Source organism: Engraulis encrasicolus, chromosome 5, assembly GCF_034702125.1.
Source record: "Engraulis encrasicolus isolate BLACKSEA-1 chromosome 5, IST_EnEncr_1.0, whole genome shotgun sequence".
Lineage (NCBI taxonomy): Eukaryota > Metazoa > Chordata > Actinopteri > Clupeiformes > Engraulidae > Engraulis > Engraulis encrasicolus.
Window position 1 is genome coordinate 6,798,506 of NC_085861.1, and position 122,122 is coordinate 6,920,627.

Consider the following 122,122-nt stretch of genomic DNA (forward strand, 5'->3'; position numbering starts at 1 on the left):
AATTAATTACATGGACTGCAATGACTATGCTTCTTAAATAATCCACTACAACCACAACAACAAAAAAACATTTCATCAATATAATAGTAATCACTCAAGATAATGGAAAAAAGGAGGCGCACACAAGGCTTGTGTGAAAAAGTGTATTGAAGCCAAAATTAAACAGCAGAAGTCTGAGGTTTTTAAGTGCAGGCGCAGACGCTGACCTTTGTTGGTCTTTTGTCATCAATACAATAGTGACATTAGGGGTGGGCGATATGACGATATTAAATCGTGAATCGTGATATTGAGTAAAAGATCGTCTCGAATCTGCCAAAGTGGAGAAATCGTATAGATCGTCTTGCAGTGAGGATGTTTATTATCAGCATCAGAGTGACGTTTTCTCACTTGTTTTGTTGTCTTCACTTTATTCTTTACATTATTGTATTCCAATTGTACACTTTATGAGAGTATCATCAGTGTGTTAACATTTTATTGACTGCAAATTACAAATTGCAAGTATATGAACGTTGTTTTTTGTTGTTTTTATATTTTGGATGGAAGATCGTGATAAAAAATCGAAATCGAGATTTCATGTTAAAAAATCGTGATACAACATTTTTGCCATATCGCCCACCCCTAAGTGACATTAGTTGTGGTTGCACCACCCTGACGTGTGCTGCTACTGAAACGTCATTGACCCTCATATGGTTCTGATCTGGGAAGCGATCACGACAAGCAAATCAGTATTTAAAAACAAGAAAAAAACAATTGTAAAGTAGTTTTTTCAAAAGTAGTTATTACCAAGCACCTCAGAGGAGTTTGGTGAGCTATTGGAATAACAGTGTGCGTGCCGTGAATGCGTGCGCGTGGGTACCCCATCTGCAGGGGGAGCTAAGCACACAAGTCATACACAAAATCTTAGGTCAACACACACATTGGGTGCATTTCAATATGCGGACTCCCGTCCTTGGTCTGTGCTTGTGGTCTTGCGTTTCGCTGACTGCCCTCCCTCCGTAGAGAAAACAATCACATTTCCTCGCTGTCAGCCTAACCACAACAACTTTTGGGGGACTATTCTTCATTCACCATCACGTTTGGAAAATGAGAGAAAGACATTAGAATTGAGCTTTTGCGAGATATTGAAATACAATTCTGTGGTCAGTGACGTCATCACAAGGCCGCAAGGAGGCAAGGGAGGACGGGAGTCTGCATATTGGAATGCACTCATAAAGACACACATACTACATCATCATCATCATCATCATCATCATCATCACCTGCAACTTTGCGTCAATCACTTATTGTAAGAAAGTCACCTATATTGTTGTCCAGGGGACCAGATTGCTATCTCTGATTACACTTGGTGATTGTAGTACAGTATTTTTTTATTTTAGTGTTTTATTTATTTATTTGTAATTATTGTTGTTATCATTATCCATATAGCCTAGGGAGCATAAGCTGGTTACCCTAATGGTGGTGGGCGCGCTATTGTTATTATTATTATTGCTGTTATTAGTAGTATTATATTATTATTGTTGTTATTATTAATCATGTAGTGTATGGAGCGCAGGCCTGTCCCCGTGATGATGGGCGTTATTGTTATTATTATTATTGTTATTGTTATTGTTATTATTGTTGTTATTATAGCCTATGGAGCATAAGCCTGTTTACCTGGTGATGGGCGTTATTGTTATTATTATCATTATTATTATCATTATTATTGTTGTTATTGTTGTTCTTGTTATAGCCTATGGAGCATAAGCCGGTGCCCTTGGTGGTGGGAGAGGAGGCGGAGTACATGTTGGCTCTTAAGCAGGAGTTCCGGGCAGCCATGAAGACCCTCCCCTTCTACATCAAGCCGGCCGCACCCAAAAAAGGCCAGTCACACTGACACTGCATCGCCACCAGCATGATAATGCCCTTAAGTTCTGTAATGCACAGTGAAATCTGTATTCCATTGAAATGTAATAAATAAGCTGAAAGTAAAATGTCCTGCTTGATGATGTGAGATCATCTGTTGACTGATGACAGTTTTACTTTACATTAGGCAAAGCTAGGCAACTGCCTAGGGCCCCAACCAAATCTGCCCTCTACAGGGGCCCCTAACTGTCACACCAGTCGCAATAAACACACAAAAATGTAGGCCTGATCTTAATTTGTCACTTATGTAATCAAAGATATATACGAGACAAAACACTAAAATAGCACCTTCTGTCCTTCTGTGACAATTGGTGACCCTTAGTTTGTGTACGTGTTTAAAGAATGACTTTTGAGGGCCCCATGTTTATGTTTTGACTAGGGCCCCAAATTGGCTAAATCCACCCTTGACTGTACCTGGGTGTTTGACGTTTAAGGGCGTAACGCAAAAAAACAACAACAAGATTTTCAAATTCCTGAAAAAAATGATGGATACAAATTGGAAAAAAATAGAAAAAAATAAATCACTTAGTGGTCTGTGGAATTTCACCTTATTTTTGCAATTTTTGGGAAAATGTGTCCTGCATCAACACATTGTATAGGCACGTCACACCGCAGGAAAATGGAGTCACACCACAGGGAATTCACTGCATTATGGCCATTTTAATCCTTTTGTCTACATGACTGACATCTGAGCTCATGCTAACTTGATAATGACATTGTGTTTTCATTTATAAAAAAACTTTTTTCCTTCTATAAGAGCAGTCACACCACAGGACACCATAAAATGAACCTAAGCATTGCGTGACAGAAAGATTGCAATATGAAGACATATTAAGAGGTTAAGAGTCACCTTAAACTTCCACAGCACTCTCCAATAACTGAGGTACTGACTGGTTTGGAGCCAGTCTTTAAGACCCTTGTAGTTGGCCTTGCAGCTGCCCATTCACAAACATTGACATACATGTCACCCCACAGGACGCAATTTGTGTTACGAAATTGAACTTGTAGTTAATATTACTGTCTTGAGTTTTTTTCACATTCACATATCTTAATATTAAGTTAATATTTATGCAATCATGCCAAATACTTCATACATTATTCAAAATGTTGTTGGTTAATTTATATATATATTATATTCCAGGTTTCATTAATGTCACACCGCAGGATATTTGACATATAAACCTTTACATAAATCTTAACAAAAATGTTTCTTCTCATCTAAGACTAATATGAAACATAATGTACCACATCTTCTTTCATTGACATTTGTTTTTTAAAGGAAAAATAACAGTTTTGTAGGTTTTTAACAAATGTTACGAAAAAACAAGACGTCCCGTCTCCCACCCACCTATTCATGTACCAGCATGTCACACTTGAGGCTTCTGCATTGCACAGCCCAATTATACGTCCATTTTGTAATTTCAAATTCTTTGTATGACCAGTGCATGTAAAGAAATTGACAATAAAACCTACTTGACTTGACTTGATTTTCATTGTGAGCTGAGTTAAGTGTAAAAAGTCATTACGTCAGAACTTTTGTAAGTTGGAACCTTGTATGACTCCGTGATTATAATGGCAGAACTCTTGTTCTGTTCTTGTTCTTGGTAGCTCGCACTACCAGTAGTTTCTTTCACCAAGCAATTAGATTGCTGAACTCATGCCGAAGACAACAAGGCACTTTCTTTGCACACCACACACCACAGGCTTCAAACCTATAATAAGACGTAATAAGCAAACCTTGAATCTTGAATGCACAGCGTGTGCATTCTCCAGCTCACATACGTAGACTATTCCTTCTCCACTCTGATCTCTGTGTTACTAACTTCATCTTGAATCTTGAATCTTGACTCTTGTTTTTGGGACCTGCAGATGTGGAGCGCTACTCTGACAAGTACCAGTCTGGAGAAACTGAAAACCCAACCGAGTGGGATCCAGGTGGGACACTTTTTTTTTCTTTCACATGTTTATGGGCTTTTTTGTGCCTTTATTGATGATAGGACAGTAGAGACCGTTAGGAGATCAGTGGAACACAGAGATGGGACTAGGTTTGGGACATGACATAGGCCGAACTCAAACCTGGGTCCCCATGGGCATGCAAGTCCAAGTGGGGGGCTTAGCTCGCTGTGCCACTGACTTTAGGAAACGGGCCCCTCCACATGATATTAGGCCCTCTTTTTTTCGTTCGGGGGCCCATTCTTGGTAGCTTGCAGGAGGGCCTAAAGTACTTGCGTTAAGCCAGTGGAGTGGAGCCTTTTAAATCAAGCAAAAAAAAAAGAAAACTGCCAAAGATTGCAGGCAAAGCATGAAATTGCTGCAGTAATTAAATAACAAATTGCAATGAAGTGGTTATTGATATGGTAATAAACTCTTAAAAAAAACTTGTCAGGAAGCTAATTAAAAGCAAAATGTGACTGAAACCGTGTCAAATGCTGGCAGTCAGTCTCAGTGCCTGTCGTCTCTGCTTGTGCCAGAAGAATGTTGAGTAGAGATGAAGGCAGGAAGAGAGAAGAGAGATGGTGTTGGACGTTCCCGACGCCTGTTGCTGTGCTGTGAAATCTGCAAATCTGCCTCAGCAGCACACTGACGAGATGTGATGTCCTAGAACAGCACTTCCCAAACTTTTCCCCCTGCGCACCCCTTAAGCAAATATTTTGGTGTACTGATGGCCACGCAAGTATGGTTCACTGAGCATTTACTGCACATTATGCACAGTTGTTTTGGGGAATCCTCTTTTCCAATAGACTAGGAGTTAAAGCTCACTTCAGATGGACCCTTCTAGCATACAATTTACTATACAATTGAAAACTACTTCATGTTCATTAATGCTGAATAAAAACTCACATATCCACCATTGCTCTATTTAGCTCACGCACCTCCTTATGGCAGGCTGCGCACCCCCAGGGGTGCACGCACCACAGTTTGGGAAACCCTGTCCTAGGATATTTTCGTCTTATTTTTTGCCTTCTCTCTTGCTCTCTTTCTGTCTCTCTCACTCACTCTCTCTCATTCTCTCTCTCTCTCTCTCTCTCTCTCTCTCTCTCTCTCTCTCTCTCTCTCTCTCTTTTTTTTTGTCTCCATCTGTCTCTCGCTCTCTCTCTCTCGCTCGCTTTCTGTTGCTCTCTGTCTGTCTGTCGCTCTCTCTCTCTCTCTCTCTCTCTCTCTCTCTCTCTCTCTCTCTCTCTCTCTCTCTCATACACACAGACTGGAAGCAGATGCCCAAAGAACTACGCACTCGGACAAAGAGACTCCAGAAAGAGAGTAAGGTCAACATTCTCTTCACCCTCTTTGTTAAAAGCACAGTGTTGGTGGGGCTCTCTCTTTCTGTGCCGTTGGATAAGGATAGCAGTGTCGTATTTGTCAGAAGCAGAGAAGTGGGCCTGTAAACTACTCTAGTAATAGTAGGCTTTTGACTTTAGGCCTCTCAAATGGCGTAGGCAAGTCCACAGGTCTTTCAGATTGATTAAGGAATATTACAGCCCTCTCCTCTTCCTCCTATGTCAAACCAGAATACACATGAACGGCGTGACGTTTTCCTTGTGCGTTACGCCCTTCTTTGGGGGAAAACATTGGACGGAAAGTCAATGCAAGTCAATTGGTGGTGTTGGAAAAGAATAAACGAAAGACAAGTACCTGTAGACTAGCGTTGTTCACGTGCAACATGCCCGAAAACATGTTGTGTTGCCGGCTGTTCAAATAATATAGCCAAACGACCGTGGCTGAAGCATGGACTGTGTTCTTTTAGGGTAGCCGATGTAGCATGTAAATAATGAGACTTTCGGCTTGCTTCCCCCCACAATGGGGTGTAACGCACATTCACGAGCAAAGTACCCGGATGGCCGTTCATGCATATTGTCGATGCTCCAGTAGCAGTAGCAGCAGCAATTGTGAAACATGTTTTAAGTTTTCCAGTGATGCACTTCCAGATTCACCAAATGTGCTAAAAACACAAAGTCATAATAATCAACTATAAGAAACACAAATAACATCAGAGTAAAGTCAGCTGCAGTGTATGGCATTGGCAGGCGAGATTGACACGTGTGTTTTCGAGTGACTGAGATTACAACCCCTCTTCTCTTGTGTGAGGTCAGAGCAATCAATGCTGCTCCAGCCGGGTAGCGGGTTATGTAGTCATCTGATTTCAAAGTGAGGAGTCCACACACTTGAAATCCTTTTTTTGTGTTTTATTCTATGGCAGAATTATGTTTCGAGTACCATTGAGGCATTCTTCAGATTCTCAAGAACATCGGCTCTCAACCTTTTTTTGAATGAACGGCACTTGACCTCGTCACAAGCCTGCCAACGTCCCCCTTAGTATGATGGAACCCCCCCCCCCCCCCCCATTTGCAACTGAGTGTCCCCCATCCCCCCCAGCTGTCTCCTCTCAACACCCCCCGAGGGCTCCCCAATGGCCCCAGAAACACTGCTCTAGAATTATGGTCTCTGGAATTCATGGTAGAAACATTAAACTGCCATGGAATGAAGACACAAAATTAGGGCTGTCCTAAACGATTATTTTTCTCCCGATTAATCTATTAAACTATATTTTTCGAATAGTCAAACGATTAATTTTTCAAGTACTCTAGCACTTTAATCTTCAAGGAAATTTGGGGAAAAAAAGAAAGAAACTGTTAAAATTAGGTCCCTGAGCTCACAATGAGCTTTAAATCATGATAGTAGCTTATTTACTCCGAGATACAACGTCCAATTCTTAAGTGCTGGGAAATTTTAGGTTTCAAGAAAGTAATAAAGCATTAGAAAAGTAAGTAAAAAAGCATTGAATTAAATGAAACGATTAGTCGACTATGAAAATTCTTGCAGACTAATTTTTATAGTCGATTAGTCACGATAAGTCGATTAATCGTAGCAGCCCTACACAAAATTGGGGGGATTACAAGTGTGCGGACTCCTGACTCTAAAGGGTGGTTTATGCCTCGAGATCAGCGTCACTGCATCATGATGCAGTGAGCCGCGCAGTTAACGTAGTGAAGCCCCCCCCATCACGCAGGTACTCTGGGGCACTTCCCCTAAATTGTGTCTCGACGCAGGGAGCGACGGCGTGAAAGGGCGAAAATAGGTCTCTGATTGGTCCTCTCGACCAGCCTGCTCTGTCCTCGAGTCGAGAACAAGCGCTACTTCCTTGTTCTAACCTTCGTCGGTCTACGGACTATGAGCTCTTCATTAAATAAGTTGCCCGTGCTTTGTTGTTTGATTTATTTACACGAACCGAAGACAACACATGCGCTTGCAAGTTACGACGCTGAAGTTATTTGGACAGTTGAACAGTGGTTCCGAGGTCGAGGAAACATTCCGCTTCGTCCTCGACAAATGAGCCACTTCTTTGTTCCAAACTACTACTGTGGCTGCCAGTGCGATCAAACATGCACGTGATATAAAGATTTAATGTTTCATTTTCATTCTCGTCGAGTCTGTGATGCTAAAAAACAACCGACACGTCTAGTTTACTCTTTGTATTGAAGGCAGTTTCAGCGTGGAATGACATCGCGCAGACCGTGCTTCAAAACAGGGCATAAACAAGAATTAACTGCATCATGGCTGCGTCAAGCTCACTCTGTGGCACAAGTAGGAAGCATAACTGAGCCTTAAGTCCTGTATCCACCTTTGTCCTGCACCTTAACCTGGGGTGTGTGTGTGTGTGTGTGTGTGTGTGTGTGTGTGTGGGTGTGTGGGTGCATGCGTGCGTGCGTGCGTGCGTGTGAGTGTGTGTGTGTGCGTGCGTGCGTGCGTGCGTGCGTGTGAGTGTGTGTGAATGTGTGTGAACAATCTTCCTTCTCAATTGTACATACTGTAGCATTCTGAGCCATAGGTGTGGTGAGGTGAGGGGATGTGATGTGATGTGAAGTGATGCATCTCCAGTCTGAGTCATCCCTGACTCCCATGGGAAATCAATGAGATAGCACTTTGCAGCTCTCCTCTCCTCGTCTGGCTTTTCTAGCTCCTATTTCATTTCTCTTCACTCCCCTCTCTGTCTCTTTTTTTCCCTCTCACTGTCTTGTGTCTCCGTCTCTCCCTGTATCTCTCTTGCTCACTCTCTCTCTCTCTCTCTCTCATACTCTCTCTCTCGTGCTCTCTCTCTTGTGCTCTCTCTCTCTCTCTCTCTCTCTCTCTCTCTCTCTCTCTCTCTCTCTCTCTCTCTCATCCTCTGCACCTGTCTTGCCCTGGCTGTGTTGTTCATTTGTGGTTTCTTTCATGTGCTCCAGTAACGTTGCTCTGATCGCAACATCTTGTGCTTGATGATTTGTTGTGCAGCACTGTCACACATGATGACTAGAGTGCATCTTAGTGGAAATACTTGAAACATGTCTAAGAGTTAAAGTGATACTGTCCCATTTTTGGAAATAAGCTTATTATACACCTCTCCTTGGGTTAAATGATTGAGTTTTACCTTTCTCCCGTACTTTCAATCGTTCTCTGAGTATGGCAGTGCAAATTTTACCTCTAAGCTAGCAGTCAACATTGAGTCCTATGAGACCAAATTTTACCTTTAAGCTAGCAGTTAACATTGAGTCCTATGAGACCAGTCAGCCACCAGCTGGTCTCATAGGACTCAATGTTAATTGCTAGCATGGAGGTAAAATTTGCACTGCCATACTCTGAACGGTTGAAAGTACAGGACAAAGGTAATACTCCATCATTTAACTCAAGGAGAGGTGTAAAATAAGCTTATTTCCAAAAATGGGACAGTATCACTTTAAGGTGTCCGTGTTTGTGCCTTTGTACTGCACCAACCTTTGAACCAACTTCCTCCTTGTGTTTGATCAGAGAGTTCATATAAACCTATTGAGGTGAGTTGACACGTTCCTGCCATACATGTTTTCTCACCTTCAGTTGTTAAGCCTCAGCTTTCTCCCTCTCTCTCTCTCTCTTTTATTCTCTATCTCTTTTGTTCTCTCTCTCTCTCGCTCTCTCTCTCTTTCTCTCTCCCTCGTTCCGTCTCTCTCCCTAACTCTTTCCATCTGTCTCTCTCTCGACTCTCTCTCTCCAGAAAACGTCCCACCGTCCAAAAAGGCTGCTCAGCCCAGAGTAAAAAAAGAGGAAATCATCCAAAAACTAGAGGTACAGTGTTATCTATCTATCTATCTATCTATCTATCTATCTATCTATCTATCTATCTATCTATCTATCTATCTATCTATCTATCTATCTATCTATCTATCTATCTATCTATCTATCTATCTATCTATCTATGTCATTATGTGTATGTGTTTTGTTCCAATATTCTCTACATAGGTGCTGTTTCCTTTTTCCATTTTAATTGAGTGATGCAACTGACTGCTCACACTTTTCAGCAGTTCTGTGTGAGCTCCTGTTGAGCTGTGTGGATTTGGCGGCCTTAAAGGTGCACTGTGTGATATTTTTTTAGCGGTTTCTTACTAGAATTAATGTTGCCCTTTTCATGAATAGTTACTATCACCATCAAATTCTAAGTATTCATTATGATTGGAAAAAATGCATTTTTCATACATGAAAAGGGGGATCTACTTCATTGTCCGCCATTTTGAATTTCGAGAAATAGATATTTTTAGCTGAAAACATACTGTACTTTGGTCATACTAATAAACATTATTTCATTACTTTGTAAACTTTGTAAGATCAAATTTGGCAACAGGCAGCACAGTTTGAATGAGCAGCATAGTTGCAATACCTACTCTGGCCACATGCTTACACAGTGCTGCACCTTTAACGTTGTTTGCTCTTCTCTTGCTTCTTGGGGACTGGATTGCACAGACTCTGGAGAAGAAAGAGAGAGGGGACAGTTCAGATGAGGAAGAGGAGGAGAAGAAGAAGCCCGAGGAAGAGGAACAGGAGGAAGAGGAGCAGTATGACGAGGAAGAGTTTGAAGAGGCAAGTCATATCTTTTTTGGTCACACAAGTCATATCTTTTTTGGTCACACTGTATTTGAAATGTTTCTGTGTTAGAGGCTCCAGTAGCCTACCGGTATATTGTTTTAGTCAATAGAAAAGTATCTGTTGAAATTGTGCCTTGTTAAGGTTAGGGTTGTGGAGGTTAAGGTTAGAGTTGACAGTAAGGTGATCGCCCATTTTAACAAGGAACAAATTTAAGCTGAATCTTGAGAAGCCATCTTTAATATTACATCAAGTGGACTACTGTGTACCTGAATTAGGTTTTACCTCATTTTCTTCTAAAGCTCCTGTGCAAATGCAGCTTATTGCTATTCGACTAGATTAAAAAAAAAAAACAAATAAATAAATAAATAAATAAAACTCGGCGCCAAAGCAACAAATTTGATGTCTCCACGGCCATCTTGAATGTCAGCCAACTTGATAACGTTGGCCACTCGCACTCAAGGGGTGCATGTCTCGATAGCGTAGTTGCTAAATACGTTAGCTACATTGTTTCTTACAATGCAATTTCCCATTGGCAACTACCCAAGTTGCTAACTGTCTAGCAACTATGCGTTCAAGAAACACACTCCAGGTTTGGTCAAAATCTGTATTTCCGTGAATACATTATTGCACAAACAAACCACATTGGGGATCCAAAATGATGTGACCCGTATGTGACCCCTCTCCATCTCTCTCTCTCTCTTTCTCTCTCCCTCTTTCTCTCTCCCTCGCTCCCCCTCTCTCCCTAACTCTCTCTTTCCATCTCTCACTCGCTCTCTTTATCTCTCCATCTCTCTCTTTCTTTCTCTCTAACCAGCAGGAGACGGACTACATCATGTCCTACTTTGACAACGGGGAGGAGTTTGCGGGGGACAGTGATGACAACATGGATGAAGCCATCTACTGACGACACCGTACAGTAGTGCACTTCACCCAGGCAACATGGGCCTATACTACAGAGCTGCTTCAGGAGCAGATCAGCTTAAGTTAAGAGGTAAATCATCTAATAGAAGAGCCTGGAGTCCTCATTCCTCTCCAGGCTCTTCTATTAGAATTTACCTTTTAACTCAACTTGGTTTACTCCTGAGCTAACAAGGACTCCAGGCTCTTCTATTAGATGATTTGCCTCTTAACTTCACCTGGATTACTTCTGAACCAGCTTGGTTGTATAGTCCCCATGTCTGTGACAAACTCTCCATTCAGCATTATTATACACTCACAGAGGTGAAGCATAGAGACTAACAACTAACAAATAGACAACAAATAGGCAACATGGTGTCCTGGGATCCTATGCCATTGGTCTCACTTGGATTGCTGTATGATGTAATTCCCTGTGACAATTGGCAGTCAATCCGATGTGGAAAAAAAGTCTCCCATGTACTCTGCTGCAACTACGTTGAAAAATCATAACAAGCATAATGAGGAAGAGGAGGACTGGACGTCTTCCTCACCTTCAGAAAATAGAGATGAACTTACGTCCCCCCTTCCCTCTATTGCTCCTCCACCTCATTGTATTTCTATTCCTCTCCCTCCTCCCCCCCCCTCCTCCTCCTCTCCCTCCTCCTCTCCCTCCCCATCTCCCTCCTCCTCCCCTCCTCCCCCTCCTCCTGCCCTCCTCCTCCTCCCCCCCCCCCTCCTCATCTCCCTCCTGCCCCTCTTCCTCCCCCTCTCCCCCCCCTCCGCATCTCCCTCCGCATCCCCCTCCTCCGCATCTCCCTCCTCTTTTCCCCCCCCCCTCATCTCCCTCCTCCCCTTCCCCCTCCCCCCCTCCCCTCCTCATCCCCCTCCTCATCTCCCTCCTCTTCCTCCCCCTCCTCCCCCCCCTCCTCATCCCCCTCCGCATCCCCCTCCTCCGCATCTCCCTCCTCTTTCCCCCCCTCCTCCGCTTCTCCCTCCTCTTCCCCCCCCCCTCCTCATCTCCCTCCTCCCCCTCCCCCTCCCCCCCCTCCTCATCCCTCTCCTCATCTCCCCCCTCCCCTCTTCCTCTCCCTCCTCCCCCTCCTCCACATCTCCCTCCTGCCCCATCTCCCCCCCTCCTCATCTCCCCCATCCTCTTCCTCTCCCTCCTGCTCCTCTTCCTCTCCCTCCTGCCCCTCTCCTCCTCATCTCCCTCCTGCCCCTCTCCTCCTCATCTCCCTCCTCTTCCTCCCCCCCCCCTCCTCATCCCCCTCCTCATCTCCCTCCTGCCCCTCTCCTCCACATCTCCCTCCTCTTCCTCCCCATCTCCCCCCCCATCTCCCTCCTCTTCCTCCCCATCTCCCCCCCTCCCCTCCTCATCTCCCTACTCCTCCTCCTCCTCCTCCTATTCCTCCGAGTGTGCTAGGAAGGGAAGGAGGGGTTAAGTGCACTCACCCCCTTTTACCCATGATGCAGCACTCCTGTCCTTATTAGAAACTCCTTTTTTTTATATACTGGCAGCTCATTTTAAAAGCCTCTTTTTATTGTACTCAACTTGACTGAAATCACTGCTCTTTTAGTGCACATTAGTGTTCCTTGTCGACTCGCTTTTTGAAACGTTACTGATGGTGAATGATGTGACCTCTCTTTTCTTCCGGCCAGTCCTCTGCGCTTCACAAATGGAGCCGTTTTATTAGTTTTTATTCTGTATGCTATTTTTATATATGGCAGTAGATGACGGTTTTTAGACAGTTTTTAAGTGTTCCGACCTTTTAACAGTTCCCTTGAATGTTTGTTTTCCCTTGTATTTTGTGGGATGAAATAAGCCACAATTCAAGAAACAAAATGTAAATATGATCACTGTTTGTATGATGCTACATGTTTGTACAGTTTACTGTTCTGTTTGTTACTGTTATAAAATGCTAGTAATAATGTCAAAAAAAGACTAAAAGAAAACTGAATTCATTCCAAAAAATATATGTTCGCTGTTTTTCATACTGCAGTCACTCGCCAACCAAATTCTGCATTGTCCTGTCTTAATAATTACAAATACAGTTATTATACAAATACAGTTATTGTTATTGTCCTGACCATTCATTCCATTCATTTTGAATGACTTCGTAATTCACCAATGGTCTGATTACGCTTCTCTGGGGAGGGTTTAGTCGTCCTCCAGGTGGCCGGCACGTGTAAGCAAACGCACTTGGGCGCATAATAACATACAGTACGTCAGGAACGTCAACTGTCAGCCAGGCCTGGAATTTCGTCATTTTAGAGGCAAGGCCACTTGGGCTTTTGAGTTGTCAATTTTGTTAGGGCACTGAGGCAAAAAAGCCAGGTCACCAAGGCCATAAATTAAAACAAAATTCTAATGGATAAAAGTGGCTCGTAAGTTGGTATTTTCTAGCAGTCAAATCGAAATGTAAACAGCATTCGGCAGACTGGCTGGTATTAGTTTAGAGCGAATTAAGTGAAAAATACAAGACTGTGTAAAGGGTAGGGTGACCATCTCTGTGACAGCGAAAAGGAGGACAGGTCTTTGGATGGGGGGTTTGGGGGTCTTCCTCCAAGACAATTTGCTTGAAAAAAAGTGTCTTAGATGCAATTTCATGCATGTTAATGCATTTTCATGCATTTTAATCAATTAGGTGTCTGGCTTAATGCTAAACCACAAAACCAAGTCAGAGAGGGCATCAAGGCCACTGTGGCCTTAAGGCAGATCTTTTTTTTCAAGGGCACAAGGCCAAAGTGGGAGGACACGGAAATACTGCACTGTATTGCATTATACTACATAATGCAGTTATACAGACAGAAGGCAGCACTGCAGACAAAAATGCAGTTCTCCTGTTACATACTGCATTTTTTTTTTTTTGCAGTAGACCTATGTAACTGCAAAGGGTTACTGCAACGGATTGTTCTTTAAAACAAATGTTATTGGGTGGGAAAAATATTAAAGCCAATATTAGAATTGAAAATCCAAGAGAAGTTTAAAGTAGGCTAAACTGGGAAACTTGGGAAAGTAAAAGTACTGACGCTGTGCAGATGCGAGCTCTCTGTGGAGCTCTGCAACCAAGTCATTACTGCACACTACAGTGGCGCCCCCTAGGGATTGCTACGATTACACTACATTACATTATATTATATTACACTTAGCGAACACTTTTATCCAAAGCGACTTACAACTAATTTACAGGGTGTATATTACAGTCCCTGGAGCAATCTGAGGTTAGGTGCCTTACTCAAGGGCACTTCAGCTACGAATGGAGGTGTGTAGGGAGGGAGAGGTAAGGGTTAGATTCAAACTTGTAACTTGTACCTCCCTAACCATTAGGCCATGGAATAAAACAATTATGATAATAATAACATATTGGGGTCTTTTATGCTTTTTTTGAGAGGACCGTATGGAGAGTGTCAGAAATTGGTTGGGAGAGAGAGATTTGGGGGGGGGGGGTGATCAGGAAATGGCATTGGGCCGTAATCGAACCTGGGTCCCCTGGCATAACATTACAATGCCTTAGCTCAGTGGAGCTCAAACTGTGGTACGCGTACCACTGGTGGTACTTGAGACGTGACGTCTCTGGTGGTGCTTGAAAGAATTCATTTTTTTGTGCATTGATTTGAAGGCTGAACAAGTTGTTGCCATCAAGAATGTCTCTTTGGTCTCACATTTTGTAATACTGAACTCATTAATCTGAAAACATAATGCAGAATAATACAAGGCAAGCAAGACATTTAAAAACAAACTTGCACTGAATGTGACCGTAGATGTTGATGCCGTTATGAACCTCTCCTGTTTTGACTGGCAAAAGTTAATAGGGAAGGCCTTTACTGTGATATTCTAATGTTGGTTGTCAAGGTGGTACTCAGAGAGCTCAATATTTTCTCAGGTGGTTCTTCACAAAAAAAGTTTGAGAACCCCTGCCTTAGCTGATTGAGCCATGGTCGCGGCCAGAAGTTTTAAAGTCTGAACCTTTGTTGAAAAACACTGCTCTAGACCTGCATCAGCAGAAGTGCAGTGTGTTGGCATGACAGGTAGATGGCTCATTACCAATGGAGGAGAACACACCAGTCGTTGGAAACCTCTTCCACACCAAATAATTAAAAAAGGATATCAGTGGTACAATGAAATTAAACATTTCTGTGAACCAATATGATAAGAAGGGATGCCACTTTCCCTCCCCATACACATACCTTGGGACTTCTATAACACTTCCACATTGTTTCTACATGGACTCTAAGCTACAAGGATCAATCATTCTGCAATCCAGAAAACATGGTACAACAGTAATTGTCTTCCACAAATCGAGAAGTGCTGTGAGTTTGTGAATATTTGTGTTCATCACCCAATATAAAATAGCTGTTTAAATGCAGATATCCACCCGTACTGTATTACTTACATGTGGTGGTGGTGGTATGTTAAAATACGTATATACCCGTGACGAAGCACTAAAGCCCAAACCTTGTGGTGGTACTATGTAAGTATGTACTGTACAGTATATGCTCACACACACACACACACACACACACACACACACACACACACACACACACACACACACACACACACACACACACACACACACACACACACACATATGTGAATATGTAGATTACCAGTAGAGGATGTCAGGATATCACTTGAACGGGAGACATGTTAATGCGATTCGCTACTTCAAACAACATCAAGCTGACTCTATGGAAGTTAAGTTTGGGACAGCTGAGTCCACTTCCACCACTCCTGCTGAACCCCATATGGGGGCTCCGTAGCACTGACACTGACCCAGCAACATTAGACTCAAGTGTTTGGCTTGTGACAGCACACAATATTGCCAGGGGCTGTCAGCTGTCAGTGTGTTTGTTTGTTTGTATGTCTGTGTGATGTTGATCCATCTGTGTGGGCTTGTGTACGATGGGGGGTGGGGGATGTTTGTGTGTGGGTGGGTGGGTGGACTTGTTTACAGTTGGGGTGGGGGATGGTTGTTTGTTTTGTTGTTTCTGTGTGTGTGTGTGCTGTGTTGTGTCTGTGTTGTTTCTGTGTGTGTAATCACTATATGATCTTATGTGTATGATTGTGTGTGTGTAAGTTGGAGGTGGGAAATGTTTGTGTGCGCACGCGTCTTTATGTGTATCGTGTGTATGTGTGTGGATGGGCAGGTGTGTGTATGTGTTGTGTTATGTGCATGCGTGTGTGTGAGTGGGTGTGTGTGTATGAGAGTGTATGTGTTGTGTTATGTGTGTGCGTGTGTGTGTGTGTGTGTGTCGTGGGTAGGCAGGTTTGTGTGTGTGTGTGTGTGTCTGTGTATACAGTATGTGTTGTGTGTGTGTGGGTGGGCAGGTGTGTGTGAATGTGTGTGTGTGTCTTGTGTTGTGTGAGTGGGTGGGTCGTGGGTGGGTGTATGATGGGGATGGGGAGCTCAGTTCCGCTGTTGCTATGGTTTGGTTTGTGCTTGCTTAGCGGTCGCTAAGGTCGCATTTAGCTCTGTGTGGTAGCTGCACAACACAGCACAGAGCAGACAGTGCTGAGATATTTCTCAGAACCATTTTCTTCTGGGAAAACTCCCTCTTCTTTTATTGTAGTGCCCTTGTAGAACTGTGTTATAGGTATACTTGGATTCATTTGAAGAAAAAATAACTATAGCAGGCAGCGGAATGATAGCATGTGTATGTCTGCCCTAACCACCGACTTTTTTCTTCTTTTTTTTCCCAAAGAAATAAAATGCCACAGCCAGCCTTAACTCCCACCGGCAGCACAGTTCAACATTTTAGGTCAAACTTGAAAATGCCAGCCAGCGGGGAATCAATTTGTTCACATTTCGTTTCTCATCTGTGCGTTTGAGGTGCTCCCGGTTTCCCGGGTTGGCTGGCCGTGTTCTTGAAACGTGCCACGCGAAAACGTGGAGACCCCCTTCCGTCCTTTAACCCCCCCCCCCCCCCCCTCTCTTTTGGCTGCCCCCGGGCATGCCATGATGTTGCTCTCTTTCTGGCTGCCACGCTTTGGTATTTCGGTAACACTTTATTTTAGGGTTACATCTATTAGCACTAATACATACAATGTTAATGCCTGCATGAGTAACTTGTAAGGCATGTACTAAGCAAACGCTAAGGCCTACTACAAGGTCCTTACTAAGGTTAAATTGGTAATAAATCCCTTACTGTGCATGAACAAGACATTTTGCTTAGTACATGGCTTACAAGTTATTTATACATGTTCTTTGTATGTATTAGTGCTAATAGATGTAACCCTAAAATAAAGTGTTACCGATATTTCTTAATACTTAACTCTTTAGGAATGGCTCGTTCAGTGTGTGTGCTGTGCACGCATCTTGTGTGTGTGTGTGTAGGGGCATTGAAGTCAGAGGCAGTGTTGCCAGATGGGAAATGCTGAATTATCGTACCAAAACCTCAAAATTATCTTTTTGTTTGGGATGGAAGTTATCATACAAGACCCAAATTGTTGTTTCAAGGCATCTAAATGAACTGAATGACAACTCTGAAATTATCGTACGTACATCATGTTTTTTTGATCGTACAGAGGGCAAAATGGACAAAATGATGGTACAAATATGATCATTATCACAGATCTGGCAACGCTGGACGGAGTATAGTATGGTGGCACTGGCTTAACAGAGTCCTTAGAGAGTCCCATTTCTTTTATTTTATGTATTGATTTCATACATAAGGCACTGAAGGTGGTGGTGGTGTGTGTGTGTCTCTGTGTGTGTGTGTGTGTGTGTGTGTGTGTGTGTGTGTGTGTGTGTGTGTGTGTGTGTGTGTGTGTGTGTGTGTGTGTGTGTGTGTGTCTCTGTGTGTGTGTGTGTGTTTGTGAGAGAGAGGGAGAGAGACTTTTCTTGTGGTTTACGGTATCTGTTCCCGCTGTCTCTGGTGTTATGTTATGTGTGAGCATGTGGTGTGTGTGTGTGTGTGTGTGTGTGTGTGTGTGTGTGTGTGTGTGTGTGTGTGTGTGTGTGTGTGTGTGTGTGTGTGTGTGTGTGTGTGTGTGTAAGAATGTGGTGCTGTGTGTGTGTGTGTGTGTGTGTGTGTGTGTGTGTGTGTGTGTGTGTGTGCGTGCGTGCGTGCGTGCGTGCGTGCGGGTGTACGCGTGTGTGGACACTGTGTTATTAACTTTACAGGAGCTTCATTATGCCACCACACAGAGCAGAACATGGCTAGAGAATGGCAGCCCGTCCGCATTGTTAGCCAGGTTAGCTTAGCTTATGAATTTAGAGACGGTGTCTGAAAATAGATATGGGTGTGTGGGTGTGTGCATGTGTGGGTGCGTGCATGCTTCTCTGAACCTTGAGCCCTACTGAGAAAGGCTGTTCTGCAGAGGGAGGGGTGTTGGGGGGGGGGGGGGTTGCCTTCTCCAGGAGGAGGGGGTGGAGGGAGGGGGGGTTGCCTTCTCCAGGAGGGGGGGGTGTAGCCTTCTCCAAGAGGGGGTGGGGGGGGGGGGTTGCCTTCTTCAGGAGGGGGGGGGGTGTTGCCTTCTCCAGCAGTTAAAAAAGGAGGGGGAGGCTAGCCTGGCCGCGCCAAAAACCCCTACAGCAAAGCTGTGCCGCCACTAGGGGCGTCTAGATTTCTAGGCTAGGGGGAGGCGGCTCAAGCAGCTCAAGGCCTTTTTCACAGGATGAAAATAATCTCTGTCTGACTCTGCCGAGAGAGGATGCCAGCAGACTGGCTCCTGAGAAGGTGTCAGGCAACGAGGGTTGTGTGTGTGTGTGTATGAGGGTGCGTGATGTTTGTATGTATGCATGCATGCATGCTGTGTGCGTGTATGAGGGTGCGTGATGTTTGTATGTATGCATGCATGCTGTGTGTGTGTGTGTGTGTATGAGGGCGCGTGATGTATGTATTCATGCTGTATGGGCATGTGTGTGAGGGTGCGTGATGTGTGCATGCTGTGCTTGTGTGTATGTGTGTGAGGGTGCGTGATGTGTGCATGCTGTGCTTGTGTGCATGTGTGCGCAAGTGCATGTGTGCATGCTGTGCGTGTGTGTGTGTGTGCGCAAGAGCATGTGTGCATGCTGTGCGCATATGTATTGTATGTGTGCACAAGTGCATGTGTGCATGCTATTCGCATATGTATGTACAGTATGCATGCCTGTGTGTGTATGTGTGTGTGTTTTGTTGTAATTGCTGTTGATGTTGTAATTGATAACATCATACATTGCAAGGGTGATTTCCCCTCCTGTCCAATTCATAATAAGTATGTATGTTTCAGGCACCTTGTTACAGTAGGTAGGCTGTTCAGGTGGGATATGTCCATTCAGTTGTACGGAGTGCTATGCAGTTAGCCTGATTATCATCAACTTTCAAATCCCTTCGAGACTTGGTCTGACCAAGAGCATAACAATTAACATTTCCCAAAGTACATGGTTCACCCGCCTCCCTTGGTTTGCTAATGGTTGTTTGCTTCCCGACAAAGCGGGAGGAGTTCCCGATTTTTCAGGAGCTCAGAAAGTACTTGCATTGGTCTTGACCTGACTAGTAGCAACGCTGAAAGTGCTGCGTCACTACTAGGAGGGCACGGCCTGGCAACTATGCAGTACCTGCATATGCTGCTATATACAGTACAGTAATGGGTGGCAAAGGCCCCCTTGCTAGGTTGCGCAAGCTGACAGCTGTTTTGCCAGATTTCATTGTGGTAAAAATAGACCCATAGAAATGGGATGTTTTTTTCTGGGTCTTGTTAGGTGGGGAATGCCTGAACTGCGTGCGTGAGTGGGTTGGGACTCACCCCCCCCCCCCCCCCCGGACTTTTCTTGTGCAAGATGCTCTTTGTCATCACACCTTGACACAAGTAGGTCATTTTGGGGACTGACTGAGAAACAGCCATTAAAATGTAGGGCAGTGGTTCCCAACCTTTTTCTTCAGGGACCCATATTTTTACCATTGTAAGCTTTGGTGACCCAATCGCATGAGAGGGAGTCACATGATAGTCTGTTTCCTGTGTAAACTCCTTAGTTATCATTTTATTCCTCAATTTGTCTTCAGTCAAAGATAGAATGAATGTTAAATACATCACTTTCATTTTGTTGCTTCTATGCATATATTAGTTTAAATGCTTTGTCATTTATTTAACATGGGCTATATATGGTATTAAAATGAAACCCCTTAAAATCAAGAGGGCTTCGCGACCCACTGTGGATCTTTGGCGACCCACAGGTTGGGTCCCGACCCATAGGTTGGGAACCACTGATTTAGGGCACACCACCCAGCCTCCCTGCAGTGTCTACTGTTAGTCAGGGGCCACTGACAGCTTTCACCAGGCCCAGGACAAAATTATCGGAAAGGTCCCCCGCTCTCAATACTACATAGTAATGGGGTCCAGATCCTGGCCAACTGACCCCAGTCCAAACTCCAGCCCTGCATGTGTGAAGGCACTTGCTTGTGGATGTGCGATCCCTTTTTAAAAAAAATACATTTTGGGGGGCTTTTCACATTTATTATTATTAGGACAGTACGTACAGTGAAGAATCGCGACAGGAAAGTAGCAGTAGTAGTAGTAGTAGTAGCTTTATTGTCCCCCATGGGGGAAATGAGTGGGAGAGAGAGACGGGGAAGGACCAGCAAATGACTCAGGCAGGATTTTTTATATATATATATATATATGTAAAATTTTATTTTTAATTAGTCATGGTATCACAAACATCACATGCATCACAAACTGGAAAATAACATCAACCATTTCTTTTTTCCACATCATGACTTTTTTTCCCCCCTCTCCACCGATTCCTCCCTCTGCACCCCAACACGCAGTCAGGCCCAACATCCCTTCATCCCCTCAATGCATAGTCCCCCCCCCTCACCCACCCCGCAAACCACCCCACATCACACCCCACATACACCCACCCCACATCCGGGCAGGAATTGAACCCAGGTCGCCAGCGCCAGTGTCAGCACCAGTGCATGCAGTACCCCACCACTCGAGTCGTGGCAGGGCCGGGGACGTGCAATCCCTTCATTCACCCTGCATTAGAAAACCAATACCTCTCAGCAATGAAATCAGATATATGGGAAGAGGTCAAATGAATGTGAGGGGTGCGATACTTGTGGTAGTAGCAGGGCCTGACATTAACTTCCCCACTGGACACTGTGGTTATATTCCCTGAGCCAGGGCTGGCCTGGGACCACAAACCAGCCCGAGCATTTTTGGCATAGAGGCCAGCCCCTCACCCCCACCCCCATACTGCAATTCACCTTTGGCTAAGGCCCGCCCTAAAGTGCTTTTTGACCAATCACAGCGCAGCAAAAGGACGACCTCGGACAAACCTCGGACAGTTTTGACAGCGCTCCATTGAACTCAATGCTGAAATCGCATGTTTTCAAGTAGTTAGCGAGATACGGTCGTATTATTATTAAAATATGATTGGACATTGCCTGGGGTATTTGTGACAAAGGTGCAAGTTTCTCCACGATGTAACAGGTGGTAATCGCTTTCCTCTTTACCTAAAACCGGACTAATATAAATTAAGCAGCTGGATAGTCTGCCTTGAAGGGTCTCGGCAGCAGCACACTCGACTAGAAAGCACACGGATCAAAAACATACTTTGTGTGCTCCGATCATGCCACCATCTCATTCGTGTCACTTTTCAGTAAGGTTGTAAGCAAACCACGAACCTGTTTCAGAGTAGGATTTTGGATTTCTGATCTAATTAATGAAGAAACACCGCTAGCAAAGTTAACTATCGGTCACGGCAGGAGTGTTTTGACTAGCAGCTGATGGACGTGATTTTGTTAAGCTACTGAAGATATAAACGCCAAACGTTAATGTTACACATTGCTGTGGTAGCTTTGAAGATGACTACAGCCATCACGTTGTGTGAATTCGTTTTCGTCTAGCAAGTTTGAGTCGGGGCTCAAAAGATATGCGAGCTCAGCTTACCATGGTGCTGGTTACAATGCCTATCGATACCCATGTGAGAAGAGCCCATAACAACAGCTGTGATGCATCGCATGACCGTTCAGAAAATAAATACTTATATTCACAATACTATGAATGGCGTTTTTTATTTATTAGGGGTGAATAACTGCTGCGATTTGCAGTCACTGCATAAATCACGTTGATATCGCAACTGTAACTAAAGAGGACGGGGCTTAGCCAAAGGCGAATTATGATGGGCTCAGTCCACTGCATGGAGGTAGTAAAAGAACTGGAGAGAGTGAATAAGTCCCGCCTCCAGTCATTTCAATGGGAAATGCTAGGCTAGTGAATTCAGCCAAAATTGAACGATTTTTTCAGTTTCCAAAATGGAGTTATTTCCGCCGCCAGTTTACTCAGCCAATTACGTGCCACGTTACTGACTGACTTACGTTTGACTAGAAAGTTATATGGAAGACGGGCATTGGATGCATGGAGGTGCCCAATCACATACCTGTAAAGGTCTGTGTGCCCAATACTAAACTCGCTCACCCACCAATCATAAGTGGGGTCGGAAATGAGAATGTGTGAAAAAGGCGAACGAGGAAGTGCCTTGCTAATCGGCGAAGCTAACCAGCCAAATCCTGCCCCCCTGGTCCACTGTATATTAAGGATGCACCAATGGGCGGCCCCATCTAAATTGTGGCATAGGGGAAAATTTGAAACAAACAAACAAAATCATCGGCTCCTGATGACTGTCGGCCCACCGGGAAAATGCCCTCTATGCCAGATAACCAGCCCAGCCCTGCCCTGAACCACTAGCCATTCAGCTCCTCTGCTGGCCACTTTTTTTTATTAACATACAGTAGCTTTCTACATAAAAAATAATTAGACAAATAGGAACTGAGCAGTTGAGAAACTATTTTTTTTACACACTTTGATTGTCCAATGGGGTAAAAGGACAGTGTTCACAGAAAAGCCAAGCCACTGAAAGGTTTTTGTTGTTGTTGTTGCTGCTGAATAGCCCTCCTGAAGGCTTGCACATCGATCTGTTCCTCCTGCTCTTGAGTGATATTGTGGCACAGCGCTGTGTTTCAGTGAGGGAACGTCTAGTAGGCCTAGCGTCTAAAAGAAATGAGCCACTAATGTACGTGTACCTTCCTTTCAAATGTTATGCAGCTTTCAGTGCAATTAGCATAGCAGCTGTGAAAGCCTTTCGGATGTCTCAAACATTTGTGTGCCATTTTGTATTTTTTTCTCCAGATCCTTTTGAAAAATGTCTGATTTAAAAACACAGAGGCACACAAGTGTGCACACACACACACACCACACACACACACAAGTGTGCGCACGCACGCACGCACGCACGCACGCACACACACACACACACACACACACACACACACACACACACACACACACACACACACACACACACACACACACACACACACACAGGCATTTCGAAGACAATCTACACGTAAGTGCTCTCTTAATCATTCTGACACCTTTACTTTGACCAGCTTTTAAGAATGACCTATACAAGTTCCATCAAGTTAATAGCTGTCTTGATCATACCGTAGGCCTATATTACTGACATCACAGTATTCAGTATTTAATTAGCTGAATCATTTCTTTCACAAACTCTTCAATATTCAGCCGTCACACAGTAGCTTTTCTTCTTCTCCTTTGTTCTGTTATAAAAGGGTTACCTGACCAGTGTTGCCAGATGTGCGATAATCATCTTCTTTGTACCATAATTTTGTCAATTTTGTCCTCTGTACGATAAAAAAAAACCATGATGTACGATCATTTCACAGTTGTAATTCAATTGAAACAACAATTTGGGTCTTGTACGATAATTTCCTCCCAAAAAGCCCCCAAAAACGATAATTTTGAGGATTCTGTACGATACTTCAGCATTTTCCATCTGGCAACACTGTACCTGCCTGTCTCTGACCCTGTTCCCTGAAGATGAGAGAGGGAGGGAGAGACTACCTAGACCTAGAGAGATAAAGAATCATACAAAATTGAAAAGTGCTAGACAGAGACAGAAAAAAAAGATAAAGAAATAAAGACAAGACAGAAATGTAGTGTGACATGTCCTTCTCCTTGCGTTCAGGAGTGCAGCCTTCAAATAACCAAGAGCTGCTTTTCAGGTGGGTTGCCAATTGCCCTGCAGGAAAGAAGCTAGGGCTGCACAATTAATCGATAATAATCGAAAATTGTGATTAAAATCGTGAAATAGAAGTCGTGATTTCAATCGTGATTTAATCGTGGCAATATTGACCTACCTTTGAGAGCGTCTTTGAAGCCAGAACATACTGACAGGCATGTGTTTCTGGCCAGAAATCTGTCCACCTAAGTTTCATGCTATTGCCTTTACATAATTATTACAATTCATTTTATTTTGCTCATCCCGTATATAATTCATTCTTGGTTATATTTCATCTTGTTATAATTTTCAAAAAAAATCTGCAAAAAATCAATAATCGTGATTAATAATCGTGATTACAATTTTGACCAAAATAATCGTGATTATCATTTTTTCCATAATCGTGCAGCCCTAAAAGAAGCAGATCACAACCTTCACATAAATGGATGCTGACATGAGTAACGTGATGTCTACGGGCTCCCTGCTCTATGTCTCTCTTGACATCGAGGACCTCGGTGTTCAAAGGGCAGTGCTTGTCCTCAGGCATCGTGCGTCGTGTATTGTGTACCAATAGGGCAGTGCTTGTCCCCGGGCATCGTGCGTCGTGTATTGTATAGCACACCGGATCAGACTGTTGGTCCCAACAGGAGGCAGATCAATGTGACTGCCAGGGAAGCTGGCAGGAGTGGGGGCAAAGGGGTCAGTTGCCCTGGGCTTAGTCAAAGAGGGGGCCCAGAATTGGGTCCTCATTATATATGGGTTTACCGTTTCTAAACAATCTCTGGCTGAGCGACCCTGCTGAGCAACCCCGGCTGAGTAACCCGGCTGCGCACTGCTCAACCTCTGATTGTTGGAAACTGCTGTCGGTCAAAACATGAGCTCACGTGGTTAGCTGCTTGGCATCTTGACCCTCCTCATAGCACAATATTTGTTAACGAAAAACTATATATCATATGTATTGGTGGGGGTAGGGGGGCTTTCAAATAATTTTGTGATGTGCCTTGTCAAAGCTGTCTGGTGACAGCCACATACGCACACAAAAGCATTGGACAGAGGAGACACCAGGAGATGGGTGCTACTATTACTGTCAGAATTGTCACACTCGGACATTATTCAAAATGCATTACAAATGCCTCTTTTTAATATATGTTCTCCATATGTCTTCTGTTGTCCTGTCTTGCACATGTGCACTGTGTAGGATGGTGGCCAGAGTAGGTATTGCAGAACTAAGGCCAAAGAGCGCCATTGTATCAAACCCACAATCTGCTACAAGAATCATAAGAACACACTCACCAATAATAATGGTCTAATAGGTTATGGTAATAGGTTAATTTAGACACAGTTACTATCTATCTATCTATCTATCTATCTATCTATCTATCTATCTATCTATCTATCTATCTATCTATCTATCTATCTATCTATCTATCTATCTATCTATCTATCTATCTATCTATCTATCTATCTATCTATCTATCTCAGTGGTTCTCAACCTTTTTTGAACAAACGCCCCCTTGATTTCATCCTTAGCCTCCAAACGCTCCCTTGACATAATCATAAGCCTACCAACACCCCCTTAGTATTGAAAAATAAAATGGACTAATTCCCTCCAATGGGAATAAAGCCCCCCCACCCCCACACACACACACTTGGGTGTATCCTTCTCAACGCCCCCCCTAGGGCTTCCCAATGCCCCTAGGGGGGCTGTAGCACCCCCGTTGAGAAACACTAATCTATCTATCTATCTATCTATCTATCTATCTATCTATCTATCTATCTATCTATCTATCTATCTATCTATCTATCTATCTATCTATCTATCTATCTATCTATCTTGTAAGTATATTGCACTACCTATATACCTACCTATACCTGTCTGTATGCCTATCTGTCTGCAGTGTCACGTTTGCGTAAGTTTGCTTTGGTAATGTAAGACTAACCGAGACCTACTGCCCTAGATCAGAGATGGGCAACGTGGCTTCCTTACGTAGTTACAATCCAGTGTCACACGTTTCAAATGACCTGGGGAGTATTTCAAGAACCTCGCTTAATAGTAAACTAGTAAAAAGGTTAACTTAACTTCCAGACAGTGTAAATCATCTAATAGAAGAGCCTGGATGCCTCATTTTCTTAACTAAATCACGTCTGTGGGGTAACTTTTAGCAGGTTTACCACGTCCTGTAGGTGAACTTAGCCTGGTTTATCACTTAACCATGTTCATGGAATACACCCCTGCTTTTCCAGGTCAAGTTCAACCATGTGATTGGTTGACTGGTTCAACCACGTGATTGCCTGTTTCAATTGGACAGGTAAAAAGCATGCCGTTTGAAATCTGTGGCACTGAATAGTAAACTCATGAATCTAGGTTTCCCAGCACTGCACTGGCCTAGATGCTGGTCCACTTTCAGGTTCTGCTGCTCTGCTCCGCTCAGCTCAGAGCAGCCAGCCAGTTCCAGCCGGACTTGGAAAGGTCTGCTGCTCCATATTTGGATTGGGCTCGGGGAGGGGGGGGGGTCAAGGCGTCTACATGTTGCTGTCAAGGTCTAGACTAGTGTTTCTCAATGGGGGGCTGTACAGCCCCTCAGGGGCTCTACAGTGTGTTTGTGTGTGTGTGTGTGTGTGTGTGTGTGTGTGTGTGTGTGTGTGTGTGTGTGTGTGTGTGTGTGTGTGTGTGTGTGTGTGTGTGTGTGTGTGTGTGTGTGTGTGTGTGTGTGTGTGTGTGTGTGTTGGGGGTGGGGGTGGGGGTGGGGGCGCTGAAAAGGAGACAGCTGAGATAGGGGGTGCTCAGTGTGAAAGGGGGGTATTAGTCTATAAAATAAAGTTTATTGTGTGTGTGGGGGCTGAGGGGTTGGCAGACTTATGATGAGGTCAAGGGGGCGTTTGATAATAATTTAAAAAAAAAAGGTTGAGGACCACTGATCTAGACAGCCAGCCAGCCAAGCACAATAATGGCCAAACATGTTTAATATTATAACTGTAAATGTGTCATGCGAAACTCCACATGATCGGGTTAGCTTGAGGTAAGACTTCTATGAAATTCTACATTCCACACTCTAATCGGATGAAGATTTCAGTGTTTTATGGTAACACATTATTAGTGCCATTTATTAGCATCATTGTCCTGGAATAACATGTGCGTCACCAGGGCCATCCAGCTATTTAACTCAACACCTCAGAAGAACACACTGAAGGAGATTGTTATAGGTGACTGGACCGCATAACCACCCCCCCGCCCTGACCCCTTCCATCCCCCATCCATCCCTCCTCCAACAATCAGTAACAATTATTGCAACGAGAGACTTTTTATATCTGAATGTTTAATGTGAAATAATCAATTTTTGTATGTATGCTACTAGACACCTAAATTTCCTTTTGGATTAATAAATGTTACTGTACTCTACTCTACTCTACCATGTAATTTCCCCTATTACTTACTGTAATATGCTGTAGTAGGCCTATTTATAGTGTTTGGAAGTAGGCTGCGCGCATCTACAAGTAGTAATCCAGGTGCCAGACAAAAAGTGGTAAGTAGTGTGATGAAGTGATAACTCCAAAAATACTTTATGTCACTTTAATACCCAGTATGCGGACCACTTCATCACACTCTAGGCCTATTTATACACATGGGGTTCAAAGAAGCAGTGTTCAGACACCCTTTCACCAGATGTGCAGAAGCTTGAAGATGTTTGGGAACCTGAATGTGTTCTGAAAACGTGTGGACTTTTCCAGACACCATTGGAGAGGACTCCTGATCTTGAACTTCTGATTGACACTTGGCAAGGCCCTACCTACCATGACACATCCAAATCATTGGCCAGTGCATAGTGCGCACACGTTACCAGGAAGCTGCTGACCCTTGAGTGAGTAAGAGTAAGAGTAAGGTTTAAGGGGGGTCCCCCAGACGGCTCCAGTGTCATTCGTCAGTCCTTATATGGAGATGGCCTTTAAAAACAAACAACAACACATAGCCTAGTTTTTTTCCAGTATGGACGTGAAGTGTTACGGCGGGGAAAACAAAAATACGATGTTGTAAGAAGTCACCAAACAGCTTTTTAACCCCTTAAGACACGGCATTATAAATGTTACCAGAATGGCAATGACCAAGTCGTAATGTATTACGAAAGGCTCCGTGCACTATCATAGTAGTGTAGTACTATAGTAGTTAACTTTAAATGTCTATTACAGCGTGCTACAGGAGGTACGGCGTGCATTAAGGGGCTACAAGAGGAATGAGACAGGCTTCCCACTGGTGCTTGAATTCCTTGAAAATGCTTGAATTTCAATAAAGGGTTTTTAAGGTTGTGAAAATGCTTGAATTTTTGGTGAAGTGCTTGAAAAGCCTTGAAATTTGTGTCAAGTCAAACTCAGTAAGCCAAATAATAGAAAAAAATGTGAGGGAGTGAGATGTCAGATCGAGGGGGGGGGGAGGAGGGGGAGGGGAGGGGGGGGGGGGGGGGAGCCCTTCCCGTAACTTATTGAAATGTGCTGGAAAACTGAACATTTGGTGCTTGAAAAGTGCTTGAATTTGTTCATGAAAAAGGTGTGGGAACCCTGAATGAGAATGATGATGAACACCTATCAATCTGACCATCTGACTTGAAATGAAATGACTTGAAATGAAACCTGAAATGTTCTGAATCACAGGTGTGTCTACTCTGTGCTGAGAAGTGTGTAGGCCTATGTGGATGATCGGTCCCTCCAACGTGTCTGGGAATAAATGGGTTGGCAGTGTTACTTATATTCACAGCGCATGATGCTACAACACGAGAGAGAGAGAGAGAGAGAGAGAGAGAGAGAGAGAGAGAGAGAGCAATAGCCAATAAGATATGCAATAGCCTGAAATCATTTATGTAATCACCTGCGTGTCAGCAGTCGATACTGTAGGTCTACGGGCTGCGTGCTGAAATGGTGTCAGTGTGAAAGATGAGCTCATCAACGCATCGCATCGCAGCTGTCAGTTGTAATGTATATTTTGCCATGACCAAGGCCACTGACAGCTTTGGTTGGGCCCCCGGGACAAAGACATCTGAAAGGGCCCCAAACCCAATACATACAATGTAATTAGGATCCGATTATGGGCCCCCTCTCTCCCAGGGCCCGGGATAGCTAACCCCTTTGTCGACCCTTGTCCGCTTCCCTGGCCGTGACCTCCTCAGCCCTTTGCATGTGTAGAGGGAGTATGCAGGTCCATACATCCACAGGGTCTGGTTACATCAGAGCAGACCTGCCTGCTTGGCTGCCTGCCTGCCTGGCTGACCGCTCTTCTCCATACAGTAGTCTGATGTATACTATATTGGCAAAAGTATTAAAACCGCTAACCTGCCTGGACTCACATATGAATGTATGTTTAAGTGCCAACCTATTCCTAAACCATATGGTTCAATATGTTGTCGGCCCGCCTATTAGGCCAACAGGTCCTATTTTAAATCCATCCTATTTACCCCTGTGGGCGGTGGAGGCTCAGGTGGTAGAGGAGTCTGTTCTGTTCGGCAACCAGAATGTTGTAGGTTCAAGCCCCGCTCTGCCTGACCCCCTTGATGTGTCCTTGAGCAAGATACTTCACCCCAGTTGCTCCTGGTGGCAGGGTGGTACCCTGTGTGGCAGTCAGCCACTGCCACCACTGTGTGAAGGGTGAATGTGAGGCATACAATGTAAAGCACTTTGAGTGCTCGAAAGAGTGGAAAGGCACTACATACTGTAAATGCAATCCTCTTACTACCTGGGCCGGATTAGGATGGCCTAGGGCCCTTAGGCTACAGGCTGCTGTGGGGCCCCCTGGAAGGCAAATTTCGGGACAAATTTGCATAGAAAGTGTGTATAAGTATGAGCTAAGAAGTAACGATAAACATGTCTACCAACTCTCCTGAACATGACGGATGATTTTTTTTTTCAATGTTGCATCACAATTCTGCAATTTTCCAAGTTTGGCCAGTCAGGGGCCCCCTGCAGGTGGGGGACCCCTAGGCTGCAGTCATATCAAGCCTGTGTGTTAATCTGGCCCTGCTTACTATGGTATATCTCACAGCCCTTCATGTACAATAAAGGAAATGTTTCTCCTGTGCACCTGAAACTTTCTTGCGCTTGCTGCACTGAAATCTTTTTCGACGAGTGCAACCCTGAAGGATTTCTTGTGCACGAGAGTCCCTTCAGGGTTTTTTTTTAGCCCCACGTGTCATTTTAAGGGCAGCATACCGTATATATCTGACATTTCGAATGGTTCAGCGAACGCAGACGTGCCATTCAGGAGTGAAAGCCCAAGCCAAAAGCCCAACTGGGAAACTCCAACTCCCATTGTCATTGTGACACAGCACTCCACAGCACGCAAGTTAACACTGCACACGGCACACAACTAAATTGCATTTATGCCTCACCCGAGCAATGGTGCAGTCCCCAATGGCGCCCCAAGTGAGCAGTGCAGTGGGACGGTACCATGCTCAGGATGCCTCATCATGGAGAAGGATGGGGGAGAGCACTGGTTAATTACTCCCCCCACCAACCTGGCGGTTCGGGAGTCGAACTGGCAACCAGTCTGACGCCTTAACCACATATCCATGACTGCCCATGAGTGCTGATGCGTCAGAGATGAGAAAGGTAAAAGTTAAAAAAAAAAAAATCCTTCCAAGACAGATAACTTAGATAAGTCTTTCGATCAGCTAACTCTGCGCTGATTGGCCCAAATTTGTGGTGGTTTCTTTGTTAAGTTTTTTTTTTGTGTTTTTCAGTAACAGCAACACAGTCTACCAACCTCATTAGGTCCAAGGGACTAACTGATGTAACAGCTTTGTAATATCATGTGCTATAGTGTTGCACTTACACAATGCTTTTACTTTTACTTTTGGCACCTCTGATGTACATGTTTGTAAAGGTGTACAGGCAGGTGTAGAGGCTGTTCTCCTCTATGGCAGCGATTGCTGGACCCTGAAGTCAACCCAAGAGAAATCCCTTGATGGGTGCTACACCAGGATGCTGCGTGCACCGTGCAGTGCTTAACATCAGCGATAGTGCACATGTAACCAACAAAATCCTGTATGAGGGAATACCAAGGGTGAGCGAGAAATTTGCTGTAAGGACAATGAGACTTGCAGGACACTGCCAAAGGCACCAAGACCTGCCAGCCAGCAAACTGGTGCTGCGGGAACCGTCGCATGGGTGCCGGTCAAGAGGACGTCCCACACTAACTTATGTGGACATACTTAAGAAGGATGCAGGAACCCAGAGTACCAGTGAATAATGTATGGAAAGATGTATGGAGAATCGGGATGATTGGAAGCAACGATGGAAGGCTCGTCTGAGGACGACCTAGAGAGACAGGCAACCTAACTGAGCTGTGCTCCGCTACTGTTTGTGTTCAGCCTCTCCTGAGGTGTGTGACCATTGCTCCATTTCATTCAGAGCCAAACAAATAGCTTGCACTGGAGGCCTCGCTCAGAGCCAATTCAATTTACGTCACAGATTCACGCTAGAGATGATAAAAAACCCGGAGGATCCGGTTGGAGAGCCGGGTAAAGACCTCACCCGAACAGACCGGATGGCTGTCGTGCATTGATCCGCCAAAGGCGGGTCAGACGGCATTTCATTAATATGTCAGCAAAATGGCAGTTACAGCGCGAGAAATTGTGAAACCGGAATATATCCTCTTTAGTTGACTACAACAGCCATTCTCTAATCTCCCTAGTATGCTGTTCAGTCACGAACACTCACTGAGTAAAACTGAACCAACTCCCGCCTCGTCATTCATCGAGCCTGTTTGATCCGTCCAGCCTATGTTGTGGCCAATTGAGTGTTTGAGTCGCGGTTCCCGCTCCCTATGCGTGTGCTTCTGACTCTGTTGAGGTCTACATTTTAATGTTAATAGTGCTCTGCCAACGCTTTAACATCTCAGTCTGTAGGCTACTCTTAGGGAAATTATAGTCTACAGACGTGACTCGATCACTCACTGCGTTACAGCGTAGGCTACAGTCTTTAAAGCCACTGCTCACTCCCCTCGTCCGAGTCACTCAGCAGCGGCGCCCTCGGCGACTCGGCGAGACGAATCCTGACTGAGTTGTTGGTAGCAGCGAATCCCCTACGGATCGGATCAACGCTTAAGTTTCGTTTTTGCCACGATAGGCCGTAGGGTGACAGCCCTTTTCGTTCAACCTCGCTCCACAGCTTCCGAACAGCAGGTCCCTTAGATGATGAAACGACCAAAGCTATGTTCAACTTACCGTGAAATGTCCGCTTCATGTAATCGTGCACGTATACTTAAACGGTGACATTTTAGTAAGAAATCTTACCCTCTGTAGGGAATGACGATTTTTACGTCACTGGACACCATGTGACCGTTTTTAAACCAATCACGTAGCCGATTTACGGCGAAAAAGTGGCAAGCCGTTTGAAAAACTGAAAATAATGACAAGCCGTCTGTCTGACCTACCTATAAGAATCTCCCAAAATACCCTTTTGAAGAGGGTATATAATAACAATTATCAAAAATAATACTCGTGCCAACATTTCTGGATTGGGACAAATTCTAAATAAATAATAAATAATGCTTTATTTACTGAACAAAGCATAATTATGCTACTGACATTTCATACTGTGGATTTGAGCAATTAATGGAAACAATTGCAATAAGTAGGCTATAGATAACCCAGACTATTGATAACCCTCTAAGTGATTGTAACTCCAAACAGTGCTTTGTTTATAGCACCAACAACTATTGTGCAAGTGGATGATAAGGTTACCTTTTCATGTTCACATATAATAACAATTATCAAAAATAATACTCATGCATATATCTCTGGATTGGGATAAGTTCTAAATAAATCATAAACAGTGCTTTATTTACAGCACAAGGCACAATTTTGCAATTGACATTTCATACTGTGGTTTTGAGCAATTAATGGAAACAATTACAATAAGTAGGCTATAGATAACCCAGGCTATTGATAACCCTCTAAGTGATTGTAACAGTGCTTTGTTTATAGCACCAACAACTATTATGCAAGTGGATGATAAGGTTACCTTTTCATATTCACATTAATACATCATGGAAATAATCTAATGATCAATGATAAGGACCATTCAGGTATTCATGTATTCACTAATAACTATACAACAAATAAAAAAATCAAAACAAGTGGCATACACATGAACCGGCATTTTCATGAACTGTGTGAAAGCATCCAGGTACACATCTTTTGCGCATGCCACAGCAAATGACTTCAGTGAGATTGAAGTTTACTGCAGTTGGGGGCCATGGGAATGACATGCCAGGACTGTGACTAAGCAGCCTCTTCAAAAGCAAAGCTGCTGTGTAAAGTGTCCGTGTCTCCTCTGCTGTGGTTGGTTGCTTTGACTTCCTCCTTTCTGTGTCGCTGTCTGTCTGGCTCATTTCGCTGGACTGAGTCGTCTCCGCACCTGATGGTAACAAGTCCAAGACTGCATTCGTCGACAAGTTCTCAGCAAAAACCAGTTCAGATGTGTTGCGTTTGGTGGGGGTGTGGAACACTAGCTGAGGAAAATCACGACTGAGCCTCTTCTTCAATATATCCTGTCTGTAAACACAAATCAACAAAAAAAGAGGCATATCAGTACAAGCATAGTGGGGCTTCATGTAGTCGCTGATATGCAATAGCCACCCTCACACATTAACTCGGAGTGAATAAATAATATTGGTGGAGTTTACTTGCTATGCAACAGATATAATACCAAGTATTCCAAAGGCAAGCACATACTGTAACGAACATCACACTATCAAGAATACTGCCATCCTCCTTATTTCAAAATATTACAAGTACAGTATGTGCAGATGACAAGCAGAGTGTTAGAGAATAATTTCAGTCAATTTCAACATGCAGTTGTAATGCTCACACTACCCTGGACGTGTCAGTACTAGAGATTTTTTTTTCTTCTTCTTCAGCCTTTTCCGAGATTCTGGTCATTGTAATGAGGGCAGCGCTTTGTTTACATTTCAAAAAACATTTTTATTTATTCCCAAAAACATCCAAAAGGTTATACAACATCAGCCGACAACTAGCAAACAGCGACACCCTTTAAATATTTGGAGTAGGCCTATGTTGTAAACAATGTAAACAAATGCTGCCCCCATTAGAATAGCTCATATCTCGGAAAGGGCTGAGCCGAAAAATGTTGGCTCATCCTCAGCACCTCTTGGTTGATCAGTAGCCTTTAGCGGATTACCCTCTCGCAGAATAACTTGTAGCTCAGATCAAATGTTGGCCCAATCCTTACAAAAATATAGAAGAAGATGTGTGTTGTGAGAGCTTTCTTTGTGAGATCCATGTTGTGAGAACAAACTGTCTCAATCATATGACACACATTGTACTGTGTTTCTATATAAAATTAAAATTGACTTACTGTTCTTTCTCTGCTCTGACAGACTCACTCAAAAACCTTGTGTACTCTCTGTAGCAACTTCTGTGGTACTGCACCTCCAGAGCCACACAGTCTCTGTCCTTGATGTGAATGAGGATGCTCTTGGCTTCCTTTACTTCAGCTGCTTCCTGCAACTTGCCTTGTACAAAAGAAAAGAAAAAAGAATGAATAAATAGACAGGCAAACAATTAGACATTTTTCCTGGTGGAGTGGTATTGTAAAAAAAAAAAAATGGCGATGGGTGTTGCACCCCCCAAAAAAGCATTCCGTAGCCTCTTACTGCAGTGCAGATGGGGTTGCCAGCGGGCTTATTCACTATTTGCGGAAAACTACATCATAACAACATTGCTATGACAGTGCAGAGTAACAGATTAAGACATACATATTAAAATTTTGGTGACAGTAAGGTTATAACATAGTTGCTGTGCTAAGGGGTTAAGCACACAGATGTACAGCACAGCCAGGACACACCTCTTGAGCCTGGTCACTGAGGCTGCCCAGGGACAGAAGCGGAAAAATCCCAAGTGTACAAGTGAGAGAGGGGGGCAGTGGGGGGTAGGGGAATGGCACGGGGGATGGGATGGCAGAAGCAGTGTCTTAACCAGACAGGCCATCAGGCTGAGGAGCCACATTTCTGAACAGATATTCAGAGTCATATCAACATCAGGCATGCTTTGACATCCATATAAACATACCCTATCCTATTTAAGACAAAGTGTGATTCATTTAAACATCTAAAACCTAAAACACTGGGGGTACTATAGGCATGGGGATGTTTTGCAGGCTATTGGAATGTAATTTCACACCCACACACATAACACATTATGCCAATTCACACGTGCATTCATATTAGAATTAGACAAAAAAACAATGATTGTGCAGCAGTGTGGGCTAGATAGTCAGTCAACTTCTACTAACATCTGTGTGTGTGTGTGTGTGTGTGTGTGTGTGTGTGTGTGTGTGTGTGTGTGTGTGTGTGTGTGTGTGTGATTTGGGGGATGGGATGCATTCGCATAGACTGTGTGGTGGGGGTGAGAGTAATCTTACCTGCGGTTAAAGTCTGTGTTTTCGTTCTCTTTGACGTCTGCCACTCGCGACGATAAATTTGCTGTCTTTCTTGCAAATCATGCAGACAGCAGAATGAACGGGGCCAGAGCTCGTGATGGCCAAGCTTGATCTGGATCGCAGTTTCCTGGTCGGAGTGGTGGTCACAGCCGATAAAGCGGAGGTAGCCTGGCTAGTTCGGGGGTCTTGTTGGCCATCTCCCCTCTCTGCCTCTCGCAAGACACGCCGTGTGACTCGTTCAATTTCCCGCTTGTCAATAAACCTCAAGTAGCATGTGGGATGGAGAGCCGCATCCTCGGGAATTTCGTCAAACTCCAACTCAATACATTGCTTAAAATGTTGCTACGTCTCTGCACTCACCCTTCAATTCTAGCCGCTGCCGAAAATTTCGATATGTATTCCACCGTATATTGGTGAAATTCTGTGTTTCTTCATGCTTGACCGAAGATATATGCATGTAACACAACTTGCGTGTTGACATATGTGTATGATTGACTGTGTGTATTCTGTACCAGTACTGATCTGTTCCACGCCACAAGGGGGTGTTACCTATTTGATATGAGATGTGTATGATTGGTGACGTCACACCCCCTATATAAATGTATGTTCTGGAATCGATCATTCTCTTGAGTGTGCCCTTGAGTCATGGACCAACCGCTCCTGAGCAGTGTGTTTTATCATACTTTAAAATAAATATGCCTTGAGGCTGACGTGAGGTATTCGTCTTCGACTCTTTCTGAAACCTGCACATTGGACTTCTGCTGTGGATTGGTAGCGCTCCTGCTAACAGGTTATGGGCCCAGTATCGACGACAATGTGCAGTAACGGAAAGTGGCGAACGTTAGCTAGTCAGTTGAAAGTGTAGTAGCTAGTTAGCGCGCTAAAACCGGGAACGCTAACGGAAAGCTGAGGAGGATGGCGCATCAAAAGACAAAGTGGCCGGTGTTTGACGGTAGGGCCGAATAATACGAGCTCTGGGAGGAACGGATGCTGTGTTGTATGCATCGTGTCGGTTTAAAAGACACTATTCTTCACGAGCCTGGTGAACCGCTGACGGCTGAGGAACGAGCCAAGGATGCTGAGCTGAACGCTGATGCTTACTGCTCGTTGGCGCCGTTACTCGACAACGTGAGTCTGGGACTGATCTTTAGAGACTGTAAAAATAATGGACGCGAGAGTCTGAAAGTGCTGAGAGAGCACTACATTGGCAAAGGTAGGCCAAGAATTGTTTCATTGTACATAACGCTAACCTCGCTGAAGAAAGCTGAAACAGAGACTGTGACAGAGTACATTATCCGGGCAGAGCAGATCTTCACAGCGCTCAGAGGTGCAGGCGAGGCACCGAGTGAGGGGCTGATGATGGCAATGATTATGCGGGGACTGCCAGAAATGTTTAAACCGTTTTCGCTGATGGTAACCCACGGCGTAGCGGAGATGAAGCTAGCAGAGTTCAAGGCTAAGCTACGAAACTTCGAGGCTTCGGAGGATGCTGAGCCAGTAGCCGAGTTGGCGGGAGAAAGGGTTCTGAAGGCTCGCGCAGCCCTGAGGAAAAAGAACGTCGGCGGATCTTCGACAGAGATGGCGTGTTGGCGGTGCGGAGAGAAGGGACATCGGAAAGACGACTGCGCAAGAAAAGTTTGGTGCGGTTCCTGTAAAAGCACCAGCCACAGCGACAAAGCCTGCAGGAAGAGCGAGCGTACACAAAGGTCCAGGTGTGCTCGCGCTGAAGACCACGGCGGTGGCGGCAGCAGTAGCAGAGGCAACGGCAGCGGCGGTGGTAGCAGTAGTAGCAGAGGCAACGGTAGCAGCGGTGGTGGCGACAGCAGAGGCAACGGTAGCAGCGGCAGCGGTGGTGGCAACGGCAGCGGTGGTGATGGCGGCGGCGGCAGTGGTGACAGTAGCAGAGGCGGCGGCAGCAGTCGTGGCAGCGGCGGCGGTGGTAGCAGTGGTGGTCGGGCAGCGAGTGGTGGTCGGATCGAGGCGCGGGGACCCGCGAAAGACGACTTCACATTCCGGGTGGACACCTGCAAGCCAGCGCAGCAGCGGCAGATCGAGAGAGGGCTGATCGTCGACACAGGCGCGACATCCCACATGCTGAACGACAGGAGCCGGTTCAAGTCCTTCGACAGCTCGTTCAAGCCGGAGAGCCACAGCATGGAGCTGGCCGACGGGAGGCGGACATTCGGGTTGGCGGAAGGCAGAGGAGACGCACAGGTGTGTCTCACTGACAGCGACGGACGAATATGCACAGTGACTCTGAAGAGCGCCCTGTACATCCCTTCGTTCCCACAGGAACTCTTCTCCGTGAAGTGTGCCACTGCACACGGTGCCAAGGTACTTTTCGAAGAAGGTAACAATGTTCTTGTGGCGCCTAATGGTGCAAGGTTTAACATTGATGTGTGTGACAGAATGTACTACTTGCCGACCGAATGTGATGAGAGTGATGTGTGCAATGTTAGCCATGATATCCAAACTTGGCATGAGATAATGGGGCATTGTAATTACGATGACATACTGAAACTGCAAGATGTTACAGTAGGCATGCACATTAAAGGTGCAAAGCGTAAGCCTGACAAAGAATGTCATGTGTGCATAGAGGGGAAGTTTACTCAGTCGAGGAACAGAAATGCAACTGACAAGGTGAAAACACCACTTGAGCTGGTGAATACTGATCTAGCTGGTCCAGTGACCAATGGTTCCATTGATGGGTACAAGTACATGCAATCATTCACTGATGTGTGCACAGGAGTAGTATTCACATACTTTCTCAAAGCAAAGAGTGATGCCGTACAGGCTACTGAAAAGTTTCTGGCCGACGTAGCGCCTTATGGCGATGTGAAATGCATCCGGTCAGACAACGGGACCGAGTACACAAGCAGAGAGTTTAAGACACTCCTGCGAAAGAACAAAATCAGACACGAGACGTCCTGTCCTTACTCCCCACACCAGAACGGCATAGCTGAGAGGGAAGGGCGTACTCTCTTTGAAATGGCAAGGTGTAAACTGATTGACAGCAACTTACCTAAGAGTTTATGGCATTATGCCGTTCAGGAAGCTGCATACACCAGAAACAGATGCTTTAACAAGCACATTGGCACTACACCGTACACAGCACTGACAGGGAAGAAGTGTGATCTAGCCCAGATGCACAAATTCGGGTCCGAGTGTTATGCTTACAAACAAGACAAGGGTAAACTAGATCCCAGGTGTGAGAAGGGGCTCTTTGTAGGGCACGACAAGGGCAGCCCAGCCTATCTAGTTTACTACCCCACTAAGGGAAAAGTGCAGAAGCACAGACTGGTGAAGTTTATTACTAAAACCACATGTGACAATGAGACTCAGACACAGGACTTAGAATTTCACCCTATTGTAAATACTGACAAGACAGACGCACCACAGCCCAGTGCTCAGAGCACAGACACCCAGACTGACAGTCCACAATCCCCAGAGGATGATGGTGAGGAGCACCACATGGTGACACCACAGGCCCCAAGCAGTGGGAGGTACCCCACTAGAGAGCGTAAGCCCCCGAGTTACCTCAGTGCTTACTCTACTCAGGAAGACAGTGATGGTGATGATGATAGTACACTCACCAGTGTCGACTATTGTTACCGAGCAGTGTGTGGCGTGCCACTGACCTTTAAGCAGGCTATGGCATCACCACAAGCAGGTAAATGGAAGAGGGCAATGGACGAGGAAATGCAGTCACTAGAGGAGAACCAAACCTTTACCCTGACCAAATTGCCAGAGGGCAGAAAGACAGTGGGAGGTAGGTGGGTGTACTCAATTAAACAGGGTGGTGACGGACGTGAGCAGTACAAGGCCAGATTTGTGGCGAAGGGGTATAGCCAGAGAGAGGGGATTGACTATGGTGAGACATTCTCCCCCACAGCAAACATGACGAGTGTGCGTGTACTCATGCAAAAGGCAGCACAAGAGAACTTAGTTCTACACCAAATGGACGTAAAGACAGCATACTTACACGCACCCATTGACCGAGACATTTACATGGAGCAACCTGACGGTTATGAAAAAGTAGGAAACAACCTAGTGTGTAAACTCCAAAAGTCTATTTATGGTTTAAAACAGTCGGGACGCAACTGGAATGAGATGCTGCACCAATGTTTGGTAAATGACAACTTCACACAGAACACAGCAGATCATTGTGTATACACAAAAGAGTCAAAGCAGGCAGGGAAGGTGATAATTGTGTTTTGGGCGGATGATCTTATCATCGCAGCAAGCAACACGAGAAGCCTAGAGCAGGTAAAAGCAATGCTTTCGAGCAGGTTTAAAATGAAAGACCTGGGCAAGTTGAAACACTTCCTAGGCATAGACTTCAGTCAGACTGATGAATGTGTAACCATGTCACAACAGAGGTATACTGAGAGGATTCTCAAGCGTTTTGATATGCAGGATTGCAGAACACGCGAAACACCATGTGAACAAAAGGTTGAATACACTGACGATGCACCCAAGATGACAGATGTAACTAAATACAGGGAAGCTGTAGGTAGTCTGATCTACTTAGCTACTTGTACGAGACCTGATCTTAGTTTTGTGGTTGGTAAGCTTTCACAACACTTTGCAAACCCCACAGAGGAAAACTGGGTGACAGTTAAACATGCACTGCGTTATCTTAAAGGTACGACTGACAAGAAGCTGACTTTTAAGAAAAGCAGCGATGGTTTAGGCCTTCGGGCATACAGTGATGCAGACTGGGGTGCAGACACCAGCGACAGACGGAGCACGTCTGGCTACTGTGTGAGCATGAGTAAAGAGAGCTCACTGGTATCGTGGAGGAGTAAGAAGCAGCCCACAGTAGCATTATCCACATGTGAAGCCGAGTACATGGCTTTAGCTCTCACAATACAGGAGTGTATTTACTTAGAGCAATTACTGAACGGTATGGATTCCTATGAATATGTTCAAACTGTTGTTCATGAGGATAACCAGGGCACCATTGCACTTGTGAAGAATCCTGTGTGCAGACAGAGGTGCAAACACATCGACATCAAGTATCACTTCATAAGGTCAACTGTTAGAGATGAGAAGATGACACTTGTTTACTGTCCAACAGATGAAATGGTAGCAGATGCTATGACCAAGCCTGTCTCAAAGGTGAAATTACAGAAATTTTCAGGATTCATGTTTGGTAGTAGTGTCTGACAATTTGTATATACGTTAAGTACTGTGTGTACTATATAAACTGTTTTTGATTTAATTCTGTGTATATTCTGATTGTTAAAAGCTGTACAGGATACGAGTCACTCATAAGTGGGAGTGTTGACATGTGTGTATGATTGACTGTGTGTATTCTGTACCAGTACTGATCTGTTCCACGCCACAAGGGGGTGTTACCTATTTGATATGAGATGTGTATGATTGGTGACGTCACACCCCCTATATAAATGTATGTTCTGGAATCGATCATTCTCTTGAGTGTGCCCTTGAGTCATGGACCAACCGCTCCTGAGCAGTGTGTTTTATCATACTTTAAAATAAATATGCCTTGAGGCTGACGTGAGGTATTCGTCTTCGACTCTTTCTGAAACCTGCGCATTGGACTTCTGCTGTGGAGTGGTAGCGCTCCTGCTAACATTGCGTTTCGAAGATGTCTTTTTTTTTTTTACATTTTCGGTCGAGATTTCGTCTTCCTCGGTAGGCCTACTAGATGATCGACCAGCTCCTTCGGTAGCTGCTACTTCCGTTTACTCCTCATCTCAGCTGACATAGCAGTTAGCTGATTCGTTCCTTCTGATGACGCTTCAACCGTGGCACCTCTCGAGGCGAAAAGTATTATTACGCCGGCCGAATATCTACATACGCCTCGGAGACAGTAGTTCGTCATTACACGTTGCGAATTTGAATAGCCTTGCAGTGCGGACTATTCCGAACAGAGGTTTTAAATCCTCTATATAAGTCTTTCTTTTTTATGAACTGAATGTCTGTTTGTTCGGAGGCTGTGGAGCGAAGTTCGGTTTCTGAAGCACTTTTCGAGGGTCACCTTCCGGCCTACCAGTGTGTGAGTCGCAAGGCAACTCGGCAGCGGAAGCGAGTGGTCATCTGCTGCTCGCCTCCTGACTGTCCCTGCTCAACTAGACTTCTGCTCCCAAATGTTTGACTTTTAGTCTTAAATAGGCTACAAACACACACATTATTTATTGCAAAATCAGGAACATGCCGTTTCACTGCTGCCAAAGGCTGTTCGAGTTGTGGTTGCATGTTTAGTGAGGAGACCCAGGTGGGTTGGATCGCAGCATGAACTGTTACATTCATAAAGTGAGTTTTGTTGATCAAACTGTCTTACTCTTTGATTTATCAACGTGAATTGATAAATGGAACAACAAAGGCGAGGCGCATAGCTACTTAACGGCAGAAACGTTTTAAAAAATACATTATTTTTATTTATTTTTAATTATTTTAAATAAGTGATCCGTGTGATCCGATTGATCCGTCTAATCCGGGTACCCTCCTTGGAATGATCCAATCAATCCGGACGCCTCAAAGATTCGAGTTAAGCACCTCTAACACACACACACACACACACACACACGTACGCACGCACACACGCAGATACACACACAATCACACACACCTCTTTTGGCTGAGCAACAACACATTCAGAACATTACGCATAATATCCAAGGTCGTATGACATCATCGGAAGGCATGCGCCCCATCAAAGGACATGCCTTCCCTTCAGTTGGCTGTGGCACTGTTGTCTGGGCATTGTGTGTACACCTCTGGTTCTCAACCTTTTTTGAACTTACACCAGCTTGACCTCACCATACTGTAAGCCTTCCAACGCCCACTTGATCTCAGCAGAAGCCTTCCAGCAACCCCCCTTAGTATTAAAAAAATAAAATAGACTAATGCCCCCTAATGTCAACTAAGCACCACCCCCACTCAGCTGTATCATTCTCAACGCCCCCCGTATAGGGTTCCCCAACGACCCCCTTAAGGGGCTGTAGAGCCCCCGTTGAGAAAAACTAGTCTACACTGTATACCTGGCACAGCTGACCACTGGCCCATGGCGATAGCTCTGTGTCCGCATGGTTGTTAGTGAGTGCTGCATGCATGGCAGAGGTCACTCAGCCCCACTTGGCATGGCCCGCTGCTCTAAACTTATGCTACGGTCACACCGCCGGCGTTGAAAGAGCTAAAACGCTGCTGACTCCTGCCTGGAAAGCACAGGTCAGGGGCGTTGAACGAGGCAAAAGATGATTCAACCTGAAGCGTTCGACCAAGAATCTCGACCAACCGAAGCTCGTGTTTAGAAAAATGTGAACATTCCATTGGCTGACGCCTGCCGCCACCGAGCTCATTACATATTTTTACAGTAGATGAGGTTCAAATTTTGACGCCCTCGGCTTTTGACGCTTTTGACTCTGGACACGCTTTGTGGCTTTTAACGCTTCTGCCGCCTGCTCTCCCATACAAAGTCAATTACTTCCGCATCTTTCCACGCGTTCAACGCCGGCGGTGTGACCGCGCGGTTATGAAGAGCAAACAGGACTGGACTGGTTATCTGGCATACAGGGCATTTACCCAGTGGGCCGACAGTACTCACACTACATTACATTATTACATTACATTGCACTGCACTTAGCTGACGATTTATTCAAAGCGACTTACAGTTATTATTTTTCAGGGTATTGGTTACAGTCCCTGGAGCGATATGGGGTTAGGTGCCTTGCTCAAGGGCACTTCAGCCATGGATGGAGATGTAGGGAGAGGTCAGGGGGGATTCGAGCTTGCAACCCTAGATTGAAAGACCAACTCTCTAACCACTAGGCTACGGCTGGGCTGCCCCACTGTTCACTGTTCACTACTCACTGTTTATCGTTTCTCTTTCTTTCCTGAGAGACCAGCCCTCAATTATGACGGAGTAACCCATTAGTCTATCTACTTATGGTAGGCTACATGTAATATAGACAGTGCACTGAGCAAATCACAATTTTGAAGAAAAGCAAGGGGCTGGCCCTGCCGTGGCCTAACGGTAGGGCACTGGGTTATTACTATACTACGCCGGCGACCCAGGTTCCATTCTGGCTCGGGTCATTTGCCGATCCTCCCCCACCTCTCTCTCCCCCACTCACTTCTTCCTGTCACCATCTCCAACTGTCCTATCAAATAAAGGCAAAAAAACCTTAAAAAATGTATATATAGGCGGGGTGCTGTGGCGCAGCGCGCTAAGGCCTCCACATTTGGACTTGCACACCCATGGGGACCCCAGTTCGAGTCTGGACTGGGTCATTTCCCAATCCTCCCCCATCTCTCTCACCCACTTATTTCCTGTCAGCATCTCATACTATCCTGTCAATAAAGGTATAAAAAGCCCCTAAAAAATATTAATAATAGTAAACAAAATATATATTTATATATATATATATATAAAAGAAAAGCAAGGGGCTGCTGGGCTATGCCAGAAAAGCCCTGGTCATTTTGCGGTCCCAGCCCAGCATTGAGTGCTGCTCCATCGCACCATCCGGAAAAGGAAAGCAATGAAGTGGAAGGGTGCAGAGCCAGATTAAGACGGCCAAGGGGCCCCTAGGATACATGTTGCTGAATCCGCCCCCCCTCCCCCGGAAGGCAAATTTCATTACGAAGTTACATAGACAGTGTCATAACTACACGCTAGGAATTAAGGATAATATGTAGTCCTAACAAGGGGCCCCTAGGATACATGTTGCTGAATCCGCCCCCCCTCCCCCGGAAGGCAAATTTCATTACGAAGTTACATAGACAGTGTCATAACTACACGCTAGGAATTAAGGATAATGTGTAGTCCTAACAAGGGGCCCCTAGGATACATGTTGCTGAATCCGCCCCCCCTCCCCCTAGGATACATGTTGCTGAATCCGCCCCCCCTCCCCCGGAAGGCAAATTTCATTACGAAGTTACATAGACAGTGTCATAACTACACGCTAGGAATTAAGGATAATATGTAGTCCTAACAAGGGGCCCCTAGGATACATGTTGCTGAATCCGCCCCCCCTCCCCAGAAGGCAAATTTCATTACGAAGTTACATAGACAGTGTCATAACTACACGCTAGGAATTAAGGATAATATGTAGTCCTAACAAGGGGCCCCTAGGATACATGTTGCTGAATCCGCCCCCCCTCCCCCGGAAGGCAAATTTCATTACGAAGTTACATAGACAGTGTCATAACTACACACTAGGAATTAAGGATAATGTGTAGTCCTAACAAGGGGCCCCTAGGATACATGTTGCTGAATCCGCCCCCCCTCCCCCGGAAGGCAAATTTCATTACGAAGTTACATAGACAGTGTCATAACTACACACTAGGAATTAAGGATAATGTGTAGTCCTAACAAGGGGCCCCTAGGATACATGTTGCTGAATCCGCCCCCCCTCCCCCGGAAGGCAAATTTCATTACGAAGTTACATAGACAGTGTCATAACTACACACTAGGAATTAAGGATAATGTGTAGTCCTAACAAGGGGCCCCTAGGATACATGTTGCTGAATCCGCCCCCCCTCCCCCGGAAGGCAAATTTCATTACGAAGTTACATAGACAGTGTCATAACTACACACTAGGAATTAAGGATAATGTGTAGTCCTAACAAGGGGCCCCTAGGATACATGTTGCTGTGGGGGGCCTCCCCTTGGAGCGCATATTTCACAACGAAGTTACATAGACAGTGTCATAACTACAAGCTAGGAATTAAGGATAACGCATCGTCCAGCTGTGGTTTTAAGATTTAAAACTGTACTCGACATTACAGGTTCATTTTGCAATATTGCATCTTGTCACAATTCTGATTTTTGTTTTACTTATGGCCAATCAGGGCCCCCCTGTCGGGGGGGCGTGGGGGGGCTCCTAGGCTGCAACCATATCTAGGCAGTGTGTTAATCTGGCCCTGGAGAGGGGGGCGGGGGGGGGGGGGGGGAGTTAGGGGGCGTCTGAAGGGGATGGGAGGGGGGTTGGGGGGCGTCCAAAGCGAAGGGTATGGCAGGGGATCAGACTTGGGCTGGGGCACGTACACCGCTTCCTTTTTGAGTGAAGGCTTCTCTTCGACAGCTGCGGAGTAAACCAGTAAACAACAGCATCAAGTTTCTACTGAGAGGAGAGGAGAGGAGAGGAGAGCAGAGGAGAGGAGAGGAGAGGAGAGGAGAGGGCTGCCCACTTGCTGAAATACATCCCTGGCATTGCGAGCCACCAATACCCCCCTTGCCAAACATAACCAGCGCCCCCCATCCACCCACCCTCGGCCTACTCTGAGCACATGTTGAACTGCATGTATCCTGATCTTTGTAGGTCTCCGGCAATGGAATGGAATCGTACAAGTAACTTTTTAACTGTTTGTCTGTGGTTTTACTGTTGTCTCCCTTAACAATGGTGTCACCACAGGGACTGTGGCCTTATGACCTTGTAATCCAGTGTTTCCCAAACTTTTTCAGCTGGGACCCCTTTTGGACTTAAAAATATTTTCGCGACCCCCCCACCTATCGTAGTCTTAGCCTAGTAATGGATTTCCAGCAATATTAGCAGACAAACTATTAATGGAAAATATTGATTAAAATGTCCCCTGATATTGCTAGAAATCCACAGGACAGCAAACACATCTATTAACCATGCAAGTGAATACAAGTCCCTTTTCTCGGCGACCTCCCTTCAGTACCTCCGCGACCCCCCCTCGGGGTCCCGGCCCCCAGTTTGGGAACGACTGTTGTAATCTATTTTACACTGGCAGAGCTGGAGCAACTGTACAGCAGACATTTGGGGAGCATGCTGTACATACTGTGTCTGACAATCGATTGGCAGTGGGTTGAAGTTTTAACAACATGATGGCACATACTCAATGTCTTATGAAATGAAATCTGTCCATTGTCGTCATCAATTGCCTTTTGTCCATCCCTCCCCTAGTAACAATTGAATCCATGAGCTTGCTGATACAAGTCCAACATTTTTTTGTAAATGTCCAGATTTTTAAATTTGGCAACATTTGATTTTTAACATTGACATTAAAAAAATCTTATATTATTATAATTAAGAAGCTTTTGTTTTCTGACTTCAAGAAAAATCTAAATAAAAAATGTAATGTTCAAACTGCAAATTAAAAAAACATAGGCCTATGTTCAAAATGTGAAAATGTGGACTTGGATGGTTCTTCGTCTCAGGGCTTCAATTGTCATTTGCTAGAAGATGAAGCAACATCATTATTAATGTGGAAAAAGAAACCATTTCAATTCATTATCAAACACTGCAAGTAAACTAAACTTAAAACAAAGAACGTCTATCAGAGTACTTGTTTGTCAATGTTTTTACACTGTTTGACTCTTAACTTAGCCGTGTTTTTTTGTTAAGAATATTGTCTCTTTCAGCTTGTGTGTCATTTAGGAGAAAAGCATCTGCTAGGAGCTCCCTGTAAACCTGTCACCAGGGAAGCTGACAAGGGGGGGTCGCGCGCAAAGGGAACAGTTGTCCCAGGCCCAGGGAAAGAGGGGGCCCAGAAATTGGGTTCTCATTACATTGAATGTATTGGTCGAAGGGCCCTCTCAAATGACTTTGTCCTGGGCCTGGTAAAAGCAGCCCTGTGAGCCTGTCACTGTAGCTCAAGGTGAAGTTGGGCACTGTGATCTTGTGCACTCTGTCGAACACTTGACGTCACACTAACATACTGTAAGTGCAACTCAATGTCACCCTGCTGTCACAATAGTGCAGCCAAGTGAGTCATGCTGTCGTTTCCTACAGTACTAGCGATTCGAATCAGGACACTTTGACACCAGATCTCTAGCCAGGTAACTGTCACGTCTGAGGTGTCTCCACGCACGTGTACACGTACTGTATTATATGTCTCACTCCAACACTGATGTTGCTTGTGTGCTATTTTCTGGGAAAATGATTTCACGTTTGCCTTGCCTCTGCTACACAGTCTGAAAGAGAGGCAACAGAGGAAAAAGGCGACAGAGGAAAGAGGCGACTTAAACATGAGCAATGTTTTATTTTCAGTCAAGTCAAGCCCATGGGGCTTATGAAGATAAAAAAATGAAATATGCTGTTATAAATACAAATGTATGAGAATATTCATATAAACAAATAAATATCTATTAATTCTTGATATTAATAATCATTGTAGCCTATGCAACACAATAAGTTGTTTCAGCTATAAGCAAACATTCTCCAATAAAGAGTTCTATTCAAATGCAAAAAACATTCAGCTTTGTTTTACACAACTAAATGGTAAGAACAACCTGCAATTTGATACAAAGAACTAAAAACATTGCATAGCAATTTCTTCAAATTAAATAAGGTGCACATATCCTCTCTGTCTGGTGGGCCTCTAAAAGTTGTGGAGTTTTAAGTCTAAGCAAAAACTGTGAGCATCTAAATCTTCTCGTCTTATGGAATGGCTGCCTGAACTCCACATAGGATGACTGTGGGACAACGGCTGGTAGGTTGTGGCGCATGGGCGACCTTCACAGCAGAAATGCAGCCCCCTTTAAATCCAGCTAAAAATATCCATGGTAGATAGATATACACGATAGGAATACAAATGTGGTGAGAGCCCCAATGTTCCCAAATCTACTAGTCCGCGTCTCTAACAGTCTTTGCCTTGTAGGTCGTTCTTGTGTTCTCTTCTCTTCTCCTTCTCTATCCTCCTCTTCTCATCAATGCTGATCACACTCTTCACTTAGACCTTCTTCTCCACCAAGTCGACAGATTTGCAAAAGTGCAAAATAAAAAAATCATCTCATCTCTCCACCGGCCATTTAGGAAGAGAACTGAAACTGGATGCCATCATCCACCTAGAGAATGAAAAAAAAACAGAAGAAGAAACAAAAACATTAATAAGTGAGAGAACAAAAACGTGTGAAAATAATTCCTCTTCACCCCCTCGTCACAACGTGTGTGTGTGTGAGAGTCCTCCAATGGTGACTACCCAACTGGGTATGTGTGACTCCTCCCACGGAGCCTACCTCAGTATAAGTGTGTCCTAATGGGCATATTGAAGGCGTTGGATCACTGCAGTGGTGTGTTTAATGTGTGTGTGTGTGTGTGTGTGTGTGTGTGTGTGTGTGCGTGTGTGTGTGTGTGTGTGCGCGTGTACCCAATGTGCCATCCTGCCCCCGCGGTGCCTACCTCAGTATAAGCAGGTGGAGCGCGCACGTAGATGATGCCGTCCTCGTCCTCGTCCCCGTGGCGGCTGAGGAGGGGCGTGTGGACGTTGGCGTCCAGGTGATGGAAAGGCATCTCGCTGTAGCTGGGGGGCAGGGAGAGCGTGGTGAGGCGGGAGGCGAAGCTGCCCCCGGCCGCGCTCAGCATGGCGCTGCTCTGCTCGCTGCACATGCTGCTGGTGCGGCTGCCGAAGGCGTTGTAGGGCACGGTGCCGATCACCAGCGGCAGCTCCAGGATCAGCTTCTCACTGCCGGGGATGTGGACGTAGACCTGGAGAGAGAGAGAGAGAAAGAGAGAGAGAGGGAGAGAGAGAGAAAGAGAGAGAGAGGGAGAGAGAGAAAGGGAGGGAGATGTTATTCACTTGACCATTACAGATTCATTATTTTTTGGTACTTTCTATTTTACGTTTCAGCTCTGTACCACTGTGAGCCAAGCATGTCATGTCATGTCATATCATGCTACGACCTCTAGGAGGCGCCACCCATGGATGGATGGATGGATGTGGGTGGTGCACTGCACTGCACTGCACTGCGCATCCACGTACCATGAGGAAGTAGTCCACGTGGATGATGTTGCAGCCCAGGACGGTGGGCTTCAGCTTGGGCACACGGATGGTCTTGCCCTGCCAGATGTCGCACATGCCCGAGATGATGTGGTTGCCGCGCACGGCGCACAGCTTCTCCCGGATGGTCTTGGTGCGCCCGTTGGCCTGGAAGATGTGCTTGGCGATGATGGCCGCCTTGGGTACCACGATGCGGGAGCACGTGTTCTCGAACTTGGCGTTGATGCTGATCTCCTCGCCCTCGCAGTAGCCCTTGCGCTCGATCTTGGCCTGGATGGAGACGCTGCCGTCGGGGATGAACATACAGGTCACTTTCTTGTCCTTTGTCCCGCCGACAGGGGCCTGCAAGACATTGAAAGTGCACTTTTTAATGTTGATGCTGAGGTGATCAAATCACTTCATATTAAACCCTAAAGCTATCGTGATCATCTGTGCGTTTAAAAGACCACAGTGTGAAAAGCTCTTTATTTTATTATTTAGTTTTGATTGCTTGGTTAACTGACTTACCATCAGGTCAGGGGTGTTCACATCAATGGGCTCTTCAACTTCAAAGAATTTCTTGCACTCCACAGTTGGATGACAGGGCTTCTCCATCAAGGCCTTGACGTAGTAATGCACATGGCCAAACTTCCCATCATAGGAGGACACCAGCTGTCTGAAATGAGCAATTGCACAGTTCACGACTTTGGCACGACTTTGGAGGGTTGCATTGAAAACGGCAACCAGTTGTGTGTTTTAAAGGATGCTATTACGGGACACATACCCATGCTGAGGGAGTTCAAATCCAAACATGTATTCGTATCTGTTCCCGGGCAGAAGTGTCACGCAACCATCTGAATCTAAAAAGAAAGGCAAAAGTTGGAATAAAAAACACTGCTGCTTACTTCTCGTTGTGTTATTATTTTATAAATTATTATTATTATTATTATTATTATTATTATTATTATTATTATTATTATTATTAATGAATTGAGATTTCAATGGATAACAATAACCATTCTTTCGGGCTTTACCTGTGAGTTCTTGATCCAGATGGACAACGTCTGCATATTTCAAATAGTCGATCTCATCGCGACATTTCTGCTTGCCTTTTGAATATTGCACCTGGGCGCATCCGATTCCATAAACTTTCATTGCTGAGACTTTTGTCGGCTCAGACACCTCCACGATAATTTTCCCAGCCACTTTGTCTCCACTGCAGTAGAAGAGCTTGCTTGGATCATTGAACAAGATCTCGAAGGTCTTGGGCTTCTTTGACAGGATCACCATGACTGCGTTTGGGAATGAAAAACTCCGATTTAATCAGGTAAGCTATTTAGGTGGTAAAACCTAGCTCGCTAGTCTCGCCGTCAGACTGATGAGGCTATCAGTTAATTAGGCCTAGTTAATTGGCTTCTTTGTTTTTTTTAAGGTCTATACTCTGTAAGTGTCTGTGAATACAGTCATAACACAGAGAGGCGGCCGGCCCGTTATATACCCACGCACTAACCACAGACTTGAGGTGTCATAACTGCGGATTGTCAACATGAGGGTCTCTCATGCACAGAATTAACTACCTCGTGGACACTGCTCCGATTGGTCAAACACGGAGTTTACTTGGTGAGTAACCAATTGAAGTGTGGGTTCAGCGCGTGGCAACCTCATGGGTGCCATGAGGCTTGTGCTGGGAAGCAAGCCCCCGTAGAAGGCGAACCTATCAAAGCGCCGGTGTCGCTGTTGACTCAGAAACTCTCAAGCGGGGGCCATGTGTCACTGAACTTTGACAAGCTTCTTGCAGCTTCTATTGCATGTCAGCACCAAAACATTCCAAAACATGTGTGGTATTGTATATTTATATCACAATGCTCGATTGCCTGGACTGTTGGTAATTTCCATGCGCCATGTAGTGCGCGTAATGCATGATGTGTAGTGCGCTTAATGCACATAATGTGATCACATTTTTGTAACTTCTGCAACCTACCTGAACTTGACCATGAACATGGCAGAATTGAGAATGGAATGCACGAAGGCACGAATGCACGAACGGCAGGCCAACTTGTCATTTTCAACGATCCAACAACAATACACATCATGCATGTAGAGCACCTCTATTTCACATGAGAAAAAAAACGGACCACCGCCAAAGGTGCCCTATTAGATCCGGTTACATAATAACATCGGCAACAACAAACTAAAGAGAGACTGGAGTTGGCGTTGGAGATCGGCTGCTCTGCCATCTGCTGATGGGGTATGGGTCCTCATGCAGATTGACGCTGTAGCCCATTGCAGGCTTGCATTGAAAAGTCGTAAGACGACAGAAGCAACATTATGATGCAACAATGTAAAAAATATAATTTATGTAGTATTGAGAGTAGATTGCAGATCGAATTTGTTCCTCATCACGTGAGATGGGATCAGGGCTCTAAATTAACTTTTTTTTTCACCAGCCAAATTGGCCAGTGGAGATGAATCTTGCTAGCCAAGCACACACTCACAAATAGGTCAGAATGGCTAGTAAGTGGGTCTTTTCTGCCAGCCAAACTGAACTTTCACCTGCATTTGGCCATTGGCTGGTGTTAATTTAGAGCCCTGGTTGGATGGGATGCTGTAGAAGTCTCTTGTGGATTTCAGAAACCGTGAATTTGTGGATAAATCACGCCACCCTGTGGCCAGAATAGGTACGATGAAAAAGACTACATGATCACTCAAACAGCTCAAATGCATTGCAGCAAAGTTAAGTAAGAAGTCTCTATCAGCGTCGTTTCAGCCATCTAAATTTGATAATATTTTGATACGTTGTCAGTTTATTGTATTGTTCTTTTAATTGTATGGCATTGGATTTGTTCCTATCCACACAGTATGCATAGATAGAGCATGCCTTACACTGCCCTCACTGTATAGGATTCTGCACCATGGACTCAAGTAGACAGATTTGTGATGATACCTGCACTATACATAGGCCTGTTGTTTTATACACAAGCATCCTGTGAAGTACTGGTCTTAATAAATACCTACATCATGTGGGCAGTCATGGGTAAGCGGTTAGGGTGTTAAACCGATTCCCGACCTACCAGGGAGTAATTAACCAGTGCTCTCCCCCATCCCACGACTGAGGTACCCTGAGCATGGTACTGTCCCGCTGCACTGCTCCCTTGGGGTGCCATTGAGGGTTGCTCCCATGCATGGTCTGAGGCATAAATGCAATTTTGTTGTGTGTGCAGTGTGTAGGCGTTCACTTGTGTCCTGTGGAGTACTGTGTGGAGTACTGTGTCACAATGTCAACGGAAGTCGGAGTTTCCCATTTGGACTTTCACTTTCTTTCTTTTCATCATGTACCTGGGTCATGTGTCAGGGAGACTTCATTCTTTTCTCAGGAGACACTGAGACAAGAGGTCAGACACAGGGCCGTAACCAGACATTTTCAAATACCGAGATCAAATACTGCGTGCTGTACTGCATACTGTACATTTAGAATGCTTCAAACATGCTAACTCTTATGTTTGTTGTCATTAATTACTGCCTCGAGGATAAATGGGGGCTTATTTTACACCTCCGCTTGAGTTAAAATATTGAGTTCTACCTTTCTGCTGTACTGTACTTCTAGTCATTCTCTGAGTATGGCAGTGCAAATTTTACCTCCAAGCTAGCAGTTCACATTGAATTCTATGAGACCAGCTGGTGGCTAGCTGGTCTCATAGGATTCAATGTTAACTGCTAGCTTGGAGGTAATATTTGCACCTGTGCACCGCCATACTGAGAGAATGGTTGGAAGTATAGGAGAAAGGTAAAACCCAATCATTTAACTCAAAGAGAGGTGCAAAATAAGCTCATTTCCAAATATGGCACAGTAACACTTTAACGTCCTGTTATGCTCTGGCATGCCAGGCTACTGGTATGTCTGGGACATAGAGGTAGAAAATAACACTAGAGAGGACCCCGCCCCCCTTTTTACGGCAATCTGTATCGGCCATTATCTGTAGGTAGATCAGACAAATGGAAATTAACGGAGAACGAGGCTCACCTCTGTCAAAAATGGCTTAATCATGTGAAAATGTCCATCAACACACTATACAAGGACAGTAGTTGAAGTGTGTTGCTAGCTATGTCCATAAAATATATTATTTGCTTTTTAAATGTATTTTATTGACTCATATGATTTAAGTAGATATTTAGCCTGACATTTCAAATCCGGTCTTTGATTAATGTGTTACTTCATATTCACACAGTTTTAGTCAAAAAATTGACAGGGGTGGGCGTTTTCTCCATTGACTTGCATTGCCTACACTACCTACGGAAGTTGGGAAGCTCCAGCTACCATTTTCCAGTGCTGTCGCAAATTGCTGTGTCCTCTCTAGTGTTATTTTCTACCTCTATGGTCTGGGAAATCACCAGCTAATGCAGTGGTTCCCAAACTGGGGGCCAGGACCCCTGGGGGTTCGCGGTAGCCAGGCCGCACCCTCCTAGTGACGCAACACCTTCAGCGTTGCTTCTAGTCAGGCCAAGCGCAATACAAATATAGTTTCTGAGCTCCCGGAAAAACGGGAACTCATACCACTTTGGCACTTTAGAAGCAAACAGCCAATAGCAAACTAAGGGAGGCCCTTATATTAGAGATTTGAAAGTCGATGATAATCAGGCTAGGGTTGCGGAGGTACTGAAGGGGGGTCGCGGACAAAAGGAACATTGCATAAAAATGGAAATCCACAGGTTAACAGCTAACAGCTAACATAATGCCATACATATAGTTAGTATAGTAACTGTATTCACTTGTACGGTTAATAGATGTATTTGCTGTCCTGTGGATTTTAGGGATGGTACAAACCACACCGAAACCCGAAACCGTACAATTCACACACCATACCGAACCGTGAAATGTAGTCCGTGGCAAACTGCAATTCATGTACTGCCCAGAAAAATATGTAAAACAGAGATTCTAGGAGTATCTTATCCAGTCTCTCTGATTAACACATTGGCATATAAGACCAATCAGAGGATGACACAATTAAAATCACACCATTTTCACATTATAAGCCTACACAAACCATATATAGGCTATTTAGTGATAAGTGTGATTCTATTAGCCACTTGAAAGAGGGCATTTGGAACGGTCAGACAGCGTGGCATATCGTTTAATATTCCCAGTGCACCATTTATCATGAACTAAAAAAAAAAAACATAGAGAACCGAAAACCGTGACCTTGATACTGTGATATGAACCGAACCGTGAATTTTGTGAACCGTTCCACCCCTAGTGGATTTCTAGCAATATAAACAGACAAACTGTTAATGGAAAATCTCATAATATTAATGGACAAAAAAGTTCCCCAGGCAATGCGTCTTCCATGGTGTGATTGGAGCCTTGCCAGCCTTTTCCCCAATTCATTTAATTCCTAAATCATTGAATCTGAAATTACCAACCAATAGATTAGATATGAATTATAGTAGCCTCTTAAAGGGACACTGTGCAGGAAATGGTCAAAAAAGGTACTGCAACTATGCTGCTCATTGAAACTGGGCTGCCTATTGCCAAATTTGATCTTTACATGAAAATTTACTAAATAATAAACAAATATTTTCTAGCATGGTCCAAGTACAGTCATTTTTGCAGCTAAAAATGGCTATGGAGAAGATCCCCCTTTTCATGTATGAAAAGTGCAATTTTTCCAGTCATAATGAATACTTAGAATTTGATGCTGGTGGTAAGTATTCATGAAAAAGGTAACATTAGTGAATGGGCAGCATGAATTCTGGAAATAAACAACTAAAAATCTCACACAGTGTCCCTTTAATGCACGCCATACCTCCTGTGGCACGGTGTAATAGACATTGGAAGTTAACTACTGTAGTACTACACTACTATGACAGTGCACGGGGCCTTTAGTATTACATTATGACTTGGTCATTGCCATCCTGGTAACAGCTAATTTATAATGCTGTGTCTTAAGGGGTTAAAGCCATGTGACATTCTGCAGAAATTTGCAGAATAAGGTCATGTGTCGTCGTCGTTTTGCAGAAATTCTACCCAGCAGCACGCATGGTGAGGAGGCGTCCCTGTCCTTTGCCACCCTAGCACCGTGCCGTGTGATCTTGGATTCTCCCTCTGCCCTGTGCCATGTGATCTTGAAGAGGTAGCCATGTGCCACCCTGTGCTGCGCTGCGCTGCGCTGCGCCGTGCCTGACTGCCGTGTGATCTCGGGTTCTCCCCCTGGCGCTGCGACAGCTGCGTGACAGGAGCTGACAGCTCAACAGGCAGGGCTGCACTGGGGACCACACACCACCCGCGCGGGGCATTTGCTTTTTGGTGTGGCATAGAGACCAGCACCTCACCCCTCACCCCCATACTGCAATTATGATGGGCCTCTGTCCACTGTATATTAACCCATTGATGCCTGATGTTGCGTTTTGCAACATTGGCCCTGGCGCCTGGAGCTGCATTACGCAACATTCAGGCTCATGAGATTTGGGACAACTTAATTAAAAATCTCTGTTTGCTTGAGATGAATGAACACATTCTAATGAAAGATCGGGGTCAGGGTTTAAATGCAACTTAGTGCATATTGTTATGTGCTTCAGAAGCTGAGATATTCAGGTTTTTATAGACTGAGGGGAGCTTTTCTTAAAAAGGGCTCAGGCATTCAGCACCCTTTTTTGCAGGTGCCTTAGGCGTCAATGGGTTAAGGATGCACTGATGTGCCACCCCCTTTACATTGCAGAGCGGTCTCCAAGGGAAAAATCGAAACAAACAAACAATAAAACACAAACTGCGGCCCCTGATGACTGTCAGGCTGGCCCACCAGGAAAATGCCCTTTATGCCAGATGACCAGTCCAACCCTGTCAACAGGTGGCTTTACACGCCACATGCAACTCTCCGCTCACCAAGTAGCTCCTTGGCTGCAGATCAGCCTAACTGTTTTAGCAAGACGAGTTCAGATGCAAAAGCCCCTAACTCCATTTCTGAAGACCTGCACTTCTATATTTTTAGAGAGCCCCGTTGTTGGTTTGGTTTACATTCATGTACTTGATAATACATGTAAAAAGTTATATTACATACATAAAATAAAAAATATGCAATTTTGATAGCTTTGTATTAAATAAAAATGAATTAAGATTATTTTCTGAAAAGGCACTTAGGGGGTTTTGCATCTGAACTCTTCCAAGTATAGTAGGCTACTCAAGCACCATATTCACAAACATTTTGTGCAGCTAAAAGGTTTTGATAGGATGTGATAAATTAGAGGGATATTTTTTGCAATTGCGATCATGTTTTGTCCTCTTCATAGCACTACCAAGTTAGCCTGATTATCATCGCCTTTCAAATCTATTCGAGACTTGGTCTGACCAAGAGAATTACAATTAACATTTACCAAACGGCATGGTTGACCAGCTTCCCTTGGTTTGCTAATGGTTGTTTGATTCCCGACAAAGTGGGAGGAGTTCCTGATTTTTCAGGAGCTCAGAAAGTACTTGCATCGCTCTTGACCTGACAAGGAGCAACGCTGAAGGTGTTGCGTCACTAGGAGGGCACGGCCTGGCAACTACCAAGTAGCTATTATTCATTGAATGATCCAGCGTTCCATCAGAAATGGATTTAGAAATCAATTCAGAGAAGGCAAAATGTTGTGCTTTGACACGTATGTTCTCTTTTTATTAGCTTACTTACAACACACAATATATTGTTGTTTAGACCTTTCAACACTAGAAATGTTCTCCAACAAGATAGGCAACAATAACATTGTTACCATACTGTAATACTGTTTCAATATATTTCATTCCCGTAGATTTGTACCCAATAAATATAAAGTAATTTATTAATTTAACTGCAAATATTTTTCGCCAGTCCCACAGTTTTGGGGAAAAGGTTCGTAGTACCAACAAGTACCTTGTGTTTTCTCATTAAAAAAACACAATACATAAAACATCATATAAAAGCAACACAAGTTCTTTGGTTGAGGTAACAGTGCCAGACTGTGTCCATCTCTTTCTTATGCATGCATGTCATGTTCTTTGTACCACAATTACATTTTTTCCACTGGATTGACGAAGAAGGTAAAAATAGAAATAAGTTAAGAGTTTCGTAAAAGATGTCTCTATCGTCAACCCACTATGCTACACACTATTATAGATATACTATAGCCCTATCAGGCTTGTACGAAATTCCGAATTGAATGAATTTGAATTCAAGGTAATGCCATAATACGAACACTAGGTGGTGTCATTACCTTGAATTTCTTTGAATTTAAGCTACACCACCCATTGAGAGTACATAGAACAGTGTTCATATTATGGCATTACTTTGAATTCAAATTCATTCAATTCGGAATTTCGTAGAAGCCTGAGCCCTATTCACATTCTCTAATATAGTCCCAGCATGAAGGTTTTGTTAAATTAATGTATAAATACTAAAGGTTATTTTCTATTTGGTGCGAAATGTGCTTCCCCTCACCTCAGAGGTGGTGTAAGCAGCAACACCAGAGTAAAATCCTCTGACTTGGTCGATGACTTAAAGTACTTCGAGCTAATTTTAAACCCACACTCTGTGAAATATTATATTCTATGCTCTATTGCTTATAGTAGACTAAACTTCATTTATTTACTAAGGAGTTTAATCAATTCATATACTGTGTAAAATACTGTGTATTATACAACTAATTGAACTGGGTTTGCCTACTAATTCATAGTTTTTCAACAGTAATGCAATATTCAGCTTTAAACATATTCCCTAACTAACGCAGTAGTCTTCTTGGTGTGGTGACATTTGGGGGTGCTGTGGTCAAACCTCCACTTTGCTCCCGAAGCAACACCAACACCCAGCACACAATCCAGTTGGCACATACAGTAAACAGGGCTATTTCTCAAAGTGAAGAGTGCAAGCCTAGCTATGACCAAGAAGCTCATTTTTCACGGATTTCACCAAAGAATGTCCAATAATACGTAGTCGTAAGTGTAATTAATAATTGCATACTCCTTGGCGAAATCCTGAAAAATGGATAGGACACTTCACTTTGAAAAAATAGCCCCTATCTTCACAGTACAAACCCTCCAGTGTGGTACACAATAAATATGCACAGTGAATATCGCATTTACAGTATAAACCTCTATACACCTCTATAATATATAAATCTCTGTAATCAGCAGCTCCATAAGTTAAAAAGGGTTTTTTGGGCCCCGCCGTGGCTCTAACGGTAGGGCACTGGGCCGGTGACCCGGGTTTGATTCCGGCCTGGATCCTTTGCCGAACCTTTCTCCATCTCTCTCTGCCCATTCGTTTCCTGTCAAGTCTCTCACTGTCCTATCATAAATAAAAGAATAAAAGATCAAAAAGTATTTAAAAAGGGTTCTTTGGCATGATGGCTGTAGAAAGCTGCCTCCTTCCAGCAATAGGCTGTACAGTCCCTGTACAGTATATCCACGTCCACGTCAAACACCCTGCTCCAGAAAAGCCGCGAGGAGCACATGCGCGAGGGCCGTCACCAGGAGCGCGTGCGCGGGCCGCCACGGGTGTCCGAGCGCAGGCGACGGCGCCGCCGGGGACGCCGACATCAAATGCAGCCTGCTGCCGTCGGCGATCATCCCCCGCGCGTCCTGAAGCGCCACCAGCGCCGAGGCGCTAAAGTTGACGTCCCCCGTGGTCACCAGGTCAAACAGGCAGGCCTGGAAGTACATGTCCTTGGCCGGCAGCATGGCGGAGCAGTGGGCGTAGGCGGCGGTGCCCGGCTGTGGCGGCGGGTGCTCCAAACGCTGGTTGGCGGGGCAACCCCACCGGCACAGCTGCAGGTCCTGCTCGGGGCTGAAGGAGTCCACGATGGGCCGCGGGGCGCGCACGGACACGCTGAGCGAGCGGCCGCTCTGACGCACCACCACGCTCGTGCCGATGTGCGTGGCGTTGATGTGGGCGTGGCGTCCCGGCGCCTCGGTGCTGACCCGCAGGCTGTGGTGGCCGCGCCGCTCGCCGCTGGCCACGGAGCCGTCCACGAACGCCGGCGGCACGTTGTCCAGCTCCGCGTGGTAGATCTGCTGCTCGATGCACTCGCGCCAGTTCTTGAAGATGATGGTGATCTGAATCAGAATTTTGGAAAAAACAAGAGAAATTAGTGAAGAGATCGCAGGAGCCTTTTTTTAAAAGTATTTTTTTTGGGCTTTCATTAGTTTATGATTGGACAGTGAGAGATTGGACGGGAGACGAGTGGGGAGAGATATGGGGAAGGATCGGCAACGGACCCGGGCCAGAATCGAACCCGAGTCGCCGGCGTAGCAGCCCAGTGCCCTACCGTTAGAGCAGTGCCTTGACGCCCCACTCGTGCCCTGCCCACCTCCGTAACCGTGGTGGCACTCGCTCCTGCCAGCATGGGTGAACAGGTACTGGCATGACATCACTACGCAATACACTACATCCGCTCCTCCCGGCACCCCTGCCTCCCCGATGCCCTACTCTTGCCCCACTCGTACCCCACCCCCCTCCCCGATGCCCCACTCGTGCCCCACCTACCTCCGTAAGCGCGGTGGCACTCGCTCCTCCAGGCATGGGTGCGCTGGTGGCACATCCACCCCCCTCCCTCCCCAATGCCCCACTCGTGCCCTTCTCGTGCCCCCACCACCTCCCTCCCCGATGCCCCACTCGTGCCCCACCTACCCTCCCTCACCTCCCCGATGTCCTACTCGTGCCCCCCCCACCTCCCTCCCCGATGCCCCACTCGTGCCCCACTCGTGCCCCACCTACCTCCGTAAGCGCGGTGGCGCTCGCTCCCCCCGGCATAGGTGCGCTGGTGGCCTGCACAGACAGGTACTGGCTGTCGATCAGCGGCCAGGCACCCTTCACCGCGCACGTCTGGAACTCGTCGTGGAAGGTGCGCACGTGCGGGTCCCCGAACACGGCGCAGTGCAGGTACTCGGGCGAGCGGCCCTCGCGCTGCACGTAGCTGCGCTCGTAGAAACAGGCGTCCCTGGGGGGCACCGGGGCCATGGGCAGACGCGGGGGCCGCGCCGTGGGGCCCGTCTTGGGGCAGCCGTGCTGCAAATACATTACAATTACAATTACATTCATAACAATAATAATGTACAGTTCAAAGTTCCATGCACAGCTCCTAGGTGCTGGTAGATGCAGGAATGTTCAATACCTTCAAAAGAAAGAAGTCTACCGCACACATTCTTGACTTTATGCTCGTTTTATTAGAGCGAACAACGCGATTCGCCTCATTGCGTCATCAGGCTCGCTCAGGTATATTGATGATCTTTTGAAACAATAATATTGTATTTTATTGATATATAATGTAATATAATATTATATGTAATACTATATATAATAAATAACAACTAATATTAATCTAATAATTCCCCATCTCTCTCTCCCCAAAACGTTTCCTGTCTCTCTCTACTGTCCTGTCACTAATAAAGTTTAAACAAATCCCAGAAAAAATATATATTAAAAAAAGGAGTTCGAGTTTGAGTCATACCTGCATGAGCAGGTCCTCGATGCCCTGCACGGCCGAGTGGTATGCCAGGTCTCCGCGGCAGGCGCGCGCCGTCCGCCGGGTGCACTGGGCGTAGGAGCGCAGGGCGCTGCAGTAGCCTGCGTTGTATTGGCTACCGCCGCCGCCGCCGATGCCCACGCCACCACCCAGATCCAATGTGGCCGCCACGAACTCCGAGTTGCACTTGAGGATTTTGCACTGCGCCCATACTGTAAAGGGAGGAAATCAATCAATCAATCAATCAATCAATAAATACATACTGTACATACCATGTCTTGACATTAACTTTTTAACCCATTGGCCACTGTGGCTAGTGGTTTTCCCGAGTCACTAGCCATTCAGGTGTTCCACTAGCCACAGATTTTATATCGTTTTGTTTTTTTTCTTTATCATGATAGTGTACGTCTAACCTTAGAGGATGAGGTGCTAAAGCAAGATGAGTGTATAGCTTTCTACATAGAAGTATATCAAGCAAATAGAAACTGAGTTACTGAGCTTTTTCACTTTTTCTTGAACTTAAATACAAACAATTGTGCACAAGGGGCACACAATAGAATAGGCTATGATGCGTATGTCATACCAAGGAATAAGCTGCCAGCCAAATTGGATAGTGACACTGAAAGTATTACTAGCCACAGCCAAGTTTTACCAGCATTTGGCCGGTTGGCTAGTGCCAGTGTCAAGCCCTTATACATACATACATAAATATTTTTGGGGGCTCATAGGATTTTCACACCTGGTCCCCTGTCAGTGAACCAAACTCAGTCCTCTTTACTCAGTTCTCAGTTCTGTTTTTGTTCATATTGTGAGTGTATTAAATAAACAACTCGCTGAACTATCTGGTCCTCTTAGGCTTTTATGGTGTGTCACTCTTCTTTTGTATCACTCTCAGTCCTCTAGAGCCCTCCTTAAGTGATTACAGCTGGTCACAAGTGTAACTTGTGAGAACTCATAAGCGAACCGAACTGAGACTATGTCAACCAAGGTCTCAGTACGATTCGTTTCCGAGGGGTCTGGGTACGCTTTGCAGCGTTCACATATGCGGTGAAAATGCTGAGTCATTTTTCTGAGTTCGCTTAGGTGACTGAAAGGGACCAGGTGTGAAAACGCTGTCAGACGTCAAGTGGCACAATGACATCTGATGTCCATAAATGAATTAGTATTTGGTGCTTGATATGCTGCAATGAATACGCTTCTTAGATTGTCCATGAAAAACAAATTCATACAATAGTGCCACTGGCTGTCGTTGTGCCGCCCTGACGTGTGCTACTGCTGAAACGTCACGCACATAAGTACATACATACATATATATATACATACATACATACATATATACATACATACATACGTATATACATACATACATACATACATACATACATACATACATACATACATACATACATACATACATACATACATACATACATACGTATATACATACATACATACATACATACATACATACATACTGCACAGTGGTTCTCAACCTTTTTTGAACAAATACCCCCTTTGACCTCATCATAAGCCGGACAATGCCCCCATTAGGGTTATAAAATAAAATGGACTAATGGCCCCCAATGTCCATAATGCCCTCCAGCTGTATCCCTGTCAAGCCCAACCACATACTGTACATACGTACAATCAGTCGTATACATCTTAGCTATTAGAAATAGGCATGTTCACACACACAAACAGATTGTATTACTGCAAACAGTAGATCATCATATTCCATAGATACTGCAAACAGGTAATTGTGAACGGTGAATTGTGAACCTTGATTACCTTGTAAGCAGCACAGGTGTGACAGTAGCAGCGCTAACAGGACACTGTGCTTCCATGGGAGCTCTATGATGTAGCTACTGCTTCCCAGCGCCCCCATCCCCTTCCATACAGACGCAGCCTCGCCCGGCTGCCAGTAGACACCTCACACGACCGACCCAAACACTGGCAACAATAACAAACATATGGAGACATACGACGCATCAATTAAAGTTCAAAGTTCAAAGTACTTTATTTGCCATTTGTGCATAAACTAGTAGTCCAAGCACATAGGCAGGCTTGACCCTCTGAGTCAACAAATAGAATTACATAGAAAAATAGGAAGACAAAATACATTAAAAAGTGATACAAATCAAAGTTATCAAAAGAATGATAAAAAAGGTGGATCAATTAGCAACAATTATGAAGCTGGCCACGGCCAGGGGTGGATTGGCCATCTGGCATAGCAGGTATTTTGCGGTGCGCCCCCAAACCCTCGTGGACCTCTATTTTCAGAAATGGGGACCCCAGTTCGAGTCCGGACGGGGTCATTTCCCAATCCTCCCCAATCTCTCTCTCCCACTCACTTCCTGTCAGCATCTCATACTATCCTGTCAATAAATGCATAAAAAGCCCCTAAAAAATATTTTTACATTTCTGAAAATGTACATTTCTGAAAATAGGGACCCACAAGGGTGCGGGGCCCACCGGTGAGTAAGTTCTGCGCCACTAATTATGAAGGGCCCCTTTAACCAGAGAGAGTAGAGAGAGAGAGGTTCCATTGGCCCATTGTTTCCAGGTTCTATTATTGCAAGGGGGAGGGGGGGAAATCCCCCTTTAGGCAGACCTAGGCAGACCTAAGGACTGTTCTATTCAATGCTAGGAGTATTATGACACGGCCCCTTAGGCAGACCGGAACCTGGTCATGTTAGGTGCCCATAGCAACCTATTACATTGGCATATCTCTATATACTGAAAGAATCTCTGCTATTTCTCCCCCAGTCCAGCACTGGCCATGGCTGTGGCTGAAAGGGCTAGGGCTCTGACTGCTACGCCAGAGACGTGGGTTAGATTCCGGCCAGGGGTCGTTTACCGAGCCTCCCCTGTCTCACTTAGCCAGGCTCTCACGCAGACCCTTCGTGCATTTCCGGAAATCTTAGACGAGCCCAAACGGAATCAGAAATTTCACAGCCTGTCTATATACAAGTCAGTGGTTGAAGTTGTACGTGATTTTAAAAAATCCATGTGAATTCTCCAATCAGGTTCGACCTGTTTTGAACACACCCACGCCTTTCCAGAGCTAAGCAATTGACAATGTTCCAGATGGTTGGTAGTAACCATCAAGTGAGAACCAGGTTGTGTCACTCCCGTGTTACTTTCAAGTTCAAGTGTACTTTACTGCCAAAAAAACTATGCAACAAGGTTAGCACAGATGTTTGAAATTGCATTTGACCGGTCTCCAATGTGCAGTTGCTGTAAATTAAACATATAGATTACATCATCGTCACATTACATTGCATTTGGCAGACGCTTTTTAAAACCAAAGCGACGGACAATCAAGGACATAATCATGGCTGACATCATCACTTGTAGAAACAAAGTGCACAGGAAATATACAGAACAACAAGTGCAGATGCTAAGTAGAGATAGTTTTTTAATATATATATATAAGTACATTAACGCACGGTTAAGATAAGACAATGATTTCCTGTCTACTCTAAAACAGTCCAGACAAGCCCCCCCCCCACCCCATAAAAATAAAACAAGATAGAAAAATAACAATTATCAATGTGTCTCTGTATGTCTGTCTAGTTTCCTCAGATCAGTGACAACCGTCCAGCATAGTCCTCCCATAACTACTAGCTAGGCCACTTCCTCCTAGTGACGCAACACCTTCTGAGTTGCTTCTAGTCAGGTCAAGAGCAATGTAAATATCGTTTCTGATCTCCCGAAAAATCAGGAACTCCACGCACTTTGTCCGACACCAGTCAACCAGTAGCAAACCTAGGGAGGCAGGTCAGCCATGCTGTTTGGGAAACGTTAATTGTTATGCTCTTGGTCAGACCAAGTCTCAACGAGATTTGAAAGTCGATGATAATCAGGCTACATAATTACATGACTGGGTGGCTGTTATAGTTTTGTAAGACATGAAAAAAAAAACGTAGCCTACATAAAATATGAACAATAACTGGATTTTTTGGGGGGGGGGAACATTTTAAGCTGTCAGTACAGACACCATCTGTTGTCATATGATCATATGTTTTTATGTTATTACTCTCCCCAAACACAGGTCTGAAATAGTGATTGACATGCCATGACATGACTGCTTGCAGGAGGAGAGAAGTGCCGCTCGTGTCCTGAGGAAGGCCGACATAGTGGAATCTGAGCGTTCTCTGCTGGTATTTCTATTATTGCTATGGTAACCGAGCTTCAGACGGAATGCAGAAGCACCCTCTGGTGCAAGAGCAGTGCGCAATATCAGCGCGTAATCTCCAAATTTTAAAAGTTTATCATTTATCTCGATAAATTCGATATATGCCAAAATCTACTTCGATATGTTTCTCCTTCTCGATATATCTTGAATCTCGATATATTTCCCACCCCTATCCCTAGTGTGCGGCACTTCTCTCCTCCTGCAAGTGTTTTACCGGTTGCCAGCACCTCTTTTTCTGGTGCGCGTTTTGCACCTCCACTTATCATATGACAAGGCTGTAACGATACACTCAACTCACCATTCGGTTTGTATCACGATTCATGACCTACGGTTCGATACCCCTCGATTTTACATTTGCCAACATTATTATCTTTATGAATAAAAACTATGATAGTTCAAAGGTAGAATAGGTTACAATAGGCTACAAATGATTTTTAAAAGTTTCTATATAATAATGATGATGCTTGGAAGCACCATCACTTCATATCATGTGGTTGTTTTCTGGGCAGATGGGTATCAAAACGTTAAAAGGGCGTATCACGATACTGCCTCTTTGTATCACGATACAGTATCGTGACTCTGTGTATCACGATTTCTCGGTTCGATGCAATATCGTTACAGCCCTAAACATGACTGCTTACCTTTATCACTGGATGCAGCTCCCCTGCTATCTTTGACATGTACTCCAATCTGTATATCATGTGGATTCCAACATGGTGTCCATGGTGTGTCTCCTTATGGGTGGCACAGTATTAAACCTGGGGAACAAAGAGAAAAACTGTGAAGGATTATAGTAGCTAGCCGTAACCTGGCCTAATGGTTAAGGAGAGATGGACTTTAGATCAGAGGGTTGCTGGTTTGTATCCTTCCACCCTACCGAACTCCATGGCTGAGGTGCCCTTGAGCAAGACAAATAACCCCAAACTGCTCCAGGGACTGTAACCAATACCATGTAAATAAAATAACTAAGTCATTTTGGATAAAAGTGTCAGCTAAGTGCAATGTAAAAACACAGAGTCAAGGTGACAGTCCAACATTTCTGCAATCAGTATAATACATAGGTGCATGCCATTACAGATTCATAGCAATTCACGTCTCTGTAAGAGCAAAAATGATTAACCATTAAAGACAGTCCTATGCACTAATTATGTAACCAAAAGATGGCTTAAAATCCATTTTAGGTAGAGATTTCACAGCGAGGGCCACTTTGACACAAAGCTGACAGGGCCGACTGCTCAGGTCACAGTAAGCAGCAACTTAGTGCCATCAAAAGATACGAGATACAACAGGTTTTATTGTCAAATACTCGTAAAGGTAAAGAATAACTGCCCGTAAAAAGCTTAGCTTTATTCGCATTTATTACTGTAATGAACTGATCATAACAAAACATTTAGGCTACAAATGTTTGTAAATGAGTAAAAACCAAACTACAACTGCACAGTGGAGAGGGAGCACACTCTACTCTACTCCTAAATCAGAACTAATGGCAAAAAAAACCCTGTTCGCAGCAAGTTTGTAAGAACACTTCCCCATCCCTCTGTTGATTCCGTCCGGGTTTTAAAGGGACACTGGTGCAGGAAATGGTCAAAAAAGGTACTGCAACTATGCTGCTCATTGAAACTGGGCTGCCTATTGCCAAATTTGATCTTTACATGAAAGTTTACTAAATAATTAACAAATATTTTCTAGTATGGTCCAAGTAGAGTCATTTTTGCAGCTAAAAATGGCTATTTTTGGAAATTCAAAATGGCGGACCATGGAGAAGATCCCCCTTTTCATGTATGAAAAGTGCAAATTTTCCAGTCATAATGAATACTTAGAATTTGACGGTGGTGGTAAGTATTCATGAAAAAGGTAACATTAGTGAATGGCATGAATTCTGGAAAAAAACAACTAAAAATCTCACACAGTGTCCCTTTTAAGACCTGATTGTCAATTTTCCTAACTGCAACAGCAACGGCAACAGAGAATCGATTCTTCAGCCCATAGCCTACCGGGAAATCCCTGCCAAATTTGATTTTATTTGTTTTCATTTTGAGGCTACAGCTGGCACACAAAGGCATCAAACAGTGAAGTTCTCTTTAAACTCCATACAATTCCCCAAGGGATGCTGAATCTACACTGGCGGTGTGTTGCAACTTGGACTCTCTCCTCCCTCTGTTGACAGACAGCACAGAGCAAACAGCAGCAAGAGTTAACAAACTAACACAGTTTCTAAAATATCTCCATGTTATTTAGGGTCTGTATATGGACGGTTTAAGTGGCACAGTATTAAAACGTACTGACTGCAATGTACACGACATAGTAAATCACTCTTAAAACTGAAACTACAGTATATGGTTAATGAGAAATGCGAAAGATGGTGGTGGTTTGCTGTGTCCACAGTGTCCAAAACACTAACAATACCTTAGTGTCCATCTATTTCACTCCTAAATCCCGTTGATCCCAGCAGATGTTGGTGCAATAATCTTTTACACATATAATTACAGTTTTTTTTTTTTTTTTTTACATCTGAACAAATCAAAATGGCAACCATGCAAAACAACAACCGTGTCGGCCCATTCAGCCAGTCGAGCGAGCCAAAACACCCAACGCCTGGCTGCCTGGCTGACCTTTCTTCTAGTTTACGGGACCTGTGATCTCCACTAAACGAGGCAAAGTTACTGGAGTTGCAGGGCAGAAATAGCGGGGTCTATATATACACACCCCATTGGTGCTGCACGGTCCCCGGCCGGCCCACCCCAGCCATGTGTCCACCAGCTGAAATAGCCCCTACCCATACCCATACCCAAGGGGGGGGGGTATTGGGGGGCAGGAAGGCAGGTGTCGCGTCGCGTCGTGTCGGAAATACAGAGGAGAGGAGGAAGTTCCAGCATTCACAGATACACACTATCGTATCGTTTACGTTTACCCCACACTACACTATCGTTTACCCCACACTATTCTCCCTACGGTCTCTGGGCGGCCTCTTCTTGTGGAGCTGCAGTGGCAGGGATTCACACTGTGTGTGTCTCAAAAAGGTGTGAGTGTAGTGTAGTGTGTGTGTGTGTGTGTGCGTGTAGTGTAGTGTGTGTTTGTAGTGTGTGTGTGTGTGTGTGTGTGTGTGTAGTGTAGTGCGTGTGTGTGTGTGTGTGTGTGTGTGTGTGTGTGTGTGTGTGTGTGTGTGTGTGTGTGTGTATAGTGTGTGTGTGTCGTATGTGTCTACTGTATGTGTGTGTGTGTGTGTGTGTGTGTGTGTGTGTGTGTGTGTGTGTGTGTGTGTGTGTGTGTGTGTGGTGTGTGTGTGTGTATAGTGTGTGTAGTGTGTGTGTTTGTTTTTGGACATCCCACTCTCTGTATAGCCGGGATTTGGCTCCTTTTGTGGTGCAACCACCATTGTGCTCAGCAGTGTGTGTAGTGATTTGGAATGTGGGCAAATTCTGTTGCAGCTGCACTTTTTCTGGAGAGGTGTGTGTGTGTAGTAGAGTCGGCAGGGCTGGACTGGGACAACCAATCAGGACGGGCATTTTTGGCCAAGACGGGTCCGCCCTAGCCTGGGCGAAAAGCCGACTGTTGACTCAAGTCAATCAGTCTGGCAAAAGCCATGAGGAAGCCGTCTCCGTGGAGGGTGGTAGATGGTCTGATCTTACTCCATCATTTAAATTAATTGGGAGTTCCAAACTCAAATTAAAACCCATATTGTGCTTTATTAGCATGCCTGTTACGATATAGCGCCGCAAAAGCATACAAATAACAAAACGAAAGTGTGAATAAAGTTACCTTAGCCAATCATTAACGGAGCTTGCGGCTGAGTTCTGCGTCACGACTCTCAACTGTTTGCTGATTGGCTAAACACTGAGAGAACCGAGCTCGAGGCTTTTGCCAGACGATGTGCGGAGCCAAAATGTTTGGGTGGAGTACATAGGATGGCGTCGCGAGGCTAGGTCCGCCCGGCATTGAGAGAGAGAAAATGACAATGTGACAATATTTTTCTGTCATCTATTACAAGCTATTTTGACCTTCAACAGGCAAACAACTTAAAGAAACTCCTGCACACTGACCATTTCGCTGTTCTTTCTTTAATAAACGACCTTTCGACCGAAACGTCGTTTATTAAAGAAAGAACAGCGAAATGGTCAGTGTGTGGGAGTTTTTTTAAGTTGTTTGCTGAGTGACCCATGGGCCATCTCCGACGCACCTGCCAGTTGAGGTGTGCGGAAAAAAAAATCGAAGTTTGACCTTCAACAGGCAAAATGGCTATTTAAATCGTCACCCCCCCCCCCCAGTGTAGTGGTATCCCATCATGCTCATGCTGCTACAACTGACCTGGGGGTACCAGGCCAAAATCATCAGCAGTCCACCAGGCAAATGCCCTGTATGCCTTATGGCCAAGCCAGCTATGGTAGTAAGCAAAGCAAAGGCCATCCCATCCAACCTCACCCCACCCCACCCCACTCCCTTCAGTTAGCCCCAACTCAGCACAGCAGCTCTCATGGCACAAAAGTCCAGGCCACAGAAATAAACTCAAATAAATACAGACACTTGTCATTCAAACATCAAAAAGTGTAAGCAGATATGACGATACACATGCACCTGTATCTCTCTCGTCACATACTCCTAATCACACTTCACTCTCTCTTCTTTCCTCCTACTGTAAAGTAACATAACAGTTTTAATAAAAGTCTTATATGGCGACACACATGCATTGTACAGCACTCACATCCATCATAGTGTTGCCTTCTTCAAAAACAAAACAGAAAGCATTTGATATTTAATCATGATGTCAAGCACACATGGAATTATTGAAGTGGTGGCGGTATTGGTAAATGAAACATCCATTGGTACACAAAGAATACTGACTTGGTCTGATTCTGAAGGCAACTCATGGATATGTGATAACTTGATATAAGTTAATTAAATGTTCAATTCAAATAGGCCTATAGGCGATTTTATTGTAAATTATTGATTTGACACCCACAAGGAAAATAAATAGGATAGGCCTAAGCTTAAGTTACTTGATAGCAAGCCCAACAACATCAAATGACTGTGCCAACACATCACACGGTGCATGATAGTATACAATAACCTTTAGGACATGGGCAGATATTTATCTGAATAATAAACCAACACTGCCCAAAACCAGCAATAAACTAATGCACAGCTGTTGGCTACCTAATAAACTTTGCACTGTGTTGTGAACCCTTGGTGGCTATGTTTACTAATCTGATGACAGTGCAGTTGGGAAAGAAAGAAAGAAAGAAAGAAAGAAAGAAAGAAAGAAAGAAAGAACGTGTATGATCATGACATGGGTCAACGCTGTCTTATAACCGAATTGGCACAAAACAAAGTTCATCTCACCCTAGGCACAAAATAAGACCCACTGTAAAGTCCACACATGACCACTAAGTTACCGCCATGGATTGTCCATATGGAGTGAAACATTCCAAGACATGACAGTGCACATGCAAACGAAATTACCACCGTTACTATTAGGTAATAACACACAATGTCTGCCACTTACCTCCTTTTACATTGCTTTGCCAAAAAGTCCTGCGCTCTCAACTAGCGTGCTCCTGTACGCGCACACCGACCGCACACGACACGGGATGGGTCAATCCTGCACTGGTGACACAACTGTCCGTTGCCACCCGTTTTTCCTTCCCCCATGGCAACTTTGGGATGAGTGAGATTTCTGACAGGGTTCCTGCACGAGCGGCGTAAATCACCCGCCGGGAGCACCTGCTGTCTACGCAACAACTGTGCTCCGTGGCGCAAATACCCCAAAGAGTGCGGGAGCTATTTTAAAGCGCCATGCCTTTCTGTTTGCCAGTTGATTTTGTGTCTGTGTGCTTCCCCCTATAAACAATGTGTTCGTATTTTTAATATCCAACTTAATGACTTTTTTTAAAATTCATTCCAAACAACGTTTTAGTTCCATGTCGTTTCACTCCAGATGTATTGTAAATGTATTTCAGAAACCTATATGATAGTTCCCACGCATGAACCGTCTCACACGTGGTTATCCCATCTGTGGACTGTCACTGGAGTCATCAGTTTGACGTTAAACTGCTTGGTTGTTTACCAAACCAAGAGGGCTGTTAGCGCATCTTCATTTAGCAACAATGCGTTGTCGTCACCCCATTAGGGGAAGACAAAGCAATACAACTCCAAATGTTGTACGGTTCGTAGAATAGTTGGTGAGTGAAATTCATTTAATTCTTATGTATTATTCCATTTTAATTAATTAATTCACCTAATTAATGCACCTGTTGCTTTCATTCACTTCAGGCATTACAAAGTATTGGGGAAAGCCTTCACCACAAAAACAAGCCAATAGGTTATGGAGACCACAAGTAGATGCACGCAACCAAGAGGGGAAAACGCCCCAACAGTTGCAAACAGTTGAAGGATAGGTAGCCATTCGATTGTCCTGTAAAGCTGGCGCATACTTCAGTGAGCTTTGCACAGACGCCTTTGTTGACTGGGGCATCGGGGGCGGGGCACGCGTCCAAGCACAGAACTCGACACAGTTGTGCGAGAATTTTTTAGGGGAAGACGACAGCGCGCGCAATGTTTGGCGTTCCAGCTCCAGCTCACATCTGGCACGACTTTCGACCATTATGATGGTTTCTGATAACTATGTGTGTATGAAAACTGATTTATATAAGATCATGTTTTCCAGCATATTCAGACCACGATGGGCGGTAAATGATGTCGAGTCAGGTGTAGCGCGGTTAAAAAGTAGGACTAGTCCCTTTGGATTGGTAACTGCAACACTTAGGTAAGTTGTTACATTTCAAAACGGGCTGTCCTAAATGACACAATTTAATGGTGTGTTTTCTTATTTTTGGTGACCTATCCTTCCTCCAAGGCACCATGCGCGCGCATGTGTTAACCTTGTGGAATTTTCATATATGCGCTTCATAAAGAATGTGACTGGTCTTGTAGTTGACTTGCGTTTTAAAGCTGGCTACACTTTGGGTTTTAGATGTGAAAATCACGCAAGTCTTTTTTTCACTTGTGTAACGGATCAAAGTGTGTAGCTAAGCGATGCGTAGTCAAGGAAACAGTTAGCAAGCTATGTTTAGTGAGCATGGCTTGCAAACGTTCAAAACAAAGAGCCCAGGTCATGGGAAAGAAACTTTTTCATCAGTGTATTTGCCTTAGGGATTTCGTCGTGAGCAAGGGCTTTTTTGACTTACTGAGAGAGATATTGAATGACTAAACCTTTATATTTATAAACATTAATATATCATCATCATCAAAATAATAATAATAATAGGCATAATAATAACATTAATAATAATAATAATAGTTATAATAATAATAATAATAACAATAATAATAATATATATTATTATTATTGTTGTTGTTGTTATTATTATCTATAATAATATTAGTGGTAGTATTTACTTATTTATTCTTTTAGTTAAAGTCCAAGTAAAATCCATGCAAAAATCCAAAATCATAATAGCAACTACAGCTTCTAATTATTTATCAGGTAGGCCTACAGGATGAACATCAATAGTGAGTTTATTGGGTCCAATATAGGCTGATGTTTTTCCCCCTGGTGTGTTGGGCCTATCTAGGCTGGTGACAGTGCTACTGGTTGATAAACAGTATAATATAATATAATATAATATAATATAATATAATATAATATAATATAATAAAATATAATATGCTCCCTTTTCCCTGTGTCTGGGAGGTGTGGGATGGAGTGCAGTGTTGTACAGTCTCCTCCCAATATTGCACTCGTCCCGGCCTCCCAGACCCAGAGGCCACCACTCCATCCAGTGAGCATGGGCACTGACTGATAGATTTAAAATTTCTCTTTAAAAAAAAATGTTTAGGGCCTTTTGCCTTTATAGGATAGGACAGTTGGAGATGGTGACAGGAAGAGAGAGTTGGGGGAGGATCCAAAGGTGTAGGTTTGGCTCGAAAAGTGGTGGGGACATTTTAATGGCAAATTGTCCGTATATGCTGTTTTTGCATTAAATTTGTGAAAAAGTGATGGGGACAAGCTAGGTTTATCTCAAAAGTGGTATGGACATGTCCCCACCATCCCCCCCTAAAATTACGCCCATGGGAGGATCGGCAAATGACCTGGGCCAGAATCGAACTGACGTAGTAACCCAGTGCCCTACCGTCTACACAGTCTACACACAGTGTATGCCGACCACCAGGCCTCACTTTTTAAAAAGTCTTTTAAATTCTTCTGCTGGCGTTTAGGACAAGGCTATACTGTACCTCTGCTATGCCGCCTGCAGATGGCACTGATGAGCATTAATTCCTAATACTTACAGTACATCAGAGCAAATACAATTCAACTTTAAAAGATGCAGTAGGGGTGGGCGATATGACGATATTAAATCGTGAATCGCGATATTGAGTAAAAGATCGTCTCGAATCTGCCAAAGTGGAGAAATCGTATAGATCGTCTTGCAGTGAGGATGTTTATTATCAGTATCAGAGTGACGTTTTCTCACTTGTGTTGTTGTCTTCACTTTATTCTTTACATTATTGTATTCCAATTGTTCACTTTATGAGAGTATCATCATTGTGTTAACATTTTATTGACTGCAAATTACAAATTGCAAGTATATGAAAGTTGTTTTTTGTTGTTTTTATTTTTTGGATGGAAGATCGTGATAAAAAATCGAAATCGTGATTTCATGTTAAAAAATCGTGATACAACATTTTTGCCATATCGCCCACCCCTAAGATGCAGTCTACTGAGAAGATGTCATGGAAGCCTAAAAAGAGTACATGGATATATGAGAACATGTAGCATAATCTATTAAAAATTAATTTCCTTCAGGAATCCCTTGAAAACGAGATGACTCATCTCAAGGGGCTAATTGAAATTCAAATTGAAGTGTGCATTTGCTACAGTAAACAGAAACATGTCTCTGTTCTCTTTTTCTGGTTCTGTCTTTTATTTACACAAAGTAAACCAGTAAATCATTTGATGATGAATGGGGTGGATTTGTGAGACAACCCTGACTTGTATGTTTACATGAGAAGGTAATGCAGACCAAGCGCGGCCTACACCATACACATTAGCCTACAATGTTCATACTGTACTTACCTACTGTACTGGCTAGCTTATGAAACCCACTTTGTAGCATGGATGGTCCAGAAGGCATTATCAAAATAACATATACCCACCAGTATTTCCTCTATTACAGTTATAGCTGTACATAAAATCTCATAAAAAATTACTGACTAGTAATCACAATTACCCACTAAAAAAAGAATGTTTTTCCCTCCATCTGTCAATAGTAACCTCATTTTCTTGCCAATGTTGATCCATCACGGCTCCATGTATTTTTTGTTTCTCTGCTTTCCCCACAGATTGTCTTCATGATGCGGTTCTTTGTTTTTCTGCAGGTTTTTCTTTCCTTTCTTTGAAGTTCAGCGTGTTGGTTGGTGTCTGTTGGCAGGGGCTGGTCTTTGAAAAGTCTTAAAGGTGCACTGTGTAGGATGGTGGCCAGAGTAGGTATTGCAACGATGCTGCTCATTGAAACTTTGCTGCCTATTGACAAATGTAATCTTTTCATGAATATTTAATAAATAATGAACTAATAATTACGAGTATGACCAAAGTACAGTAAGTTTTGCAGATAAAAATGTCCGTTTCTGGAAATTCAAAATGGCGGACAACGGAGAAGATCCCCCTTTTCACGTAGTATGAAAAATGCAATTTTCCCTGTCATAATGAATACTTAAAGCGATGGTTCGGAGTAGAATCACCCTAATGCCATTTGAACCGTGACACCCATCCACCTTTACACCCGAAGTGTTTTCTGCCGCAGGCTTACATCAACAGAGTTGCCGTGTTATTCGATGTTTATTCCGGTTAGCTTGACTCAAGCGCATATGGATACTGGGCACCGTCTCCAAACTTTCCCCACAAAAATAACATGTCATGACACCAAACTTCTGCAGTAGCACAAATATGGTCTGTACTCACGAAACGAAGCATTTGGAAGTTTGGAAATAGTCCAGGAGTTTATTATTATCAACACAAGCCGAATAGCTTCTCTGCTGCTAAAGCTGCGCCAACGTTACTTCCGTCATCTAAGACAAGCATGTAAGAGTCCTAAACGAAGCTCATAATATGCACAATGAAAAGTGAATTCAGCATCAGTATTGATAACGAAAATCCTTGTCTAATTGATAGTAGGTAAGATTTGAAATATCTTTTAAGTATTGCCTTGAAAATATAAGCCTTAATCACAATTCAATGAAAACTTTTTTAACACTCTCGTCTGGAAGTTTGTTGAAGACTTTTACGGGCTTGTCTCATATGACGGAAGTAAATTGGCACAGCTTTAGCAGCAGAGAAGCTATTCAGCTTGTGTTGATGATACTAAACTCCTGGACTATTTCCAAACTTCCAAATGCTTCGTTTCGTGAGTACAGACCATATTTGTGCTACTGCAGAAGTTTGGTGTAATGACATGTTATTTTTGTGGGGAAAGTTTGTAGACGGTGCCCAGTATCCATATGCGCTTGAGTCAAGCTAACCGGAATAAACATCGAATAACACGGCAACTCTGTTGATGTAAGTCTGCGGCAGAAAACACTTCGGGTGTAAAGGTGGATGGGTGTCACGGTTCAAATGGCATTAGGGCGATTCNACTCCGAACCATCGCTTTAAATTTGATGGTGGTGATAATTATTCATGAAAAAGGTAACATTTGTGAATGGGCAGCATGAATTCTGGAAATAAACAACTAACAATATTACACAGTGCACCTTTAAAGAAAGACGGCCCTCTTACACTCCAAGTAGCTGGTATACAGGCCCAGTGGATGCCATGGGAGGCCAGTGCAAGTCTTCTGTTGTCCATCCAGGGCGCGGTGGCCATTTTAATTCTCCATACTCACTCTCTCTCTCTCTCTCTCTCTCTCTCTCTCTCTCTCTCTCTCTCTCTCTCGCTCGCTCACTCAAACCATCCTCAAACTGTCCCTCCTGTTCACACTTTTATGTGCATCATGGTTCTTTCACCTTCACGATGGCGGTTGAAGTCGTCTGGAATGGTATCTGCAATTACAACACCAGTAGAATAACATTACAGTTGGAACTATTAAATATCATACTACATGTAAAGTAATTACATCTCTGGTTTGTAGTATATATTTTAATTATTTCGTTTTGTTATTTCTTGTTATTTTTGATTAATTGTCCTGGTCTATCTTGATGAGTAGCCTATTTGTGCCATCTGCCTTGTGTGGATTTGAACTGTCTACCATTGCAGTGGTAGCGGAGGTTGTATTCTCCTCTGTGTGTGTGTGTGTGTGTGTGTGTGTGTGTGTGTGTGTGTGTGTGTGTGTGTGTGTGTGTACCATTGCAGCGGTAGCTGAGGTTGTTCTCCTCTGTGTGTGTGTGTGTGTGTGTGTGTGTGTGTGTGTGTGTGTGTGTGTGTGTGTGTGTGTGTGTGTGTGTACCATTGCAGCAGTAGCGGAGGTTGTGTTCTCCTCTGTGTGTGTGTGTGTGTGTGTGTGTGTGTGTGTGTGTGTGTGTGTGTGTGTACCATTGCAGCAGTAGCGGAGGTTGTGTTCTCCTGTGTGTGTGTGTGTGTGTGTGTGTGTGTGTGTGTGTGTGTGTGTGCGTGTTACCGTTGCAGCGGTAGCGCAGGTTGGACCAGATGATGTTCTCCTGTGAGAAGCAGAAGACTCCCAGCCTGCCGCCCCTCATGGTCGTGTCCACCAGCACTCCGGAGTCCGCCACCATCTCAGTGCCCTCGTACAGACGCACCCTGCAACACAACAAAACAACAACATCTCATACAGACGCACCCTGCAACACAACAACACAAAAACAACATCTCATACAGACGCACCCTGCAACACAACAACACAAAAACAACATCTCATACAGACGCACCCTGCAACACAACAACGCCACCATCTCATACACCCTGCAACACACAACACACAACAACAACACCATGGCTGCGTTTCCCAATCGCATCGAATAATAATATCGATATTGAATTGTTTATCCATGGAGGCTGTGATTTACACTCCTAGCGTCTTTATGAGATGGTGATGTCCGCCACCATCTCAGTCCCCTCGTACAGACGCACTCTGCAACACAACAATGCCACCATCTCATACAGGGGTCCGTTTCCCGAAAGCGTCTTTGCTATCGTCATTAGCAAAGACATTCTTACGAGCGAAAGACGGTCTTAAGACGGTTAGCAACGACAAGAATCGAGAAACGGACCCCAGACGCACTCTGCAACACAACAACACCATCTCATACAGGGGTCTGTTTCTCGATTCTTGTCGTTGCTAACCGTCTTAAGACCGTCTTACCGTTCCCTTGGATTTAGCGGTGAGCGTCGCTGTCAAGATGCAGTTGAGTCGCTCGTACGAAGGACTTTGCTAACGATGATAGTAAAGACGCTTTCGAGAAACGGACCCCAGACGCACACTGCAACAACAATGCCACCATCTCAGTGTCCTCGTACAGACGCACCCTGCAACACAACAACACCATCTCATACAGACGCACTCTGCAACACAACACACAACATCTCATACAGACGCACTCTGCAACACAACACACACCATCTCAGTCCCCTCGTAGAGACGCACCCTGCAACACAACAACAACAACAACATCTCATACAGACGCACTCTGCAACACAACACACACCATCTCATACAGATGCACTCTGCAACACAACACACACCATCTCATACAGATGCACTCTGCAACACAACACACAACATCTCATACAGACGCACTCTGCAACACAACACACAACATCTCAGTCCCCTCGTACAGACGCACTCTGCAACACAACACACACCATCTCGTACAGACGCACTCTGCAACACAACAACAAGGGCTCTAAATCAACTTCTTTCATCAATAGCCAAAATGGCTAGTAGTTGTTATTCTTAATAGCCAAACACATAGTAACCTCTGCCAAGGAGGTTGTGTTTTTGATCGCGTTCGTTTGTCTGTCTGTCTGTTTGTCTGTCTGTTTGTTTGTCAGCAGGATAACTCAAAAACGTACCAGCGGATTTGGCTGAAACTTTGTAGAGTTGTCGTAAATGACCAATGGAACAAATTATTCAATTTTGGTGATCTGGATCACGAACCGGAACCAGGATTTTAAAAAAGAGTCTTCATCATTACTAGCCTACAAATCTAGACGCCCCCTAGTGACCGCAGTTGAATTGCGGGACAGGGCGACATTCCAGTTTCTAACTCCACAAAAAGAAGGCAGAAAGACTTCAAATAAAAATAGGGTGTAACATAGTCTATCAAGCAGCTTCCTTGGTGGAGGTCTGCAATCTCAGTGCATTTCTAGTTACTAATGGGTCACAGTGGCTAGTAAGTTTTCTTTTCTACCAGCCAAGCTAAATGTTTACCAGCATTTGGCTGGTTGGCTGGTGTTACAGTAATGTAGGGCCCTGACAACAACCAACGCCAGCACAGTTGATCCCAGTATCTCTGGTAACACTCTATGTGCTGTATGTGTTTATATACTCTACTTATTCAGCATCAACATTCAACATCAACATGTTTATTCCACGTGGTGATTCTTGCCAAGGCATTCGACAAGTTTTCATATGATATATTACTCTCTGCACTTCATGAAACTCTTTTCCCATGCTTGCTAATGTACCGTCTGAAGATCTTCAAACAGTCCTGAGGACGAGGGAGAAGAGAGCAGCAGGCTTTGGGCAGGAGGAGGGAAAGAAATTCAGAAATGAATGGGGCATGCCTGCTGTATTCACTGGGCAAAATGACGCAATGGGAGAAAGTAGCCCTTAGCTCAAGTGCAGCGAGTCGGCTATTCAACCGCCTGTGCAGAATACAAAGCAGGTGTCTCCCTGTTGGGATCTGCATGGGCCTCTGAGCTCAACAAAGACGTGCCTCTCCCCACAGAGAGGGAGCGAGGGCGGGACACTGCACTGACCATACCGGGGCTAGGACCTGGGGCCCAAGAGTCAAGGGGGCCCTGAAGCCCAAGTCTCTATATTTTAGTTTAGTTTAGTGTATTTGGTTTATCTAACAGGGACCATGAAGTACATTAGTTTAAAGAGTAAAGAGATGACCTGCACCAGATTATAGCTTACAAGCTCATTTCCATCTGCAGTCCCTGGGACTTATATTCTCATGTTGTGTTAAAATCACACTTTAAATAAGTGTATTTTCAAATTTTCTCGAGGGACAAATCCTAGAACCCCCAACAATATAAGGTTTCTAACACCTGGACTGAAATCTTAAATCTTTTTTGTAAACGAGCAAAACCCATGGAGGGGGGGGGCCTTCTTTTTTTCTGGCTCAGGGGCCCATGGCGTCATGATCCATCCCTGTGAGTGAGTGAGTGAGCGAGACTCCACTACTCTTCCCTTTCCAACAGACAACACTGTAACTTGCACCCAAGTATAATAAAGTATGTTCTTTTAATAAAGAAGTAGTCCGTTGTAATTGTTTAATAATTTGGGTTATAATACTGGACTGTGGCTAACTGGATAGTCCTAAATGAGGTGCAGTGTCTGTGGTGCTGCGCTGCCATACTCATTTAAAAGATTCCACGATCGGATATAAAAGTAGAAACTTGTGTTTGCATTTCTTCTTTACTGTCAGTTGGCTTTCTTCCTTCCAATCTGTCTTTGCCCGGTCTTTTCTCCCACACAGGCACTCTGGATCTCTCTGGATCTGCATATCAACAGACGTCCAGCAAATTCTTGCCAAGGATTTCATTGGCATGGCAACGGCAACAATGAGAGGCTGGGGGGCCACTCTCACTGGAAAGTCACAGAGGTTCCGCATTTTTTGAACAGAAACAATGATAACGAATCGTGCCCCCCCACGCACACACATACATTACACACACACATGTACTGGTACTGTATATTCATACAAAACACCAACATTCTTATGTTCCTCATACACCTTTTAAAGCATGAGCTGAACAAATTCTTTTGACGAGTTCTGAAGTCTGTTCTATGTACGGTACATGCTGTCTTAAAGTGATGGAAAGAGTTCGACAACAATTTTACCTCTAAGAAAAAAAATTCTGTAGGACTGCACTGCATGTTGACACACAGGAGGTTGTAAGCAAGGGGAAACCATAGCCTTTTGATAACTAATAAATGGCATGATTATTTGCCAACTGAAGTTTATCTGAAGTTCACTCTTTTCAGTTGTATGTTTTGGAAGCCATATTATGCTGTACTGTACAACTGTGCTGTGGGGGCAAACACCGTTATTAACTTACCAGTTTATAAGTTGTTGATTATTGTTTTCAGCATTATGTCTCATCAATAAATACGTAACTGATAACATTGATACCCGACCTAATTGCCTGTTTTCCCTTTTAAAAAGACGTTACCTTTTAAGTGTAATGGAATGCACTGTGCACACATCCCAAAAAAATATGCAGTATAAACACAGATGAGACATGTAACAAGTATTTCACAAGAATTGGTCTACACAAGACCATACTGTAGTATGTACTGTACTGTATACTGTTCAAAAACAAGGCAATGTTTTCAGACAGCAGAGAAATCATGTACAACCATCCTGGTGTAAAGCAGTACCACTGAGTGTCAGTCCTTCAACTATATACAGAATGTGGACATGTATACAGTACATGTGTTGCATACTATTACTATATGTTACATTTCATTACACTTCGCTGATACTTTTATCCAAAACAACTTACAGTTCCTTTAGGTAGAGTATATATTGGTTACAGTCCCTGCTGGAGCAATGCTGGGGTTAGATGCTTTACTCAAGGACACTTCAGCCCTGCATCACATTAGGGTGTAGGAGACCACCCACCCTCTGCCCCACAGGTGCAGGGTTCGAACCCTTTGATCCTCAGACCCCACAGCCTCTCCTATACTAGGCATCAGGCCACAGCTGACCCCTGGCCTGGCCTGGCCTACACACACATACATGGCGTCCATATAAATACATGAAAGTGCGGGGGCCCACCTGTTGAAGACCACCTGGGGCCTGGGGCTAATAGCTCTCCCAGTCTTCAACTGAGACTGAACAGTCTAAAACTGGGGGAGATTCCACTAGTGCTACCGTCCCCCTTCCTTAACTTTGTCCTTTCAGGGGACCTCATTCAACATACACTGTAGCCAAAGGGCCAACGTTGATAAATAATCCATCAATTATTAATCAACAACCCCTCCTCTCCAAAAAATAAATAAATAAAATAAAATAATAAAAGTAGAGTAAATGAGGCCGAGGGCCAAATAAATCACCCGAACTTACAGGTATGGTCACAGATAGGACACCTACATACTGTACATGTTTTCATTTGTTCCAACCTCATGGCGGGCCAAATGTTTGTCATGTCGGGGCAGGATCTAAACACTGCACTAGGGTATCGAGCCACACCTGATATAGCCAGCCTTGGGTCAGTGGGCTCAGGTGCCAGCGTGTGTTTCACCCGATGGAGCATACCTTGGATCGGTGGCTGAGGTGCCAGCGATAAGACTTCGCTCCAGCCCACACACACACACACACACACACACACACACACACACACACACAAACACACACACACACACACACACTACTGGACTACGGGGTGTTTCTCTCTCTCTCTCTAGAGTAGAGTAGTAGTAGAGTATCATTTATTGATCCAGACGGAAATTACCTGATGTAGCCCACCTGGGGCCTGTGGCTGAGGTGCCAGCGGTACGATGTCTTGTCGCTCCAGCCCAGCAACCCCCCCACACACACACATAATGGGCTACGGCAGGTGTGGGGAACCTTTTTCTTTTCAGGGGCCACTTTAAATTCATCCGAGGGCCGCAAAAGTCCTCCGAGGGCCGTACTATGAACATAAACCAGGATTTCCCCCTGCACTTTAGGCCTGTATTGAAGGCAGCCACTTTTAAAACAGTCCCTACCTTCTCTAGGACCCTCGAATATAACTTACCGGTAATTGTATTGCAAATGTATTTTCTAAGATTCCTTAACAAAATATGTCAATTTCATGTGAAGCTGCATAACATTAAAATTATATCGGGGGCCGGATAAAACGGCCTCAAGGGCCGCAAACGGCCCTCGAGACATAGGTTCCCCACCCCAGGGCTCCGGGGTGTCTCTCTCTCTCTCACCTGATGTAGCCCACCTGGGGCCTGTGGCTGAGGTGCCAGCGGTACGAGGTCTTGTCGCTCCAGCCCACGTTGCGCGGGTCCTGCCACAGCAGCTTCACCTCGCCCTCCGTGTCTCCCGCGTGCCACAGGGCGTTACGCAGGTACTCGCCAGGACCTGTACGAGACTTCACCGCCTGCCACAGGAAGAAGAAATAACATAGAATATAGAGTGTAGAACATATTTCTATTTGCCATCAGTGCATTACGCAGGTACTTGCCAGGCCCCGTACGAGACTTCACCGCCTGTAGGAGGAGGGAATAACATAGAATATAGAATTTAGAATATCTCTTTTTTGCCATCAGTGCATTACACAAGTACTCGCCAGGACCCGTACGAGATTTCTCGATGTCTGCCAGAGGAAGAAATACAATAGAATATAGAGTGTAGAATATCTTTCTATTTGCCATCAAAATGCAGAATATCTTTATTTGCCATTAGAATGTAGAATATGTTTTTATTTGCCATTAGAATGTAGAATGTGTTTTTATTTGCCATTAGAATGTAGAATGTGTTTTTATTTGCCACAGGGCGTTTCGCAGGTACTCGCCAGGCCCTGTACGAGACTTCAACGCCTGCCACAGGAAGAAGAAATAACATGGGATATAGAGTGTAGAATATCTTTCTATTTGCCATCAAAATGCAGAATATCTTTTTATTTGCCATCAAAATGCAGAATATCGTTTTATTTGCCACAGGGCGTGACACAGGTACTCGCCTGGACCTGTGCAAGACTTCACTCACTCACAGAAAATAAACACATGCAACGCCACCCCAATACCCCCCCACCAACCCCTAATAAGCTAAACACATGGAACAACCCCCACCAGGCTAAACACATGCCAGGACCCATACGCGACTTCAGCGCCTGCCGGAGGAATAAGTAGAATACAATATAGAATGTAGAATATCTTTTTATTTGCCATCAAAATGCAGAATATCACCGCACACTGCACAGGATGACCTCAGTGCAGTTACAGTCCACTTACCTTGAGCTGCAGGCCAGGCTCTGCCATGGACCTAAAGGGCAGCTAAGTATTATATATTGTAATGGAATGTAATGTAATGGAATGGAATGTTTTGTAATGTAATGTTAATGTTATCCTACTACCTTGAGCTGCAGTCCAGGCTCTGCCGTGGCCCTAAAGGGCAAGTAATTGTAATATAATGTAATGTAATGTATTGTAATGTAATGTAGTGTAATGTAAAGTATGTAATGTAATGTTAATGTTGTTCTACTACCTTGAACTGCACTCCAGGCTCTGCCATGGCCCTAAAGGGGAGCTAAGTGTAATGTAATATAATGTAATGTAATGTATTGTAATGTAATGTAATGTAATGTAGTGCAATGTATTGTAATGGAATGTTAATGTTGCGCTTGAGCTGCAGGCCAGGTTCTGCCATGTCCCGGAAGGGGAGCTAAGTGTAATGTAATGCAATGTAGTGTAATGTAATGCAGTGCAATGTAATGTAATGTAGTGTAATGTAATGCAATGTAATGTAATATTATCCTACTACCTTGAGCTGCAGTCCAGGCTCTGCCATGTCCCGGAAGGGTAGCTAAGTGTAATGTAATGTATGTAATGTAATGTAATATATTGTAGTGTAATGTAATGTGATGTTAATGTAATGTAATGTAATGTGATGTTAATGTAATGTCATGTAATGTAATGTAATGTAATGTAATGTAATGTTTTGTAATGTAATGTTAATGTTATCCTACTACCTTGAGCTGCAGGCCAGGTTCTGCCATGGCCCGGAAGGGGAGCTAAGTGTAATGTAATGTAGTGTAATGTAATATATTGTAATGTTATGTAATGTATGGTAATGTAATGTATTGTAATGTAGTGTAATGTAATGTATTGTAATATAATGTAGTGTAGTGTAATGTATTGTGATGTAATGTAATGTAATGTAATGTAATGTAATGTAATGTAATGTAATGGTAATGTTATCCCACTACAGTACCTTGAGCTGCAGTCCAGGCTCTGCCATGGCCCGGAAGGGGAGCTAAGTGTAATTTAATGTATATAATGTAATGTAATATATTGTAGTGTAATGTAATGTGATGTTAATGTAATGTAATGTAATGTAATGTTTTGTAGTGTAATGTTAATGTTATCCTACTACCTTGAGCTGCAGGCCAGGTTCTGCCATGGCCCGGAAGGGGAGCTAAGTGTAATGTCATGTTAATGTAATATATTGTAATGTAATGTAATGTATGGTAATGTAATGTAATGTAGTGTAGTGTAGTGTAGTGTAATGTAGTGTAATGTAATGTTAATGTAATTGTAATGTAATGTAATGGTAATGTTGTCCCACTACAGTACCTTGAGCTGCAGTCCAGGTTCTGCCGTGGCCCGGAAGGGAACCGACTGCCAGTACGTCTGCTCCGTCTGTTTCCACATGACCACGTAGAAGCTGGAGGAGTCCTGGTAGCCGAAGATGAAGCCGGCGTAGTCGTCATCCGTTATCGTGTTGACGTGGAACGTGCCCTCGAAATCTACCCCGTTGAAGGCAATGTATCCTGAAAATGAAATGAATGCAGGCACATGGACATGGACACACAGAGAGAGAGAGAGAAATGTATATGCAGGGCGGCTGACAGCTTTGGCAGGGACCAGGACAAAGTCATCTGAAAGGGGCCCCCACCCAATACATACAATGCCATGACATGAGAACCCAATTCCGGGCCCCTCCTTACCATGGGCCTGGGGCCGGGACAACTGTCCCCTTTGTCCCCCTTTGTCCCTTTGTCGGCTTCCCTGAGTATATGTAATATATTTTCATCTGGATATACCCTTGAAGTTATTTTGCAGGTTAAAATAAACAGCAGCCCCTTCCTGCAGATGAGCTTGTTGACGGGCCTACTTACTTTTTGCTGAAAACATTCAACTGACATCACAACGTTGCTATGACATTACCCAAGAGTCTTAAGTAACATAATTAGTAATTTATTAACCCATTGTGTCCTGGAGCGACATATACGCTGCATTCAAGTTCTTGAGATTTGAGCTGTTTTATTAAAAATGTGGGCATGTTAGAGCTGAATGAACACTATACTAGTGCAAAATGAAGGTTCTAGATTTTAAATGTAACCTATTTCATGTCTGTATGTGCTTCGGAGGCTGAGATATTTCGAATTTAATAGGAAAAGGGCACCCTTTCCCAAAAAGGGCTTAGGACAAAATGGGTTAAGTAACATAATTAAGAGTATGGTCATTACAATTTTGGTGACCATGAGGTTAGAAGAGAGGCTCTGTCTGTGCGAAGGCATTAACTTACCCACAGCCAACCCTGGGTCACTGTTCATTGTCTGAACGATCTCCATTCCCTAATTTGATCAAAACAAAAGCAAACATTACTTGACTTTATTACAGTACATATATTTGACATAGAGCTACGTAAAAACATTTCCATAATCCGCAGTAAAACGTATGAAAATCCAGAATGAGTTTGTTAAGTCAGACACTTAAAAGCTTAAAAGCATTTGGGAAAAAAACCTCTGCATTGCAGCTCAGCATTACCCAAAAGTTCAAAGTTGATAATCGCTCAGCATTGCCCAAAAGTTTAAAGTGGAAAATTGATATTTTGTAACCAAAAACAAATGACAGTACCTGGTTAAGGACGACCCAGTTGGGGTCGATCTGAGCGTCACCCTCGGGGTCTAAGATGACGGTCTGGAAGGCCCTGAAGTCCGTCAGCGTGACCTCTGCACTCTCGGGACACACGTCGGCCTCGTCCATCACAGAGTCATTGTCAAAGTCGTTTTCACACACGTCACCGACACCGTTAGCTGGGGACGACATATCAGATGAAGAAATCAACAACGATCAACTACAGTGAAACAATACACTCTACAAACCACAATGACACAAACTTCAAACTACAGTGAAACAATACAATGTACAAACTACAGTGAAACAAAACACTATCGACTACAGTGAAATAATAGATTGTACAAGCTACAGTGAAACAACACATTATAAGCTACCGTGAAACAATACACTATACAAACTACAGTGAAAAGAAAATAAATACATATTTATAATGAGTGTGTATATAAAATGAGAACAGCCAATGAGTGTAGTAATGGGTTTACCATTGGAGTCTTTCTGGTTGGGATTGGGGATTAGCCGGCAGTTGTCCGGTCCGCGCCCGCCCCACACCCCGTTATCGGGGATGCCGTCGTTGTCGTCGTCCTCGTCACAGTCGTCTCCCAGGCCGTCGTTATCTGAGTCCAGCTGGGAGCTGTTGGGGACGTCGGGGCAGTTGTCCCTCGAGTCCTGGTGGCCATCTCCATCACTACAGCATAGTTCGAAAGTTTATTTATTTAACAAAGGGACATCAAATATTAATAGTATTTAAAATAAAGACAAATGCAAAATGTACAAGATTATAGCCATAATGCTCATTTCTATCTTTTGTCCCTTGACCAGTTTGATCATTTAAAAGAAAGAAAAAAAAGTATAACACGTTGTGAAAATAAACAATTGTAGGGTATTGGAAACACACACACACACACACACACACACACACACACACACACACACACACACACACACACACACACACACACACACACACACACACACACACACACACACACACACACACACTCTTTTGGATTTGGATGACCCCCCAAAAGGTCATTCCACTAAGGTTAGACAGGTACCCCATTTGAATTTACAGTCTATGTACATTTGACCCAAACATTTTCCAAGCCAGCTAATCTTACTGAGCAGAAAAAAATAATTAGACGAATCAGATCAGTAAATGAAGTGAAATCACTTGTGTGAAGTGCTCAGGGAAAGTATTTTCAGGACCTGAATGAATGAGGAATGTGCACTTCTGTAATCAAATGTACATGTAGTCAATTTCTCCCAGACGTTACTGGTGTATTCCAATAGGTGGCGCCAAATTACTTCAAACAGAAATGCAGTGAGCATTATTTCAGGGAGGAGAGGCATTGGTGGGTGTAAAGAACTGCAGTTACACTATTTGAGTCAAGTTTAAAAAAAATGTATTTAGTCAAAGTCCTCATCTGCCATAGGTAGACATACGTTGTGATTGGAAAATCACTTCTTAGACAATATGTTATGGGTTGGGGACATTAATGGATCCTAGCATATTATGTAATGCAGTGATCCTTAACTGGTGGGTTGGGACCCAAAAGTGGGCCGCAGAGGGGTCCTGCGTGGGTCGTTATCATTTCACCCTTTTACCGTCTCCTCTCAAGTTCTCAGCTAGTTGATGATAGACATGTTGTATATCAGCATACAGTGCAAATGCTGATGCACGAAGGCATGGTTATATTCTTCATAGTTATTAATAATATGAATAATCTGATGGATCACAACATATATATATACAGTATTGGCATGGAAAATTCTGGGTCCCAAGATTATTCCAGTTAAGCACCACTGGGTACAGCTTTCAACATGCCTGAACACAAGACAAGTTAGTGGTCCCCAAACTTGACCTCCTTTTGGACCTAAGAATATTTTCCTTTCCAATTCATACGTGCTGGGCAATTTTAGGTTTCAATAAAGTAAGAAAGCATTAGTTAAGAAAGTAAATCAGCATTGAATTAAATTAAACGATTAGTCGACTATGAACATTCTTATCGACTAATTTTTGTAATCTATTAGTCACCATTAGTCGATTAATCGTCCCAGCCCTAAAACACACTCACCTGTCCTGATTGGTATCACAGACGTCTCCCACCAGGTCGTTGTCAATGTCCGACTGCAACGAGAAGCAAATGAAAGGAGAACCATCACCATGTGTAACTGAGGTGCTCCTGCACAGTCCGCCAGTCAGGCTCGAACCCGCCACCTCCTAGTCAACTCATCAGTTCGAGCATGGGAGGCACAGCACGATACCGCTGAATTTAAGGACCAATCCGACAGCTCAGCCCTACCGATACTGTATGAGGCTAACGTTCCGTGCCACACTCTGCTAGTTGACCTCCGTTACACTGCTAATTTTGATTTTACAGTACATTCATGTACTACATACACTATGTTCTTGCTTCATATATTAGTCATAGCCTCTTGCTGCAGATGGGCCTGTCTACAAGCAGATTCATTCTTGAGAAACTCTTGAGATTCACGCATTGCTGAAAACACTCTACTACATCATAACAACATTGCTATGACAAGGAGTCTAAGGTTATAACATAGGCTCTGCGTTAAAGGGTTAATGTGAGATGATTCTGAAAATAGAACACTTTTTCATTGAGCCTTTAAACAAGGTAAATTTAGACTTAACTGTACGAAGTTTAAACACATTCTATTAGTCCTGGCATCGTAAAGAGAGGAAATAAGCATCAAGATAGTGCTGGCATTCCATGGTACAGGAGCATGGAGGAAAATTATGAATTATAAGGCTTTTTGCCAACATGAACAGAATACCTTTACACAACTCAGTATCAATCTCTAGCCCAGAGTTTCTCAAAGCAAATGATTTCCTGTCTCGCCAATAAGTCAATACGTTTAAAGCCCTCACCAACATTATATTATTGTCGTGAATTTGAATAGTATAGGAAATGAACACACATCTGCACTGCATTCGACTGCAGAGGTGTGGGGGGAAACCGAGGCATCGAGACCCTCTGAGGGGGGGAATTATATAAAATGTTTGAGAACCACTGCTCTAGCCTCATCTAGCCAGACCTCAGTAAAAAAAGAGAAGCTATTTCAGTGCAAGCCAAGACGCTAAAGACAGCTTGGGTCAAAACGTCTGTGTGTCATACTATCCCACTAAATAAATCCAATAATTGTAGTAGAGAGTGTGGCTTTTCTACAACAAATCCCACGAGAATTAAGACCTCCACACTTGGCATGGTTATATCCCTGTTCGGTCGACACTTGACATGGTTATATCCCTGTTCGGTCGACTCTTGGCATGGTTATATCCCTGTTCTGTCGACACTTGGCATGGTTATATCCCTGTTCGGTCGACTCTTGGCATGGTTATATCCCTGTTCTGTCGACACTTGGCATGGTTATATCCCTGTTCGGTCGACACTTGGCATGGTTAGGCCTATATCCCTGTTCGGTCGACACTTGGCATGGTTATATCCCTGTTCGGTCGACACTTGGCATGGTTATATCCCTGTTCGGTCGACACTTGGCATGGCTGTATCCCTGTTCGGTCGACACTTGGCATGGTTAGGCCTATATCCCTGTTCGGTCGACACTTGGCATGGTTATATCCCTGTTCGGTCGACACTTGACATGGTTATATCCCTGTTCGGTCGACTCTTGGCATGGTTATATCCCTGTTCTGTCGACACTTGGCATGGCTATATCCCTGTTCGGTCGACACTTGGCATGGTTAGGCCTATATCCCTGTTCGGTCGACACTTGGCATGGTTATATCCCTGTTCGGTCGACACTTGGCATGGCTATATCCCTGTTCGGTCGACACTTGGCATGGTTATATCCCTGTTCGGTCGACACTTGGCATGGTTATATCCCTGTTCGGTCGACACTTGACATGGTTATATCCCTGTTCGGTCGACTCTTGGCATGGTTATATCCCTGTTCTGTCGACGTGTGGCGCACAAGACGTTTTGGAATGTACTGTGCTGTAGAGCAGTGTTTCTCAACTGGTGGGTCGCGACCCAAAAGTGGGTCACGGAGGGGTCATGGGTGGCTCGCGGAGCCGTGGTGTAAAAAAAAGCGTAATTAATTAATTCGCTAAAAAAAAAAAAAATCCAACTTTTCCTGCAACAAGTTACAACGTTTATTTTTATAGGCGATTGAACTTGTGTCATCTGTCGTCATAGATTTTTTTATTTTTTTCATTTATTTTTTATTTTACCTTTATTTAACCAGGGAAATAAAATCACATTGAGAATAAAATTCTCTTTTACAAGTAGATGAAATCAGAATGTTTATGCGAGATAGAAGCGTGCAAACAAGTCATTCGAGTGTCGCTAAAAAAATTGGGTCGCGACCAAATGAGAGTGGAAAATGGTGGGTCCCAAGACTGTTCCAGTTGAGAAGCACTGCTGTAGAGCTTGCCTGGTTACCACCAGGCCTAATCACAAGTGAGATTGTCTTTCACATCGGAACGATGCTACTGTAGAGCGGGGCTTCCCATAAGTTTTCTGCTGGGACACCCTTTTGGACATTAGAATATCTTCACAACCCCCAGCCCTACTTCCCCATATTCCAAACGCAAAACGTTTTATTTTGTCAATTAATAAAAGCCAAATTGAACTTGAAGATCACAGGAATAGTAAATGATTTCATAATAGCCATACAAGCGAAAACTGTATATTACTAACCACTATAAACTATAAACTATAAACTAACCACTTTATAGAATTATGTTAACTGCTAAATTGGAGTATTCCTGTTTTTATACAACATCCCTTCTACTGGATCTGCAACCCCCTTACTGTGTCTTCTTGTCCCCCTAGGGGTCCCGGCCCCCAGTTTGGGAACTGCTGCGGTAGAGCCAGGAGACGAGTAAAGAGGGTTTTCCCGGGGGTACTGTCGATCAGAGGGCTAATTACTGCATCAAACCATAAATCCAGGAGCTCAGGGTTCAATTACCGCCTGAGGTCATTTTCCAAACCTCCCCCATTGCTCTCTTCCACTACTGTCCCGTCACTCTTTCACACTGGCTTGTCAAAAACATTTAGCTTTTTTTAAAAGCAATGGTTCTCAACCTTTTTTGAACGAACGCCCCCTTGACCTCATCATAAGCCTGACAAACCCGCCCTCCCCCCTTAGTATTAAAAAATTAAATGGACTAATGCACCGCAATGGCAACTAAGCACCTCCCCCTCTCAGCTGCATCCTTCCCAACGCCCTCCTACAGCTTACCAACGCCCCCTGGGGGCTGTACCACCCCCATTGAGAAACACTATGTTAAAGAGAGTTTTCCCTACGTGACTCTTGGTAGATTTTCTAGCCCATGAATCCTGATTAGACTGATCCACTAACAACCTCCTGTCAGGACTGTGGGGTTCCTTCTCATCATTATCTGCAGTAAACTGCTCTGTGTGGTTTGGCTGCTTTAGAGTACCTCGTGGAAGAATCCACAGCACTAAGCTTTTGGTCAAAGTACGTAATTGATGCCAAAAGAAAAAGGGGTAAAAAGATAAAAGTTAGCTTCAACCTGGAATTTTCTTCTCATACTTATTTTTTATTTTCTAAATATTTATATAAGTGGGAGCAGAGAAACCCTGGTTGAAACTGACTTGCTCCTGCTCCCAGGTCAGCCATCTGGATGAGTGGGCTTTAACATACTAGCCTGGCGACGCCATCCTATGTACCTCACCCAAAGATTTTGGCTCCACACATCGTCTGGCAAAAGCCTCCAGCTCGAGTCTCTCAGTGTTTAGCCATTCAGCGAACAGAGTGGTGACGCAGAACTCACCCGCGAAGTCCATTACTGATTGGTCAAGGTCACTGTATTCACACTTTTGTTTTGTTATTTGTATGCTTTTGCGACGCTATATCGTAACAGGCATGCTAATAAAGCACAATATGCTTTGTAATTTGAGTTTGGAACTCCAATGAATTCAAATGGCAGAGTAAGATCAGACCATCTCCAACCCTCCATGGAGATGGATTCGTCTTAGCTTTCGCCAGACTGTTTGACAGAGTCAAACAGTCGATTTCGCCCAGGCTATTAACCTATTCCTATAAAAGAAAATGGTATCCCACAGTAGTTTCAAGTAACATGAGTCATGATGTACACATGCCATTACATTACATTACGTACACGTAGCTGATGTTTTTTATCCAAAGCGACTTACAGTGATGCAGTCCCTGGACCAATGAGGGCCTTGCTCAAGAGCACTTCAGGCATTGATGAGATTATTATTGTACAGACTATGGGTGGGATTTAAAAAAACATCTTTTCATTTCCAAGACAACAATCATCCTAACCATTGGGCCTTGGCTGCACTGATCTGAGTGTGGACTGTAGACATCCTGGGATCAGAAAGTAAAAACCCAGTTATATTGGCCACATGATGCCCATGTGTGCATCTACGATGTGCATGTGCATGTGTAAATGCAGTTTCAAATCTAGGACGAGCATGTCCATGTGTACAAGGGGTCAACGGATCTAAAGTGTACATGTGCATGTGTACATGCCGTTTCAACTCTATGATGTGCATGTCCATGTGTACATGCCGTTTCAACTCTATGATGTGCATGTCCATGTGTACATGCCGTTTCAAATCTATGATGTGCATGTCCATGTGTACATGCCGTTTCAGATCTATGATGTGCATGTCCATGTGTACATGCCGTTTCAGATCTATGATGTGCATGTCCATGTGTACATGCCGTTTCAAATCTATGATGTACATGTCCATGTGTACATGCCGTTTCAGATCTATGATGTACATGTCCATGTGTACATGCCGTTTCAGATCTATGATGTACATGTCCATGTGTACATGCCGTTTCAAATCTATGATGTGCATGTCCATGTGTACATGCCGTTTCAGATCTATGATGTGCATGTCCATGTGTACATGCCGTTTCAAATCTATGATGTGCATGTCCTGCAGTGTTACTGGTCTCACCTGCATGGGGCTACTGGTCTCAGGACAGTGTTGCGGTCTCACCTGGTCTCGCCTGCATGGGGTACTGGTCTCACTCTCAGCTGCATGGGGACACTGGTCTCACCTGCATGGGGCTACTGGTCTCACCTGCATGATCTACAGTGAGTCCAATATGTATTTGATCCCTTGCTGATTTTGTTGGTTTGCCCACTAACAAAGACATGATCAGTCAATAAATGTTATGATAATATGTATTCTAATATGGAGAGACAGAATATCAAAAAGAAAATCCAGAAATTAACTGAAGAGAATATATATTAATTTATTTCCATTTCATCGAGCAAAATAAGTATTTGATCCCCTGCCAACTGATTACAGTTCCGGGCCCACAGACCAGATGGGCACTTCCGATCAACTTGTCATCTGAATTAAAGACACCTGTACATACTAACATGCATAAAAGACACTTTGAATCAGCAGAATCAGTCCATAGTATGAGTGAATCAGTCACACTCCAACCTCACCAGCATGGGAAAGACTTAAGAGTGGTCAAATGATATCAGGGACACGATTTTAGACCTAAACAAAGATTAAATGGGCTGCAAAACCACAAGAAAGAGACTGGGTATTAATGACCCAGCTGTTGATGCATTTCTTCCAAAATGTGAGGAATACAAAATGACTATCCATCAGCCTGTCTGGGGTTCTATACAAGATTTGACCTTTTGTAGGGATTTGATAATCATGAGAACAGAAATAAATCACCCTAGAGCTATACGGGATGAACTAGGCAATGATATCAAAGCTACTGGGACCAAAATCACTGAGAAAACTACTGGTAGCACTTAATGCCACAGAGGTTTAAAATCCTGTAGTGCACACATGGTACCTCTACTTCAGAAGGAACCTGCGCAGTCCCACTTGAGGTTTGCCAACGGACATCAGACTGGTTTAGGATATGATAAGGAGGTGCTGTAGTCAGATGAAACCAAAATCAAGCTGTTTGGCCTTATCACAATTCAATGTGTTTTGAGAAAGAGTACTGCTGTCTATGATCCCAAGAACACCCTCCTCACCATCATGCATGAGAGTGGTATCATTATGGTTTGAGGGTGTTTGTCTGGCCAAGGCACAGGACAACTTCACATCGTCAATGAATGGATGGAGGGAGACATGTAATGTGCAGTCCTGAGTGCAAACGTCCTTCCCTCCACCATTACACTGATGGGTGGGCCATTGTTGGATCTCCCAACATGACAATAATACACACCATACAGTCAAAGCAACGAAGGAGTGGCTCAATAAGAAGCATATTAAAGTCGTGAAGTGGCCTAGACAGTCTCCAAATATTAACCCTATAGTAATTCTATGGAGAGAACTGAACCTCCCATTTGCCAAGCTACAGCCACAAACTATTAATGTTTTAGAGATAATGTGCAAAGAGAAATGGGCAAAAAAAAGTTTCTACTATATGCACAAACATTGTCATTAACTAAAAGAAGCATCTAACCTCAGTGCTAGAAAACTAGGGCTTTGCCACAAAGCACTTTATCTTCTTTAGCTAGAGGGGTCAAATACTTATTACCCTAAATTAAATACAAATAAATTAAAATATATTATTTTAAGTTATTTTCTGGAATTTCTTTTTGATATTCTGTCTCTCCATGTTTGAATACATATTATCATAAATTTATAGACTGATCATGTCTTTATTAGTGGGCAAACGGGCAAAATCAGCAAGGGATCAAATACATATTGGACTCACTGTATGATGTACAGTACATGTCCTGCAGTGTAACTGGTCTCACCTGCATGGGGCTACTGGTCTCACTCTCACCTGCATGGGATTGCTGGTCTCACCTGCATGAGGTTACTGGTCTCACCTGCATGAGGTTACTGGTCTCACCTGCATGAGGTTACTGGTCTCACCTGCATGGGGTTTCTGATCTCACCTGCATGGGGCTACTGGTCTCACCTGCATGGGGCTACTGGTCTCACCTGCATGGGGTTGCTACTGGTCTCACCTGCATGGGGACACTGGTCTCACCTGCATGGGATTGCTGGTCTCAGGACAGCTGTCACAGGCGTCTCCCACACCGTCCCTGTCTCGGTCGGTCTGCATGGGATTGGGCACTTTGGGACAGTTGTCCAGGGCATTAGGGACACCTGCGATGACAGAGATGACCCCAACTCTGAGTTTAACATGGCAACAGAGGCAAAAGGATCTAGATCGAATCTCACGCACATCCAAAAAAAGACCGGTAATCGGTGTGCGTTTTTTTTCATTACCCACCCAGAGGCAAAAGGGACCTACCAGTGAAGCCCCTTAACACACGACGTTCCATCAGTGGAACACTGTAATAGTCACTAAAAAACTTTAATACATTGGATAGTGCACAGGGCATTTACATTTACATTACGACTTTCTGGTCATTCTGGCTAATTTATAACAGGGGCCGTATCTTACAGGGTTAAAACTTACAGTATATCACATTTTAACATGTAAAAACTGTACCCTGTAAGCTATGGCTATAAACTGCATAAAATAGCCTTTTTCATCCTATATAGTACTGATTATAGAATTATGGTCGTGTTAGTGACGATACATTACCATCTCCGTCGATGTCGTTGTCACACGCGTCTCCTTGCCCGTTGCCATCCGTGTCCTTCTGGTCGATGTTGGGGACATTGGGACAGTTGTCGCACGCGTCCCCGAAGGAGTCCGTGTCGGAGTTCTGCTGGTCTTTGTTGGCCACCAGTCGACAGTTATCCTGCATGCATTCAGGATAAGGAAATAGGTTAGAGTGTATGTGTTATTTATAAGTTCATGTGCAGATTGGACTGCTCTCAAAACAGCATTATTCAAACCCTAGTGAGTCCAGCAAAGAGCTCTGTGAGGTTCTCCTCCAAACTTGGGCGACACTGGAGAGAGTGCCTATTTGTTTGATGGGTGTGTTCCCAGCTTCCATTTTATTCTTTTATTTCATCTCTTATTTTTTCTTCTCTTAACTTCTCTATGTAATTTTTACTGTTGTCTACCTTGATATGGACCACGTATTTTGAGTCTGATGTAAATAAATAATTGAATTGTATGCAAGCAGGAGTTTTTGTAACCGTGGATAATATAGATGCTACAGTATGTACCACGATACAATAACCGACCTCCACATTCTTGATGCCATCTCCATTTGCGTCGTCACACTGGTTCTATTCTACACCTATTCTGTTCTGTACCATAACATACTATACTAGACACGCTACACTGACCAACCTCCACATATTGACCCCTTGATGCCTGATGTTGCTTTGCGCCACATTGGCTCTGGCGCCTGGAGCTGCATTACGCAACATTCAGGCCCATGAGATTTGAGATAACTTCATTAAAAATGTCTGAGACATTTAGGTTTTTATAGGCTGAGGGCAGCTTTTCTTAAAAAGGGCTCAGACATTCAGCACCCTTTCTTGCAGGTGCCTTAGGCGTCAATGGGTTAATAATGAATTACTGTCATAAATTACGGTAATACTCTCTATGAAGACCATGTCTGTGGCACACAGACATGATGCATTCCATACATTATTCCATAATGCGCTATAGACATGGTCTTCATAGAAAGTGTTACCAAAATGACTATACTCAGTGCTTGAAGTGGGGGGGGAACCCAGCTCCCCTTCCTCATAATTTTCATCATCAGCATTCCAGCAGAACTTCTCTCATGCGCCACATTTTATAAGTTCAAAACGGGTTTTTCATAATGCGTCCAGGCAATAGGCCTACAAAAACGTGACTTGTACTGATTTGGTACAGATGACTGTCGGAAAATCAGGGTTCTTGCACTTCTTTTTGAATGGTGTTTTCGGACGATTAGGGTTCCTGCACCTCTTTTTTTCCTCTTCAAGTACTGACTATACCACAGCATGTTACACTGACCAACCTCCACGTTCTTGATGCCATCTCCATCTGCGTCGTCGTCACATTGGTCCCCAATGCCGTCGTTGTCAGCGTCCTCCTGACCCGAGTTTGGTGTCAACACACAGTTGTCCTACAGGGGGAAGACAGTCAACATACATCATATAAAAGGGATATTTTTAACTTTAAAAAGACATTTCTGAAACACTGTTTACGTAGGAATATAGACAGCGTCTGAAATGGGCTATGGATGAGAGTATGTGAGTGTGTTAGGGCTGACCTGTGTGCAGTGTTTGGATGTGAGTATGTGAGTGTGTGTGTATGTGAGTATCTGGTCTGTGTTTAGTGCTTGTTGCGTGTAAGTATCTGACCTGTTCGCAGTGCTTGTTGTTGTACATTAGGGCTGACCTGTTTGCAGTGATTGGGTGTGAGTATGTGAGTACTTGAGTGTGAGTATGTGAGTGTGTGTGTAACTGTTGTCAGTTACTTTATTGGCATAAATAATATTTTCAGTATGTAAATGAGTATTTTTTGTCTATTTGTTCATTCTGGGTATGTCTGCTATGGTGCGCTGCATTTTTGAAGTATTGGGGTGGAACATTCTAATGAAGGTACTTTGCGGGGGACATAATTTTATGAACGCAGGTGAACGAAAACAGAGGGAAACAGCGGTAACTTTGCCTTATCACGAAAAGGACTGAAGGACAAATTATGTTTTCTTTTGGGATGCATTTTTGGGACATTGAGAGAAGAATGTAACAAAGGACAGTAACGCTGTGTATGGGACTAAAAGATTGACTATTGTTCTTGAAGAAATGCTCTGAAGAAATACGGGCACTCTGAGTGTAAAGAAGTTAGCTCCTTGTGGTAACAAGCTGCCAGCGAGGTAAGCTTATGTCTATCAATGTTGTGCAGTTAACTACCTATCTTTCATATTGACAATATTGTTTGTTTCATATGACCCACGTCAGTTTAATATCTGTTTGTCATTGTCAGTTTTCACGGGATGATGCGGAATAAAGACCACCCTGTAATTTAAAAGAAAACTGCGTCTCTGCGTGTTACTGAGGGAGCTACAGTGAAAACTCGATGTCAAGACCCAAGACGCTATGGAGAAGCAAGCGACAAGATATCGCCATCGCGTTTGTGAACTCTTCTTCCGAGATGAGACGCACAACAGTTTCTTCGCCACCGGACGGTGCAGGTGCCATTGTTTTGATAACGTGTGCTCATTTTGAAGAGACTTTTCCCAGAGACTTCAGTTTGAGCTTTACAGGAACTCGTTTCAAAGGCGTTTGCCTGGCTGCAAACAAGAGACTTTGGTTCCGGGATTTGTCTTTGCAGTGACAGTGTTCATGTATATGCCAATCTATGCCTTTCTTGTGTAATAACTTGAAGTTGAATGTTGGTTTAATCTATCAATGTTTACACCCATTTCAATGACTTAATGTGACCATTATTCATGACCAGCCTATGTGTGTGAGCAGTTAGGCCTATAACAGATGCTTAGGCCTATTTGAACATGTTAAAGGGTGGATTCTTTCACTTATTTACTTTCAACCTTTACTACAGGCCTATGTCTATTAAGTTAGCTGAATTAGGCTTACATTAATTTGTTATGATTATTTCACTTTCTTTGACAAACTAAGGTCACAAAGTGTTACTTTTAATAATTATTGCAGTTATTACATTTATCTGGTAGGCCTACTAAGCTGAAAGTGAAACATAAAAATAGGACATTTACTTGCTTACTATTTATTAGTAATTAGCCTACCTACTTACTTATTTACAATTAGCCTACTTATTTTTCTCTAATTTAGAAGAATAATTTGAACTCATATGAAAGACAGGAAAGGTAGGCCTACATTAAAATGTCTGAGTCAGGTGCTCCAGTTGAGAATGACAGAGAAAGTGTAACGCAGACCATGCAGACAGCCAGCAAGGAAGATGCTGGTAAAGAACAAGTTCTTGTGTTAGACGAGCCAGAGCACCCCTGTGTGACTGAAAATGCAGCATCCAATTTTGACTGCTCACAAGAAGTACTGCAAGGCCGAAAAGTCCACAAGTTAACGGAAAAGGGCCAAGAACTGCAGGAAGAGCAAATAAAAGGACTGGAACGCAGGTTTAGATCAAACTATGAAAGGTGGAAGGCACTTGTTAAAGATGCCAAACAAGCATTCAAGGCATGTAGCTCAAACACTGTGCTACAAGAACACACAGCTGAGATAAGAAAGGCCTCAACTGAGTTAAAGCAGATCTATGAAGATATACGCCGCATTCAAACACCACACCAAGACATACGTCGTAGAATAGACACGTGTGAAGAAGTAAGTAAGGAAATCATTGAAGCTGCAAAAGGCTGTTTTGAAAATAATGAGGAAGAGGAGTTTAGAAGAGTAAGATCTCTCAAGCTTAGGCCTGCCACACAGAGTGTAACCTCAGGCCACTCAAGATCTGTGCGCCGCTCAGTGGTAAGCTCAAGATCCTCAAACCTGTCATCGTTGAAGAGACAAGATGCAGCAGCCGAAGCCGCTGCTAACGAAGCTACTTTAGAAGTCCTTCATGAGCAAGAACAGCATTTTAAAGAATTGCAAAGACTTGAAGCTGAAGATAAGAGACTTCAAGCAGAGCAAGAGGCTGCTGCTGCTGAGTTACGAGCCAAACAAGAGGCTGAAAATGAAAGGAGAAAGCAGACATTAGAAGCCAAGCGGAGAGAAATAGAGCGATTGGAGACTGTCAAGAAAATAAAGGCTGCTAAGGCACGGGAGGAGGTGTATGCACAGAGTATATGCTCAGATGAGGAAATAGGTGAGCTCCTGCATGGTGGTGGTTCTGTGAAGGTTAAGAAAGAGACTACGCCTCAGAATATCCCAAAGCAGCAATCCGTCACTCCACAAGCTGTAACCCATTCCACAAGCGGGAATGGCAAGCCAGAAGATGACACCACAGCTCTTATTAGAGCTCTTGCAGAATCAGTTGTTGCAAATCGACTTCCTGTGCCAGAGCCAGCAACATTCAATGGTGACCCACTTCGATATAATGACTGGAAGTTGTCCTTTAAAACTCTCATTGATAGAAAGAACATACCAGGCGAAGAAAAGATCTACTACTTGAGAAGATATTTAGGTGGACCTGCTAAGAAAGCAGTTGAAAGCTACTTCATGTTGGGCACAGAGACAGCCTACCTTTCCGCATGGAACATCTTAGAAGAAAGATATGGGAATCCTTTCCTCATTGCCAAGGCCTTCAGAGACCGACTAGATGCATGGCCTAAACTAAATCCTAAGAACTACTTGGAGTTACAGGAACTTGCAGATTTCCTTCGAAGCTGTGAGGCAGCCATGTCTCAAATAAAGGGGCTTGATGTGCTCAATGACTGCAATGAAAATCAGAAGTTACTTACTAAGCTTCCAGACTGGTTGACCTCAAGGTGGAATAGAAAGGTTATGGAGGTGGAAGAAAAGGGTAAAACGTTCCCAACTTTCAGACAATTTGTGGAGTTTCTCACACGTGAAGCCAAGATTGCATGTAACCCTATAACTTCCTTGCATGCTCTTAAACCAAGTGAAGGCGACAAGGTCAGGACACAGAGAGATAGAAGCCCTGCCAGAAAGGCATTAGCAACAAATTCTGATGAGAAGTCTTTGTCAGAAAACTGTGTTCTTTGTGAAATAGACAATCACAGTTTGAACGATTGCCATAGGTTCATGGAAAAGGAGGTATCTGAACGACATAAGTTTATACAGATAAAGAAATTGTGCTTTGGGTGTCTGGAGCCTGGACATCGCTCGAAAGAGTGTGAAAATCGAAAGACCTGTGATGTATGCACCAAGAAACATCCGACGTGCCTCCATGTTAATCGGAACAGTGACACCTGGTTCTCTACGAACCTTGAGAGGTCTGTGAATGGTAACAGCTTCATGGAAGAGAGGGTGGACCGCACCCAGGATAAAGCAGTCAGTGTTTCCAGTAGAGCAACGTCAAACAGAATTATGCAAGACATCAAGGGCACTCATACTTCCACAGTGGTGCCAGTGTGGGTTTCAACTGCTCAGGAACCAGACAGTGAAGTTCTTGTGTACGCACTTCTTGACACACAAAGCGATACAACGTTCGTTCTTAAAGAAACTGTTGAAGCCCTCAACATCAAGGGCGAGTCAGTCAAGCTAAAGATGTCCACCATGGCCTCAAAGAACACTACAGTGTTTTCGCAGAAGCTAACAGATCTTCAAGTAAGGGGGTTCCACTCAAACAAAACTATACCTTTACCAGAAACGTACTCAAGAGAATTTATCGCAGGAAACAGGGATCACATTCCCACGCCGGATACCGCAAAGGCATGGCCTCACCTTGAACACCTTTCGAATGAAATTGCACCTCTACAAAGCTGCGACATTGGCCTGCTTATTGGTTACAACTGTCCTCAGGCCCTTGTTCCAAGACAGGTGGTGTCAGGAAGAGAACATCAGCCCTTTGCGATAAAGACAGACTTGGGCTGGAGTGTGATAGGCTATGGTGACCCTCATGTTGACAGCAGGGATTTGATTAGAGTAAGTAATCAGGTTATGGTAAAGCAGGTGGTGACATACACTCAACCCTTGCCAGATCCAGCGCACAAAGTGAATTTAGCTTCACCATCAGAAATGACAAATATTCTTGAGTCAGACTTCGTTGAAAGACCCCTAGACAATGTGCAAGTACCTCAAGATTATCTTGAATTTACGATCAACTGGAAGGACAGTTTCAGACTGAAGAACAAGGGTCACTTTAAAGCGTCACCACCATACAAGCAAGGAAGACACCGTTTACCAAACAATAAGTTGGGCGTCATGAGGCGTCTGGAAACATTCAAGCTAATCGAATCAGCGAAGGAGTCAAAGGCCCTCTGCACTACGAAAAAACGTTCAAGCTGCAAGACAGTACAGAACTCAGTCTCCAAAGGGCTACATGCAGAATGCACCAAAGACTTGGATCCGGCGCTTGCAGAGATTCGAGTAAAGGGAGCGCCTGATGTGCAAAGGAGTGTGGCTTCAGTAAGCAATCCAGCAGACTATTCACCCAAGAGGCTTGCAGAACAACCGTTGCATGTGTTCGACTGGTCCATAGGCCCAGCTATGTTGTGGCAAAAGGAGCATGCACATGAGGATGTCACGGTGGGAGAAATATCAGTTTCTGACCCAGAAAGCGAAGAGACTTACATTCATGACACCAAAGTCCAAGAAGAGGTACCGTTGTTCCACTTCCAGCCGAAATTCCCAGACTTTCCAAGGCTTACCAGGGTCAAGGGACAAGTTAAAGGGTCTCAGATAAAGCATGTTACAGAATTTGAATCCAAGGATAGATTCACATCACAGCCCACTTACCTTTGACGCCCTGTTCAAAGGAAGGCTACACCCCAAGAAGCAGACTAAAAGACTGTGCTTGCACTTACTCTTTGTCATTCATCTTTAGCAGATGTAGCTGCATTTAAATAAATAAAAAGGGGTAATGAATGTTGAGTTCATAACTAAGTTCATGGTAAAGTTCATGTGTTTTCTCACTTAGACATTAGAAAAATCACAGAAGATTTTGGTGGGAGTGTAACTGTTGTCAGTTACTTTATTGGCATAAATAATATTTTCAGTATGTAAATGAGTATTTTTTGTCTATTTGTTCATTCTGGGTATGTCTGCTATGGTGCGCTGCATTTTTGAAGTATTGGGGTGGAACATTCTAATGAAGGTACTTTGCGGGGGACATAATTTTATGAACGCAGGTGAACGAAAACAGAGGGAAACAGCGGTAACTTTGCCTTATCACGAAAAGGACAGAAGGACAATTTATTTTTTGTTTTGGGATGCATTTTTGGGACATTGAGAGAAGAATGTAACAAAGGACAGTAACGCTGTGTATGGGACTAAAAGATTGACTATTGTTCTTGAAGAAATGCTCTGAAGAAAGACGAGCACTCTGAGTGTAAAGAAGTTAGCTCCTTGTGGTAACAAGCTGCCAGCGAGGTAAGCTTATGTCTATCAATGTTGTGCAGTTAACTACCTATCTTTCATATTGACAATATTGTTTGTTTCATATGACCCACGTCAGTTTAATTTCTGTTTGTCATTGTCAGTTTTCACGGGATGATGCGGAATAAAGACCACCCTGTAATTTAAAAGAAAACTGCGTCTCTGCGTGTTACTGAGGGAGCTACAGTGTGAGTATGTGAGTGTGTGAGTGTGTGAGTATCTGACCTGTTTGCAGTGCTTGTAGTTGTATATTTGTGTATATTACTGCTGACCTGTTTGCAGTGCTTGGGTGTGAGTATGTGAGTATGTGAGTATGTGAGTGTGTGAGTGTGTGAGTGTGTGAGTATGTGAGAGTGAGTGTGTGAGAGTGTGAGTATGTGAGTGTGTGAGTGTGTGAGTATGTGAGTATGTGAGTGTGTGAGTATGTGAATGTGTGAGTATGTGAGTACAGTATGTGAGTGTGTGCGTGTGTGAGTATGTGAGCATGTGAGTATGTGAGTATATGAGTACAGTGTGTGAATGTGTGAGTGTATGAGTGTGTGAGTATCTGACCTGTTTGCAGTGCTTGTTGTATGTGAGTATGTGAGTGTGTGTAAGTATGTGAGTGTGTGAGTGTGAGTGTGTGTAAGTATGTGAGTGTGTGAGTGTGTGAGTCTGTGAGTGTGTGAGTGTGTGAGGATGTGAGTATGTGAGTGTGTGAGTGTGTGAGTGTGTGAGTATCTGACCTGTTTGCAGTGTTTGTTGTTGTCCATGCAGGGCAGTGAGCGGTCGGGGTAGCCGTCGATATCCGTGTCCTTGCCACAGGTGTTGCCATTACCTGCCCAGCCCACATTGCACTACACACACACACACACACACACACACACACACACACACACACACACACACACACACACACACACACACACACACACACACACACACACACACACACACACACACACACACACACACACACACACAGCAGTTACTATATTCAGTTTTCAGTGATAACTACTGAGCTAAAAACTAAGGCTTTCCTACAAGAACAATGTAACAATTAGATAACTTGATGACTGGTTGATAAACAAGTGCCACAAATGCCTTCATAGCAATACACCTCAACCTGATTTTTTCCAATTACTTTTCCACTACTATTGTGTTATGGAGCTAGGGCATTGCACAGGGGCCAGCGATTCGATTCTTTACGATTCTCAAGAATGCCCCACGATACGATGCGATTCGATTAAATCGCCGGTCGATACTTCCGATTCATCGATACATTTCGATTTTATTTACATCCCTATATGACATTATCGAGTGTCTTCCAATAACCCATAACCGACAACCGATTACAGTAAGATTTGGCTATTACAATGTTGAGGACAATAAGGTTGCTCTGTGCAAAGGAGTTCCCTTAACCTGGTTTGCTACTGAAATGCCTTCGTGGCATAATACCCCTCTTTTAATAGGACAGTAAGCGAAGAGTGGGACAGGAAATGTGAATCTAGGCAAGCGGAGAGAGAGAGATGGGTCTTACTGCACAGGATACGTCTCCGTTCCTCTCGATGATGCAGTGGGCATTGCTGTCACAGGGGTTGAAGTCCAGAGAGGCGCAGGTCCTCCGCGGGTGGCAGCCTGCTGTCTGGTTGCCCATGTAGCCAACCTTACAACCTCCACATAGGTAGGAACCCTGTCGCACCACCATAACGAGGGGAGAGAGAGAGAGGAGGAGACAGACAGATAGACAGACAGACGGGTGGGCAAGGCAGACAGACAGACAGATAGACAGACAGGCAGACAGATATACAGACAGATAGACAGACAGGCAGACAGATAGACAGACAGGCAGACAGACAGACAGATGGGCAAGGCAGACAGACAGATGGGTGGGCAAGGCAGACAGACAGATGGGTGGGAAAGACAGACAGATGGGTGGGCAGACAGACAGATGGGCAAGGCAGACAGATAGATGGGTGGGCAAAGCAGAGAGACAGATGGGTGGGCAGACAGACAGTCAGACGGACAGACACAAACAGAAACAATGAAACATTTCAGTTCAGGTAAACACCATGGTTAACATCACATCACATTTAGACTGAAGTTAACGTGTGCATGTGTGAGGCTGTGATGACCACCGGGTTTAGTTAACGTGTGCATGTGCATGTGTGATATAAGACTGTGATGACCACTGGGTTTATTTGTAGACTTACAATAGTATTTGTGCAAAAAGAGTTGGGGGTGCAGGCATTGCTGACTTCCACACACTCGTCAATGTCCATGCATTCCTGTGGAAGAAGAGGCGTGAGGAATATTAGAAAAAAAAACAGTCAAATAAATGGCTTAATGGCAAAATCCAGTGTACATGACATTGACGAGGCAAGTCCGTCACACAAGGCAATACAAAAAGATAATTAGATTCTCTTCTCATATATGTATCAATTTCTTGTTCAATGAATCAATCAAAAATATTAAAATTCTCATCATCCCTCACAGAGTGCAGCCCTATGCCAAGCCAGGTCTGGGGAGCGTTTCTCCACAGCATCGTTGCTAACTAAAACTAACTTGGTTGTAATGCTATTTCCCATTGGCAACCTGCTAAGTTAACTGGTTAGTTAATTACAGAAACAGAACAGCACAAAAAATCTGCATAATCAGATATAAACCAACATATTGTCATTTTGATTTTGTGATTTTACACACCAACAAACCAACCAATAAGCAAACATGCCTCAAACATAACCTCACTGACAGAGTTAATGGGTGCATCCCAATATGCGACCTTGCTTCCTCCACTTGTGCTTGTGGCCTCGCCCCGCCTCCTGGCCCCTCCTCCGTGGAGAAAACAATAAAGTTTCCCAGCTGTCAGCCTAGCCAAAATAATTTTGGGGGGACTATTCTTTATTCATCATCCAGTTTGCAAATGAGAAAATGACTTTACAATTGCGCTTTTGCAAGATATTGAATTCATTTTCCGTTGTCAGTGACATCATCATGAGATCACAAGCAGGCAAGTGAGCAAGGGAGGAGGGAAGTCCGCATATTGGACTCCACTCAATAAGATTCTCCTGTCATGTGTCAGCCATTCCTTGACCATTCAATCAATGTGTAAAATGTAAATGAGAGCCAGAACCTGTTTGTGACTCTTGGCAAACTCCACGCCGACCCCAGTCAGTGGCGGCCCCCAGAGGCCTGGAGGGCAGGGTTCACAGGCGAATCCCTTGGCCGTGTTGACACAGCCCCCCCTGGAGTAGCAGGGCTGAGCTAGGAAGCACTGAGGACATCACACAGATGGAGATAGGGAGACATTACTATACACTACATTATATTACATTACATTACATTACATTAATCAAAGCAACTTATACACAATCAGTAATATTCAATATGTAGGGGAAAACAAAGAGGTTTTTTTTCAGAAAGTGCACTGAACTCCCAACTGTTTTTTTTTTTTACAAGGTGTTCGTTCAGGTGCGAGCAAACGGCAAGGTTCATATTTAATAGAAAAGCGGAGCCGCACGTTGAAGAAGGCTCAGGCCGAAACGTCTGTCTGTCATGCTAACCCAGCAGATTAAAACTACAAGAATTACACCTGAGAGTGTGGCTTTTCTACTAAAAAGGGGGAAAACACAGAGTACACAAATGCCAGGGAACACATAGACAGCGATAGGGGGAGAGAGAGCTGAGAGAAAGGGGACGTTTATGTTTGGAGACATTAATGAATCAAACTCTTTCAAGACAGGTGTGGTGAAAAAGCCAGAAACAGCAAGCGCGAATCTGCATGATCATACTCTACAAAACACAAAATACTATGTGTACAGAAACACTGATTCAGCTAATGTGCGGTAATATAACAGATTCACGATACAAAATCTTGATCTTTTCGAGTGGGCGTAGTCAAGGTGGTAGGTGTTTGTTATCATGGTGGCCGCCTTAGTGTGTGAGTGTGAGAGTGAGAATGCCACCTAGCCATCCACACAACACAGAACAGCAAGACAAGATGAATGCATAATAAATAAAAGCTAAAAAATAAATAAGAAACATTACACCATAAAAGCACACAAAGAATCACTACAACATTAGAAATAATTTCCTGCGGGACAGACCCCCTGACCCTGACTGACCTCATCGATGTCCTGGCAGTGTGTTCCGTTGCCCCTGGTTCCGTCGGGGCAGGGTCCGCAGCGGTATCCAGGGAACTCCACAATCTCCATGCAGGGTACGCCCTTGAAGCAGGGGCTGGGGGAGCAACGTGACCGTGAAGCCACAGGAGCAGGAACCTCGTGGAAACCTGCAGACAGAGTTGTCATTGCTTTTAGAGTTACTCCACATGACTTTTAGCTTCCACAGTATTTTATGTAAGTTTATTTTTTGTTATAATGTGTTAATGTTTATTTCCCTTATTATGTTTATGTGTTAATGTGTCTGTCTGAGTCTGGAACTTTTGGTTGGCTCCAATTTTGTCTTTCAATTTAGTCTAAATGGCACAATCCTCGCTGAGTAAAGGTTAAATAAACAAAACACCATTAACGCCATTAACACACAGGCCAATAACACACAGGCCAATAACACATAGCTGGCACTTTTCATTGCATTTGGAGGGGCTGGAGTGTTCCTTTTTATTTGGACAGCAGCACAGCGAAGAGTGGGACAGGAAATGAGTGGGAGAGAGAGATCAGGAAATGACCTAAGGCCGGAATCAAACCAGAGTAGTAGCACAGTGCTCCAAATTAAAAGGCCCACGCCTTGTTTTTAATATGTCTATGTAGGACCTGTCATATTAATAAAGATATTTTAATTTGGAGTGCCTTAGTCAGAGAATTTATTCTCATTTTTTGATCCTGGAAGTACTATACCTTGGACTAAAGAGCACCCAAACCCAAGAAGCCAACAAACTATCTGGATAAGAGCACGCCATACTCCACAAACTAATAGCAAAGTGCCTTAGCCGTTTGAACCACAGCCGAGGCCATGCTGAGAAATGGAATAACTACTATAAATTGAATATCTACCTGTACTATACTATTTGAAAAGTCAAAGAAGGCGATTAGATTATAAGGGGTACCTCTCTGCCAGTGGAATGCCTTCCTATTCATTGAAAAACTACTACCATAGTTCATAACTATTATGACCACACAGAGTCTTTAGTAATACATTACGAGATGATCGTAGCCATTCTGGTAACTCAAGTTTACAAGTTTATTTATTTAAGAAAGGGACAGTATATATTTAGCCTGGGAACTCCCATACTGCCTTTAGTTCTACACAATCGTTTCGATCTGAAAGACAGTATGGCGAGGATGACTCATAACGTACAAGATCATGGGATCTGTGTCATAATGGCCAAGCATTCCGACCTTAACAGTTTCTCTGCCCAATCAGAGAGCAGGGCAGTGTGTCATAATAGCCAAGTATTCCGGCCCCATACGGAATTTACAATAGGCAACTCCCCAGACCTAATCTCACTTGTGATTAGGTCTGGTGTTAACCAGGCAAGTATATATTGCCAGCATTTAAAAAAAAATGCCAAATATACAAGATTGCGTAGCCAACTCACCGCATACTTGGCACTCCAAAATAGTGTTTCTGATCAGAGACATTTCTTTCACCTAAAGGAAACCACAAAGAATATTTGGTCACTATTTATATTAAGGTCATGTACACGCACACGCACACATACACACAGGCTCACGCACACACAGACACACACGTGCGCACGCACACACACACACACATATACACACACAGGCACGCAAGCACGCACACACGCATCCGCACGCACACACACACACACACACACACATGTACACACGTACGTACGCACGCACACACACACACAAACGCACACGCGCACGCACACACGCACACACACACACACGTCATAAGCTATAGCCCAGCAGAGAGAGTCATACCTGTTCCCTGATGTCCTCTCTGAGTTCCCCCAAGATCTGGTTGAAGATGATCAGCTGACCTATCAGAGCCTTCGTGTGATCCCCTGAAATCAACACAGCATCACACAAGTGAGTAAGATCATCCATTGCGCTCTAACCATCCATTGCGCTCTAACCATCTATTGCGCCTGTGCACTACACTTTTCCACAATTTTGCAACAAATTTGCCATTACCCTGTCTTATTTCGCTGTTCTTGCCATTGCCATTGATTCATATTTACGAGCTATGAATTAAGGAATTGAGGTAACATGTCAGCCAACTGTGGAGAGCATTAACAAGATTCAAAATTCGTTTGACAGATGAGTTTTTCAATTTCGCATCTTCTCGTAATTCAGCAGTTTTTTTCACTTTTGGCCCATCAGAGGCCCCCTCCCAGGTGGGGGCCCTTGGCTGCAGCCATACCTAGCCTGTGCAGTAATCCAGCCCTGGACACACTCAACAATAAACTATCAACATAACATGGCTGTCCTCTATGGAACGCAGCACACAAAAAATAGTGTCATGTGATTCAACACTAAGGAGAGTTGATTTCTAGATTGTGTATTTACAGGACAAACTGAGCCAATGATGCATTCACATGTAATTGTCTACAATTGATTCGCGTGTGACACTATAACACACAGGAGATGTGAAGTATTGACGATGGCAATGACAAATTGGGCATAATGTCAACAAAGAAAGTCAGTTCACTCACCAAGTATGGAGTTCATCTCTCCGTTAACTGCGGAGAGAATAAAGTAAGTGTAATCAGCAATGAGTGGCTGGATTACGTTTTGACTTCAACAGTCTTCATCAAACAAAAAGGATTTCAAGTGACCGGACTTCTCTCTGCGACACTACAGTCCGCCTTTGTCCCGCACCTTTTCCTGGGATGTGCACAATCTTTACCTTCAACTAATCAGCAATGAGAGCTGATATTCCTTACAAATACTAAACCAGTCCTTGAAAGATAATCACAACAACCCCTTTCAGAATCAAAACCAGCTTGATTGACTAAGGACACTTAGAACAATAGCACCAGACATCTATGAAGTGATTATTATGAAGTTATAATCATTAAGTTACTATTATGAAGTGATTACCTGCGTTGTAGGCTGTTCCCGAGTCTCCCTGGAAAGGACAGTCAGTCAGAGCTCCAGCCTGAGCCACACTGCCCCCAAGTGCAAATTTCAAGGAGTCCACACCACCCTGAAATAGGTCAGTAGATTAATATAAAACTCGGGTGAGGAACCTTTGTTTCGAGGACTGTTTACGGCCCTTGTGGCCGTCTTATCATGCCCCCAACATCATTCTACTGTTATGCAGCTTCACATGAAAGGACAGGCTTTGTAAAGGAATGTTAGAAATAACATTTGCAATTCAAGGGGACCTAGTGAAGTTGCGGTCTGTTGCAAAAGATGGCCCTCCATAAAGGCCTTAAAGTGCAGGGGGAAATCTTGTTTTGTGCTCACAGTGCGGCCCTTGGAGGACTTTATGAAATTTGAAGTGACCCCTCGAATGCAAAAGGTTTCTCACTCCTCTGATATAAAATGATCAGGGGAGATGTTCCAAGTTCACTTAAAGGGGTATGCCACTATTTTGGGGCTTAATACTGTTAAAATTGTTGGCCAGGGTTTATAAAGGCGGTAAAGTGTCATATTTTTCATGCAAGCCGTTGTCTTGCTTTAAGACAAGTTAAAAGAGGGAATATGTCGCTAAGCTAGTGAAAGTCAATGGATCCGTGTAGCATTGTAGCATGCTACACGGATCCATTGACTTTCACTAGCTTAGCGACATGCTCCCTCTTTTAACTTGTCTTAAAGCAAGACAACGGCTTACATGAAAAATAAGACACGTTATCACCTTTATAAACCCCAGCCAACAATTTTAACTGTATTAAGCCCCAAAATAGTGGCATACCCCTTTAAGCAACAGAAAATGGTAAACCTGGGCCTCGGCTGTGGCTCAAACTGCTAAGGCACTGTACAGTTACACCAACCAGGGACACGGTTGTTTCCTGATCTTCCCCCATTTCTCTCTTCCACTCATTTTCTGTCAAACTCTCAAACTGTCTCGTTTAAATAAAGACTTAAAAGCCAAAAAAGAAAGTGGGTGCTGGCGGGCACATCTACGCAAAGAGGGTAGAAAAGAAAACAAGAACTCCCTGCTCTTTAGTAAGCTTTCATTTACCATTTCCTCCAGGCTATCGTAGCCTCTGTGCAGATGGGCTCGCCCGCCCTGCAGGCCCATTCACTTATTGTTGAAAAGACTCAACAACATTGCTATGCCATTACCAAAAACCTTAAGTAACAGAGTAAGACTTGGTCATTACAATCTGCACAACGGGGTTTACGTGGTCTGCCACCAAACCACCTTATAAGTTGCCGCGCGAAACTACAGGTCGGGCAAGAGCCAGGCAACCATATGAGTACCCGTCAGATGAATACTCCTCACACAGCCCTGATAGTACTTGATTGACACTGTAGATTCTTTGGCTTCACCAGTCCACCATTATTTCAGTAACCCCTTCTCATTTTACTGCTCTCGTCTTTATGATCCAATGTCATCATCTAATGACACACTGGGTAACTATTCGAGAAATGTTTCGAGATAATGGTGCCCCGAACAGATGTGGTTTATAGCAAGACATTTTAGAGGACTTGGATCAGGAGCAGACAATGTTTTACGACCGTCCCATCAGACTTCTATTAGAGGCCAATCATGTTGTTGCCTGGCAACAGTGCTCAATAAGTTCCTATGTGAGTGCACTGTGTAAGATGGTGGCCAGAGTAGGTACTGCAACTAGCCAGGCCGAGCTAGTCAGGTCAAGAGCAATTCAAGTACTTTCTGAGTTCCCGCAAATACGGGAACTCCTTTCACTTTGTCGGGAAGCAAACAACCATAAGCAAACGAAGGGAGGCGGGTCAACCATGCCGTTTGGGAAATGATAATTGTTATGTACTTGGTCAGACCAAGTCTCGAAGAGATTTGAACGTCGATGATAATCAGGCTATATTGCCACTATGTTGCTTATTGAAACTGTGCTGCCTAATGCCAGTCACAATGAATACTTGGAATTTGATGGTGGTAAGTATTTGTGAAAAAGGTAACATTTGGGAAAAGGTAGCATGAATTCTGGAAAGAAACTACTAAAAACATTACACAGTGCACCTTTAAGAGAACACCATGACTGTGTCCCATTTCTCCTCTCTCACACTTCACTTCATTTCATCTTCCACTCTGTTCATAGTGGGGATCCAACCCTCACTCCGATTCAAGGGAGAGTTTGAAGGGATTTCAAGCACTTCCTTCCCCTTGCTCTTGAAAGTATTGGGACACACTACGTACATTTTCATGTGCACCCACAAAAGCCAGTGTTGGCCTTGGTCATTGCTCAAAAGGCTAAGGCACAGTGCTCATGCATCCCACCCTCCCACCCCCACCCCCCACCGACAATCTTTCTCTTTCACTACTATCTCCTGTCACCATCTTCAGTGTTCTGCACAAATGAATTTGCATGAATGAGCGTTACAAAAACATGTGTAAGCATTAGAATAGGGACAAGAAAGACCTAAGTATTATCTAAACACAGAATTGCTGGACTCACTGTAAGACATTGCAGCCAGTGAAACGTAAAAAAGTAAGTTGCCTTGTTGCCTTGAGTTTGCAAGCTAACTCAACTTGAGAAACTCGCCTCGAGTTAAGTCAATCCCAGAGTTGAGTTAACTGACAAACTCAAGGCAGCAGGGCAACTTACTTTTTTATTTTTAACTGGCTTGCAATGTTTTACAGTCGACGTGTATACATGGCACTTTCACTTAAATCTGAATAAACGTCTAGGGAAAAAAAGCATTGCGATTGGACTGAGGACGCATGTGCTGAGTGAGCCAAATAAGACTCGGGGTCATGGAGTCAAACCTCCAGGGCCTCTGTGTACTACCGGGACAGGTGCTCATCTTCTGCCCGAAAATATTTCCCTCAGTCGGACTCAAAGCTTGGGACTTAGCTTAGAAAAACGAGTGGTCAAAGGGTGATGTGGAGTAACTTTGTTGTGCCTCATTACTTCGTGGGGCACTTTTACATCAATATATGGAAGCCACAACATTGATAGTCGCTTAGGGACTTTAAATTAAGCAAAACTTTAATGTAGGAAATCAACAGGAAGTCCGCCATTTTTTCTCATGGAGGCAAAGAGCAAGGGGTCTTGGCGCCATCGTGTTGGCCAACGAGCATGCGTGGAACGATCGGAATTATTAATTCTGAAAAAAAGGTTACATGACAGAGGAACGTGTTTAATCAGATTTAAAAGAGGAATCACCCACTTTAATCAGACTTATGTTTAATTCCGAATAAACTTAATTCCGGTTCGGTAAGTGTTTCCATGATGTTTTTAGAGCGGACTTAAGTTTTAATCAGATTTAAAGTGAGTTAACCCTATCGCGCCGGATGCATCATATATGTCTCATCAAATTCAAAGCCCTCTCCACGCTGACACAAAAAAAAAAATCGATCTGAAAAACATCCTGCGTGTCATTTCCAAACGTCCTGCAGTACACGGAAACCGCCACAAGAGAGCAGCGGTCGACAACAAGTTGACCACAGCTCGGCGAAAAACAGGAAAATGGGGTAGAAGCGGTTTCCCTGACCGACGCTGAGATTTCGTCAAATTGCATAAGGTTTGTGTACAAATTTCCGAAATATAACTCTACATCCTTTAATTTGAACACTTGCTTTGTGCAATTAAGCAAGGAAGAGTTTATATTTTTACACCGTGTTGCAGAGAGATCGTGCTAAAACTGATGAGACATATAAGCACCATCCGGCGGTGGCAGGAAGTCAGCCATCAATGCATTTGCTCCATAGGGAAACTTACAAAGCACACCACGACGATCGTTTAACAAAACACACAAGTTGTTTTACCTCAAGACAAAGATATTGCCTTAAGAAACAGGTTTTACTTGCAATTTTGAAAATGTAATGCAAAATGTTGAAATTATGATCTCGTAAAAAATGCATTGAAGTGAATGGAGAAATGGTCCAATTGTAGTAATGGACCCATATATTCAAATTACACATCAAAAATGAATAATGATCTATATTACACTCATAAATAGGTTGTTGAGCATTCGATCAGCTATGTTTTTACATAGATTTTAAAAAATTACCCAACCAGGCTGTGGGAAATGTAAAATATGGTCCTGCTAAAACAAGGATAGGCTTAAAAAAATGGCAGGATCTCACTAAATATTTAAAGATAATCCTCAAATTAAATTGTCTGATAACTTTTTTAAATTAAAAAAAAGTTGTAAATGCATTAAAAGTCATTTTTCAATGGTCATGAAATTGGAATTTTCATTCATTAAAAGCCTGATGCATCATATATGATGCATTAAATATCTCAGCGACCTTAACAAAATTTGGATTTTTTTTTTACATTTCTTATAAGGGACCAATATTGAAGCAAATTCCAAAAAATTAGAATTTTCTCTCATTGCTTTCATGGTTCAGGTTTCACAGGGTTAAATCGGATTTAAATGTCTCATGTAAACATACTGAGTGCTACAGCATGTACCTCACCTGAACTCGAGCGTAGGCCTTGACTCCGTTGCGGATGTCCACGAGCTCGGGGTTGGAGGGCAGGGGCACCAGCTGGGGGAGGCGCTGCCCGGAGTCGGCCAGCCTGCAGTCCACGTAGAGCTCCAGGTGCAGGTTCTCGCGTCGCAGGCCGCCCACCCGCAGGATGATGGAGTGGGTGCGGCCGTCCGCCAGGTTGGCGTTCTGCAGGTTGACGGTGTGAAGTTTGCCGTCCTGCCTGACGTAGCGCACCAAGACTGTGTACACGGCAGAGGGACACCAAAAGGAAAACCAGCAGTGTTAATTCAACACCTACAGAGTCAATCTAACATCTTCTACATTGCACTTGGTCCCAGGGTACTCTCTAAGTGTTGAAGCAGACCCATAATGCACACTGTTCCACCAGTGGAACACTGTAATAGATGTTAAAAAAAATAGTAATGAACTAGTAGTAATACATTCAAACTTGGTCATTGCCATTCTGGTAACAGCAAGTTTAAAACAGGGGCTGTGTCTTAACAGGTTATTGCTGATTTTTTTTTTTAACTGTGAAGCATTAGGATTTACAGCATCCGAGGGTTAGGATAGACAGTAGGTCAGCGTGTGCTTCAGGACATTTGAAACAGGTGCAATCAGAGATGGCAGCCTGTCCCACTGGCTAACGCTGCAGGAAAAAAATTTACATCACATGATGACACACAGATGTGTGTGTGCATGTGTGCCCAAGACTGTCTGTAGACTGTATGGCTCCCTGAGTTCCTCTACATGGGTCCCCTTGCAGATGAAACCCCCAGGGGGTATACTAAGAGGCTGGTTTAGTAGTAAACCAGGTTAACCCTCCTGTTATCCTTGGGGTCTATTTGACCCCATTCAATGTTTAACGTCTGAAAAATACATGAAGTACATAATTCTTTTGCTTCATCTTTGATGACTTTTCCTAAATATATGAATATATGAATATATGAATATATGAATATATGAATGTGAAACAAGTGAAATTTCCACAAAAATGGAAGAAAAAAAAATCTCTAAGTGCTGTACACGTTTTGGTTACATCTGTGTTCCTTGGGGTCAATTTGACCCCAAATTATTTAAGTGTATTAAACATAAATGGAACATCCATATTTTGCTAATACATGTTCCAATCTGTCTAGATTATGTAAAATACATGAATATAAGTTATTTAGAACAGAACATTTTGCTTTATTTAGGGCTCTGATAACTAACAATATGTATGATGTGGACGAGGGCCAAAACTAATTCAAGGCAACTTTTGGGCAGTTGTTGCACATTTTCGCCTAGTCATGGATTAGGTTTTTTGGTGTGTGGGCTGTGTGTGTGGGACTTATCTAAAGGGAAAGGAGATACGCACTCCGCGCTTCTAAATGAACAATCCGGTGCAACCAGAGCAGGACTAAAACATAAGCAAAAAGGGAAGGAAATCTGGTGCCACACGGATGTCTAATTTATTTTTTAGTGCAGTGAGACTAACGTTTCGACATGCTGCACTAAAAAATAAATGACAGAAAATAGACATCCTTGTGGCACCAGATTTCTTTCCCTTTTTGCTTATCTAAAGGGCTTTTTTTATGTCCCTAACAGAGCAACATTAAATATTTGAGGCATAAACCGGTGCAAAAGTTTTTGCTTCTACTGATTTTGTAGACATTTAAGTGGCTGGGGTCAGAATGACCCCAAGGATCACGGATGTAACCTAAATCTGAGGATATCAGGAGGGTTAAGTTAATTCCCCAGTCCCCTCACCCCACCCACCTTTGTTGATCTTGCCCATGATGGCGATCTCGATGAACTTCTTGTTGTCCTGCTTGCTGTAGAGGCCGAGCAGGACTCCGCCCAGCTTGTTGGGGATGCGCAGCGTGGACGCCACGTAGATGTCACTCTGGGTCTTCATGGCCCCCGCCACCTTCTCCACCGCCGCCACCGTCTGCTTCAGGTCCGACAGCGCCATCAGGTCGATCACTGGGCCAGGACGGGGACGGGTCGGGGCAGAATGTGCCAGGGGCAGGGCAGTGCCAAGGCAGAGCAGAGCAAGGCAGAGCAGACAGTCAAGTCAAGTCAACTTCATTGTCAGTTTGTTCATATGCACAGCACAGGTCATACAAGAACATTGAAATTGCGTTTCTCTTCTGTCCCATACAAAGACAAGGACATACCGTCATCGTCATCAGGTCGATCACTTGTTGAGTATAGAGCAGAGTAACTTTATTGATCCCCGAGCAGGGCCGGATTAAGATGGCCTGGGGCCCCTAGGCTACAGGTTGCTGTGGTTGCAAATTTCACCACAAATGTACATAGATAGTGTCATAATTACGAGCTAGAGATTGAGGATAACATGTCTACCAACTGTATTGAATAAAAAACTATATTTTTCAATATTGCATCTAGTCACAATTCTGCAATTTTTCACTTTTGGCCAATCAGGGGGCCCCCTGGAAGGTGGGGCCCCTAGGCTGCAGCCATATCTAGCCTGTGCATTAATCCGGCCCTGTCCCCGAGGGGTAATTCAGGTGTCAAGTAGCTTACATAAATACAAATAACGCCCACATGGACATTTAAGACACATAACACACAGGTTAAGTCAGGGAGGGGAAAATAAAAACTAAATAAAAAATAAAAAGGAAATGTGCAAAAATATAATTAATTTTGTCAGGACAAGGATGGAATGGGACAAAAAATCAGATGTCAAAAAGTGGAGAATATGCGCTCACACTATCGCCTAAATATGCTACTTAACGATTCTTAACTGGGTGCTTAACAGGGGCAGAATGTGTCAGGGGCAGGGCAGTGCAAGGCAGAGAAGAGCAGACAGTCAAGTCAAGTCAAGTCAAGTCAACTTCATTGTCAGTTTGTTCATATGCACAGCACAGGTCATACAAGAACATTGAAATTGCGTTTCTCTTCTGTCCCATACAAAGACAAGGACATACAGTACACAGGACTGGACCAAAAACAATAGGAGGACCAAATACAATAACAATGTAACAAGTAAGAAGTAATAATAAAGTGATGATAAAGTGATGTGGGGCAGCCATGGCCTAGTGGTTAGAGAGTTGGTCTTTCAACCAGGGGGTTGCTGGTTCAAATCCCCCCTGACCCCTCCCTACATCTCCATCCATGGCTGAAATGCACTTGAGCAAGGCACCTAACCCCACATTGCTCCAGGAACTCTAACCAATACCCTCTCCATCACATCCTCTCTACTTCTCCATCATCCTCTCTCCTTCTCCACCATCCTCTCTACTTCTCCATCATCCTCTCTCCTTCTCCACCATCCTCTCTGCTTTTCCACCATCATCTCTGCTTCTCCACCATCCTCTCTGCTTCTCCATCATCCTCTCTGCTTCTCCACCATCCTCTCTACTTCTCCACCATCCTCTCTGCTTCTCCATCATCCTCATCCTCTCTGCTTCTCCACCATCCTTTCTGCTTCTCCACCATCCTCTCTACTTCTCCACCATCCTCTCTGCTTCTCCACCATCCTCTCTGCTTCTCCACCATCCTCTCTCCTTCTCCACCATCCTCTCTACTTCTCCATCATCCTCTCTCCTTCTCCACCATCCTCTCTGCTTTTCCACCATCATCTCTGCTTCTCCACCATCCTCATCCTCTCTGCTTCTCCACCATCCTCTCTACTTCTCCACCATCCTCTCTGCTTCTCCATCACCCTCTCTACTTCTCCACCATCCTCTCTACTTCTCCTCCATCCTCTCTACTTCTCCACCATCCTCTCTGCTTCTCCATCATCCTCATCCTCTCTGCTTCTCCACCATCCTTTCTGCTTCTCCACCATCCTCTCTACTTCTCCACCATCCTCTCTGCTTCTCCACCATCCTCTCTACTTCTCCACCATCCTCTCTGCTTCTCCACCATCCTCTCTACTTCTCCATCATCCTCTCTCCCCCTCCATCACCCTCTCTTCTTCTCCACCATCCTCTCTACTTCTCCACCATCCTCTCTGCTTCTCCACCATCCTCTCTGCTTCTCCACCATCCTCTCTACTTCTCCACCATCCTCTCTGCTTCTCCACCATCCTCTCTACTTCTCCACCATCCTCTCTGCTTCTCCATCATCCTCATCCTCTCTGCTTCTCCACCATCCTTTCTGCTTCTCCACCATCCTCTCTGCTTCTCCACCATCCTTTCTGCTTCTCCACCATCCTCTCTACTTCTCCACCATCCTCTCTGCTTCTCGATCACTGTGGCAACCGGCCAGGAGGAAGCAATGCCAAGTCAGAGCAGAGCGGACAGAGGATGGCAACAGTGAAAGAGAAAGCCCACCTGGGAAACTCCAACTCCCGTTGTCATTGTGAGACAGCGCTCCTCACCACACAAGTGCACACTGCACACAACGAAGTTGCATTTATGCCTCACCCGTGCAAGGGGGCAGCCCCCAATGGCACCCCAAGGGAGCAATGCGGCGGGACGGTACCATGCTCAGGGTACCTCAGTCATGGAGGAGGATGGGGGAGAGCACTGTTTAATTACTCCCCCCACCAACCTGGCGGGTTGGGAGTCAAACCGGTAACCTTTGGGTTACAAGTCTGACGCCCTAACTGCTTACCCATGACAGTAGTAGTGGTAGCAGCTTTATTGTCACCCCACAGGGAAATTTCTTTCCAGGAAATGCACAGTAGCGTGAGACATGAAAACAAACTCAATACAATCAGATCCCCGAAGCACAATGTTAAACATTTACTCGAACACACCATACTCTTCCCAGTACATGAGACCACAATTCAAAGGAACACAATTGAATGGTAGGGATAAATGAATGGGATGAATGAAAAGTTGTGCCGGACATTGGGGAAAGATTGTTTTCGGCCGAGCACCAGCGAAGCACAAGGCCACGAGGAGAAGCAGAGGATGGGAGTGTAGATAATGAGTTGGCCCCAGAGTTGCTGTGGGTAGGCCTGCCTACTGTACGTTCATCATCATTTCAGCTCCTTATACTAGGTGTGCATTCCAATATGCGACCACTTGTGCTTGTGGCCTCGCCCCGCCTCCTGGCCCCTCCTCTGTGGAGAAAACAATCGAGTTTCCCAGCTGTCAGCCAAGCCAAAACAATTTTTTGGGGACTATTCTTCATTCACCATCCCAATTTCAAATGAGAAAATGACTTTACAATTGAGCTTTTGCGAGATATTGAAATATAATGCTGTTGTCAGTGATGTCATCATGACATATTACTTCCTGGTACGAGGTCACAAGCACAAGTGGAGGACGCAAGGTCGCATATTGGAATGCATGCTAGGTTTGTGTCTTTAGGTTCTTTCCAATATGCAAACTCCCGTCCTTGGCCGGCTTGTGGCTTTTTGCGGGACTCTTCCCCATTCAACATCCCGAATGCAAATGAGAGAATGACATTAGAATTGCGCTTTTGCATGATATTGAAATGCACTTCTGTCGTCAGTGACGTGACGTCATCAAGCAATCTTGGTAACTCCTGGTCTAACTGAGTGAGGCATAGACATGCATCTGTGGGCATTTACCTTTAAGACATTTAAGATCTATAGTATGCATATTTACTTTCAACGGTATTGGAAATTCTGCTAAACGTTTAGAACCATTACCTCTACAGTTGACATTGCTGTCAATGGATCTGCTCATCGCCTTCCCAATACTCTAGCACACAAACATCAAGCTCAAGTCCATAGAATTCAAGAGTAGAATAGGCAGAGCTGGCCATTAGCTCAGGAAAAATGCAGCAATTCATACAATGTTGAACATTTGGATAAGAATAGCCCCTAAACTTGCAAATACAGTATCTCTGCTGAGAGAGAAGAGGGTGTGTCTCAGTAGCCAAATTGACTTCCCTCCAATTAAACATGCATTAATTAAGTAGGCAATTCAACTAACATAAGATGACATTATTGTTCTTTGTTTTTCACCAATGGTGTGTGTGCATGTGCCTGTGCCTGTGCCTGTGCCTGTGTGTGTGTGTGTGTGTGTGTGTGTGTGTGTGTGTGTGTGTGTGTGTGTGTGTGTGTGTGTGTGTGGGGAAGTTGACAAGGGGGCGCAAAGGGGTCAGTTGTCCCGGGCCCAAGGAGATGGGGGACCAGAATTGGGTTCTCAAAGCATTGTATGTATTGGATGGGGGGCCCTCTCAGATGACTTTGCCCAGGGCCCAGCAAAGTCTGTCAGCGGCCCTGTGTGTGTGTGTGTGTGTGTGTGTGTGTGTGTGTGTGTGTGTGTGTGTGTGTGTGTGTGTGTGTGTGTGTGTGTGTGTGTGCTCTTTCCAAATCATTCCAGAGCTGGAAGACATACAGTATAAGTCTCCACACTAGCATCTGTCAGCTGCCATCAGCTGTGGTCTGAAATCAGCTGTTAGTATTATTTGGACACAAGACCATGACAACTGCAGCAGCACCAAGTCAAGTCCATCACAACAGCCAGCAGAGACCAGGCGTGGGTCTACCAGCCCTTTACCTCCGCCCTTCTCTCTCTCTCTCTCTCTCTCTCTCTCTCTCTCTCTCTCTCTCTCTCTCTCTCTATCTTTCTCTCGTTCTCTTTCCCTCTCTCTATCTTTCTCTCTCTCTCCATCTCTCTCTCTCTGTCTCTCTCTCTCTCTCTCTCCATCTCTCTCTCTCTCTCTCTCTCTCTCTCTCTCTCTCTCTCTCTCTCACACACACACACACACACACACACACACACACACACACACACACACACACACACACACTGAAATCCAAGTCTATCCCTTAAGAAAAACTACAGTATCTAATAAGGAAACTGCAGTATTTTAAGTTCAATATCCTTGTCAAAATATTGTATTACGTAGTTAAGTGAAAGAAACCCCTACATCAATAGTGACAGCTCTGATGTTATACAGCTGTTGAACAAAATGTGTTGGCAGCACAGACTGCATAACTTCTGAAGCTTTTAAAAGGATGTAGGGAGAGACTGGACACATTTTACGCATGAAAGCAAAAAACGGTCTCCCCAGCAACCAGACAGTAAATAAAAGGCTTCTTTTGCAGACATATCGACTCAAAATCAAAGAAAGAGTAGGCCTACTTATGCTTATTTCAAACAGAGGAGCACACTATGATACATATGCCAGAACGGTGCCATACTGTACGTCAATTAGGCCAACTTTTTCTAAGCCAAACCTTTTTCTTAAGAGTTCATTTCATGCGTGTCATGGGTGATGTGGGCAGGTAGGCTATCCTGTGGATTGCTGTGAAAAATCACATCAACCTGCGTAAAAAAAATCACAGGTCTCTTGGATAGCGCTCACAACACATATTCTTTAAAACATTAAACTATTTACCTTGCATATCCTGTTTATCCAGCGGCTCGCAAATGCAGATATTCTGCCACACAGAAAATAACATCCAAAATGCAATGTACTGTTTAGCCCCCATGGTCCCAAGGAGAAAAAAAAGCACGGCGTTGCTAGTCCTCAAAAGTGTTCAAATAGTTTGTCTCCTGCTCAAAATCGGTGTTGTCCAAAAGTTCCCAGATGTTTCGCCTTATGGGAATGATGTTGCGGCGGGAACTGGGGAGCCGAGTGCGATGATGATGAGGACCCCTTCCGAGCAGCGAGCGTCCCCGTCAGTTGCCCACCTCACGCTGTTGATTTATGACGAGGAGAGGCAGCCCAGCCGATTCCTCCCTCCAAACCTTCCCGCGCGCACGGGAGTAGTACACGCGACTCTCTTCTCACAAAACTCGCTGCATAATTGTAACTATTTGAAACAAGGACTGTGACCGTAGGCAAAATAAAACAATTATGGAAATAGTTCGTTGTGTGTGTTTTAATTTTTTTATTTATTTATTTATTTATTACAAAGTCCACCCCGATGTAACACTCCAAACAAGTGACCATTGACCCGGTGGTGACCTTGTCATTTCCTTTGTATACAAGCCAGTTGAAGGTAGTAGACTAAACCCTTTGCAGCCACCTCAATGTTGCACTGAAAGCCCACATTTTCAAAGAAAAACAGACGACTGTGAAGGGGAAACACTCACAAACATGCCCAAGTAGGTTATGGTATGATGTCATGCTTGGGCACAGGGTTCAGCTCCCTACTCATGGAGGACATGTGTTGAAAGAAGTTTAAGAATTTTATACAGCAGACTAGATCCACATCACCCTGCCTGTCAACCCCCAGCCCAGAATCTCAGGAAGCATCCCTAGGCTCTCACCTACCACCAGTGGTGTAGTCTACTTTTTTACGGTGGGTATACTGTATATTTGAGATTTTTTTGAAGTGGGTATACTGTATATATTTGTGCTATTCAAAACAATGGATCAATCAATTTTAAGTGGGTATACTGAAATCCCTGAAATTTAGAAGTGGGTATACTCCGTATACCCGCGTTCTACGTAGACTACACCACTGCCTACCACAACCTTGTGGAAAGAAAGACACCTCTCCAAACTAGACATGAACTGGCTCAGTGAGTGTAAACCTTTTCTTATGTGTAAGTGCTTAAGTAAAGAACTGCCCAAACACGAGACAGCATTCCTTGTTTTCATAAACCATGAACGAATGTTGGCTCCCTCCGCAAAAGACCCAGGCAGCAGCCAGACCCCCGCCCTCCTCCGGGC

At 44.1% G+C, this 122,122-nt stretch overlaps 4 protein-coding genes across 6 annotated transcripts in view; 1 reads left to right on the forward strand and 3 right to left on the reverse strand.

The window, feature by feature from the left end:
• polr3glb (RNA polymerase III subunit GL b) overlaps nt 1–11,304 on the forward strand; it is a 12,812-nt gene extending 1,508 nt beyond the window's left edge. Inside the window, exons 3-8 of one of the 2 annotated variants that reach the window (XM_063198588.1) lie at nt 1,730–1,859; nt 3,772–3,837; nt 5,104–5,160; nt 8,906–8,976; nt 9,649–9,765; nt 10,586–11,304. In XM_063198588.1, the coding sequence (XP_063054658.1) occupies nt 1,730–1,859; nt 3,772–3,837; nt 5,104–5,160; nt 8,906–8,976; nt 9,649–9,765; nt 10,586–10,675 (531 nt within the window). In that variant the 3' untranslated portion in view covers nt 10,676–11,304. The remainder of the gene's footprint in view (nt 1–1,729; nt 1,860–3,771; nt 3,838–5,103; nt 5,161–8,905; nt 8,977–9,648; nt 9,766–10,585) is intronic. The other variant, XM_063198589.1, reaches the window with a different exon arrangement.
• Nucleotides 11,305–47,079: 35,775 nt separating this feature from the next.
• Nucleotides 47,080–50,211, reverse strand: txnipb (thioredoxin interacting protein b). Its single transcript, XM_063198603.1, has 6 exons — nt 49,850–50,211; nt 49,600–49,675; nt 49,344–49,491; nt 48,819–49,178; nt 48,239–48,544; nt 47,080–47,904 (listed from the first exon to the last, which is right to left on the reverse strand). The coding sequence occupies exons 1-6, from the start codon at nt 50,103–50,105 to the stop codon at nt 47,869–47,871; spliced, it is 1,182 nt and encodes a 393-aa protein (XP_063054673.1). The 5' UTR covers nt 50,106–50,211; the 3' UTR covers nt 47,080–47,868.
• A 6,228-nt stretch (nt 50,212–56,439) lies between these two features.
• Nucleotides 56,440–71,676, reverse strand: hjv (hemojuvelin BMP co-receptor). The gene is made up of 6 exons (XM_063198590.1): nt 69,980–71,676; nt 65,121–65,237; nt 62,070–62,231; nt 60,267–60,493; nt 59,534–59,824; nt 56,440–58,872 (listed from the first exon to the last, which is right to left on the reverse strand). Exons 3-6 carry the CDS (start codon nt 62,164–62,166, stop codon nt 58,234–58,236), a joined length of 1,254 nt encoding a protein of 417 aa, XP_063054660.1. The 5' UTR covers nt 62,167–62,231; nt 65,121–65,237; nt 69,980–71,676; the 3' UTR covers nt 56,440–58,233.
• A 3,448-nt stretch (nt 71,677–75,124) lies between these two features.
• On the reverse strand, nt 75,125–121,328 carry thbs3a (thrombospondin 3a). 2 transcript variants are annotated; one of them, XM_063198592.1, is made up of 23 exons: nt 120,839–121,328; nt 115,322–115,528; nt 113,552–113,805; nt 109,078–109,183; nt 108,690–108,716; nt 107,956–108,038; nt 107,601–107,652; nt 106,168–106,334; nt 105,177–105,317; nt 104,257–104,331; nt 103,584–103,736; nt 102,790–102,900; nt 96,088–96,195; nt 94,767–94,926; nt 94,203–94,321; nt 87,311–87,363; nt 85,718–85,920; nt 85,233–85,411; nt 84,901–84,949; nt 83,946–84,142; nt 81,579–81,751; nt 76,086–76,225; nt 75,125–75,510 (listed from the first exon to the last, which is right to left on the reverse strand). In XM_063198592.1, exons 1-23 carry the CDS (start codon nt 120,930–120,932, stop codon nt 75,443–75,445), a joined length of 2,919 nt encoding a protein of 972 aa, XP_063054662.1. In that variant the 5' UTR covers nt 120,933–121,328; the 3' UTR covers nt 75,125–75,442. The 2 variants fall into 2 exon arrangements, with proteins under 2 accessions (XP_063054662.1, XP_063054663.1); XM_063198593.1 differs by lacking the exon at nt 108,690–108,716.
• Between the last annotated feature and the right edge of the window lie 794 nt (nt 121,329–122,122).

Excerpts from the sequence above, each read along its gene's own strand:
- txnipb (XM_063198603.1), bottom strand. The coding sequence starts at position 50,105 with ATGGTGATCCTGTCAAAGAAGCCCAAGACCTTCGAGATCTTGTTCAAT. Across the intron at positions 48,545-48,818 it reads ACGTGGACTACTTCCTCATG|GTCTACGTCCACATCCCCGG; the intron begins GTACGTGGATGC and ends CTCTCTCTCCAG. Across the intron at positions 47,905-48,238 it reads CTCCACCTGCTTATACTGAG|GTGGATGATGGCATCCAGTT; the intron begins GTAGGCACCGCG and ends TTCATTCTCTAG.
- thbs3a (XM_063198592.1), bottom strand. The coding sequence starts at position 120,932 with ATGGGGGCTAAACAGTACATTGCATTTTGGATGTTATTTTCTGTGTGG. Across the intron at positions 113,806-115,321 it reads CATGGGCAAGATCAACAAAG|TCTTGGTGCGCTACGTCAGG; the intron begins GTGGGTGGGGTG and ends CCGTGTACACAG. Across the intron at positions 84,143-84,900 it reads TGACCCAGGGTTGGCTGTGG|GATACATTGCCTTCAACGGG; the intron begins GTAAGTTAATGC and ends TTTCATTTTCAG.
- hjv (XM_063198590.1), bottom strand. The coding sequence starts at position 62,166 with ATGGGGGCGCTGGGAAGCAGTAGCTACATCATAGAGCTCCCATGGAAG. Across the intron at positions 60,494-62,069 it reads ACACCTGTGCTGCTTACAAG|TATGGGCGCAGTGCAAAATC; the intron begins GTAATCAAGGTT and ends CTCCCTTTACAG. Across the intron at positions 59,825-60,266 it reads TCGAGGACCTGCTCATGCAG|CACGGCTGCCCCAAGACGGG; the intron begins GTATGACTCAAA and ends ATGTATTTGCAG.